Here is a 124,477-nt window from a genome sequence, read left to right as displayed (position 1 = left end):
CTCTTGACCTCAGCACCATTGATGTAGACAGGTGTATGTACACCGCCACCTTTCCTGAAGTCAATGACCAGCTCTTTAGTTTTGTTGACATCGAGGGAAAGGTTGTTGTCATGACACCATTCCACTAAGCTCTCTATCTCCTTCCTGTACTCCGATTCATCACTGTTTGAGATACGGCCTACAACGGCGGTATCATCTGCAAACTTATAGATGGAATTAGAGCAGAATCTGGCCACACGGTCATGAGTGTATAGGGAGTAGAGTAGAAGGCTGAGGACGCAGCCTTGAGGTGTACCAGTGTTGAGAATAATTGTGCCGGAGGAATTACTGCCTATCCTCACTGATTGCGGTCTGTTTGTCAGAAAGTCAAGGATCCAGTTACGGAGGAAGGTGTTGAGTCCTAGGTCTCAGAGTTTGGTGACAAGCTTGCTTGGTATTATTGTATTGAAGGCAGAGCTGTAGTCAATAAACAATAGTCTAACATAAGTGTCCTTACTGTCCAGATGCTCCAGAGCTGAGTGAAGGGCCAGGGAGATGGCATCCGCTGTAGACCTGTTTGGGCGATAGGCGAATTGCAATGGGTAGAGATAGTGACAGAGGCTGGGAAATAATAGTGGAGATAAACAAGGGCTGCAAATTATGGAATCTGATGAAAAAGGAAGGTGATGAGTGAAACCAGATAAGGGAGGGATGGCGGGTGGATGGGAAGTGTTTAGCATTGTTAGCATGTCGTTTTTCCTCTCCATTTTTGTTCTAATTCATAATGTTGTGTAATGTTCTGTGTATATTGAAATCTGCAACCAAATAATATGGAATAGAAACATTATCCTTCTGTTCCTATTTAGTTTGTTTTCTGTAGTACTACAGGAAGCCAGAGGAAAAAAAGAAGGATGCCTCTTGTGATGCTCACCATGCACTCCTGCTAGAATGGGATGTGAGAAAACTGATGTTGTGTTAGACAGTGCTACCTTCCTCTCCATCACATCTTGCCTTCTGAACCCTCCACTGGTTTGATTCTTTTTCAGTCCAATTGTAGCCTGAAAATTATTTGCATTGGTTTCAGCTCCCAGCCCTCCATCATTACTTCCCGAAATGCCCAAGAACCTATCCTTTTGTTTCTAATCTATAGCCACTTTCCAACCATAGCACAGCCAGATTTACTAAGAACCAGTAGTTTGTCCCTCCTCCTATGACTAACCAGCTTTTAATAGTCTTCTATCTTTCACTCCCTTTTGCACTTACCAAATTAAGTAAACATACGACTAACCCAATTGTTAAACATACAATATGAATATGGTTTCAATTTCATAAATTTTTTGGATTGAATAAATTTAATTTGCCAAGTCCCATTCAATCTAATTTTTTCTTTCATCTATCGATAGCTGACTCAGCTTTTTCCATATGGAAAAGGAAGGGAATAGTATGTTTTTGGGATCTATTCATTGATAACTGTTTTTCATCTTTTGAACAATTGTCTAATAAATATAATTTGCCTAGATCACACTTTTTTCGATATTTGCAGATTAGAAATTTTTTAAAAACTACTATACCCTCTTTTCCGACACCTTACAAAAGTGAAACTACGGAAAAAATTTTAGGTCTTAATCCTTATCAGAAGGGCTTGATAGCAATAATTTATGATTTAATTATGAAAATACGTCTAGAATCATTAGACAAAATTAAGAATGAATGGGAAAGTGAACTCCAGACATCTCTACCTGTACAGACTTGGAAGAAAATTCTTCATTTAGTTAATACATCTTCAATGTGTGCCGGACACTCATCGATACAGTTTAAGGTAGTCCACAGGACCCATATGTCCAAAGATAAGTTAGCTCATTTTTATAACCATATAAATCCTATATGTGATAGATGTAAATCGAATGTGGCTTCTTTGACACGTTTTGGTCCTGTCATCTTCTGGAAAAATGTTGGAAAGACATTTTTAACATTTCAAACGTATTGAAGATTGATTTACAACCTCACCCTATCACTGCAATTTTTGGATTACCAAGGATAGAGTCTGGCCATTTATCTGCTTCCGCTAACCATATGATTGCTTTTGTTACATTAATGGCCAAACGATCCATTTTGCTTAAATGGAAGGATCCAATACCCCCTACTACTTTACAATGGTTTTCTCAAACTATATCATGTTTAAACTTGGAAAAAATTAGGATTGGTACTGTCGATCCTTTGCTTAAATTTGAAGATATTTGGAGTCCATTTATTCAATATTTTCACATGATGTAGATCCCCTTTCAATAACTTTCCAACTTGGAGGAACGGAGTTGACGACATAATATTGCTCTGTTTCTACTGAGAAATTTTAGCCCAGTTTTTTTTTGTTGCTTGTTTTTTTCTGAATTTTTTTTTTCTGTTTAGTTTATATTGTTTACAATTTTTCTTATTGATTTGGGTTTTTTTTTAATTTATATAATAAATCTTTTTCTTTCCTTTCTTTTATATTATATTCATTTACTAAGAGATCATTGGATCTACAGTTTTTTTTATATTTTATTGTTCTTTAGGATTACCTATGCTCTGATTGTTATCCTGATCTCTTTGTATTACATGTATAAATATTGATGCTATCTATCAATCTGTATTAATTTGAAAACTAATAAAAAGATTGAAAAAGAAAGAATAGTCTTCTATCTAATCAGTGCTTTTTTTTGATATATATGGTTATTTTACTTTTTATTTTTTTAGACTTTGATCTTGGTTCCTCAATTCTGGGCAGTTAAATAGACTTTTCAATGTAACTTCGGGACTTAACCTCATTTGGTGCCATCAGTCCAATAAGTTTAAGTGTCTGTCTTGCGCTCAGTCAAGAAATAGCACCCAAAACACATGTTAACGTGCACTGTTTAGATTATGGTTCAAGTTTCTGCCCAATCATGAACTTTTAAGATCTTTTATGAACCAATGTAAATGGGCAATATTAAGACTGATTACATTTTTCTCTTTAGAAAAAAAAAATCCATTTTGTAGTGCTTTTTAAAATTGAATAATATCCTATCGGTATGTTACTCAACAAAAAAAAATGCAGAGTCACATAAATATTACAGCAGTTTGGCCTTTGAAAGGGTAGAGAAGCAAAGACATTTTGGAAGGCAATTAAGTCCAGAGCTTAAGGCCTTTGTCATTCAATGGTGAAATGATTATATTAAGGGATGAAACCAGAATTGGAGGAGCACAGATATCTCAGGGTGATGGGATGGAGGAGCATAGAAAGTTGGGGAAGGGATTTGCATACAAGGATAACTTAACAAGGAACAAGTGTAGGTTAGGAATCACAGTACAATGAGTGAATGGGATTTGTTGCGAGTTGGATGTGGGCAGTAGTTTTGGTTGAACTCAAGTTTAGGGAGAGTAAGGTGGGTAAGGCCAGCTAGGAGTAAGCTGAAGGCTTGAGTCACTTGACATTAAGCTGATTGAAAGAGACAAAGGATACTTTAGTGCAGTTTTTAAGAATGCTTTAAGATTTAAATTGTCAAGCTATTTCATTTGATTGTTGAATTTGTTTTGGTTTCTGGATGTTGGAGCAAATGAAAGAGAAAGGGAGCTTGAAAACAAATGGAGATTTTCATTATATTTGAAAAGATTTTCCATTAATGTATTGAAAAAGAATGAAAATTAAATTTTATAGTTTTTAGTTTTGTGGAGTGGATCCTGGAATGCAGCAGTCTCAAGTGTGGGCTTTGGTGAGTGAAGGAACTGCAAATAAGTATTATTTTATGAAGTTTATCTTGTTAATAGTCAAAGTTAGCATGCTTTTACAGTTAAATTCATTCAGGATGTTATTTTTATAGAGCTGAAGCATGTGGTTTCAGGTGAGTAGGTAAATGATCTTACCTTCCCATTCTAATTGTGAACTTTTCAATTGAATTCCAGTTAATTTCAGATGTCTTGATTAGATATGTTTGAGTGGATAAAAAGGGTCACAGAAACCACACCCTGATGTTTCACAGTGGATCCTGGAGTGTGATGGTCTTGGAGAGCAGGCTTTAGTGATCGAGGGGCCTTCAGTGAGGATGATTATTGGTGCATAACAAAAGTAAAGATATGTGTGGCAGTGGAGGCAGGTGACTGGTGAGGATCAATTAAGGTATTTTCTACCTTTTGAACTCTTTCAGGGACTTTAGATTTCTGTAGCTAGTGTTTAAGGTAGAAAGTCCCTAGCAAGACCAGTAGTAAATTGAAACTGTGTTGGGGAGGAACTAAGCGCTGAATTCAAGGGTATGTAGGAGAACTCCGACCCATGGAAGGGTCCTCCTGGAATATACAGCACGGAAACAGACCCCAACTCATCCATGCTTACCAAGATGTCTATCTGAGCTGGTCCCATTTGCCTGTATTTTGCCCATTTCCCTAAACTTTTCCTATCCATGTAACTATGTGGAAAAAGTTGCCCCTCAGGTCCCTTTTAAATCTTTCCCATCACCTTACGTCTATGCCCTCCAGTTTTCGACTTTGCTACCCTGAGAAAAAGACTGTGACCATCCATGTTATTTATGCCCCTCATGATTTTATATACCCCTAAGGACATCCATCAGCCTCCTACCCACCAGGGAAAAGAAGTCGCACCCTATCCAGCCTCTCCTTATAACTTGAGCCCTCCAGTCCTGATAACATCCTTGGGAAGCTTTGCTCACCCTTTCCAGCTTAATGACATCCATTATATAGCTGAACAACCAGAACTGCACACAATACTCCAAGTGTGGTCTCACCGATGATTTGTTCAGTTGTAACATGATGTTCCCAACTCCTAATTTCAATGCAACACTCTCCAGGTCCTTGCCATTTACTATGCAAGTCCTGCCCTGTCTCTCCACCCCCCAAACCCACCCACCCACACCAAAATGCAACACTTTGCACTTGTCCAAATTAAATTTTATTGGCCATTCCTTGGCCCACTTCCCCAATTCATCTAGATCCTGTTGTAATCTGAGATAACCTTCTTCACCGTACACACCACCAATTTTGGTGTCATCTACAGATTTACTAACCATGTCATTATCATCCAAATGTTTAATATAGATGAGAAACAACTGTGGACCCAGCTCCAATCCCTGTGGCACACCACTGGTCACAGGCCTCCAGTCTAAAAATATGTGGGGAATCGGGGAGACTTGCAATGTCCCTGATGACCATGTGTGTAGGAAATGAAGCATCTGTACATGAAGTGCCATCATGGATAGCACTTTGTGAGGTAGTCACACCGCAAGCAGTGGCTGCACAGGCAGAAAAGCAGTGGGTGACCACCAGGAGACGCAAGGAGATAGTGCAGGAGGCCCCTGTGGCCGTCCCCTCCCTAACAGATGTACCATTTTGGATACTGTTGGAGGGAAAGTAGCAACAGCCAAGTTTGTGGCACCATGGTTGGCTCTGCTGCACAACTAGGAAGGGAAAAGACTTGGAAAGCTACAGTGATAAGGGGCTTGATTATGAGGGAAACAGAAGAGTGTTTCTGCGGCCACCAATGCTACTCAAATGGTGTTTTGCCTTCCAGGTGCCCGGTTCTGGGATGCTTCTGCATGGCATTCCAAAGGGGGAAAGTGAGCAGTCATTGGACATGGTATACATCTGTGTACAGTTACTGAATGAATTGGAAACTGATACAGTTTTGAACCCTGGAATTATAAATGGTCTTCAGTAATAATTTTGTATGTTCTTTGGTGCTGCAGAACCAGCAATATTCATGGGTCACAAAGATTTCAATAGTTGCACTCTTAAACTTTGCAATGTGGCTTTTGTAGGTAGTTGTAATTTTTTAATAATGAAAGCTCACAAAAATATTACTTCAAAAATATCTAAAAAGCAACCATTTAATTTCTGACTTCCATTTAACAGACAATTGAAGTGGTTGTATTTTAATCATGCTTTTTTTTAACTAAGGCTCACAATAAATATATTTAATGTAGATTGTAAATAAAATATATTGACTGAAATTTACATTTTTGTAGTGACATCGTACACTGGCAATACTGCAACTGACATTAAATATTTCTTAAATTAACCTTAATAACAGACCAAAGAGTATACTGACAAATACAAATGTTCAGTAGTGTGATACCATGCAATAAATGACCATCTGTTTGGGGAAATACTCTTGCATCATTTCCTTAGAAAACACAGCAACATTAAAAATACATAAAATACAGAGTTTACAAAATAAATTTCACAAACATTGGCAAATTCTTAATGTTATGCATTATTTATGCTACACACCAAATGGTCTCATTTCACCATTCTCATCTTAAAGGACCATCAAAGAATGAAATTATATGATTGCTGCAATAATTTAAGGCTTTAAAACAGAGTCAACTCCAAGAAATTGTGGAACAATAAACTGCAAAGTATTGGCATTAAAGAAATTTATTGCATATATTTTACTGAATTTTGATTGTTTTTAACTGTTTTACATATTAAAATACTAATCTGATTCGTACCCCAGATATTGAAATTCTATGATGAGTTGCGAATTGGTTTTGCTATTGATTGCAAATAGGCAAGAAGCAAGATAAAGTACATGATTTTTTTATTTCAATAGTTATTTTTAAAATTGTGATGAAAAATATTATGATGCTGGAAGGACTCAGCAGGCCAGGCAGCATCTGTGGAGAAAAGCAGGCGGTTAACATTTTGGGTCAGGACCCTTCTTCAGGACTCAAGGGTCCTGCCCCGAAATGTTGACCGCCTGCTTTTCTCCACAGATGCTGCCTGGCCTGCTGAGTTCCTCCAGCATCATAGTGTTTTTCATCTAGATTCCAGCATCTGCAGTCCTTTGTTTCTCTCTCATTTTTTAAATTATTTCTTCTATAATTTTGGGCACAGATTAATTGATGCTGCAAGGTAATTAATGACTGTACAGAAGGAAAATTTACTAATCTTGCAGAATGCTGGTACAAACAATTCAGTACAAAGTTGGCTAACTTTTATGTTTTTAAGGAATTGGCTATTTCTTTTGTTGTTTAGAACAGCTTAATGCATTTAAACCAAGTCAACATGGTTTTATGAAAAGGAAATAACGGTCGAATAATTTGGAGTTCCAGATGATATTAACAAGCATGATCAATAGCAGGAAACCTGAAGATGATTTGGATTTCGAGAAAGAATTTGAAAGGATGCCACATAAAAAGCTGATGTACAAGAGCTCTGTGTATTGGGGGAAATGTTTTAGAACAGGATGAAAACTGGTTATAACACAGAAGAAAGTTAATTGAAATAAATGGGCATTTCTGGAGTGTCCCAAAAATTGGTCCTTAACCCTCAATTATTTACGACTTGTATTACTGATTTGCAGGAGGGGGCAGAGTTAAGTGTCTAAATTTATTGACGAGAATAGGTGAGGGGAATATTTGGACTCTGCAATAGGACAGATAGGTCCAGGGGATAGATCAGTGGACCAAACTTGGCAAATGGAATTTATTGTAGGCAAGTGAGAGTTTGTGCACTTTGGTCAGAACAATCAAAAAGCAGATTTGTCTAAATAAGGACAGACTGCAAATGAGTGAAACAGGGAAACTAGGTGTTCTTGTGCATGAAAGACAATGTTAGCATGCAGGTAATAGCAAGTAATTAAGAATGCAAATATTTCTTTTATGCAGTTGGAATTTAAAAATAAATATTCTAATTGCATAGGTGAGGCTGCACCTGGAGTACTGTGTACAGTTTGGGTCCCCTTATTAAAGGGATATAGCAACAATGGAGGTAGTCTAGAAGTAGTTCACGAAGTTAATTCCTGGGATAAGGGGGTTGATCTAACAACAAAGGCTTAAAAAAATGTTAGATTATTATCCTTTGTAACCTAAAATAAGGGGTGATCTTGTACATTTCACTAAGATCCCAACAGGGCATGACAAGGTAGATGTTGAAAAGTTACCTGTGGGAGAGTCATTTAAAACTAGAATGCATAGGAATTTCCTCTCAAGTGTGGTGAATTTCAGGAATTCTCTACTGCAAAGCTGTGGAGGCTGGAAGGCTAAGGTACTTGGAGAGGAGGTAGATGAATTTTTGAAATATCAAGTAATTGAGAGCTGTGTGGAAGAGGATTGAGGCCTGGAGCAGATCAGCCATAAGCATATTGAATGGCAGGTTTCAGAGGCCACATGGCCTACTACTTCTCCTCTTTCCTTGTGTTCTTGCCATCCATCTCATGGTATTAGCATCTAGCTTGTGGTATGTTTCCACTCATAGCGATCATCCACTGTAACTTTACTCTGATATTCATGATTAAAAATGACAAATATACTATTGTGGTGGTGATTGAGTGGAGAGCAGAGAAATGATCACAGCTGAATTGCACCTTGTAATATCTATATCTTTCAAGGCATTCACCACCAAGGACTACTCAACCACTTCGTCCCAGTGGCCAAGAAGCTGCTCCTTGAATTGCAGCGTGGATTTTGTCCAGCTAGATGTCAACTCCAAAAGAAATGCAGGGAGCAGCAGCAACAAGGACTGACATGCAGGTACAGAAAGCAATTAGTAAACCTTTATTGCATGAGGATTTGGGTACGAGAGTAGAGATGACCTGCTCCAATCACACAGGGCCCTGGTGAGAATGCAGCTGGAATATTATGTACAAGTCTGGTCTCTGTGCCCAAGGATGGACATATTTCTGATAGAGGGTGCAGTGAAGGTTCACCAGATTGACTTCTGAGATGGAGTGTTGTTGTACTGGGTCTTCACTCCTGAGCAGTTAAGAAGAGAGGTGATCTTACCGAAATGTGCAGAATTCATTTGGGACTTGACCGGGTAAATGCAGGGATGATGCTTACCCTGGCGGGGGTGTCTAGAGCCAGACGTCAGAGACTCAAAATAAAGGGTCTGCTGTTCTGAATGTTGTGAAAAATGATCTTCATAGAGATGGTAGAGAATCTTTGCAATTTTCTACCCAAGAGGCTAAGGAGTCTTTGTTGCTGAGTATATTCAAGATATCAAAAGATTGTTTGCATATTATGAGTTGAAGAAGATGGGTCAAAGGAAAGTGTCATTGAGATACAAGATCAGCTGTGATTTTGTTGGGTGACTGACTTCTGGTTATGTTATACATAGCCACTTTTGACCTCATTAAACCCACCTTCTCAAATTTGACTACCAACAAAAATTCAACTTGCGTTTGGTACATAAAGACATGTAAGCTGTGTACTTAACCCATCGATCCACATCAGACCCAATCTCAGTGCAGATTAGGGTCAAACAAAGCTTTTTTTGAAATCAAGATGAAATCATTCTGTACTTTTAAGATTCATTAAACCAATGAAGAAACTCCTCAGTTACAAGTGCCAGAGGATTTGTACTTCCAGTTGGGTGGAAGCACCCTCTTCGACTTGTAATAAAAGAGCCAGCCTGTGTATTCTGCTCTCAATTTGAATCAAACAGAATTTGACATCTTTATCCTATTCTCCTCCAACTGTTTGCAGACAACAACAGCAGTCTTGATCAACTAGTACAAATCCTCTGGAAAGCCATTGGACATCAGGATTTTGTTCCCAATGACAAAATGCACCTCGGCAACATGATGGGAATCCCTCAAGATTACTAGGCTGCTGCACTCACCAATCCTTTGCTCACTCTTTCTTCAATGCTGCAGCTCACAAACAATACAAATGAGAAACTGTTCAACTTATGTCATCACCTCTCCACAATAAGATTATTCCACTGCAGACATTGAATTGCAATGACAATTATCACATTCAGAAGTTGAGCTCCAAGTCATCATTGACTCATTTACTGAACTGCATGAGAAAATCAGCATTGTACTCAAATTCTGTGGAACAAAATCCTCTACCGACCTTCTGCCATACCACATCACCCCCTGCCAATAATGGTCCATGAGCATCACATTCCACAATTTAGGAGTCATCTCTCAAAGAACAAGACATTGATGATAAAATTTACCATTATCTTCAGCATGTCAGCAGAGCCTTTGGGTGTCTGTGGAAAACAGCTTTTGAGGATTGACCCCCAATTCAAGCTGCTGTGGAAAACCCACCCTTAAGTACCAGAGAGATGCAATCAAAGCTGTCTCCACAAAATCCTCCAAATCCGTATCAGTGAAATAACATCAGCATCCTTACTCTGGCAAACATCCTGAGCATTGAGAGCCACAGTTACACTCAATCAGGTGTGACTACATAGCTGACTGGGTAGCCAGATGTAACTTAAAGCGTTTAATTCATGGTAAACCAACATCGACTAAAAATGGACCAAATTTTCCATCCATGAATGCTGTGGGGAAACACAGGACTTCAAAAGTTGCTTTAAAATAGACTGAGCTGAAGAAATTGCAAAAGGCGATACTTATAAACAAGACTAACTCAAGGACATAATTTACTTAACTGCTTTTTTCAAAGATCTTCTGTGCATCGAATTTAAGTACCAGATAACTGTTCACTAGAGCAAGACTATTTCACAGTGCTGATAAGCTTTCATTGCTCCTCATCAGAACAAACTGTGAAAATTGATGACAATGACCTAAACTAAGTAATGCATGAGTTACGGAATAGACCAGAAACAGATGATACAATTATAAGGGAGGCAACTGCATATATCGGTTGTCGTTTGTTGTTTAAAAAGAGTTATTTGGAGAGAAAAATGGACAAAATTCATCACCTCTTTCTATAAAGAAGCAGGTTCCTTCATGTGATCAACCAGGTGAATGATGTTCAGAATCAGAGTTAGCGGGGATAACTTGAGCTGAAATTATTACAGTTAAGAGTTAAGCCATGTAAAGCTTTTAAACTTACTGACTATATAGCCTTTGAGTATTTATCATAAAATCAATTCTTTTTGTAGTGTTTACTTGGTTTTAATAAACTTTTAGAAAGACCTCTCGGTTGTGCTTCGAGTCTTGATTAACTTGGGCGAGTTCAGATTGAACTCTGAACAGTTAAGGGAGAACTACCTGAAACAACCTAAACAGCCACTCTACATCTAGTTCTGTAACAGCAAGAGATAACCAGGTGGAGAGAGGGTATGATTCAAGGACGCACTCAAAGCCTCCCAGAAAAAGTGCAATATTCTTACCAATTTGTGGGTATCCCTAGCCCTGAACTGCTCAAAATAGCAGCATTCAGAATAGCATTGAGAGTCTTGAGTCCATTTCTTGGGAGCACACAGAAGCTCACTGTAAGCAGTGGGAAAAACCACCTTCCAAACTACTCACCCCACCTTCCACTGTATCCCATCAGTTCCACAATGAACCATCAACCACCTCAGACACCAAAAAACATGTGTGGAAGCAAATCAACCTCAACCTCTGACCTGCCTAAGACAATGGGATGAGATCAGCCTACATCATCAAAACAGTGTTACTTAACTCACTGCTGTTAATATGCAAAACCGGCTGCTGCTGTCCTCTCTACAATGGCTACACGTACAATTCCAGTCATTAAATAACTTGTGTCCTTTAGTGGTGTAAGATCTTATATAAGTGAGTTTTTAAACTGAACACACCAGCCTAGAAATTTGATTAGCATCTGTTTTTATGCACTAATTGTGTTTTTTTTAAAAAAAACTCACCTGGAGAAAATTATGCTGGCCATCATTTCCAGATGAAATTGTGACTCTTGTGAAATTGGGCCAGTCAATTCCAGTAATGTTCCACCCCAGCATGCATGACCTTTAAGCAGTATTGGACACAAATTAAATAACACCAATTTTAACATCCTTCTAACTGAAATGGTGGTTCTAACAGGGGGAAAAAATGGTTGTGCTATGACCGGTTTTGTTTTAAAAGAAAACACCAAGCAAAAGTCCCCATTCTCAGTTGTTTCGACCATAACATCAAACATACATATTCCAAAGGTCAAAGTTCTTTCACAATGACTTTTCCTTGCTCCATCATTGTTTGGAGCCTTTTTTTTATTCCTATGGATTCCAGAACAGCTTGGTGCCGTGCCTGATCCCTATCAGTGATGTGGTTCTATTTGAGGCATAGTCCTCTCAACAGTGCAATGGGTCACTTGGGGGTTGACTACACAAATTGTTTCTCTCCCCTCACCCCACCCCCCGCCCCCACAACTCGACAATTTTTCTCCACGGCAGCCACAGACCACTTGGAGAAAAGGCTGCAATGAGAATGGTCCTTTTAAGGTCTGATGACCCTCCCTGCACACAGCTCAGCAAAGACATGGCATCACAATTGTCCTCAGCAATTTCCTTCGGGAAACATGCATGTCCCTTTTCAGCACATCCCTGTGTGAAAATTGTGGTGCTGTTGCACATGACTTGCTGGTCAATTTGATTTTTTTGCAGTGTGACCCAGATCAAAATTAGTGTTAAACACAGTTTAATAATCCAAAAAATAGACAAAATTCAATCTCTTAGCAATCAAGTTCATAAAGCTGGGTTTCAGTTATTAATAAAGGGACACCACCTTTACACCATTGCAATTATCTTATGCACTTTTAAGGTAAAGAAAATGATGGAAAGGAACTGAAAATAAGTTGTCCCTTGCATTAGGGAAAGGCTATGTGTTTTGTTTATATTCAATTCCTGCTTGGCACTTCATGCATTCTTATTGAACTCAGCATTTCAAAACACTGATACAATTTTCTAAAGTGAGGACTCAATATTGTATTCTACGTGGATTAAGCACAAACTGATTTTTCTCTTTGTCATTAACAATTTGGAACAAAACCATCTCAAATCCAAATTGCAGCAGATTTTCATATAACCTATGCTTGTGTCACAAACAATTTTCACAGCAGAAACTATTTGCTACAACACTGCACTTTCAGGAAACACTCTGAAGCGCATTGCCATTAAATGTCAATAATGGAATTGAATATTTTCAATCCTATTTAAAGGCTGGTGTCTGCAGTCTCTGATTTGGCTACAGTAGGCTCAGGCATTGTATTAGGTTGTCCATCCCGGCAGAACAGCACAACTGGATTTTTACAGGCCCACATTGCCACATCTCCATTTGCAGGGCTAGAGGAGGACATCCTGCTACCAGCCCCCTGCCGAATGACATAGCGGTCCCTTATCCTGTCTGCCTGACTCCTAACCTCATGGTCCTGGTTCTGCCTTGACAAGTAGGCAGCTATGTTTCTAGTCCTGTAACCATCTTCCCTTTTTCTTCCCAAAAGCATGGAGATGTTGGGGTTCCTCGTAGCGTAGATTACTGGATTGAGGGCACCATTAGCCCAGGCCAGCCAGATAGCTACAGTGTCCATGATGGGGGTGAAATGAAAGTTGCTGGTGGCTGTGATGATTCCCATGACACAGTAAGGACCCCAGCAGCAGATGATGAAGACAATCATTATCAGTACTGTGGTGGCTGTCCTCATCTCGCTGTAGAAGCGCAGCAGATGGGCATATGTGGTGACTGGACGGACTCGGATCTCTGACAGCCTCACTGTCTTACATATGTTGTAGTGACAAAAGCACATCAGGGAGAAGGGCAACAGGTAGCAGGTGACAATCAAGGCGATGCTGTATCCAGTGCCCATGCGGGAGCTGCCCGAGTGGAAGATGTACATGCAGTGGTAGAAGCCCTTCTTATGAATAACCGGCTGCCCCGGGGCTCGTAACAAGAGATACCAGGGGAAAGAGAAAAGGAAGGCGGTCAGCCAAACGGCGGCCAAGAGCTGCGCGGCCAGGCGCCTGCCCATCTTTTCCTGAGGCTGCCTGACGATCGCGTAGTAGCGGTCGAAGGAGATGAGGGTCATGGTGAGAGTGGAGATGATCCCGAAGCAGGAATTGAAGAAACCGTTGGCCACGCAGAAGCGGTCACCGAAGATCCAGACCCCGTCGCGGCTGAAGAGCATGATGAAGGAGAAGGGCACGCAGAGCAGGGCGGTGAGTAGGTCGGACAGAGACAGGGACATGATGAAGGCGTTGGTCACGGTTCGCAGCTGCCGGTGTTTGACGATCACCGCGATCACCGCCGCGTTGCCCAGGCTGGACAGCAGGAAGATAAGCAGGAGCAGCAGTGCCTTGGAAGCCACGGCCACGCCATGCAGCAGAGACCCAGCGTCGGTCTGGCCGCCGGCCCGCTCCGCCGCCCCGCTGTGGTTGCCGAGCGCCGTCAGGTTGCTGGGCACCGCAGTCCAGGTAGCAAGATCCATGGACCCGAACACCCCGCCCGCCCGATGCGCCGCTCATCACTGGGGCCGTCTCTGCGGCGGGCAAGGGGGGAGCGGCCCCTGCGGCCACCGGTCTGGGCCCCGGCCCCCGCGCTGCCTCACGCTCCGCCGGCGGAAGCCTCCGGCCAACGCCCCCTCATCCACCCATTTTCTGTGCATTATCTCCCCGCGGCAGCGCCGTTACCCGGCCAGGAAGCCGGCGCGGCGCGGCCGCCTGTGGTTACAGCCAGTGCTCGCCTTTCATCACACGACATACCGAGGGCGCTCACGGCGTCGTCGTCCTCCCGCCCCCGCCCCCGCACTTCCGGACACGCGCCGTGACGCGTGCCGCCGTTGTCAGGGCTGCCAGCTGCCCTGCCCTCGCGCAGGCGCCGACGCCAAAGCTCGACGCAACCGCGGCCGCTTCCAGTGGCCGCAGGAGTTCAGCCTGGAACAGTTTGAAGTGATACACTTCAGGAGATCTAATGTGAAGGTAGAATACAAGGTTAATGGCAGGATTCTTGGCGGGACAGAGGGATCTTGGAGTCCAAGTCCATAGATCTCTCAAGGTTGCTTGTGCGGGTCGATAGGGTTGGTTGAGAAGGCATATGGTGTGTTGGCCTTCATTAGTTGGGGTACTGAGTTCAACAGCTGCCAGGTAATGTTGCAGCTCTATAAAACTCTGGTTAGACCACACTTGGGAGTATTGTGTTCAGTTCTGGTTGCCTCATTGTGGGAAGGATGTGGAAGCTTTAGAGAGAGTGCAGGAGAGATTTACCAGGATACTGCCTGGATTGGAGAGCATGTCTTATGAGGATAGGTTGAGCGAGCTAGGGCTTTTCTCTTTGGAGTGAAGGAGGATGAAAGGGGTACAAGATGTTAACAGGCATAGATTGAGTGAACAGTCAGAGACTTTTTTCCAGGGCATTTTAAGGTGATTGGAGGAAGGTATAGGGGGGATGTCAGAGGCAAGTTTTTTTATACAGAGAGTGGTGGGTGCGTGGAATGCCCTGCTGGCAGATGTGGTGAAAGAAATTATTTTCAGATGATGGCAAATCTCTGGAAACCTCGATCCTGTAGGGCTCAGGAAGCTGGATAATTAGAGATTTTTAAAGAGGAAAGAGAAATTTTTCACAGAATGGGCAAAGAGGAGGTGAGGCCAATGATCCCGTTGAAAGACAGGGTGGGACTGAAGGGCTGGGAGGTCTACTCCTGTAACTTTTTTTTGTGTTCTTGTGAGATGCAACCATTTGAAGTTTGAGAGTCCACTGGACACTCCCGGTGGTAAAAGCAAAAAGTTGCAATGCGTTGAGAAATACGGATGTTCATTGACAAGCAATCAGAGACTCCCCTATTCCTCAGTAAATATCACACCGAAACACACTTATTTCTTATGGGCTTGATATTGTAGATGCCAAGATGATATTTCCCCAGGCTGTGTTGTCTAAAACCAAGATCACAGTCTCAAAAAAAAGAACAGGCCATTCAGGATAGATTTACTAGGATTATATCAGAGATTATATACAGTATATCAGGAAAAAATGAACAGACTGGATCTCTTTTCCTTTGCAAAAAGGGCAAGTGCTGAACAGTTTTGATAGAGTGGATACAGAGACAAATTTCCACAGCATAACTAGAGATCTTCATAACATACCAAGACACCAAAATGGGAATTCAGAAGAAACCTCTTTACTCAAAGGGCAGTGAAACTATAGAACTTGCTACCAGGGATTGTGATTGAAGTGAATAGAATATATATACACACACAAGAGTAGGTTGGACAAGTAAGTGCATTAGAATGGAATAGAGGGTAGGCAATTAGATGAGGAAAGACAAGAGGAGGCTTGATGGAGCATAGATTTTCCAATGTAACATAAGCTACTATAAAAACAAACTATCCTCTATGTGACACTGAGCTTGCAAGTTTGAGGACTGCCCCTGAATGTACAGACAAGTATAACCAAAGATAGTAATCTATCAAACTTTGGAAGCTATCATACCCAAGGCTGCTATTATCTCCACCCATATATTTGTTCCTGCAGTTTGTGTATGAATTGCTATATAATCAGGACTAACAGCTAACATTTATATAAAGTACCCAAATTCACAAAAAGATTATCAAACAAAAATGTCCATTGAGCCAGTTGAAAAATAGGACAGGCAAAAGCCTATTCAAGGAGGTAGACTTTAGAAAACATCTTAACAGATGAAATTTGGCAAATAGAGGGGTTTAGGATAATAATTCCAGAGTTTACACTTCAGGCAGCTGAAAGCACTTATCACAAAATATTGCAGTATGTATTTTCCCTTTATTATTTAAGGAATTATGAAGAGCCAGCTTGAGCTGGGCAACAAACGTGGAAAATTTTTGGTCTATGGAGCTCTGAAATAGAGTCTTTATCCAGGAATAAATGGATACTGCTGTATTTTATTGCAATGTCTTTAGCATAACATATCAACCAATTTTGAACATATATTGAACAGAAATATATTTTTTTACTTGACATGATATTAATTTTCAGAAAGGAGCCCAAGGCATTCTGAGGCATTATCCAGCTATTATCCTTGTTCTGCTTTACACAACTAAACATCACATTACCCTGTTGCTAAGCAGATGTAATCAGAATCAGGTTTATTGTCACTAACATGAGCTGCAACAATGTGATTTTTTTGTTCTTCACCATCTGTTATTTTAAAATTGGGCATTACCTACCTATATCTTTATAATTTAGAGTGGTCAGATTTGCCAATACAAATCTGACTGAAATTGCTTTACTACTAGATAACTAGGATGTCAAACTGAAGGCTAATTTTATTGTATACACAAGGTGAATAATTAGAAAAAACTGTCACCAACTTAAAACGGTGCAGTGTAATTCAATGAAAGTAGAAATCTTCAACAAAACTATTACTTTTCTCTGCTAACACTGCATTCTTACAATTAATATCATGGTGATAATTTAATTTTATTGTACCCTAATAATTAAAGGAATTATACACGGTGTAGATTGAAATATCAGAGTTTAGGACTTAACCCAGAATGAAATGTAGCATCATAACACTTGTTTCCATATTCATAAATGATTAAACATGATCTATCAGACTACTAAGCATATACAAGATACAAACAATTATACATGAATAATTCATAGCTAAATGTCTTTAAATACTAAGATTCATAGTTAGAAAACTAAAATGTACTTAATAAGAGTTAGAGCTTTAAAATAATACCAAGATTGTAATGTTAAGTACATGATAACTTTTGTATAAAATACTTTATCGAAGAAGAAACCCATCTTTGAGATCATCATCATCTTCTACATAAAAATTTGCTGTTCCTGTGTAATGTGCTTGTCCTGATATTTCCACTATAACAGCTTTGAAATCGCCACATTTTGTTTCCTGAAAACAGATTATATTTTTTTTAATCAGCATCTCAATCTTTTTGCTCATAATCATTTTGGATCAAACCTTACTGCAATGTAAGGTGCTTAAAAAGCAATATTCATCATTTTTTTTTACCTCAACAGCTTTTCCTGTGAATAATGAGCTTGTTGGACCACTTTGAAATGTCCTGGTCTGATTCAGTAGAATCAATCCTTTATGATACTGCAATGCAACACGAGCTGTCACACCTGAGCCACAGGGACTTCTGTCAACCTATTCAATTAAGTTGGATAAAAATGTCTCTGAACTTGTTAATATATATAATAGAGTCATTCAATTTAAAATCCTCTCTCAGTTTAAACATCAAGGGTTTGGATGAACCAAACTCAGGGAAAGTGCAATTTCAAAATTATTTCATTTCAACTAAATTCATCAGTTCCTTCTGTGTAATGTTTTGAATATTCACAGGGAGTACTTTGCTTTGCCTTTAATTATGCAATTCCGTAAGAAGGTGATGCACACCTTAATCAATAGTTTAAGTAAATAAATACCTAATAACAAGTCTATCTGAGCTGTTCCAGTTCAGAATTTAAACAAAAAAGGTTATTTTGTTGTTTTAATTATACAGTATAGATTGCTTTCAAGAACTATTAAAATGCCTGTATTAATAACATTTATTGCAATAAAGGTTACAAATCATAGTTCATTTTTCTACCTGAGCATCTGCAAAAACACAGATATTTGCTGTTGGTTCTTCAGAAAATGTGTCTTTGCCATCAGTTATTATAGTGCCATAGAGGAAGGCAAGATCTTTGCTATCAGGGTGGTGCAGTTTGACCTGTAAAAAGAAACGAAGTCAGGTTTGATATTAACTTATTTGACCAGTAACAGCAGCTGCATCTAGTCCATGCCCACAGTGTTAAAATTGTTATTTGTCATTATACTTAAGTGTCCTTCAGAAGCTCAGAATGATAACTAACAACTATTGGCAGAACTTGTACTTCATAATCTATTTGACATAAACATAGTGGAAATAACATAAAACAAAAAGTAACGTTTAGTCTCCATTAATCAATATGAATGCCAAGTAAATCATTTAGTGGGCAATACCTCCCTGTGGCTGATATTCATTGATATTGGTGGAACCAATCCACCAAGTTACTCCCTATACATGCTAAATCAAATAACCAGAAGCAAAAGTAGTGCCCTTTATATCATTTTTAAAAACAAAGAATAAAGCTATACGGTTTCTTCCTTTAGATAGTCCTGGAGACTGAGGAGAAAGAAGGCAGCTTCCATCCTTATGATCTACTGAAGATATTATTTCTGAACAGTAGTGCTTAGCACTATTGCATGATTCCCTTGTATGTCCTGAAACCAAATAACTACTAGTCACAAACCTGTTAATGTCTCAGAATTGCAAGGACTATAGACCTGCGTTTTCAATTATGCCAATTCCAAACCAGGTCACAAATAAGCATAAATTATTGAGTTTATATACTTCACCTAAGGACAAAAAGTTCACAAAAATTGCCATTCTCATACTGAAGTTTCACAGCCGCATAATCTGGGCTGAACACAGAACCCTGTATTGTTTGCCCTGATTTTCCTTAAAATCATTTATTTTGCTTTTCACCCAGGGCTGTCTGCAAGGTAAAGGAAAAATGCTTGGAGCAGAACACAAAAAAAAGGCATAGTGTTTAATTCATCACATACAACTCTGTAGAGAAGAGGGGATCCATTTCCAAAGAAAAAGACAAATTGGCCACACCTCCAGTCATATATGCAGACCTCACACCTGAAGTCTGCATATTTTTCCGGCATCTGAGGAAGTTTTTTTTTACGGGAGAGGGGTTTGGGGGTTGTAAAATGGAGCAGATAAACACCGTCACTAATTTGCAATGAGACCGTGGCAAGCTGAAAGATTTGCTTGCTGAATCAGAAGAGTATCTTTTTTCTTTACGCACCTGTGCTTTCACAGCATTAGTTACAGCCACTGCTGCATCTACAAGGTCTCGTGTTCTGGAGGAACAAACATCCAAACCAAAACAATCTGCACTCACGAATGCATAAAAAGCACCTCCATATGCAACATCCACCACAATCTTCCCATGTCCTGGTACATCAATAGGAATATCTGAAAAAGACCAGTAAACTGGGACTGTACATTGTATGTACACATCTGTGTCACAGCCCTAAATTTGAGCAGGGCTTCTGTCAGTATCCTGCCCTACTTCCAAGGGACTCAGGACCGCTCAAGAGTGAATGACCATTTCTAGTAATGTTTTTGCTAACAGTGTAACTCACAGTGTAAATTCATGCTTTGGTGTTTGGAACATGAATCCTCTCCTTTTAACACAGTATGTGTGAAATTAGGTACAGACTACCGAAGAATGTCAAGTAATTCCAAAAAAATTGTGCAGAGTGTGCTTATCTCCTCCAATAAGGAGAGGAAAGCAGTGTGCCAAAAGTAGGAAAAGCAGCCTACAAAGATGGTGTAATGGTTATTTAATATACTGGTCATTATTTTTGTGATTACATTATACCACTTGGACTGACTGAACCATTTTGAATTGCTGTTCGCATGGAACCCTCTTTCATCTCCAACTTCAAAGTTTGCATCAGGGCTGCTCGCAGAACTGCTGCTTCACAACTCCAACGACTCAGATTCTCTGATCTCTGATGTGGTCTGTGTGGAGCTTGCATATTCTCCCTGTTTCTCACAGGTCTCCAAGATTCCCCCCATGTCACAAAGACTTGCAGGTTGATAAGTTAATTGTAAATTTCCACAAGTATGTAGGTGAATGCTAGAATCTGGGGGAACTGATGGGAATGTGGGGAGAATAAAATAGATTAGTGTAGGATTTGTGTAGATGGGTGCTTGACAGTGGACTGAAGGGCCTGTTTCTATGCTATAGGACTATTTGCTGCTGTGTGGCTTAGCCTTCCTGAGTTCTGTTCTCTCTTAAGCAGCTCTCCTACTCTATGTAGCTTAGCACCCATCACCTTTGGCTCACCACTACTATTGCTGGCCAAGTACGAGCATGACTTTCTGATGCCAAAGCTGAAGCTTCAATCAACACTAGAGACAACTGGCGACATAAAAAACAAATTGCTCCAGAAACACAAATTAACAGGAATACGAGAAGAGGTTCCATTAACATTCAATCCCCATCCATAGCACAGCCCAGAGGCAAGAAATTTTGGCAAGTACCTTCAGCAAAAATTGCCAAGTGAGCAGTTATAGATTTGAAGACACAACCCACACTTTGACTGAATACAAAACCCACAGCACTTGGAAACTCTATTTGCAACTGGTTCACTCTGACAGAATACACAGAATATAGCTTATATGAGCTTTGTTGGTGTGCTGGGAGTGAAGATACTGTGATTGAGTAATCAGGATTTGTCAGGTACAAATATCTGAGTTCCAAGGTTCACTGGGACTGAATACACAGAATATAACATGCAGCCTAGGAGGCTGTATTGATTCATTGTGATCGAATGTACAGGATTTAATATGTGCAAACTCTGAGGCTGTATTGATTCACTGGGATCGAACTTACAGGATTTAATATGTACAAACTCTGAGGCTGTATTGATTCACTGGGATCGAACGTACAGGATTTAATATGTGCAAACTCTGAGGCTGTATTGATTCACTGGGATTGAATGTACAGGATTTTATATGTGTAAACTCTGAGGTTGTATTGATTCACTGGGATCGAATATACAGGATATAATATATGTAAACTCTGAGGTTGTATTGATTCACTGGAATCGAATATATAGAATATAATATGTGCAAAACTCTGAGGCTGTATAGATTAACTGGGACTGAATACCCACAACCATCATGTGTAAACTCTGAGGCTGTATTAATTCAGTGCGAGCGCCGAATAAACGGGAAACATATGTAACTGCCAAAATGGAAGCTGTAACGCTGCCGATCCGTACAGCAGCCACCCGGCCCCTACCTGCGGCGAAGACGAAGGCCGGGACGCTGTGGAAGCGGACGCGGCCGCTCCTGCCCCGGTCGTACTGCACGTAAACTCGGACGAGGCCGCACGGACAGTGGATGTTGACCTGTGTTTCGGGGGAGCTGGGCTCGGCGATCAGGCCGTAATCCAGGGCGTAGCGTCCGAGCGCCAGGACGGCGTGGCCGCACATGGTGCTGTAGCCCTGGTTGTGCATGAAGAGGACGCCGAGGTGGGCATCGGGCCTCTCGGAGCCCACCAGCAACGCGCCGTACATGTCGCGGTGGCCCCGCGGCTCGAAGAGCAGGTGCCGCCGCAGCCCGTCCAGCTCGTCGCGCACGTAGCGCCGTTTGCTCAGGATGTCGTGGCCGAGGACGGGCGGGAAGCCGCCGGTGACGATACGCAGCGGCTCGCCGCCTGTGTGCATGTCGAGCACCGAGAGTATACGGCCAGCACACGGCGGCGGCGGTGGCCGCGCCATCGACACCCCCCCCACCGGCACGGCGCGCACCCGGGGGGGAGGGGCAAAGATCAGCCGGAAGTGGGCGGCTGTGTTCCGGTTTGGGGCTGCGGCCGGGCCTGGGGTGTGTGGAGTTGAGTGGTTCGCTGGGCTTCGCCATGGGTAAGGTGGTGACTTACGAGTCGGGGTCTGTAGGGCCTGATCATCCTACCGGTAGTTAGTGAGCGTGTAATGACGGTTAGGCCGCAGTTGGAGCATTTCATTCAATACTGGTCGCCCCATTACAGGAAGGATGGGGAGTTGGGTGCAGAAGAGGTTCGCCAGGATGCTGCCTGGAGTAGAGGGCGTGCGCTATACGGAGCGGTTGGACAAACTTGGGTTGTTTTCTCTGGAGCGGCGGAGGCTGAGGGGATAGAGGTCTATAAGATTACCAGAGGCGATAGATTGAGTAGGAAGCCTATTTCCCAGGGGTCAAAATACTGGAGGGCATCCATTTAGAGTGAGAGGGGGTAAATTCAAAGGAGCTGTGTGGGGCAGTTTTTACTCAGAGTGGTGAGTACCTGGAATGCACTGCGTGGTGGTGGTGGAGGCAAATCTGATGGAGGCATTTAAGTGGCTCTTAAATAGGCACATGAATGTGCAGAGAATGAAGGGGTATGGACACTTTGTAGGCAGGAGGGGCTAGTTTAGCTAGACATTCAATTAGTTTGGCACAACATTGTGTGCTGAAGGGCCTGTTTTTGTGCTGTGCTGTGCTGTTTTCTATAAATATGTTGAGAAAATTGGTGGAAAATCTTCCAAATGTTTTTTTAAAAAAAGAGCAGTTTGTTTTACCTGGAGGGTGAATTGGGGAGGACTATGACTAACTGAAGAGAATTGACACTTGCCATCGCCTTTGTGTGGTTGGAGATCAGTGGTTGTGAGGAGAGATGGTTGCAGTAAATCTATTCTCTAGGATTTGTAATGGAAGTAGCTTCTGAATCACAGAGTATGGACTTACTCTGCCTAACCAGGTGGCTTCTGGAACTGGGACAAGTAAACCAGATATTTAAGTTCTCTGATGTTAATTAGGAAAATACATTTAAAAAAAAGGAGCAATAGTACGCCCTTTCAGCCTGCCCTGCTATTCAACATGATCATGGCCGATCTGCCCCAGATGCCTCCTCTTCCTCATAGCTCACAGTCCCCCAATCTTTCAAAAAATTATCTATCTCCACTTTGTTTTTAAATTTAAATTAAATTTTTAAAAATTTTATTTACAGCGTGGTAACAGGCCCTTCCAGCCCAATGGGTCCGCGCCACCCATTTTAAACGCCAAATTAACCTACCCGTACGTCTTTGTAATGTGGGAGGAAACCGGAGCACCCGGAGGAAACCCACACAGACACGGGAGAATGTACAAACTCCTTACAGACAGCGACGGGAATCGAACCCTGATCGCTGGCGCTGTAATAGCGTCGCGCTGACCACTACACTACCGTGCTGCCTAAAAAAATTATGATTAAGTTAATTAGAACTCATTATTCACCTGGCTCCCCAGAAAACAAAATGTTCTCATGTTATGGATCACTGAATTTACTTAATATTTTGAACATTATAGTTTCTGAGGTGCAAAAAGCAATAGTACCACTAATTCTGGTGATAAACAATTAAGAAGAAACAATTTTGATTTTGAAGGGGTATGAATTTAAAAATTTTTGGTTAAATTGTCACCAAGCCAAGATGCCAATTTTAACTGAATCATGTTGTTTTGCTTTTTGTTTATTTAACTAAAGTTATTATTGGGTCTCATTTGTTTAAACTCTTAATGTCATACAATGAGGCTTGCTTTTGTTTATCCCTGGGACTTAATTATCCCACATTTAAAATTAAAGTGGCCTTCATGAGAGAACATCAAGTGGCTTTAATGCAAAGCCAGAAAAAGTTTAATTTTTGTTTTCCAATAATCTTTCCTCCATAACCCTCTGGGATAGAAAATTCCAGAGGTTTGCCACCCTCCATGAGAGGTGGTTCCCATGCATGTCAATATTGTTGCAAGATCTGAGCTATCCCCAAATCTTGTAACAATGTCTCCTCATTTGAGTGCCTCTCACTTTGGATACACTTTGACACCTTTTGTGTCATGCCCACTTATGATCTTATTTGTTTTGAAATATTTATTTCTAAATACCAGAGAATATAAATCCAATTTCTTTAGACAATTGGTATTGGACAACCCTCTCATCCCAGAAATTAACCTAATGAATCTCTTTCAATTGCCTCCAATGCCTATATATCCTTTCTTAAATAAGGAACCTAAACTGGACATTGGGTTTCAAGTCTGTAGTTCACTGAAAGTGCCCACGTGGGTAGATATGGTGGTAAAGAGTGGATACGCCATGCTTTCCTTCATAGGTCAGGGCAAAGAATAAGATAAGATTTTGTTAGTCACATGTACATTGAAACACACAGTGAAATGCATCTTTTGCGTAGAGTGTTCTGGGGGCAGCCCGCAAGTGTCGCCATGCTTCCGGTGCCAACATAGCATGCCCACAACTTCCTAACCCATACGTCTTTGGAATGTGGAATATAAAAGTTCAGATGTTATATCACAATTTAACAAAACACAGTTGGACCGTACTTTGAGTATTGTGTGCAGTTCTGGTCACCACCCTACAGGAAGAATGTGGTTGTGAAGAAAGGAGAACAGAGGAGCTTCACCAGGATGTTGCCTGGATTGGAGGACTTTCGTTATGGGGAGAGATTGGATAGGCTGGGTTTGTTTTCCCTAGAGTGAACGAAGCTGAGGGGTGACCTGATGGAAGTTTATAAAATTATAAAAGGCATAGAGAGGGTAGATAGAATTTTTTTCCATGGTAGGGATATCAAAAACAAGAGGTAATAGGTTTAAAGTGAGAGGAAGGAGTTTTAAAGGGGATTTGAAGGGAAAGTGGTTGATACCTGGAACTCTCTGCCAGAGGAGGTGGTGGTGTCACATACAATCATAACATTTAAGAGACATTTATACAGGCACTTAAATAGGCAAGGCAGAGAAGGATTTGGACCCAATGCAGGCATGGGATTAGTGCAGTTGGACAAAATGTTTGGGATGGACATGGTGGGTTGAAGGGTCCAGTTCTGTGCTGTATGACTCTATGACTGTACATAATATTCCAAGTGCAACCTTGCCAATACCCTAAACAATAATTTTCTATTTCTAAATTCCAGCCCTCTTGCAATAGAGGCCAATATGCCAATTACATTCTAAATTGTACTCTTTTCTAAATTAACCTTTGTATCACTCGTGTGGCCACCCAAAAGCTAAACAGAAGTGATCTATTTTAAATAGGTTGAAGGAACAACTACAAAATGAAATGAAATTTAAAACATTTAAATAATATGACTGTTACTCACTACATTGCAGTCTCTTTCATATCCATGGACCCAGTTGTACATCAAACCTTCTCTCAACTTGTACTTAGAATGAGGTACAATTTAAATAGGGCTTTTCTTTTTTTTAAAGAAAGCTTTATACTTTGATAGGTAATTTAGTAACTGATCTTTAATTCTGTAGGGGATGTAAAGGAAGATGTGGCATTACAAGGAGTCCATCACTACAGTATTGATAGACAATAATCTAGAAGACTTCAAATAGGGCCTTATGAATAGAGATTAGAAATAAAAAGAAGCAATCACTTTGTTGAGGTCATATGGGCCTCCCAACAGTTGATGGAAGGTAGAGGAGCAGATACAGTATGTAGGTAAATAACGGGTGTAATAGAAATAGAGTTATCATAGTCAGAGATTTCAACTTCCCCTAGATAAACTGGGATTGTGTTAGAGTGAAGGGATTAGATGAGGTGGAATTTTTAAAGTGCATTCAGGAGAGCTTTTTATGTGTGACCAGGGGTGGGTCCGTGCTAGACTGGTTCTTCCCACTACTCTACTAGTTGTATCTTCAAAATTGTCCAGTCTGTAATTCAAAGTTTTCTCTCTCCTCCCTCATTTAAATAGTGGATTACATCAACTACCCTCCAATCCATAGGAACTGGTCCAGAGTCCAAAGATTGTTGAAAGTGACCACCGATGCATCCACTGTTTCTATGGCCACTTCCATAAGTGCTCTGGGTTGCAGAGTATTGGGCTCTGGGGGTTTATTGGTTTTCAGTCCCATCAATTTCCATAACACTGTTTCCTACTCATGCTGATTGTCTTCGGTTCCTCCCTCTCATTTGCATTCTAAATGATCCCAGTTCTCAAGTTCACTGCTTTTATGTGCTGATTTATGTGTCTTCTTGGATCTGAAACAATCTGTAATTTTCTTTGTTAGCCACACTGGAGCTACTTTTCCTGTTTTATTTTTGTCCCAGACTGAGAGGGAACATGACTGAATTTTAAAAGGTCTTTAGCAGTCTTAATAGGTTGGATGTGGAGAGGATATTTACTCTTCGAGGAGAATCAAAAACTAGGGATTATTGTTTAAAAAAACAAGAGGTCACCCATTTAAAACAGATGAAGCTTTTTTTTTCTCTCAGAAGTACATGAGTCTTTGGAAGTCTCTTCCTCAAAGGGCACTGGAAGAAGAGTCTTTGAGGAATTTTGTTCCCTCAAATGAGAAAGATTATGAATGACTGGAATGCAAGCTTCCATCCCATTGGTACCCCATCAGTTGCAGCCTGTCACACTGAGAAAGATCCATTTATTCCTACTGTTGTCTGTTAACAAGTTCTTACTCAATGCCAGAATATTACCCACAGTTCCATGTTCTGTAGTATCACTGACCATCCCCAAGTGTGGAACCTTGTCAAAAGTCTTTATGAAAGTGTAACTAGACCTCCACCTCTGGTTTCCTCATACCTGTTGTACTAATCACATCCTCAAAGGTCTCAAATAGATTAATCAAACATGATTTTCCTTTCACAATCTTATCCTGAATCTGTTCTATTAATGTCTAAGTGTCCTACTATTACATTGCTTCAGTGTAACTGTAAAGATTCCAGCATTTTTCTCACTACTACTGATAGGCTAACAAGTCGCTAGTTCACTGTTTTCTTTTACCCTCCCTTTTGAAATGGTCAGGTCACAGTACTGGCAGCTACTTATGTGGCCACTTGTTTTGTGAAAGATGTGGAAGTCCCAATATGAAAATACAAATTGTTTTTAATAAGATTGTCATTGTAAAAGTAAAATTCAGAAGTTACATCTAATATTTGCATTGTCAGAGAAATGTAGATATGATTTACTTTGCTCTAAATTTGCAATTTATGTGATTGACGCCAATGCTACATGATAAAAATGTTAGTCTTGAGAACTGATATAACCCATCCAGCACCACTGGGACTTTGGTACCAGTTCTGCAGATTTTCTGCACTGTTGAATGTAACTCCTATACCCTTTAACTCCAACACCCTTTAATTTCACAATTTTTTTTACATGTTACAAAGTAGAGTCATGGTTGTATTCTACGTATGAGCCCTTTGGCTCACCACATCTATGCTGACCATCTAGACTAATCCCATGCCTGCATTAATTCCATATCCCTTTATGCATTGCTCATTAAAGTACCTGTCCCGATGCCTCTTAAATGTTGTTACTGTTCCTGCCTCTGCAGCTCATCCTCTGGCATCTCATCCCAGATACCAACTACTCTATGTGAATAATTTTCCCTCTCAGGTCCCTCTTAAACCTCCTCCCTCTCATCTTAAACCCATGTACAAGCTCACTGCAAACTTAGAAGTATAATACATTTTTCAAGAACCTGATATTTTAAATGGAGCAGGAAACAGGGCCCTGATGAGTTTAAATGGAGTGGGGAACAGAACGCAGTGAGTTTCAGCTTGTCGAAACAAGCTGAAACATACAAGCCCTTCAGACCCGGATCGTGGCCACAACCTACCCATGTTCCCAACCCCATCCCTGACTCTGGGCACATTTGCTCCATGCTCTGGACCCTAGTTATGCATCTGACCCATGCTGGATTCCACTCCCCAGCTCATGCTCTACTTGTCCACCCCTCAGTTCTCACCCTGCTTGCCTCCCCAGCCACTGGCTTGCACCCTGCTCCCCTCTCCAGCCTGAGTTACAAGTTACCTACCTGGGCTGGTCCCATTTGGCCCAGATCCCCCTAAATGTTTCCAATCCATAAACATGTCCAAATGTCTTTTAAATGTAAATACAGCTTCCTCTGACAGCTCATTCCATGTACCCACCACCATGTGGGAAAAAGTTGCCCCTCAGCTCCCCTTTAAATCTTTCTCCTCTCACTTTAAACCTATGCCCACTAGTTTCAGACTCCCCTATCCTGGGTATAAGACAGTGACCATCCACCTTAACTATGGCCTTTATGTTATTATATACAAGGCTACTACTCAATCTCCTAAACTCCAGGTAAAAAAAAGGTCCAGCCTCTCCTTGTAACTCAAGCCCTCCAATGCCAGTAACATGCCAAATGCCACCTTCACCACTCTGTCTACTTGTGTCACTTCATGGAACTCTGTACCTGTACCCCTAGGTCTCTCTGTTCTACAACACTCATCAGTGCCTTACCATTTGCTGTGTAAGTGCTGCCCTGGTTTAACTTACCAAAGTGGAACACCTCGGACTTGTCTGAGTTAAATTTCATCTGCCATTCCTTTGCCCATTTCCTTAGTTCACCTAGATCCAGTTGTAATCTCAGATAACCTTATTTACTGTCCACTACACCACCAATTTTGGTGTCATCCACAAACTTATTAACCATGTTAACAACATTATCATCATTAATATAGATGACAAACAACAATAGACCCAGCACCGATCCCTATGGCATCCCACTTGTCACAAGCCTCCAATCTGAACAATAACCCACCACTACCACCATCTGACTCCTTCTGCTAAGCCAATTTTGTACCCAATTGGCTAGCTCACCCTGGATCTAACCTTCCAGACTAACCTACCAAATGGGATCTAGTCAGTCCATGTGCATATTTACTGCCCTGCCCTCGTCAATCCTCTTCATCACCTTCTCAAAACAATCAAATTTGTGCTACGTGACTTGCCACGCACATCAATCCTTGCCTTTCCAAATGTTGGTAGATCCTGTCCCTCAGAATCCCTTCCAGTAACTTTCCCACCACTGATGTTGGGCTCACCAGCTTGCAGTTCCCTGGCTTGTCCTCGTAGCCTTTCCTAAATAAAGGCCCAACATTAGCCACCCTCCAGTCTTCTGGTATCTCACTGGTGGCTAAAACTGATGCCAATATCTCTGCCAGGGCCCCTGCAGTTTCTTCCTTGGCTTCCCACAAGGAAGGTGATGAAGTATTTGACACTTTCATATAGAACTTTCATACTTGGTGCATAAGGAATGCAGTGTTTGTGATTTTGTGCATGAACCTTGCATATCTTGGTATTTCTACATTATTACGGCACCTACCTTTCTCAATTGTAGCACTGAGAAATGTTCTCAAATTAGCTTTGAGTTGGGTATTGCATTGTGTGCATCTAAGATACTGCACATATTGTGTTCAGTGACAAAAATGTTGGAAAGCCTGAAGCCATTATTTTCAGTTTCTCCTCCCCCCCCCCCCCCCACAAACTTCATTTGCCAGCTACCAATTCCATCCCTTTCCCTGACCTTTGTTATATGAACAGAAGAAATAGCAGGAATAGGCCTTTAAAGCCTGATTTTTCCATTCAATGATTAGACCTCATCTTTATCTAAGCGTAATCTCATCCCTATAATCCTTGACTTGTTAATATACAAAAATCTATCAGTCTCAGTTTTCAATATAGTCATGGATTAAATGCTGACAGCTTTCTAGAGTAGGGAATTTCAGAGATTCACCACTCTTTCAAGAGATTTCTCCTCATCTCAGTCCCAAATAGCCCACCTCTTATTTTGAGACTGTGAATCCTAGCTCGAGACTGCTTAGCCAGGGAAACATTCCTCCCCGTATCTACCGTTCGAGCTCCATGGATTTAAGTTCATTTCGGTTGGGTTACCTCTCATTCTCCTAAGCATTAGAGTACAGGCAGCCCCCACATTACAGCAGTTTGGGTAATGGAAATTCACTCTTATGGAACTCACAAATCACTACCAAAAAATCCGGTATACTGAATTAATATTTGCTCTTATGCAATTTATGTGATAACAGTGAATGCAAATTTTTTTTCAACTTAACATTTCTTGTTGCATGCTAGTTGACATGGCTTCATATTACTGAGAATAACAATGCAGGTAGTTTTCTAGGAGCACAGAACCCCTCCCCGTAAGGTGGATTTGCCTGAATTATAATAGCCTAACCTACTCAATATTTCTACATATGACAGACCCCCTTTCCCTTCCTCTCTCCAATCCCAGAAACCAGTTCTTCATTGAATTCCCTCTAGGGTAAATATATCTTTTTTGTTTGGTGAAGAAACCAAAATTGGATGCACAGTTCCAAGTGTGATCTCAAATCAAGGCCCTACATAATTATAGTAAAACAGTTTTGCTCTTGTACTCAAAAGGCTAACTTATGATTTGGCTCCTCAGTTGCCTGCTAAAGCTGCATTTTAGCAATCAGTCTATTGCATACAAGGACACTCCGGTTCCTTTGAATATCAACTTTTCCCAATCTCTCATTTAAAAAATTACTTAACGTTTTTGTTATCCTACCATAAGAACATAAGAAATAGGAGCAGGAGTAGGCCATCTGGCCCATTGAGCCTGCTCCACCATTCAATAGGATCATGGCTAACCTGGCCGTGGACTCAGATCCCCCTACCTGCCTTTTCCCCATATCCCTTAATTCCCCTACTATGCAAAAATCTGTATCTATATCTAAGTCTTAAATATACTTAACGAGGTAGCCTCTACTGCTTCCCTGGGAAGAGAGTTCCACAGATTCACTGCTCTCTAGGAAAAGCAGTTCCTCCTCATCTCCATCCTAATCTGTTCCTCCAAATCTTGAGGCTATGTCCCCCTAGATCTAGTCTCATCTACCAGTGGAAACAACCTTCCAACCTCTATCTTATCTATCCCTTTCATAATTTTATGTGTTTCTATAAGATCCCCTCTCATTCTTCTGAATTCCAGCGAGCATAGTCCCAGGCGACTCAATCTCTCCTCATAAGCTAACCCCCTCATCTCCGGAATCAACCTGGTGAACCTCCTCTCCACCGCCTCCAAAGTCAGTTTATCTCTCCTCAAGCAAGGAGACCAGAACTGCATGCAGTACTCCAGGTGCAGCCTCACCAGCACCCTGTACAGTTGCAGCATAACCTCCCTGCTCTTAAAATCAATCCCTCTAGCAATGAAGGCCAACATTCCATTTGCCGCCTTGATAATGTGTTGCACCTGCAAATCAACCTTTTGCAATTCATGCACAAGCACTCCCAAGTCCCTCTGCACAACAGCATGCTGCAATCTTTCACCATTTAAATAATCTGATCTTCTGTTTTTCCTTCCAAAGTGGATGACCTCGCATTTACCAATATTGTACTCCATCTGCTAGACCCTTGCCCACTCAATTAACCTATCTATATCTCTGCAGACTCTCCGCATCCTCTGAACAATTTGCTTTTCCACTAAATTTAGTGTCATCAGCAAACTTAGATACACTACACTCGGTCCTCTCTTCCAAATCGTTAATGTATATTGTGAACAGTTGTGGGCCCAGCACTGACCCCTGTGGCACCCTGCTCACTACTGATCGCCAGCCAGAGAAATACCCATTTATCCTAACTCTCTGCCTTCTATGGGTTAACCAATCCTCTATCCATGCTAATATCTTACTCCCAACTCCATGCATCCTTATGGATATCTTTTATGCGACACCTTATTGAACGCCTTCTGGAAATCCAAGTATACAACATCCACCTGTTCCCCTCTATCTGCTACGCTCATTATATCCTCAAAGAACACCAGTAAGTTTGTCAAACAGGACCTGCCCTTCCTGAATCCATCCTGTGTCTGCCTGATGGAACCACTTCTATCCAGATGTCTCACTATTTCTTCCTTAATGATAGCTTCAAGCATTTGCCCAACTAGGGACATTAAGCTAACTGGCCTATAGTTACCTGCCTTTTGTGTACATCCTTTTTTAGAACAGTGATGTGACATTTGCTGTCTTCCATTCTGCCGGGACCTGCCCAGAATCCAGAGAATTTTGGTAAATTATCACAAATGCCTCTACTATAACTTCAGGCATTTCTTTCAGTACCCTGGGATGCATCCCATCAGGACCAGAGGACTTGTCTACCTTTAGGCGCAGTAGTTTGCTCATCACTACCTCTTTAGTGACAGCGACTGTATTGAGGTCCTCACCTTCCATCGCATCCCATCTCTCTTTGGCATGTTAGACATGTCCTCCACGGTGAAGACTGACACAAAATAGTTGTTCAAGGCCTCTGCCATTTCCGCATTACCCAATGTTAGTTCCTCCTCCTCATTTTCCAAGGGACCTATGTTCACTTTAGTCACCCTTTCCTGCTTTATATAATTATATAAACTTTTACTATCTGTTTTTATATCTTGTGCTAGTTTACCTTCATAATCTATCTTCCCTTTCCTTATTGCTTGCTTAGTGGTCCTTTGTTGCTTTTTAAAGTTTTCCCAGTCTTCCAGTTTCCCACTACTCTTGGCGGCTTTGTATGCATGAGCATTTAGCTTGATGCCGCCTTTTATTTCCTTAGTTATCTAAGGCTGGCTCCCCTCATCCTTGTTGTCCTTGCTTTTAACTGGAATATACTTTTGTTGAGCATCATGAAAAATCTCTTTGAAAGTCTTCCACTGTTCCTCAACTGTGCCACCATATCGCCTGTGTTTCCAGTCTACACTAGCCAACTCCTCCCTCATCCTGTTGTAGTCTTCCTCGTTTAGGCATAATACACTGGTCTTAGATTGCACTACTGCACCCTCCATTTGTATGAGAAATTCAATCATACTATGATCACTCTTTCCAAGAGGATCCCTAACTACAAAATCATTAATTTTCCCTGTCTCATTGCGCAGGACCAGATCTAACACAGCATTTTCCCTTGTAGGTTCACTAATATGCTGTACAAGAAAGCTATCATGAATGCATTCTATGAAGTCCTCCTCAAGACTGCCTCGACCAACTTGATTTGCCCAATCTATGTGGAAGTTAAAGTCCCCCATGCCAACTTGTGTTCCATTCTTACATGCATCCCTCACTATCGTCCCTCACTATCGCCCTGATCTCATTCTTAGAGTGCTACCCCACCTCCCTTACCTTCCTGCCTATCCTTCCATATTACCTGATACCCTTGGATATTTAATTCCCAATCATCTCCACCCTGCAACCATGTTTCTGTAAGGGCCACTAAATCATACTCCTTTGTACTGATTTGTGCCGCAAGTTCACTGACTTTGTTTCGAATATTACGGGCATTCAGATAAAGTGCCGTTATACTCATTGTCCTTTTCTTTGTGTCTTTAGCATTTGACTTTCCTATACTCCACTCTTACTTGTCTCTTTTCTAACGTTTGCTCTGGCCTCTGCTTTGCTTCCCTCTGTCTTTCTGCATGGATTCCCATTCCCCCTACCAATATTGCATCATCTCACATTTTCTGTGTTGTTCTCCATCCACTGCGTTTTTGCTGCTCAGTTTGTAATCTCTTTGAATACTCTTTGTATCATCATTACTCACAATCTTTCACATTCGTGCCATAAGGTCTGATGAAGGGTCTTAAACTGAAACCTTGGCTCTGTTTCTCTTTGTACAGATATGGCCTGACCTGCTGAGTGTTTCTAGCATTTTCTATTTATAGTTTAGATTTCCAGTATTTGAAATTAGTTTAGTTTTCATTATTCACATTTCCACTTATTTTCGTGTAATCAGCAAACTTGACAAAGGTACATTTGGTCCCCTCAACCATATCAGTGACAGCATGAAGATCACTTTGGCCTAAGCACTGATACCTGCATTACCCCATTAATCACAGCCTTAGAACGTGAAAAGGTCCCATCTATTAACCCTCGGTCTGTGCTAGTATATTACCCCAAATTGGTATTGCTTTATTATTGTCACTTGTACCGAGGTACAGTGAAAAACTTGTCTTGCATACCGATCGTACGGGTCAATTCATTACACTGTGCAGTTACATTAAGTTAGTACAGAGTGCATTGAGGTTATACAGGTAAAAACAATAACAGTACAGAGTAAAATGTCACAGCTACAGAGAAAGTGCGGTGCAATAAGGTGCAAGGTCACAACAAGATAGATCGTGAGGTCAGAGTCCATTTCATCGTATAAGGGAACCGTTCAATAGTCTTATCACAGTGGGGTAGAAGCTGTCCTTAAACCTGATGGTACGTGCCCTCAGGCTCCTGTATCTTCTACCCGATGGAAGAGGAGAGAAGAGAGAATGACCCGGGTGGGTGGGGTCTTTGATTATGCTGGCTGCTCTGCAATGGCAGCGAGAGGTATAGACAGAGTCCAAGGAGGAGGGCTGGTTTCCGTGACGCGCTGGGCTGTGTCCACAACTCTTTGCAGTTCCTTGCGGTCCTGGGCAGAGCAGTTGCCGTACCAAGCCGTGATGCATCCAGATAGGATAGTGCATCAATAAAAGTTGGTGAGTGTCAGAGGGGACATACCGAATTTCTTTAGCCTCCTGAGGAAGTAGAGGTGCTGGTGAGCTTTCTTGGCTGTGGCATCTATGTGATTTGACCAGGACAGGCTATTGGTGATATTCACTCCCAGGAATTTGAAGCTCTCAACCCTCTTGACCTCACCACCATTGATATAGGCAGGTGCATGTACACCGCCCCTGAAGTCAATGACCAGCTCTTTTGTTCCGTATGTACGCTAACCTTGTTGACCATCCTCGTGTGTCGGACCTTATCAGAAGCCTTCTGAAAATTGAAATATACCACATCCATTGGTTCTTCCTCATGTACATTTTCAAATAACTCCAGTAAATTAGTCAAACATGATTTCTCATTTGTAAACGCACCTTGACTCTTCTAAATCACATAATTTTCTAAGTAACTTAATATCACATTCTTCGTTACAGATTCCAGCCACTTCCTGACTAGCAGTGTAAGGCTAACAGATTGGTAGTTCCTTGTTTCCTCTCTTCCTCCTTTCTTAATTAGTGGGGGTCACACTTCCTAGTCTCCAATCTGCAGAAACCTTCCAGAGTCTGTGGAATTCCAAGTGAAGCTGGAGAAACAATTGGATGCACAACAGCTGTGGCAGGGTCTGCATACCATTACTTCCCTAAGGCGAAACTTAATAGCATAAATGGCAGTGATGCTTCACTCCCTGATGAGCTCACCGCCTTTTATGCACGCTTTGAAAGGGAGAATAACACTACATCTGTGCAAGTCCCTACAGCATCTGGCAACCCTGTGATTTCTGTCTCGGAGGCTGGCGTCAGGCCCCAATGGTGTACCTGGCAGAGTACTGAAAATCTGTGCCAATCAACTGGCTGGAGTGTTCAAGGACATCTTCAGCCTTTGCTGCAGAGGTTCCCACCTGCTTCAAAAAGGCATCAATTGTACCGGTGCCCAAGAAGAGCAAGGTGAGCTGCCTCAATGACTATCACCCAGTAGCACTCATATCTACTGTGATGAAGTGCTTTGAGAGGTTGGTCATGGCTAGAATTAACTCCTGCCTGAGCAAGGACCTGGACCCGCTGCAATTTGCCTACCGCCACCACAAGACTACAGCGGACACAATCTCACTGGCTTTTCACTTGGCTTTGGAGCAACTAGACAAGAGCAATACATACGTCAGGTTGCTGTTTATTGATTACAGCTCAGCGTTCAACACCATCATCCCCTCAGTACTAAGCAACAAGCTTCAAAACATGGGCTTCCGTACCTCCCTTTGCAACTGGATCCTTGACTTCCTTATTGGGACACCACAGTCAGTGTGGATTGGTAATAACATCTCCTCCTCGCGGACAATCAACACAAGCGCACCTCAAGGATGCATGCTTAGCCCACTACTCTACTCTCTCTACACTCATGACTGTGTGGCTAAGCACAGCTCAAACACCATCTATAAATTTGCCAATGACAACACTGTTGTTGGCAGAATCTCAGATAGCGAGGAGGAGGTGTATAGGATTGAGAGAGATCAGCTGGTTGAGTGATGTCGCAACAACAACCTCCAACTCAACGTCAGCAAGACCAACGAATTGATTGTGGACTTCAGGAAGGGGAAGTCGGGAGAACACACACCAGTCCTCATGAGGGATCCGAGTGTAAAGGTGAGCAGCTTCAAGTTCTTGGGTGTCAACATCTCAGAGGATCTATCCTGGGCCCAACACATTGATGCAATCACGAAGAAGGCACGCCAGCGGCTCTACTTCATTAGGAGTTTGAGGAGATTTGATATGTCACCAAAGACTCTTGCAAACTTCTACAGATGTACGGTGGAGAGCATTCTGACTGGTTGCATCATCACCTGGTATGGAGGTTCCAATGCTCAGGATTGAAAGAGGCTCCAGAGGGATGTAGACTCAGCCTGCTCCATCACGGGCACAAACCTCCCCACCATCAAGGACATCTTCAACAGGCGGTGCCTCAAGAAGGTGGTATCCATCATTAAGGACCCTTACCACCCGGGACATGCCCTCTTCTCGTTACTACCATCAGGGAGGAGGTACAGGAGCCTGAAGACCCACACTCAACGTTTTAGGAACAGCTTCTTCCCCTCCACCATCAGATTTCTGAACAGTCCATGAACACTACTTCGTTATTCCTCTTTTGCACTATTTTATTTATTTTATGGTAACTTACAGTAATTTTTATATCTTGCACTGTACTGCTGCAGCAAAACCAATTTCTCGACATATGTTGCTGATAATAAACTTGATCTTTATCTCTATAGTCATTTCTTTCAAACTTTTTGATTAAGGTTATTAGGTTCTTGATTTATTTTCAGGCTCAGTAACTTTTTTGTTTTTATTTAACCAGTGCTCATATTTTCCTTTTTCCTTATTTGTACTGGATGCTTGGTTTGCCAGTGCTTTGGGGAGTTTTTATACTTTCTGTTGTTATGGATTAGGTCGCTATTTGGTGAATGTCCCTTTAAGACATAGTACAGAAGAGTGTGCGTGTGGTGTCGTTACGACAACAGCAAGATAACAACGTGCTGACGTATATGGTTCAGTCAGAAAAGAGAGAGAGGGAGAGAGAGACCCTGTCTGCTGGTCTCTGTATCGAAGGATAAAAAACAATAACTGTGTCTGTCACTACAACCCACGTATGGATTTGTGGAATAATCCAGTGGAGTCCACTTTGTCACTAACCTGTAGAGTGAAACAGGTATTTTTGTGGATGGCCATGTCTCGAATGCCTTTCAGGGTGGCAGATACTTGGGAACAAAGCAGTGGAGATCATCAGTGACTGAGGTGTCGTATGGGTTCCATCATGGAACATTTGGATTTTGTAATTTCTCTCTATTCTCTCTCTACATTTTCTCTTCAGTCAATGGTGGTTTTGCAAAAGCCTTTGCTCACGTTTCACCTTAGACTTACTGAACTGAACTTTGAGAACTATTCCTGGACTTGGAGTTTGGGAATTTGCCACACACACACACTTCGAGCCTAGTTTTTGGGGTTAATGTTTAATATCTAACATTTTTATTTTTCTTATTATCATAAGTAGTCATTAATAAAATAGTTTCTAACACTTATACATGACTCGGTGTGTTTCTTTTGTTGCTGGTACGTAACACTATGAAAACATACATGAATTATTTGTAGAATTCCTCTGCCATTTCCTTATTCTCCATTATAAATTCTACAGTTTCTATCTGTAAGAGACCTAGTTTTTTGCTTTTTTAGATATGGAAAGAAGCTGCTACTGTTCTGGGTTGTGAAGATGTTTGACCCGTTCACACATCCTTAAGAAACTTTAGTATTGATGGCCCGGGGATGTGATGAGATGCCTCTGACAATCACATCACATACCTGTATGAGGTATAACTTCAGTCTCTGCAGGGTTTTCTGTTCAACCACCACTGAATTCAGTTTTGCTGGGATTCCACACAGTCAGATTCTGTTTTGAAAATCAATTTCATTTAAATAGGTTAGAATAATTATGCTTTTAAAATATTTTATAATTATTTAAATGGGAATTAGAATGAATTATAATTTTATCTGAATTCATTTAATCATTAATGCAGTCTGTTTTTAAATTATATTTCATTTCAGATGTTGATTTGATATGCCCTGGATTATATTGTGGAAAGCAAATAAAGGAAATTGCAAATGATAGTCAGCTACAATATGGAGACTGTGGGGTGAGCTTTGTTCATTTTTGTATTTCTTGCATAGTAAACTTGGAGATGCTCTGATTAGTAGGCAGATTAGTTTAGAGAATATTTTGGAATGAGGTAATTCGATGCTGACTGTTACCTATATTCTGTATTTTATTTAGTTAATTAAATAATGAAAATTTGGAAATTATATTAATCATACAATCCTAGACCCACAATCCAAATGTCATTTTCAATTTACTTTTTCTAACTTTTGTGGAATGCAGTGTTCCCTTTTAGGCGGTCTATATTTTGTCATTTGCTTTCACCATATGTTGGACTTTTCAGTGTGACAAAATCAGGGTTATAGATCAGTTTTAAAAACAGAAATTGCAGGAAGTACACGGCAGTTCAGTCAGCATGAGTGGAGAGAGAAACAGTGTTTCAGGTCAAAAACCATTCATCAGAACTGTCCTGGTGAAAGATCATCAATCAGAAATATTAATTCTCTTTCTTTCTCCACAAATACTGCTTGACCTCTTGTGCATTTCTAGCATTTTTGTTTTGGGACTTAAGCTTCTGCAGCATTTTTCTTTTAGATTTAAATTATATTTTGTGTATACAGAACTACATGTACTGATTTTTAAAACCATCTCCCTGTTCAAAAGAGCATTCGTACATCCTCACAATTGATTCTTAAATGCTTACAATGTGAATAGAAGTAATTTAAAATTTAATCTAGTTGTACCACTTTATAAGTTAACTTTGATTACAGCTAAATTCAAACCTAAAGCACTCGAGATTACGCGAGCCTGTGGTTATAGTTTTGTAATAAAGGGATTTGTAGTTTGAATCCAGAAGCAAGTTGATAGCAGCTCCATTATCATTTCTAATTTAATTCCAAACTAGTTTGACTTTTTTTTCAATTAAAATAGTTATTGAAGATATGGTGTAGATGTACTCTACCTATATCAGTGTGGCAGCATAGCATGTGTTTATACTCTGGTGCAGAAAAGTTGGAAAGCTTTTTCATTTGCCCTAAAAATTGCTCAACAGGTATGCCCAAGAGGGGAAAGATCAGATGCCCTGAAGATTTGTCGTAAATGTGAGGAATCACCAGAGTTGTATGACTGGCTGTATCTTGGTTTCATGGCAGTTCTACCTTTGCTTCTGCATTGGTTCTTTATCGAATGGTACTCGGGCAAAAAGAGGTTTGTGATATTTGAGAAACTGGGATGCGAATAATGGTGTTATTATAATGGGATAAGTGTCATAGTAGATTCAGCATTGTATTTTTATTTGAGTCATAAATTTATATCCAATAGGGTCCAAAGGGGTGAAAATCTATTAATGTAAAATGTGAATGAACAATTTTAATTCATTTATATTCTGGACAGAACTGAATGTTTATGCTCTTGAGATGCAGATGCGTATGTAGACATCGGCACATCTAAATTAAAACAGAAGAGGATGCTCAAATAATTATTTCTGTTACTTGTATCAAATAAAAGCACAGACAGATGTATTTGTAAAACAATAGTTATAACACTGGATTGTGTTCAAGAGAAAGAAATAATGACAATGTTCAGTTTTGTCCACAAAGTAAATGAAATGAATCTAGATTGAGGATCCAGAACATGGCAATAATCACTCCAAGATCCCCACTTAAATCATACGACTCAGATGAAATTTATTTGAAACCAAATTCATCTGATATAATTTTGTTATTTTTACAGTTCCAGTGCACTTCTTCAGCATGTGACTGCATTACTAGAATGTGCTGTTGCAGCCATTGTCACATTGTTGGTGAATGATCCAGTAGGAGAGCTGAAAATCCGGTCCTGTCGTGTGAAGATGCTATCAGATTGGTATACAATGCTTTATAATCCCAGTCCAGATTACATCACCACATTGCATTGTACACAGGAAGCTGTATTTCCTTTGTAAGTATATGTTTTTCAATAAGTACAATACTGACTTGTTCAGTTTCTTGATATTAATTTATTTACTGCCATTGTGTAAGTACATTTGATACAATTTTTTAAAAATAAGGTGTAAACTAAGCATTCCTCTGGTTCATATCAATTGTATTTGTTTGGGTCTTTGTTTTTTTTAAATTAAAACTTCCATTAAGTAGTGTATTCAAGAATAATGGATGTCAGCTTTCTGAGCAGATGTTATGCCTCAGAAACTGGATGCTACAAACAGAAGTGGGAATCTTAAAAAAAAATGAAAACTAAAACTTTGGAAAATGAAAATTTCACCTTCATTGATGTTGCTGTTCTCTGTTTCTTTTCAGATACACTATCGTCTTCATATACTATGCTTTTTGTCTGGTTTTCATGATGCTGCTTCGTCCGCTCCTAGTTAAAAAGATTGCGTGTGGTCTTGGAAAGTCAGACCGATTTAAAAGTATTTATGCAGCCCTCTATTTTTTCCCAATTCTTACAGTACTTCAGGCAGTTGGTGGAGGCCTGCTTTGTAAGTGCATTGTTGTTATTAACTACAGTTCAAAAAATTCTGATAGAAGGTTAGCCATAACATATTTGACTTTAATTAACCAATAGAATCTTGGTCTGAATCCTGGAAAGGATATCTCTTGACCAATTTTTTTTTTGCAAGTGAATATGCCTAAAAATTTCAGGGTCTTCAGAGTTGGTTTATTTTACATTCCTAGTTAAGGAACCAGAGTTGCTACTCGTACATTACCTTAATATGAAATAAATGCTAATTAAATGTATATACCAATTTAATTGTTGGCAAAATACATGTGTATATAACTACATTTTAATGTTAATTTGATTTTCTGCATATTATCCTAACTTTCAACATCTATTTTTTAGATTATGCTTTTCCATACATAATTCTAGTCTTGTCATTGGTAACTTTGGCAGTATACATGTCTGCTTCAGAAATACAGGTAAGTTAGAATAATCAAAATATGGCTTTGGAGAACTAGCATATTATAATATTAGCACCAATTGATTTAAAGTATGTAAAATTAGTACGAGAAGAATTATAGCTCAATTCCAACCTATGCAAACACTTAAGGAATTACAGAAAGTGTAATCTCAAAATCTTCCTAAATATGATAATTGTTTTCAGTACAAAACTACTTAAAATACAAATGTAAATCAGATTCTATGTATAATTTTAAAAACTTTCCTCTTACAGACTTACAAGGATTTGATCACCAAAAAGAAGAGAATGATTGTTCTGTTTAGTCATTGGATACTACATGCCTATGGAATAATCTCAATTTCCAGACTGGATAAACTGGACCAGGATCTGCCACTGTTGGCCTTAGTGCCCACTCCAGCACTTTTCTATCTTTTAACTGCTAAATATACAGAGCCTTCAAGGATACTGTCAGAAGGTGGCAATGGACATTAAAGATGATGATTGGAAAAACAACAATATCCTAGCAGTAATAAATATATTGTGTAGAAATTAATTTTAACAACTGGAGAAACAGTAATGTAATCACCATACAAACTTTTTTTTATTGCTTGTTAAGATTGTTATTTATATTCTTCACATGAACAAAATTGCACTAAAAGGAAATATTAATAAAGTAAGCTGCATACATCACATTGGATAACTGAAATGTAGCAACTTTGTTTCTTTGGTATCCTGTGGGGGGGGAGAAGGGGAAATGTGAAAGTTTAAAAAGATTTATAGTAAAGCAGCATTGTAGTGTTTTTGTACTACTGCAGATCTCTAGCTGCCCAAATTCAATTAATATTTTACCTTTCAGGATTGCATTTAAGTATAATTCTATTGTGCAGTTGCCCATAATTACACAGTCAATGCTTTCTGCATGGATAATGGTCATTCAGGAAGACAAGCACATTGAGAAATGCTGATTGGTAATAATACTGAAATAAGCCTGGACAATAGTGTACCTTCACTTCTCTAGGTCGAGGAACCCAGCATTGCTCTGCACATAGCCTTGACAGTTGCCTTCTTCATAGAGTTCCTATTAGGTGCACCACTCATAGAGCTAATCATATCAGAAATTGGCACCACTGTTGTTTCTTTAAATTATAGAATATCCTTTCACTTGTTGCATATTCTGCTGATTTGTTTTAGAGGTACTTTCCCCCCCACCAAGCAAGCATGCTACATTTCTTTTCATTGGGCAAAACCATATTTGTATTTAGGGATTTGTAGACAATTCTACATCGTGAAAATACTGTAAATTTCAGTAAGCTTGAAAAGGTAAACTACTCTTGTATTCTTTGGCAGCTAGAACCATGAGCTTTTTGAATCTGAAAGCACAGACTTTAAGAGCAAACTCATGCTTATTAAAATCTGTAGCATGCTTTTTCAACAGATGTTGTGGGATTGTAAATCTGAAGCTGTGTTTTTCCCAGCAGGCAACATAGGCTTCTTAAATCAGAAGATGACTTTTAAAACTTCCACAGTTAACCCACGTTCTAGTAGATGAGCTGCCAGTTACTCAATAGTTAACTGTAATTGTAAATATTTTTCAAATCAAAATTCTGTTAGTGATGCCACTTAATTAAATGTTGTTGTCCTACCTCGTGTACGTTCACTGAAGGTGAATGGTTTGTTTTATCATACATTTTTCTTTTGGTCCTTCTGTGATTCAAAGAAATTAAAGTTTAAAACATGTTTAATCCAACAAAAAGTAAATTTATTCAAAGCTTGCATAGTTATTGGCTTACCAGCAGGTGTGCTTCCCACAAAGGATAGTAATTTACTTAAATGTTCTTTGAGCTGAGCTCCAATATTGCCAAGCTTCATCTCTCTGAGCTGTATTTTATTCATCAGTTTCTCTATGGCATTCAGAACACATTGATCACATGCTGCAAACTCCTGCAAAGTGGTACAAAGCAATAACACATGTACCCTATATTTTCCACGTCATAAAATACACAATAAATACAAGAAAAACTGTTACCAGCTAACCTTTTGAACACTAAAATCTAATGCCCAGCTTTTCATAAGGTTATCTAAAAATAAAAAAAGAAAACACATCAGTGATAAAACAGTGGCAGGCAGTACTAATTCAAATCCATTAAAGTTACATGGCTGGAGGTCAATGCACACAACTATACTAAATTGATTGCTGCTTAATTTTGAACTCTTTGTAAATGCATTAAGCACAAAATGGTGGTTGCACATATATAAAAGAAAATTGTCACCAGTAAAAACTGATTTCTATGCATCATATCTGAATTGGCTATTACAACTATTTTGTTTCATTGAAAAGTTATTTACAACTACATCATTAAAGCTTAGATAATCATAGTTTGCAGTATTCTTGATGATCTTGAGAATTTTGGGTGTTAAGAAATACTTGCAAGTTTTAAATTATATTGATCATTTTTGATCTTTAAGCTTGGAACGAAAACCATTACAATATTAGTTAGTTTCAATCAAATCCACCTTTCCTACCCCACCCCATCCCATGCACGTACCATAGACGGTTTGTAGTTCATTATCCTGGTTCTCCTTTTCTGCTTTCTGCCTTTCTCCTTCTTCTTTGAATGAGGCAAGATCTTTGGTCAACTGGAAATTACACTGCCAATGAAGATAAAATAAAATTTAGTTCAAATACAGTCGTTGTACTGGAAGATTTTTAAACTATACCCACAGAAGCATTTTTCCCCCAGAGGGTTCTCATATGGTGACCAGGCACAGGAACCTAGGAATTAATTTCTACCCCAATTCCTGGCCATTCTTGGAAGTTTTCTCAAAGGAATAAGTTTCCTCATTCCACAGAGTAATGCAGGAATATTTTCTTTGAGTTAATGGGGTTTGGTGTGATGCTACGTGCTAGATAATAACTGTTAATAGAAATCTAGCCAGTTCCTTAACCATTCCAGAAGGTCCCCTTGGTCTGTTGGCTCTAAAGGCCCTGCATTTGGATAGTATAATTATCGAAACCACAAAACTGGGAATGTCACTCAGAGTGGACCTGGGCTATAGTTGTTGTTGCAGAATAAAAGAAATTTGCATTTGAAATGTTATTCAACATCAGTGAACCAATTTGTGATTTCTGGATAAAGGAAATGGCTTTAAGATTAAATAACATGTAAAATAGTCCATTTGAATGTTCTTTCAAAGATAACCTCACTAGAGCTCACAGGATTATGGCAATTAGGGGTCTGGATTAGCTCAAGGACATGTTTGGTAACATATGTGGAGAACTTGATTGACATATTTGGAGTTTAGTACATGCCATGTTTTTGCAGAATACACAGGCTTTGGAAGTTGTATAAAAAACTTTGGATAGAACTTGTATAAAAAAATGTGGAAAAGAGATAATAGGGTCTCTCCTGAGATAAATAGCATTTGTAGTCTTGTTCCCAAGGTAATTAAACTGAAAAAATGCATGCAGGTTTCAAGACCGTTAAACACAAACGGTCACTAGATGTGGCTAGGAGTGACAGGCCTGCTGAGCACAAATGGCCTCTGGAGAGAGTGGTTAATAATTGAGTATTTATTAATTGATTAAATGAAAGGAATTTCCTGCTATGATCAGACATTGACCAGAGGCAGTGATCTTCGAGGTACATGATGGTCAGATGGGGAAAGTGATGCCAGAAGCAGCTGGTTATGCAAATTCTTGCTCCAGATGGGTTAAGAAATGCTAACTGAAGCTCTACATAGGTGGAATCACTGTATCTCATTTCCAAAATGCCATGCTTTATATAAATCGGAGAGAGTGTTGATAACCTACAAGATGATTGAGTTCCTCTCTATCTCTGCTGAAGAGGGATCAATCAAATATATATGCTTTTTCTTTGATCCAAGACTGGATTGGAGTGAGCAATTTTTTTGCTCCACTACCATTGTAACCGAAGTACTTCTGGGGACAGACTATTAAAAGGTGGATCTAAAATAGTTTCATAACATTGCAAAAATGATAATTAAGTGATTGGATAAAAGCTTATTCTGATATTGAACAATTATCTAATAACATCAGTAAATGTAAACATTGAGTTACAGCTGGTTATACTCCTGTAGGTATTTAAGGTTGGAATATTGTATTTGCAGACTGACAGCACAAAATAGATCAACATAATATCTTTACACTCACCAGTTTCAGTTTGCAGTTTTCTATCTCAACAAGTTCAAGCCTTCTATCTGCTTCATAAATATCCACTTCAATCATTTTCAATTGCTCACCAGTACTTTTAACTTGGTGGAAGATATTGTTCCGTATTGAAGACAACATAGATTGTAAGTCTGGCTGATGAAAGAAAGAGATTAACAGAATATATTTTTACATGTTGTATCTAAACTGGTATTCATATCTTTAAATCTTATTAATGATTTAAAAAAAAATCATAAAAATGCAGTCTCTCAGAAGTTGATGAAAATGAGCATTTCTGGCAAGGTAGAGGCAGAGATTTTCACAACATTTAAGTATCCAGATGAGCACTTGAATTGCCAAAACTTAGAAGGCTACAGATCAAGTACTAGTAAATAGGATTAGTTGTGTTATGGATGGGTACTAAATGGTCAGCATGGACATAGTGAGAAGGTGGTACTCTTTCTGTGTTGCATGACTCAATAATGCATGTACAGTTACAATAATGTGGTCAAGTAGGTTGTTAGTGCATTTGGGACATCCTAAATGCCACTTTCACTGGTTTACTTCCAGAATCAGTTAAATTAATATGTGGAAAGAAAGAAAAAACAATGGAGAAGGAAGTAGGATGAATCAGAGTCATATTAAGTACAGAAAGAAATTAAGTAGCAAAGAAAGAAAAAAGAAATTCTGGGAACTTAGGAATGATTTACAAACTGGAGGAGCAAAGATTTCAATTATTCCCTCTCTGGGCCTCCAAAGTTGAAAGGTAAGTCGGGTTGATAAATCAAGAAAGTGAAATTAATTAATGACCCCAAATGTCTGGAGCAAATCAATTTATATTAGCAGTATTAATCCAGTAATTTCATAAATCACTGTTTGAAATCTCATGGCAAGGTGCAAATTTGTTCTGATAATGCTGATGTGAAAGTGATGCAATTTGGAACAGATGGCACAATTTCTTCCTTACCATAAAATGCTACTTAAAAAAAATACTTTAATAATGTAATCTTACCATTATTCACTTAGCACTTTCTGGGCCATTAAAAGACTTTGAATAATACTAATATATATATAATTTAGCATTTAGTGTATGATTTATATTTTAAAATTCATTTATATTGTCTTTTTATTTTAATCTGACATTGTGCTATATAACTTGACCAAAATGCTTTAAAATAAAACATTTTTGAAGAAAAAAAATGAAGTAATGTTTTAAATGTTTTAAATCATGTATAAATAAATTTGTAAATATATGCTATTGACACTCCATTATTATGTTTTTAAACACTATTACCTATTGAATAAAAATTGCTAGAAAGGGACTTCTACCTGGCTTCCTGTGATTTCTTCCTACAATTTCATAAGGAGGCCTTTTCTGTGAATTCTGGGTTTTCTGATGAGATCTTGCTAAAGTCTAAATGACTGAACAACCCAAAGTAAAATTCTGACCCAATATCTGTAAGTGGCCTGCATACAATCTAAAGATACTTCAGCTAACTGGAAGCTATATCATTTGCAGCGGCTTTTCATAATTGACTGTTCTCTCAATCCAGGGGTTCATACATAATACTGATCACTTAATATTTTATGAGGAACATGATAATTCAGGAAGAAGGTATCTTGGTCAGGGTGACAATGTCCACGATAAAAGTATTAATCATATCTATGTATCTGAGAACACTCGTCTGACGAGGCTTGTGTTTGCACAGTCAGTTGATGAACTGTGGCATTTGCTTCAAGTATAATTTTACCATTGCTATGACAATGTTACTAGGATTACCTACGTAATCCAATTCTGTTGATAAGACCCAATTCGAAAAAAACATCTTTTGCAGCAGCAGTCAAATATGTTGCCCAGAGATGTATGGAACAGTTTCTGGTAAATACTAGATAATCGCCATTAATACTAACTTGCAACAGAGGTGTGACATAGCTGCCAAATATTATCAGATAAATGCATTTCCAGAGATACTTGGTGATGACAACCAACAAATTCTCTGTACTTCCATCTCTGCCAACATCAACTCAGTTGTTCACTGTTAGAATGAATTTGTTAGAAAATGAGAGAAGAAGCTTATAGCACAAACAACTTGAACTCCTAATATTCAAAAGTGAAAAAATGCAGATGCTGGAGATCTGAAACTTAAGTACAGAATGCTGAAAATACTCAGCAAGTGTGGGGAGTGAAACAAAGTTAATGATCCAGGTCAATGACCTGAATTGTTACCTCTGCTTCTCACTCCAAAGATGCTACTAGACCTGCTAAGCCTCTCCAGCATTCTGTTTCATTTCTAATTTTCAGAGTATGCTCAAGTAAAACATCAACAGATTACATGTTTTACAATAACATTAAATTCATTCACTGAACTGTATTTGTATTTTTAACACTTTCATTAGAGCTTTTATTTAAGCACCTCACCTTTTTTCCAATAATCTGGTGCTCTTATTAAAGCAAACCTTACTGAAATATTTAAGATTATGTGGGGGCTTGACTGGAAAGATGGCAGGGGGATGATTCCTCTCATTGTGTAATCTAGAACTAGAAGGTATAGTTTCAGAACGAGGAGTTGTTTCTAAAGATGGGGGAGGAATTTTTTTTCCTTAGAGGGGCATGAATCTTTGGCATTCTCCACCACAGAGATCTGTGCCAGTGAAGTCATTGAAGGTATTTGTGGCTGAGATAGACTTTTGAACCATATGAGACTGACATAGACCACTTGGACAATAAAGATTTATGAGAACAGACAACTAAGTGCAGTTGAGACCAAGATCAGGTTACCCATGGCCTACTCTGGCTCCTATTTCTTTTGTTCTAATTTCATTGCCCAGACTGATACTCCGTTAACTTAAAGCTGGTTGTGCAATCTCAGTATTTCCCAAACCTGAGATCTCCAACATGTAGAAGGAAAAGGGTAGTTCAGTGCATAGAAGTGTGGTGAAACTTAATGCAAGTAGCATTTTACCCCATTTTGTAGATGATTATTCTGAGAATACAGCTTCCCAGGTGGTGGCAGGTGTTCATGTAGCAAAAAAATTGCAATCTGTTATGCCTGTTTAAAGGTGGGAAGAACACGAGCTTTACTTTCCACATGAATGGCCATGCAGTGATTTTTTTTAAGCTTTTTTGCAAAATTAATATATTTGGATTTTAATCCTGTTAACGTTCAGTGATAAAAATACATCAAAATTGCAAGCACTTCCACAAAGGCACACCTTGTTCAGTACAAGCCTGTCAATTGAAATAAATTTAGGGGATGTCTGAGCAAATAATCGCATACAAATTCTGGAGATAAGGCATACAGTGGTAAGGCAGTTAACCTACATTGGTTTGATTAATTCCAGTTTACCGTACTAACATAGATAAAGTAATTCTAATTTATATGTTTATATTAGGAAAAAGGCATAAATCCAATATAACAATAACTAGGTGCAAAGCTTGTTAATTGAAAGCAGTTGATGCCATTAATCACATTGACATTGTAAATAATGGAATGTTACCTTAGATACAAGGAGGATTCCAGTATCTCTCTTTAACCTACTGATAGTGTTATCAAGGTAAGATTTCTTACTTATAAGGTCTGTGAAAAAAATGCAAAAAAAAACCTGTTCAATAATATTAAAAAACTGGCATTAACCTTATTACAATTTAGATGGTTGATTGGTACACAAATACAGTTACCGTAACCGTTATTTAGTAAAAATACAGACAGACCATCTGACATCAACATAGGCGTTGAAACCCAGACAAGGTAAAGATGCGTCTGTCCCTGTTGACCTTGCAAAGTCCTTTTTACAGATATCTGGAAACTGGCATCTAAATTGGGAGATCTGTCACACAAATTAGTCAAGCAGCAGCCCAAAACAGTTATAATCACAGAACTATACCTTACAGACAGGATGCCAGTCTTCTCCATCACAATCTATGGGTACATCTTGTCCACTAGAAAACATGGGAGAGGAAACCTTGCCCTGATTACCACCTCCTATCAACTGATGAATCAGTGCCCCTCTATGTTGAGCAACACTCAGAATGCTCCCAAGAATACGCTCAGCTTCAACAACATGATAGAAATGATATCCAGTATGTGAGTATTAAAGGCAAAACTGAAGCATTTGCAAGCACATTTGAAATCCCCACTTTCACGGAAGCTAGTCTTCAGGCAATTCAACTTATCTCATACAATATCATGAAATGATTGAGAACACTGGATACAACAAAGAGATTATGGGAGCAGAGAACATACGAGCAAAACAGTTGAAGACTTATGCTCAAGAACCAGCCATATTTTTGGCCAAGCTGTTCCAGTACAGCTCAATACTGGTCTCTAGTATTTTGCAATGAGTGACTCACCTCCTGCCACACTAAGGCTTTTCCACCATCTACAAATCACAAACCAGAAGTGTGATAGAATATTCTCCACTTGCCTGAATGAGCATGTCTGCAACACCACTCAAGAAGCTCGACACTATGAAGGACAAAGCAGTTCCACCAGCCTAAATATTCATTGCCTCCAACACCTGCGTTGCAGTGTGTACCATCTACAAGATGCACTGTGATTACTCACCTAGGCTAAGCCTGCAATTTCAAGCACTGAGGACAGGGGCAGCAGCTGCTTGGGAACACCACTACCTGCAGTATCTTTCAAGATGAATACTATCCTGAGATGAAAATATATCACCACTCCTTATCATCTCTGGGTTTAAATCCTGGAACTCTTTCTTCAATAGCATTGAGAGAGTACCTTGACTGGAAGGATATGCGGCATTGACCTTGACGGAGGACATTAAAAGTTTTGAGGGTATCTTTCTGAAATCAAATTTCTGAGAAACTGACTACCGTAAAACCAATATTGAGCAAATGGTTCTGTGCAAGTTAAAAACAAAATTAAGTAATTTAAAATCAGGTCACTCGTAAATGATGAAGTAATTTTTTTTTGCCTTAACCGCATGTTCAGTTACAGTAGTAAAAGTGAAATGATACCACTCTTAAATAGACATTGGGTAATATTATCTAAAATAATTCTTTTTTAAAAGTATGTCCAAAATTAAACCCGAGACATGACAAATTTTATATTTGAAAGCAAGAAAGTTTGAATGGAAATCTTCAAAATGACAAAAATCTCAAAGCAGTTTGCAGCTGATTACCAATTAACCAAGAGGAAACTTGCTTAGTCTTTAAATCTACAGACCCAGAGCTGTATTTAGTCTCAATAGTTCTTCTCAGCCAGTATGGTCAAAATAAGTTTGTACTCAGATCATTTTAAGAGAAATATGCATGATGATATGACAACCAGCAAGGTGATGCAGCAGGAGGGCCATTGCCTCACAGCTCCAGGGACTTGGTTTGATCCTGGTTTTGGGTGCTGTATGCACCGGGTTAGATCATTCTCTCCCTGGATTTCTAGCAGGTGCTCTAGTTTCCTCCCACATCCCAAAGATGATTAAATGATCACTGTAAATTACCCCTTATTGTAAGTTCAAGGGGTAAAGGAGTTAATGGGCATGTGTGAGAGAGAATTAAGTTACACGGGTATAGGGAAATAAGGAGAGAGGGAATGAAACTCATGAATTGCTCTCCTGAGACCCAGCATAGGCCAGATGAGGCCAATGGCCTCCTTCCATGGTCAATATATGTATAAGATATTGTAGACATATTGAAAGACAACTAACTATATTGTATGAAAATTTGGACCTAGAAGCACCTGTTCAAATGTGCAAGTACATGTGCAAAAACTCCTCGTGTTTCTAGATTAAGAACAGTGAGGAAACCAGCAGTGTAGTATGCCTGGCCCAATTTACACCATGGCATCATGAAAACCAAAGAAATACAATGATCTTCTCTCTCCAGAAAGTGATCCGTAAATCTATCTGACAATTTATCTATAAACACTATCAAATGTTCTTTGCCATCATGCTGCTGATCCAATTGAAATACTGACCAGTGCAGTTTCCATTGCAGGTTTACATTTCTGCACGACATGCTATTTATACATGATAATGAAAAATTCAAACAAATGTAATTAGAATACCATTAAGTTCTTTTTGTAATTCCTCACACATTGCTGTCTCTTCTGCAAGCTCGGTTTCTAGCTTCTGTTGGATGGGCAATTTTACCTCTAGTTCCTTCTTCACCTGCATTATTTTTTCCTTCATTTCTTTAATTTCAATCTTTTGGACAAAAGAACAGAAAATACAAAAACAGAAAATAGAAATTCATTGCTATATTGCTGTAACTTATTTTAACAAATAGCAATTATGCCTTATTACACATTAGAAATATGGTTTAAATATTTACAAGGTGTGATGGTTTCATCTGAAAATAAGCCAACATTCAATGTTAAATGAGAGAATCTTTCCAGGGAAACAACAAGACATGATGGTGGATGATGGGTGCACAGATCAGGGGTTTCCTTTATATTAGGGCAGATCTTCCACTGACTAAGATTACCGGTTGTCAGTGCCCCAGACCACACTGCTTCAGCATAGTCCAGGGCGTAATCTTTTGCTGAAGGCCTAGCTTCCAGCTCACTTGCAAGGCCCATGGCAGTAAAAAGCCTCTGCAACCCTAGTGGTCAGTTGCAGTGACAAGAATGTTGTTGACAGTGTTGAAGCTCAGGGCCAGGTCCAGGGCCTTATCCTCCCCTGCTCTTCACAACCCATCATATGCAGCTCAAAAAGCAGCAAGTACATCCTAGAGGAAGGCAACAAATATATTTAATATTGAATTACTTACCTGCAGTATCAGACTATGAATAAAGGTGCATTTTTCTGCAGCTGCTTCCTGGTCTGACTCTGGATCTCAGCAGAATAAAACTTACTTGGTGTGGTTGTCATGCATAAACTCGACACTTCAATAATTATTAATTCTGAAGTTATACTAAGCTTTAAGATTGTTTGGAGAGTTCTCCCAGACATCACAGGTACTTTACCAACAAGAATGAAAGATCTTTCAAAATATGAGTATTCCTATATGCATTAACAATACTAAAAAAAATTGGCTATTATTGAATCTTTATGCTGCATTAAATCCAGACTATAATTTCTGATAGTATATGTAGATATTGTTATCTGTAAATTGTAATCTGCAACTACTTATAAATGCAGCTAAGAAATAGGAGGCATACTATACTTTCAAATGGTTGATTTCTGCTGACAGAAGCTGTTCCATATTTTTGAATGCATCTTCTTCCGCTGTGAGTTGTTGTTTAAGGGCCTTAATTTTTTCAACATACTCATCAATACTCTTCTGGAGATTGTTACTCTGGTTTAAAACACAAAAAAGTTGTAAATATAAAACACTTTTCATTCTTTACTAAAATGGTCTTCAAAAATCAATCTATAAACGACTTAATTTATCCACAAACTCAAAAGAACAACAATTATTTGTCGGCAACATATTGAGACAGACCTTTTCTGAATGTTTTAGTTTCAAATGATACATGGAAACCCATCACCATGATTTAAAATCTTCAAACTAAGGTAACGAGAAATCTAGATAAGTGCAGTATTTTTCCTGAAATGGAAGATAAAGTCCCTCACCATAAAATCATTTCACATTTAATCAAGTCTAGAGAGTTAGGATGGAGACTGCAAGAGCTCAGATTGAGGGACTTTAAAGAATGCACAGAGATGAGCCTGAATTAAAAGTTAAGTGTGCCTGTTAATCTGTGTATTTCTCCAGGTGATACAAGTCTAGCTGATTGGTCAACCATCATCAGTATGCTCTGCTCTAAGTGAACATGCGATGAAGATCAAAATCACCTCTTGCATCCATTAAAATTGTGGCTCTGATAATTGAAGATGTAGAACAGTAGCAGTTGCTTACCTTTCCACAACAGAAATAATGCAGGTGGCAGACCTTGTACATGGTAGCAGAAGCTGAAAAGGCCATTTCAACACACACACACACACACAGTCCTTGGTTTTATAAAAAAAAGGCATAATGATAACAAAGAAACAATGCTAAGATTTCAGTTGGGGAGTACCGAGGACCAAAATGAATATCGCATCTTTGATAAGACTATAATACCCTATAGAGGGTGCAGAGACTTACTAGAACAGCACAAAAGCAAAATACTGCAGATGCAAGAAATATAAAAAAGGAGGTGGTGAAAAGAAAAAATCCCCATAAATACTCAGGAAATCAGGTAGTATTTATGGAGATGTTGAGAGAGAAAAAAAATCAGTAACCTTAAGTATAAACTCTGCACCTCTCACCTTAGATGTTGTTTGACTTGCCTTATAGATATTTCTAGCAATTATGTCCTTACTTTGTTAAATGATACAAAGCTTAAATACTTAAGTTACATGAAGAAATTAGTTATTCTCTCCAGAACAGTAAAGGTAAGGGGAAATGTCATACAAGCTCTTGAAGTATGTTTCTAGGGAAAAGAAGAACATTGTTTCTGGTTGGTTAGAAACCAGGGATACTTCCTTCTTCTCAGGATTGAAGATGACTTGCTTCCACTCTGGTTTTATGAGTTCTGAGGAAACTAATGAAGTCAATGTGGCAGCTGCAGATTCTTTCACAGATGAGGTGTTATGGGCAGTTGGACGATCTCTCCACCACTTACATGGGGTTTCTGTATCCTCCCGATGCACGGCCTTGAGGTTCTGAATATCACCCTGATTGCTCCTCCTTCTCTCTGAGTGGTCACGGGCCAAGGTTCCCAGGAGTCAATGTGTTTGTTGCACTTCTTCAAGGAAACTTTGAGCATATCCTTGAATCTTCTTCTCTGTCTGCCAAGTAGCCTCCTCTCATAACAGAACAGACTGTCTACTTCGGAAGTCTGGCCTTAAGCATATAAACAATGTGACCTGCCCAATGCAGCCAGCTGAGAGTAACTACGGCCTCAGTGCTGGGGATGTTGCCTGGGAGAAGACACTGACATTGGTTCACTCATTCTTCCTGTGAATTTGGAAGCATTCATGCCTTGAGATTTCTGCTGTAGCTTGTCCAAGTCTCTTTAAAGTAACTGGCAAAAAGAGCTATCAACAGCAAAACAAATTTTCCTTTGCAGTGATATGGAAATACATAGCCTGATAGAGTGATAGAAGCAAACACACTAACAACTTTCGTAAGATAATTGTATAAATAATTTTAAAAGGAAAATTGCTGAGCAATGGTGAAAGAGTTGGGCAATGGAGCTGCTTGGACAACTCTGAAATTTCACAGAGCTAGCATGGGTACCATGAACAGAATGGTCTTCTATACTGCATCATTCCATGAAAACACGAATATTGCATTTTTCAATCATATACTAGTGAAGGCATTTTAAGATTCTGTGTAAAGTTAAAAACAATATAAGAAAGATAAATTCAGAACAGCACTTCAAACTGAACTGCAATAATTGTGGATGTGGAAGCCATAGAAAGGGTGCAGAGGAGATTTACAAGGATGCTGCCTGCATTGGGGAGCATGCCTTATGAAAACAGGTTGAGGGAACTCAGCCTTTTCTCCTTGGAGTGATGGAGGATGAGGTGGGACCTGATAGAGGTGTATAAGATGATGAAAGGCATTGATCGTGTGGATAGTCAGAGGCTTTTCCCCAGGGCTGAAATGGTTGCCATAAGAGGACACAGGTTTAAGGTTCTGGGGAGTAGGTATAGAGGAGATGTCAGGGTTAAGTTTTTTTTACTCAGAGAGTGGTGAGTGCGTGGAATAGGCTGCCGGCAACAGTAGTGGAGGTGGATACGATAGGGTCTTTTAAGAGAGTTTTGGATAGGTACATGGGTCTGAGAAAAATAGAGGGCTATGGGTAAGCCTAGTAATTTCTAAAGGTAGGGACATGTTCGGAACAGCTTTGTGGGCCGAAGGGCCTGAATTGTGCTGCAGGTTTTCTATGTTTCTAATTGGGTAAGAAAAATAGATTCAAAAACTAAACAAGTAGTATGGATGCAGGACATTATTTTGCGGACCTCATTAATCTCTACCGCTGGATGATGGCGAAGGCATTGTGGTGTTTTTCTAAATGGGAAAAAATAAAATGAATTCTCTTGTTTACTTCTCTTGCAACTGTACCAGAACTCAGCCTGAGGATCCAAAGAGAGTACAGTTCTACGAAGTCAGAAGTTTAAATGTACCTTCTCCCCCCCACACATGTAACAGCTGAAATCTCTTCATTTTTGTAGGACCATTGGTTTTTCAAAACACTGGCAATGCCTTGACTAATACAGGTTCTTATCTTACTCTAAGAAAGTGCTGGGTTTATTTCCAGAACTCCTGTAAAGCATGATATGTGAGGATATCCTAAATTAAGCAGGTCATCAAGATTTCCACTTCCCTCAACCATGTTCTGTGATCCATAAAAAATCATGGCCCATACCTCTGCAATTAGTTTCTCACGTTTCCTCTTGAGGTCCTGTAAGCGTTTACTCAGATTAGCTAGATACTTCTCAGTTGTTCTTTTGATATCCAACGTTTCTCTTGACATTTCTTCTCTTTTATGTTGGGTAGCTTCCCTATTTGTTAAATAAAGGGGGTGTATTAGCTAAACTTCAGATACAGAAATTAGGACACAGCATTTCCCTTAATTAAATAAATTATCTAAAAATAATAATACCTACATTTTCCAGTTTTGCTTAAAATTTGAATTTTGTTTGAATAAATAATTAACTATTTAAGCTTCAATTTTAAATCAGTGCAACCAGTGTAAGCAGAACATACAGCAGTCCTTCAGCACGAGGCCTGGGCCATTATATTTAAGTAGTGCAGCTACATCTCTTACCCTAAACTGACATGATAGCTGGCTGACAGGAGAGGAACTATGTCAGAAGCTTGATGCTACCCAGGACTTGCGCAGTGATCCTTGAAAAGGTAAATGACGAAATAAGGGGTTGTAGGCCAAGCATAGGTGGGTGGATAGAGTGGCAAGAGTGTGCTAGGAAGGTAAGGCAGCCAGAGGCTTTATTTTGGGATAGAAGGAAGCTCATACTTTCCCTGAGCCAAATATCACTTTCCTATGATTTAAAAAATTAACTTGGGCCTCATCTGGCCTAATTCTTCTTATACATCTCACATCCAATTAATATCAGGATACGAATTCCTTCATTGGACCTGACATTTTAACAGTAAGTGGCACTGAGTCCAGTACTATGGAATACTGCTTCTATAGAGCACAAAAGCTCTATGGAAGAAATTCAGTGCCATGAGAAAAGAGGTACTGTTCTGGTAGTTTACAAAACAGGGAGCAATCTGAGAAAGAGATCAGGAGACCTGGACACTGATGGCAAGAGGGATGGATTAAATTTAACAGTTTAAAAAGATACCAACTAGATTCAAAAGAGGGAAAGGACTTACTTTTAAGATCATGAATGGGCAGCTGACACCTGTTGCTCGCAATTTCTGCTCCAAGTGAAAACTTCAGGAACCAGATTTGTTGGAACTATCATTAACTGTTGAGCTCCAATTCAAGGCTTCTGGGCTCAAAGGGCAGCTGGAATTCTCTATTTTTATTTATTCACTTTTCATGATCTGGTCATCATTTTAATACTGTCATTTATTGCCCACACCCCGTGAAAGTGGTGGTGAGCCACCTATTCAAAACACTGCAGCCTTTCTGGTGAAGGTAGCCCTACCAAAGGGAGCCCCAGCAATTAGACCAAGTGACAGAAAAGGAACAACACAATATCTCTAAGTCAATGTGGTGTGGAGCTTTGAGGGGAAACTGCAAGTAGTCATTTTCCTGAAGCCCTCATCCTTCTTGTCGGATAAGTTCCAAGTTTGGAAGGTACGGACGGAGCAGACTAGGTGATTGACTGCTGTGTATTCAGTAGATGGTACACACTGCAGTTACTGTGTGCTGATGGTGAAGGAAATTAATGTTTAGAATAGTGTGTGGGGTACCAATCAAGCAGGCTGCTTTGTCAGATGTCGAGCTTCTTGAGGGTTGTTTGAGCTGCGCTCATCCAAGCAAATGGGGAGCTTTCCGTGACACTCCTGTGCTTTGCAGATGACTTTGGGGTGCAAGAGGAGAGGTGGGCTTGTTGCAGAGTAACCGTCACTGGACGACACTGTTGTCAACACCAGAAAAGATTTAACTTGCTTTTTGTAAATAAGACACCTGGTCAATTTTTCACCTTGTCTGGTATATGCCAGAGTGGTAACCCTACTGGAAAAGGTGGCCAGAGGCATGAATAGTTCCGAAGGGCAAGACTTCAGTATTACAGCAGGGATGTTGCATAATTCCAAAGCATTTGTCTTTTTGTGCTCCTCACTGAACCACTGTTGATGTTCTGGCTTGATAACTATTGAGTGAAGGATATGCTTTCCCTGTAGAACCAGAAATCATCAGGGTCAGCTAATTGGAAAGATGGGACAAGCCTTTGCCAGAAATAATCAGATCAACTACTTGTATATGTTTGCACATAAATTGTAACGTGCTAGGAAAGCCTTTTAAAGCAGTAGTGCCTCAGACCCTGAGGATTTTTGTGAAAGGGCACCCGCAGCAAAATATTATTGCACACAAGGCCCAAGGGAGTTTGGCAGGGGTACAGGAAAGATCTGGAGGAGCTTGGAGGTGGACAATTGTAGAAATGAGAAGGGAAGATTGTGCCTAGAAACAGACGTAGTTCAGATCATTGAATGAAGAGCATTGTGCAATAGAGCACCATTGGGAGATGGGGAAAGTTCAGTGAAGCTAGAGGTGAGGAGCTTGGCAGGTATAGATACAGAATCAGCTGCCGATGTATAATCAGGAATCTGGGATGTCATAAGGATGTGGTCTAGCAAGGTATGAATTGCTAAAAATACAAGATGGGGCCCTCCTGATATTGGCAATGAGAGGGTGGGCAGGGAGCTGGTTAGAGTGAATACCAAGATGATTAAAGAAGGATCAACTTGCAAAACAACAGATGTCTCGGACTCTACTGCATCAGACCAGATAAGGTTGTCCCCATTAACTAACATTGAAGTAGGCCTCAAGTCTTCAGTTAAGTCCTACTTTAGTGTGCAAGGTCCAGATCAAAGCACAAATTAATTTTATGCAGCTGATGTTAAGATATGCACTGCATGACAGGCACTCAGTGTAGTCTTCATGGGCAGAAAACCCTAAATGAATTTAAGGAATTGTACCTTATGTACACAAAGGATATGATTACATGTAATTATTTATCGATAGTATTGATTTTTCAAACTCGCCCTAACTCAGTCAGCTAAATTACTTAAACTATCTACCTGCCTAGTATTTAAGGAATCAGTTGATGATTTCAAGTATGGTACGGTTACTGAAAATCCTCTTCTGCATTTGTGCGCGCACTAGTAGGGGCAACTCACAGGTTTCAAAATCTTACCTTAATTCTTTTTCTTTTTCTAACTTGTTTGAATATTTCTGCAACTCCTTATTTAGGAATTCCATTGTATCCCTTAAACAAAAAGAAATTTTTAGAATCTTAGCTTTACCATAAAACAGTCACTGAAACTAAAAGAAAATGCGAACATTCGAGAAAGTTTAGAATTAAGACATTTTTGAGCAAGGAATATGTTTTTCCTGTAATTTACACAAAAAGTAAGCTACTTTCTATTTACATCTGAAAACAAATGCAAAATATTGTGAACAAGAATTACAACAGTATTTCCCCTAGAGAAATGTATGATGGTGAGGGTATAAAGTGCTGATCTACTAGTACAGTCTTTGGCAGTAACCCCTTCAGCTTGGAGAGTGCACTACTGATAAAGCTCTATGTAAGCTCTATTTAGATACTGGTACCACGCTTAATACAATAGTGAGCATTCTTAATGATGGTTCCATTAGCACGCTCATGATGCACTCTCAGGAATGAGAGTGCTAATGGAACCATCATTAAGAGTGGTCATTATTGTATTATATACAAAGATGTGTTTCTGATGGCACTGCTGTCACAGGAGGCATCACAAACTGCTGCCCTCCAACAGCTGTGCTGGGAACCCATCACAAATCCCTGCTCTCTGCTGAAGATTTCAAGTAATGAATCACCCACAGCCTGGTGAAGAGAAGCTGTGCAGCCAAACAAAGAAAGGGGAAGATAACAGCTTCCATCACATCTAATAGGAGATGATGAGAAAGACCACAAGATCTAAGTGCCTTGGCAACACGTGGAACAACCACTGTGAATCCCTTGCAGCTGCCTGCACTCATTGTGGCAGCCACAGTGTAGCCCCGAGCCTTGCATCTCAGGACTGAGGGGACACCCCACTTGCTCTGACCCTCCCAAGACCAGTCCTCACAGCAGCCTCTCTACAGCTGTAGCCGATTCTTTATTTTAGATCATCAGCACAGGGTAGGGGTTCATGCCAAAGACTTGGCACAGCTGTACCCACCATCACAGAAGATGGGATCCCACCAGTTTCCCAACACAGCAGCGCACAGCTCCAAAAAAGATCTACTTTAATATGCTGGGTACTCATCTGAGTATTCAGAGTATAGAATTCAAGTCTGATCAAGGCATCAGAATTCCATGGGATACCGCTATGTGGGGTAAGAGTGCCTATCAGCTCAGCACAACCTTAAGGTATGACCATTATGGCATCTCTCTCGCTATAATTTTCTTCACTTTCTCTTTCCCTGGGTCAGTCATTTAAAGCTTTCAACTGTCCTAAATTTCAGTGAACAAAGAAGAACATTTCTTGCCTAATTTTGGGTACAGGGCTTCTGCTTAATATCTGTGGTAATCTGGTTAAGAGTAAATATGCATCAGGTGCCATAATGCTCTGGTGACAAAATGAACCTTAGGTTATAATATAATCTGCTAGTCTCTGAGTGTACAGCATTTATATGGTTAAAACAACCAGAGAAACATGAGCCCATTTAAAATTAGCTCAACTAATGTGAAAATACTACTTACGATGTACAGGTATAAATAGGGTCTAAAATGTTTTTCATAAAGGCAAGGGTTGAACTATTTTCCAATTTAAAACTACTTTTAAGTTCAAAACATTATTTTCACAGACAAATACTCATGTGGAAAATCTAAATTCAGGAAGTTGCAGTTAGTAAAAATATATTCATCTGAAACTATTCAGTCTGTAACCTCAAGTGTGTTATACAAGCACTGATACCTTACAAAGGAAAAGTACAATTTTACCCTCAATCAACATCTTCACAATCAGCTTTTCAGCACAAGTCACCAGATTGCAACAAAGAGCAGGAAACATCATTCATTTCTTTCTTCCAATTTATGTGCCATTTAGTTCAATTAAAATATTTCTCCAAGTGTTGTGGGTGTATTTTGACAGTGAATATTATTAAAACTAAATTAGGTAATAATATCCTACAGATTTGACAATCCACAAATATAATTGAAACAATATAGATTTGCATGGAATTCTATCTATTTATAAACAGCTGAAGTAAACAGAGAATAATTTAGTGATATTTAGTTCAAATTTAGAATTTTTTAAACTGTCTTACTTGTGTTGTTCTGCAAGATTCAGCATTATTTCTTCAAGTTCTTGGATTTCCTTCCTCACACTTGACAAATTTTCTTCAGTCTGAATAAGCAAATCTTTTACTGAGTTTAACCTAAAATATTAAAATATATAATTTTGCTCTGTAAACATTTTTGAAAATTACAATTCAATTCAACATTACAATTCCATTTTTGTATTTGGTTTTCTCTTGCACAAAACTTCTGTTACTATAATTTGTAGCAGCTAGATAAAACTACCCACAATAATAAATGAAAGAAATGATAGAGAAATTATGGAATCAATTGGAAAGGAAGTTGAAATGGCATGAGTAAATGGTACAAAGAAGCAATTAAATGTCATTCTAAAACTATGTGCATGGTTTACAATAGTATAATTTGCACATTCACATAGTAAATCTTAATACAGATACAGGACCACACAGTTCACCTCCTCAAAATCTATTTCGCCATTCAATTAAATCTGTATCTTATGCCCATTTTAGTGCTCATGCTCCTTTTGACAACAATGGGATTGAATTTTCACAGAACAATTTCAATTTCTAACAAAAAGTGCATCAACAGAGATTTTTGTTGATTTTCCACCAGTTTCAATGGGGAAAACCCCACAGAAATAACTCTAAATAGAAATATTTTACATTGCTGTTGAAAATCGATATATTGACAATGTGTAATTTTTGCATTTGACAAAAACCTGAAAGGTTTAAAATTAATTTGGTTAAAAATATTGTGATCTCAGAAATTGTACTTTATATTCATGCTACCGTAAGTTGACAGGCATTCATATAAATCATGAGATTGACTAAATAAAAACAATGGGTACAGAACGCAGAATTATGGATTTCAGGGTACAGTCCTCAGCAATGTTTCTGGGTATGAATTCCACAATCTTACAATTTGCACTGGTAATCTGCATTGCAAATTCAGAATAGGTCTGCTGATGACAGTAAATCAGGATGGCGGATAAAATCTCGGAAGTTATAGAAGACACAAATGGACAGAGCAATTTATTCAAGTCTTCACTTTGGATTTCTTTACCTTTAGTTTTTACTTGCAATCAAGAGCAAGTTATATATTGTTGCCACTAACTTATGAAAGAATTTTGTATAGGGATTTGTTATATTATGTGAATAGTACTGTCATTTTGTGCAGAGGTTTAGTGTATGGGAATTTCTGACATTTTTGGGCAATTATGAAGTCCCCATTTTGTGAGCAACACTAAAAAAGACTGATTAATTTTATAGATAAAATATATTGAATTTGTCTTCTCCATTTAGGTACCATGCAAATTCCTGTTGCAATTGATTTCTGCAAAATATTCATGCAAAAAGAATGATGCCTCATAAACACACCGGTCTGTTAGACTTTGCAAATGTTTCCTTCTTTCAATTTCCTGTTCTTTTGCTTTCTTAGCTGCTTCACTACGAGATTCCCTTCGGACTGCACGTTCCTGATTTAAAACTTGAGCATTATCAATGTCCTCCTGAGCCTGCAGAAAATAGCAAGTAGATGGGTATAATAGCAAAGGAATGTCAACAAGTTAAAAATATAAATCAGAAGAGACAGTGGTAAAATTAGTTTTAAAAATACTCCTTTTGTTAAAAGCTGCTGAGTTCCTCCAGCATTTTGTGTATATTGCTCTTTTGCTTAAATATTGTGATATTGTATTCTGAAATTACTCTACATTATTAAATACTCACATATTCATATCAACCAAGGCAGTTGCTTTATCATGGATATAATTTCTTTATTAATAATTAAAATATTACTCAAGCTTCAAATGAAGAGGGACAAAAGGATTTTATCTTCTGCTGTGTAGAAAATCATGCCATTCATTCAGGGGCAGATATTTGCACTCATCGCAAATTTAATGTTCTCTATGTCTGGCTCAGCAATGCATTCAGTGAGTAGGTGAGGGATACAAGCAAGACTGGTTAAAAACACAGTTTATATATTAAAAAAAAAATCATTTAGGTAGGTTTCACTCTGAATCATATGCCATTACTTTTCTTGCTTCCAAATAGCAGTTGCCTGCAGAGCTCACAGCTGCCATGTTATAGCTGCACTGACCACTGGGATGGAAGTCAGCTCTTAAAGAACATGGTAGCCATAGTACAGCAGAACAAAAGGCTAACACGAGGCAAAGGATAACAGAGAACACAATGATCTCCTGAGCATCTGACACTCCTGATGCGAAGGACTTGCCTGATTGACTCCCATACCCCAGTGGCCCCAAGCCAAGCCACTTGAGATATGGCTAATCAAAGTTTGCAGCATATTGCACTGAGCAGCACAGCATGAAGATCCTGCAACATTGTCAGTGGAGCTTGTGGTCAAAAGTGACACATAAAAATGAGTCTGTGTACAGGCTGTGGATGAAACATTAATGTCCCACAGGGATGCTTTAATTTGTATCTCCTTGCCAAATTGTTGCGGGCTTTGCTCTTTGCTTTACTGTGACTGGGAAAACAATCATGGGACATGCTTTTAACAGCCAATTTCTTTCAAAAAATGGCTGCTGCTCACTGAATGACATCATTAGGTACACGTTTGACTCTGGGAAAATGTCGGGCTCCCTCAGGTGAATCATGCTCATAATTGCCCAAGCCAGTTTCTGAATGGTCACTGATCAATGATCACTAACATGCTAATCAATTTCAAGCACTTAATTTGAAGACATTTCCAACTCAAAACTAATTCCCCAAAATCTGATCAATCCCATCATTTGCCCCATAAATTACAAGTAATTTCACATACTCACTATATTGCAAGCCACTAGTACAGTGGGGATCCTGGTTTTGTTTTTAAATATAGAAAAAATTCAGACAGACTGTTTTCATATCAGCAAGGCAGATGGAAATGGAAAATTTCTGAGTTTGATGAGAGTGGAACATTTCAGTGGTAATTTTTTTTTAAAACACACCTGTAAAGGTCATTGTTCAGTATTTTCTGGCATTTTACCTACATTACCCCACAAGTGATTTGCATTGCACCTGTCATTGAGTGAACATTTAATATTTCAGATGCAGAGTAACCAGAAACCTAACAATGGTTACAAGAGTAGATCAGTATATGGGCACCTAGAACACATAGACTAACTTCATACTCCCTACAGGCTTTCCATCACCTACAATGTCTGATAGAAAGCTCTTCACTTGTCTAGACGAATAAAACTCCAACATCCAGGACAAAGCACCACATAACAAGCACCCCTCCACCATCCTAAATTTCCACCACTAGCACACTGTGCATTATATTTCTACAAGCATTTTCACGAGATGGACTGCAGAGGCTCATGAAAGCAACTCACCACCATTTCCCCAAGAGCATTTAAAGAAAGGCAATAATGCCGGCCTTGCAAGAAACTCCCACATTCCATTAATAAATTAGAAAACAAGTATTTACGGGCATTTCTTCTTTGAAATTCTAAGTATGCATCATTTTCTTTAATCTCTGAACCATGTAATATTGTTGACGCTACCAAAAGAATTATTCCAATACATTAAAAAATCCAACCTGTAAAGATCTGGTCTGTAACTTTTCAATTTCCGTTTTATAGTATTCAGTGAGAGTACTTAATTCATCAGTAATTTTCTCCCTGTTCAAAACAAAATACACTATTATTTAAGCAATAGTAACACTAATCACATCTGCATTCTTGAATATTGTACAAGTAAACAAGTTGTGTCCTCTATTTAAAAATTTAACTACATAAAACCAATAAATAAATCAAGATCAACTACAGGTTATGCTGTACACAGAACAAAGTTCATTTGTCTTGTTACAACTACAATTATTGTGGTCAGCCAAGATGCTTTCCGATATATTCATTATCAGACACACATGATAGGTTAGATCTAAACAAAATACATTTAGATTTTGATTTAAATAAGCAGCAATTCCATAGTTAATCCTATTAAAAAATGCACTGGTTCTGAATATGCTCCTGGTAACTTTGGTTGGAGATGGGGTAGAAATTTTGGGGACAACATAAAAGGACCAAGACATTATTTGAATTTCTCCGAAGCGGCACGAGGAAGGTCAGCTTCCTCACTCCACCTATATCCTCATTTCCCCCTCCCCACTCCCTCACTCTCTCTCAACCACTTCATTCTCTCACCATCCCTTTTTCCTCCTCTTCTTCTGTTCCTGCTCCCTCCATTTTGTTCCTTCCCATTCCTCTCTCCTTGTTTTCTCTAACCTAACCCTCATTCACTCCTTACATTTAAGCTCAATTGGCCCTTCACTTTGGACACATTTCCCTCTCCTTCCCCTCACTTTTTTTCTCCCACTAGTCCACGTCCTTATCCCACTTTCCCTTTCTCCTCTTCTGCTTGGCATTTTTACCTCCCATGCCTCCAATATATCAATGTTCACCATTGTGCTCTCTATTCGTTTCTCCACAACCTTCCTTTCCCAAGCCATCTCCTCTACCATTCTCTTCACCCTACTCTTCACCACCTTTGAAGACTGGTATGTGTTTCAGTTTCATTCAATCGGACAAAAATACCCAGAGATTTGACTGTTTTGCATCTATGTATGGTGTTTACAGTACGAGTTTGTTTTTTCCTGCATTGTATATACATGCATGTCCCTAAATTTAGTTAAATATAATGAAAATAGTACTTGCTGAAATACTTTGCTATTTGCTCCATTTTATAATGAACCCTGCAAGAATATTTTATAAAACAGAATTTGTTTTTACTTCTTTTTAGTTAGTTCTTCAATCGTTTTCAATTTTTCATTGTGCTCGTGTTGAAGAGCAGTTTCTTGCTTTTCTAAAACTGTATTCTGCATTCCTAATTGTGCTGTTTTCTGCAAACATTAAAAAACAGTAATTCACAACAATGTTTAAGAACAATATTATTCTATCAGGTACGAATAGAAATGCAAATATGAAACTAATTCTACCTAATCTTAGTTAAAAATGGTAATACAAAGTAAAAGGCTTTCACTCCACTTCTTGGTTTGCTTTTCTTCATAGTTATTGGACCAGAGTACGGTGGATTCTTTCTTCTTTCAGCTCTATCATTGCTACCACAGCCTTCTATAAACAGGGCTCTTTTGAATTCTCTCTCACAACAACTTATTTAGTACTTCATGGGATAAAAATGCCCCAGGTATTTCATACGAGTGTTATCAAACAGCAAAAGTTTATTCAAAGTGGCAGGTTGTAAGGAGCATCTTAAGGAGAAAAGAGAGGTGGAAATGTTCAGAGAGAGTTTTCTACAGTTCAAGGCCTTGACAGCTGTAGATATGGCTACCAATGTTGAAGTGATTAAATCTAGTAATACCCAAGAAACCAGAATTGGAGGAGAACAAACATCTCAGAGGTTTTAAGGTTGGAGATGGTAAGGATAGACAAGATCATGGAGGCAACCGAAAACAAGAATTTAAGCTTTACAAGTGGCGCTTAACTGGGAGTCACCATATAGCACAGGGATGCTGGGTGAACAGGATATGGAAAGAATTAGGATGTGGGGAGAAGATTTTGATTGACCTCACCTCACGCTGAGAAGAATGATGAAGGACAACCAAGAGTGCTTGGATTGGTAAATCCTCAATAGTAACAAAGGTGTGGATGAAGATTTCAGCTGTAGATGAGCCAAAGAAGGGCTGGATTCAGGTGAAGTTACAGAGGATTCAATGGGTGGTCTTAGTGTTGGCTTGGATAAGAGATTCTAAACTCATCTAAGGGGGAAATTTATCAAGCTTTCAAACAAGTTGGTTCAGTTTCAGATCATTGCCAGTGTTCCAGAGAACAGTTTGTGACAGGTTGAAAATTTAATTTGAGTAACTTTTTGCTCATTAAATATTAGATATTGGACAATGACAATTTATAAATTATTATGGGGTAGGGAGGTGATGGAGAGATAGAGCTGGGTATCACATGGAAACTGAAGTAACTTTTGGACAATGTTGCTCAGAGGCAATGTATGAATGAGAAATAAGAATGGCTAAGGATAAGCATGTGTAGGAAGAGAAACTATTGTGATTCTCTTACTTCACCTCCTATTACTTTCAAAATCAACACAACCCACCTTTTTGATCCCAGTTTAATCATTTTGCACAATTCCTCTCAGGTTCTGTTTGATGTAAAATTCACTTCTGAAAAGCACCTTAGCACATTAAAGACAACACATAAACAATACATTGAGCTTAGTTCCTACAGAAGTAGGAAAGCTGCATTTTTCCCTCCATCAGCAATTTCAATAGTTTCAGAGCCTTAAATTACCTTGACAGAGCTTCATGGAATTTTGCCTCACAGCAACTTGCATTCATACAACAACTTAATGTCATAAAAATGTTCCAATTTTTTTTTTAACATTCCAGATCTACTTGCATATATAGCCTTTGATAGGTGATGTTCTCCCATTGGGCCCCTTGAACTTCATTCCTTAATGCAAATCAAGATCCAATGAGGTACAATGGATTCCACAGTAATTTTGCTTGGATTCTGAGTGAGCTGGTCATTGTGTCTATCCTGGAAATTAACCTGCCATGGAGCCAGACAGACTTACTATGCTTAAAAACCCTTTGTTGACCTGAGCTAGGCTCAGTTATCAGTCATGATAGCCACAGAGCAATTTCACCCTATGCACTCTTGACATATCTCATAATAGGTGATCTTCTGTTGTTGGCCACAGAACCGCTCTCTCATTTAAATTCGATTTTTGCTTCCCTTCTATATAGTTTCTTCCCAGCTAGGACAGACAAATCGGAGTCATGTATTTCTCCATCCTACTCCCATTTTGACTTCTCTGTTGTGGGCTTCCTAAGGAACTGAAATGAAACTCACTGAAACTTAAGTTTTATTAGGCATTCTGCCAGAATCAATATCGACTTAACAATTTGAGACCAGAATCACTGCTCCCATTTTTTTCCAGACGGTGGCCTTTGGTAATCATTCTGCTTTTCCCACTTAGACTTACCCTGGATCCATTTCTTTGACTTTTTTCTTCTATTCCTTCATTACACATACCATTCTATCTGCCTTCCACCCCTTTATAAGCCATTTCCTTAGGTCTTTCATCCTCAGCTTTTCCTACATTTTGTTCAAAATCTGGTACACCTTTAACTACTGCTGAGGAAAGGTTATCAATCAGCATTAATTCTCTACAGATGTTATCTGGGTGCTGGGAATTCCAGTTTTTTCTGTTTTAATTTCAAAATTCCATCATTTACTAAATTTTACTTTTGTATTCAATGATTGCCTGTTTGCCTTACTGTAACTCTTACCTCTTCCTGGACCACTACATTATCGCTTAACTTGTCCAGTTCCATCTTTAAATCATCAAGTTTGTTTTTCTTTTCAAAATTTATTTTGTTCTGATCCTGAACCAGTTGGTGTACCTCAGTAAACTAAAATAAAAGATTTAGAATACATCAGAATAGTAATTGCAAAGACACAATATGTTGAGAATTAAGGTGACAAACCACCCAAGTTCACCAAAACACTGATTACTATAGATACCTGTACACTTAAAATATAGTTAGACCCAAAAAATGCAACCACCTACAGACCAAGGAACATAGCACACCTGAACTTCTGTGAATATAGAAGTAAAGGGCTTCCACTCATTTAACTATTATTCATGTACATCAGGCATGAAAATGTACAACTGGGGAAACTTTTCAATCTTACACACTCGTGCATTAGAAATTTTTAAAAGAATTAGAAGGACAAAGCTAATTAACGATATTTAAAAATTTGATAGAAATCTTATTAAAAATCAAGGTAGGTTACTTTGCTTCCTCCCTAAGAGTTTAATGTAATGCAGAAAACTTGCGTGTTAGACTTCATTAGTATGGGCAGAGAAATTAATGATCACATTTATATGAAAATAATAATTAAATTAATTTGAGCAGGAAACATTTGTACAAATATCTCACTAAAACCATTTAGACCACGTACTTAATTTGTGTCTAGATTTAGGGTGTCACTGGACTCCAATCACTGGATGGCAATTTCAGGCTGCTGACCCATTATAAATAGTCAAGAAAACCATTATTTGATTAAAGAAAAAAACTAATAATTTAAATTTATAATTAATATTGTTAGCATATAAATTAATATCAAAATATAAAACATAATTCCATTTATCTTTTAGAATAATGAAGAAATTACTTTTGCTGTTAAAGATTCCTTTCTGATTTTAAATTCATTTTGTTTCTCATCCATTTCCTCTTTTAAATCTGCAATATCTCTGGTTACGTCAACAATTTTCTGTTTCGTATCTCGTATGTTGTCATATGTTTCGTTCAATGTGATTTGCTTATTGGCTCGATCACCCATCACATTATTCATTAGGAATATGATGTCATTGTATCGTGCTCCTGCCTCTTGTTGTATAGGGCTGAGACAAGGAAAGATGCAAAAAGAGCATACAAATTAGGATTGTAAATTCAACTTATTTATATATAAATGTTATTGAGTGATTTAAAAATTAATCATCAGGTTAACTGCTGTTTTAATCACACTGTTGAACAAAGAATACAAGTACTTTTGAATTGCTCAGTGGAAAATGCTTATAATTTCCCCTACTTCAGTTTAACTATGTTTTTGTTTTCTCTGGATTTGTCTGTTCCAGTACATTCCTTGTCAGCTTCCCATCTTCAATAAGCTTGGCCTTAGGCAAAACACTCCATCACACCCTAATGCATGCCAAGTCCTGTTCACCAATTCTCCTTGCTCATGACTTATATGGCTCTAGCAATGCTCAATTTTAAATTCTCATTTTTAATCCCTCCTTGTCCCTTCTAAGTCCAACTACCTTCAACCGTGATCTCTATACTCGTTCAAGTTTGGCCTTTTGCCTATTCCTGACACTAAACATTCCACCATTGACAGCTGGAACTTCCACTGAAGTTCAACAGAACTGAATGTTCTGCAATTCCCTTTCTCAAACACTTCACTTTTCTAGTCATCCCTTTTTATTTTAGACATTCTGTAAAATATACCTGTCTTACTACCTCCTTATGTAACTTGATAAATTTTTTGGATAATTTCAACATTCTTAAAAGGCTCTATATAAATTGCTGTTGACTTTGCTAAAATGGATTTAGATAATGGTCATTAAATTTAAAAATATATTTCCAACACTCAAGGAACTGCCAATTTATGAGGAAAAAAATCACACCAGATGACAATATTGTAAAGTGAGCCAATTGTTTTTATAATAGCACTTAAATTTTACAACACCATCACATTAGCTGCATTTCACGTAAGATATTTATGCATGGAAATCAAATTAAACTCTCACCCTTACATTCTAACTCGAGGATCTTAGAGACAAATGCAATAATTGAACGGAAAGAGTTCACATGCAATCATTGAAGGAAAAGAATACAAATTTTCCCCGCAAGATTTGGTACTGCAGAAAATGTTGTGTGATGCTGTACAACATATAATGCTGAAGGATGTACTGTTGAAATAGGCTTACCACAGAGAAGCATTTTCTTGCTCCAGCCTACAGTATTCCTTTTTGAGTGCTTCAATTTGTTGTGTCATCATCTCGATTTTGGCCTTCAATTCGTTCAAGTGCATTGTTTTTGAATCACGGGCAGCAGCAACAGCAGCTTAAAACAAAAGCAAAAGCAACATTTTATCTTGAAAAATTTCATTATAACATTTGAAAGCTTAGTTTCTCTCAACACAATACTAAATAAAATTTTGGGAATATTGCCAAATATCTTTGAAGATAGATTATTGAAAAATACTTTAAGGCTCTGATATTGTCCCACATCTCAAAAATGTGCTAGTTGGTAGGTTAATTGGCAACTACCCCTAGGATAGGTAGATGATAGGAGAATCAGAATGGAGGCGATGGGTATACAAGATAAAATATGTTACAGGGAAATAAGAGAGGAAACAGGATTGATGGGGCACCTGAATTGCTGAATTTTTCAACATTTTCTGTTTTCATTTTAAATATGAAAATGCATGAAACATATTTAAAAAAATCATGCCTTGCTTTCCTTTACATGGTCACTTCCAACTCTTCCCTTCATTCATCTTCTTAAGTATTTTACTCAAAAGAATGTGAATTATTACAATTCCCCACCTTTGAATGCTCAGTCACTCAGAATATTCAAGATTGAGATTAACAGATTCTTGAGCACTAAATCAGAAACTCTGGATATGTGGGGGAAAATTGGAATAGAGGCGGAGAAGTAGCCAGGATTTCACAAAGTAGCAAGGATATGTGGGATTCACAGGGTTACTCCTGATTCCAATTCTCCAACTTTACTCTTTTCTCAAGTGTTCTATCTTCATTTAAGTGAACTGATCATCAACTAATACCCATTATAAACCTACTTACTCTCATAACTGCCTCAATTACACCTTCCTAAACCATTTCCTACTGGGAATGTATTCCATTCTTCCAACTTACTTGACTCTTCTGCAAATCTGACAATGCTACCTTCAAGACAAGTGCTTCTGATGTGTCTTTGGTCTCCTCGATTGATAATTGCTCTCCAGCATGGATGACAAGATGGATCTGTTCTTTTCACTGCATTTGCTCTCACTTCTTCCCCTTCTTCTCAGAATCACAATGTTTGCTTTGTCTGCACTTTCCTTTCATCAGCTACCACATTTGACAGATTATCTTCCAGGATCTGTACTATTTTTAGTGAGATCTCAGGACCAAACACATCATTCTTCACTACCCCAGTTCCTTCAGAATTCTGAAGAGATGATTCTCTCTGGAATATTCTAATCTATCAGACACACTTGGATTATATGCCACCTCATCCTCCAAAGTGCAGGGGGTGCACCACCTAGCCTTTTGCTTCCTCCTTCCCACTGTCCAAGGCCCAAACCCTCCAACTAGGCAAAGCATGTGTATCTCTTTCAACTTAGTTATATTGTTTTTGTTGCTCAGAATGTGCTCTCTTCTACAAGACTAAATATATTTTGGGTGGGCACTTTGCTAAATCCCTTCATTCACTCTGCAAAATGATCCTGAGCTTCCTGCAACTTGCTATTTTAATTCTCTGCTTTACTCTTTTTTTCCCCCAGATTTCTCAGTCCTATTCAGATAGTTCTGGCTGTGGCCTTCTACACTGTTCCAAAGAAGTTGAATGGAGACTCAAAGAACAGCACTTCATCTTTTGATTAGGGCATATCGAGAGGAACACAGAGTTCAATAATTTCAGATCATTTTACCTATTCTTTTTTTCCAGGCAGCTGAAGATGCTGCCATTGAAATTAGTCATGCAACAAAGGAAGATGCATTGCATTTTCTTACCTGCTATTTGCTGTTTTAGTTTGTTAGGAAGTTCAGAAAGCTTGTACCGTAGTTTACTGGCTTCAATGGTTTCTACTTCAAGTATTTCATGGATGGTCCTCCTGGCTTCCTCCTGGACAGTACAACAACTTCTGTTTATAAAGCACATTTTCCAAGGTCCTTCACAGGTACATTACCAAAACAAAGATTAATTCCAAGACACAAAGGAAGAAATTAAGGCAGACTGCAAAGGAGGAGGTTTTAACAAGTAATTTAAAGGACAGAAGAGTAGAAAGACAGAGAAGTGTATGGAGTGAATTCAAGAGCTCAGCATACTGGCAACAGAAGGAAAAACCACTGATAGTAGAGCTATTACACTCAGGGATGAGCAAGAGGTCATAATTGGAGGAGTGTAGACATCTCAGAAGGTTACTCAGCAGGAGGAGATAACAAAACTAACAAAAGGGCGGGATTTTAAACGAAAGGAAAATCGTAAAATCAAGGCATTGCTTAATTTGTAGGTCACCAAGCACAGGATGGATGGATGAACATGACTTGGTGTAACGTAGGTTATAGACACTCTACATATTACTCATATTTGTAGATTAATGTCATGGACCTTTTATACATTCAGAGTATGTACATGCCATTTTAGGAATAGAAGTCAGACCCCATCATAGGACTTGATATGGAACCATGCAGCTCCAAAATGAACTAGCTAACATAGGTCCCATACCGAATATATCATTAGCTTACATCAGCCATCCTTATGGTCCCTTGCAATCATGCTGAAGAGTTTAAAAGTAGACCAGGATTTGTTACATTACTAAATAATGCCCTTCTGTTAATATAGAATGACTATGCTCTTTGCTAGATTACTTAGAGTTACAACAATAATTTTACAATTTCCCCACTCAGCCCTTCACTTCACCATGTCAGGAATGTTGATCATTATCTATCTATCTATTTATTTATTTATTTATTATTTGGGATGTGCATGTTGCTGACAAGGCCAGCATTTATTGGCCATCCCCAATTACCCTTGAGAAAGTGATAGTGACTCTTCATCAGAATAGAAGGGTCATTGATCTAAAATGCTAACTTTGTTTCACTTTCCACAAATGCTGCCGGAACTGCTGAGTGTTTCCTGCACCTATTGCTTTTATTTCAGATTTCTATTATCAGCAGTTATATATTCCTTTGAAAATTCTACAGCTGTTCTATAGCAATGCCAGTTATTTATGATCAGAGATCCTTTTGAAACATGCACGCACAGTCCCAAATCGTGAGACCTTTTAAAGTTCATCATCTGTCCTTAGTTAATATATTAAAATGAAGCTCCCAAATATTCCTGATGAAATCTTCCTCTTAGAGCTAAATGGTTAGCTTATGCATGATGCAGAACACGTTTCAGAAATCTAGCATCATCTATCCCGGTCCATTTTGCTTCTACACAGTTACAGCTGTTTGTGGTATTTGAAACAGCAGGACAAAGTTGAAAGCATATTCTTTGTGCTCAGATCCATTATGCTACCCATCACGGTTTTTGCAAGACACATCAACTGTTCAGTTCAAGATAGGGCAAGACCAAATGGGTTAATCTGAACCAGTCACCTCTTTCACATCCCCTCCCCAGTGGTGCTGTCACATTCTTGGACTTTTAGTTCTCTCTCTCTCTTTTTTTTGCACTGCTTCAGATTGCACTACAATCTTTGCACCATTCTACTGTTCTGTGCACATTGCTGTATTTATTATTGGTATTGGTTTATTATTGTCACTTGTACCGAGGTACAGTGAAAAACTTGTCTTACAGGTCAATTCATTACACAGTGCAGTTACATTGAGTTAGTACAAAGTGCATTGATGTAGTACAAGTAAAAGCAGTAACAGTACAGAGTAAAGTGTCACAGCTACAGAGAAAGTGCAGTGCAATAAGGAGCAAAGGTCACAACAAGGTAGATCATGAGGTCATTGTCCATCTCATTGTATAAGGGAACCGTTCAATAGTCTTATCACAGTGGGGTAAATTATTACCTTGTATACTGTTTATTCTGTGAGCTTCATGCAAGCTAGGAATTTCATTGCACCGTGGTGTATGTGACAATAAGCTAATCTGAATCTGAGAAGCATATTATGTGTTGCCAGTAGCAGGGCTGTAGAATATGCCCATCAGGCTAGGCTAAACCAATGGAGAGAGGAAAAATTCAAATTAAAGATGAGATGTTGTTCCTCAAGCTTGCCTTGGATCTCGTTGTAACTGCAGACAGATAGCTGAGGGTGGAAGTGGCAAGGAGAATTAAAGTGGCAGGCAACCAGAAACTCAGCATCACTCCTACAGACAGGTACTCCACAAAGTGATCATTCAACCTACATTTGATTTCTGCAATATAGAGGAGACCATGCTGTGAACACCCAGTGCAGTACATTATATTGGAAGGAGTGCAAGTGAATCACTGTTTCATTCAATGTGGAGGCTGGTGGGGTGGAAGGTGAAGGGAAGGGGTGAGAGCAGAGGTGCAGGAAGTAGATGAGATGCAGTCAAGGGTTCTGTCCACTTTAGTAAGAGAGGAAGCCATTTTTCAAGAAGAAGGAAGACATTTCAAAGATACTGCACATGTGCAAAGACTCTCATCATCAGAACAAATGTCACTGACTGGAATATATTCATTCTCCCCATTTCTCTCAGGTGAACAAATACTTTGTAAAGGAACAGGCTATTACACAACATCCTGTTGCACAAGTTCTTAATCCATTTGCCTTTTATCATATTTCAAGACCATTCATTCTTCTATCTGTACCAGCAGATCTGCAATTGATCACTCAAGCAAAACTTGCAAAAGGCAAACTGTAGTATAGGGCCCTTTGAAATACGCATTATTACCATGTTACACAAAATCCACTTACTGCTTACCAGCTGATTAACTCCACCTACAATATTTGCAAAATGTCGAATAGTTCCACATTCAAAACAAATTCCTTTGTCTTTCAGTTGTTTTTCTGGAAAAATATACAATATTCAGACATTTTAACATTTAGCTTCATTATCAATATTTCATCAAAATAAAATCGTTCATAATAAGTGAATTTCACATAAAACATGAATTTTAAACTTTTGTTCAGAGTACTGAATAAAACTATTCATTCCACTTAAATTTTAGTGTTGACGCGATACTAAAAACATACTGTATATCCCATAAATGTTCTTGCATACAAAGACAACTATAATGGTGCAATTTATGGAATTTTCTGAATCGATTTTTCTCGGTGATAGGAACAAACTTAATCCCTAAATTAACCTGAGTGAAACAGATAATCTGGTCAATGTGCAGGACTCTGCTGTGTACATCTTGGCCTGCATCATTACCTACATTTCAAAAGTGACTTCACTTCAAAAGAACCTAAATAACTGGAAAACTCTTTTGATTCTCCTCTCAACTTGAACCTATTGCCTCTAGTTTTAGACTCCCCTATCGTGGGAAAATGACTAAGACCATCCACCTTATCTATGCCCCTCATGATTTTATATAGCTCACCCCTCAGTCTCCTACGCTACAGGGAAAAAAGCCCCAACTGATCCAAACTATCCAGTCTCTCCCTATATCCCAAGCTCTCCACTCCCAGCATCATCCATGTGAATCTCTTCTGCTTGTAATTGAGTCAAGTTAAATGAAATTAAAATATATAAATATCATGAAAGTGATGACCAAGTCTTAAACCCACATTCTCCTGCTGAATAATCAATTCACTATATTCAATTTTTTCTTAAGATACATCATTGGAAGGAGGGTTAATAAAAACAAAGGGATCATAAGTGAGGTGCACATCACTCTCCACACATGACAAGTGTGATTTGGAAGATGGAAAGCGGAGAGATGGTGGTCAGGAAGAAAGGGGATGAGAGGTGGCAAAGAGGGATGGGAAAAAAGGGTAGCTGGAGGAGAGGAAGAAGGGGAATCTGATAAGGATTGAATGGAGGGGGTACAGATAAGTGACCAAAGGGAGGTGAAAGGAGGTGAAGGAGGGGGGGAAGGAGGTGAAGGAGGGGGGGAAGGAGGTGAAGGGAGGGGGGGAAGGAGGTGAAGGGAGGGGGGGAAGGAGGTGAAGGGAGGGGAAAGGAGGTGAAGGGGGAGAGGGAGGTGAAGGGGGAGAGGGAGGTGAAGGGGGAGAGGGAGGTGAAGGGGGAGAGGGAGGTGAAGGGGGAGAGGGAGGTGAAGGGGGAGAGGGAGGTGAAGGGGGGGAGGGAGGTGAAGGGGGAGAGGGAGGTGAAGGGGGAGAGGGAGGTGAAGGGGGAGAGGGAGGTGAAGGGGGAGAGGGAGGTGAAGGGGGAGAGGGAGGTGAAGGGGGAGAGGGAGGTGAAGGGGGAGAGGGAGGTGAAGGGGGAGAGGGAGGTGAAGGGGGAGAGGGAGGTGAAGGGGGAGAGGGAGGTGAAGGGGGAGAGGGAGGTGAAGGGGGAGAGGGAGGTGAAGGGGGAGAGGGAGGTGAAGGGGGAGAGGGAGGTGAAGGGGGAGAGGGAGGTGAAGGGGGAGAGGGAGGTGAAGGGGGAGAGGGAGGTGAAGGGGGAGAGGGAGGTGAAGGGGGAGAGGGAGGTGAAGGGGGAGAGGGAGGTGAAGGGGGAGAGGGAGGTGAAGGGGGAGAGGGAGGTGAAGGGGGAGAGGGAGGTGAAGGGGAGAGGGAGGTGAAGGGGAGAGGGAGGTGAAGGGGGAGAGGGAGGTGAAGGGGGAGAGGGAGGTGAAGGGGGAGAGGGAGGTGAAGGGGGAGAGGGAGGTGAAGGGGGAGAGGGAGGTGAAGGGGGAGAGGGAGGTGAAGGGGGAGAGGGAGGTGAAGGGGGAGAGGGAGGTGAAGGGGGAGAGGGAGGTGAAGGGGGAGAGGGAGGTGAAGGGGGAGAGGGAGGTGAAGGGGGAGAGGGAGGTGAAGGGGGAGAGGGAGGTGAAGGGGGAGAGGGAGGTGAAGGGGGAGAGGGAGGTGAAGGGGGAGAGGGAGGTGAAGGGGGAGAGGGAGGTGAAGGGGGAGAGGGAGGTGAAGGGGGAGAGGGAGGTGAAGGGGGAGAGGGAGGTGAAGGGGGAGAGGGAGGTGAAGGGGGAGAGGGAGGTGAAGGGGGAGAGGGAGGTGAAGGGGGAGAGGGAGGTGAAGGGAGGGGAAAGGAGGTGAAGGGGGAGAGGGAGGTGAAGGGGGAGAGGGAGGTGAAGGGGGAGAGGGAGGTGAAGGGGGAGAGGGAGGTGAAGGGGGAGAGGGAGGTGAAGGGGGAGAGGGAGGTGAAGGGGGAGAGGGAGGTGAGGGGGGAGAGGGAGGTGAGGGGGGAGAGGGAGGTGAGGGGGGAGAGGGAGGTGAGGGGGAGAGGGAGGTGAGGGGGAGAGGGAGGTGAGGGGGGAGAGGGAGGTGAGGGGGAGAGGGAGGTGAGGGGGAGAGGGAGGTGAGGGGGAGAGGGAGGTGAGGGGGAGAGGGAGGTGAGGGGGAGAGGGAGGTGAAGGGGGAGAGGGAGGTGAAGGGGGAGAGGGATGGCTGGGGAAACTATGGACTGGAAAAAGGATGGAGAAGGAACATAATAAATAAACAGTTGTGGGGGAAGTGCGGGCAGAGAAGATGGAAGGTGGAAATGGCATTGGTGGATAGGGTGGGGAAGATGGAGATGGCAAAGCAAAGCGGGAAAGGATTGAGGGTGGGGGCAGCAAGGAGGGAGGGAGAATGTGGTGGGGGAGCAGCGATAAAAGAAGAAGCAAGGGGTGTGGGAAGAAGGGTTGGAGGGAATTAGGGGACTGACAAGAGGGGATGGGAGGTTTGCATGGGGAAGGAGGGAATGCAGATGGAATAAGGAACAAAGGCATGAAGGGAAGGAGGGAAGGGAGGGAAAAATGAGAAGCAGGGGTAGGGGGCTTGATGTCTCATTGTGGGTTGGAGTCGTATGGTTGTCCGTAATCTGTTTGGTGTGGTCTGTAGGAATGGGCAAATGGGGAAGAGCAGAAAAATCATGCAATGTGGGAAATCAGAGAATTGGGTACTTTGGGAAAGCAGAAAGCAGTGGACAGGAGAGGAGGGGCTGATCAGTTGCCGGTTGAGGTTGACATGCAATAGTTAGTGGGGGTGGGTGGGTGGAAGCTGTTGGAGCTTGAGAGGTGGGGTGGGTGGGGGTATGGGGGTGTAGTGGGGTGGGGGTGTAGTGGGGGTGTGTGGTGGTGGTGGGGATGTGTGCTGTGGGGGATGGGGTGTGTGGGTGTGGGGTGGGGGTGTGTGGGTGTGGGGTGGGGATATGTGCTGTGGGGGAATGGAGGTGTGGGTGGTGGGGCAGGGTGGGGTTTTGGGGTGGGGATGTGGGTGAGAGTGGGAGGTTGGGGGTGGGTGGGGAGGTGGTGTTGAGGGGGTCGTGGGGGCGTGAGGATGGACGGGGTTGGGGGTTGTGGGGGCGTGAGGATGGGCGGGGTGAGGTGGTGGTGAGGGGGTTGGGGGTGGTGGGGGCGTGAGGATGGGCGGGGTGAGGTGGTGGTGAGGGGGTTGGGGGTGGTGGGGGCGTGAGGATGGGCGGGGTGAGGTGGTGGTGAGGGGGTTGTGGGGGCATGAGGATGGGTGGGGCGGGGTTTTTGGGGGAGCGTGGCGGTAGGTGAGGGTGAAATCCCTCCTCTCGTCAATTTCTTGGACCGAGGCCCCGGGGCGGCCGGACTTGGCACCAAACACCCCTCTCCCCTCCCTTACCCAGGTCCTGCAGCCGCTCCAGTGCGAGTTTCACGGTGTGCGGATGCACCCTCTGCCCACACAGCTCCATGGCGGCCACAACCCCGGCCCCGCTCCCTGCAGCCACAGCCTGAACACAGCGTCTCCTTGACAACGGCAGAGGCCAGAACAACTTCCGGTAGAGACTGCACCGGGGGAGCCAGCCCCAGCCCCGGGCACTGCTGCTGCAGGTTATTCCAGCAGCTCCCGTTACTGTGTGATTTGGGATTATAAATATCTTTTGCATATAACTCTTGACTACTGCTTGAATGTCTTTGAACTTATTACTGCTGTTAAATGCTCAAAATGCAAAACTTATTTGGGTTAAGGCAAAAGGGGGATGCCAAGAAGATCTGGGTGGAAATGTGGTGGGATCTGTGGGAAGAGAAACAGAGTTAATATTCTGAGGGGGAGACTTTATCAGAATTGACTGCAGTGGTCTGTTGAGGTTGTGAACGGTTGCATAACAGAGGATTCTGTTCTCTATGAGCTGTTCCCAGGTTCACACACTCTGAATGCTGCAGATTTGCACATTGCAAGATACAGGGCTATTTTAAGGGAAGCACTGAAGTTTGGTGCAGAGGCTGGAAAGGCTGCATGACAAGAGGGTACTGTTGCACCCTGTGGGTCTGGTACTTGTATAAAACATCCTTGATCTTATTGTTCATGAAATGTGTGTGATGTATTCAAATAATGTAAATCTTGTACTGTAATTGGTGATATATGGCTTAATGAACTGAATTTAATGAATAAAGTATACTTTTGGGGAAAAAAGTGGAAGGATGCACTACTAAGGAAGGATACATGTGCTGCAAGGATTATTTGAAAGAAAGTGGTATTGACAGTGTGTTGATCATTTCTAACAAGCAGCACACAAATGCAGTATTGCAAATTTCAGTTTTCAATTCCCTGACAAAGCAGGAACTGTGGCAGCTTCATGTCGAGATTGATTAGCATCAATGAAGTACAAAGATAAATACCTACAGCATGTGATGTGATTGAACTGCTGGGTGTCACAGTTATCATGAAATTAACATAGGTTGTTGCTCTATCATCTTGATCGTTTCTAATTACCTGCCTTCATATGCATACATGCATGCTGTATAAATTATCTATCAAGTTAAATTTACAGTAGATCCTTTAATATTCCCTTTGAGTGCTTCTAAAATGGAAATATTTGCTCAAGGACTTCTGGCCTGGGGAGAAGAAATAGGAAGGTTAATAAGTAATAGATTCAGATTTCTTCAGAAAGCATTTCAGAGAATTTGCAAATTGTCTGAGACATTGCCCTCAGGGGTTTAAGGTGTTAATGATTCCTTTATGTCTCCTCCTATTGATTAGTATCCTAACCATACTTTCAGTGAGATAGCAAGAGAATAATCCATAGAGCTCACTCTCTGTCATAACAGTGAGATGCCTTCACTGTTTAGTATGCAGACCTGCCCTGCTGAGAATGCAAGCTTTGAGAAACAGCCCATTGTTCATCAACCTCACAACTCAGCAGCACTTTCCTGAGCTTATCATGAAGGTCAGGACTGATCTACACATGGATCCCAAGTCTAATGAACAGGACAACAGAAACAGCCCATTATGCATCAACCTCACTACTGGGCCAGAATTTGCAGCAATAATGGTAGAAAATCTATCAAAATCTCTGACATTAACCAATATAGCTGAAAGTAACTTTGGGATTTGCATTAATACATATGCAAACACAAAATTCTCCAAATTGCTGTCAACAATTCATGACTGGACAACAGGCCGCAGTCCAAGATGTGCGTAAAAGGGGGAATTGTGCTAATTGCTCTGCACCTCCATATTGCACTCTTCTCCAGGTTTGATGAGTCACAAGGGGTTTTGTCCCTTTGTATTAAGTGGAAGGATACAGCTGTTGGTTAAAATGACCTTTGATTAGATGATTATCTTTAAAAATACATTTTAAAGCATTTCAAAGTCCATAAGGAGGTTGTTACTTTATACTTTTAAGATATTTAAAGTTAATAGGATGTATTCCAGTGTGCTTAAGTTTTTGTTAAGCTCCCTAAACCTCCCTAAATCATTCATAGTGTAATTAAAAGATTGATAGTTCTAGTTATCTGGAAAGGTGACCTTTCTCCCCCCCTCACCGTGTGATGCCCTTTATGATATGGAAGGACTTTTCAATGTTCACAGCCTTGCTGCCAAGAATCCTCTTAACATTTAACACGGTAGCGTAGCGGTTAGCGCAACGCTATTACAGCGCCAGCGATCGGGATTCGATTCCCGTCGCTGTCTGTAAGGAGTTTGTGCATTCTCCTGTGTCTGCGTGGGTTTCCTCCGGATGCTCTGGTTTCCTCCCACATTCTAAAGACGTACGGGTAAGTTAATTTGGGGGTTTAAAATGGGCGGCACGGACTCGTTGGGCCGGAAGTGCCTGTTACCACGCTGTAAATAAAATTTAATTTTAAAAAAAGTTCCTAATGGAAAGATTGCCAGAGGTAAGTTTGCACTTTTGTCTTAAACAGATCTGCAGCAACAGTGCCAGCTGCTGGTTGCAAAATCTGCTCCTTGAAGTTTGAAGCTATAGTAAGTGTAATTAAATTGATGGACTGAATAGCCTGAGGCTCTTTTCTCCAGAAAAGGCTGAGGATGTTCTAATAGCTTTAAAATTATGATGGGATTTAAAAAGAAATAGTAGGAATGGGCCATCTGGTTCCCCGAGCCCACATCACCATTCGTCATTGCTGATCTTCTACTTCAGCACCATTTTCCGGCAGTGTCACTATATCCCTCAATTCCCTTAATGCCAGTGATCTATCAACGATTGAGCCTCAACTGTTCTCTGGGATAGAGAATATCAAAATTCACCACCCTCTGAATGAACAATTATTTCCTCATCTCAGTCTTAAACAGGCTACTCATTATTTGCAAACAATGTCCCTTGATCCTAGTTTCCTCGGTCTGGGAAAACATCCTCATGTGCCAAGCTTGTCAAACCCTTTAACAATTTCGTAAGATTGAATGATCTCCTCTCAAGTAATTTTGAATGACCTCCTCTCATTCTTCTAACCTGTAGAGAATATAGTCCCGGTCTTCTCAACCTCTCCTCATACAGAAACCTGTTATCCCTGGAACCAGTTGAGTAAATCTTCACTGTACTCCGTCTATCGCAACCACATCCTTTCTTAAGTAAGAAGATCAAAAGTTGGTGTGGTCTCACTAGGGCCCTGTACAGTTGCAATAAGGCTTCCTTACTCCTGCAGTCTAACACTCTTGTTAGAGGGGCTAACATACCATGTTCTCCAAATCACCTGCTGCATTGGTATGTCGACCTTCAATAACATGTACAAACATCCCCCAGGTCCCTTTGAACATCAACACCACCCACTCACATTTGATAAATACTCTGTTTTGCTATTATATTCACCAAAATTAATGACCCCACCATTTTCCGTATTATATTCCATCTGCCATGTTCTTTCCCACTCACTGAACATGTCCATACTCCCTAAGGCTTCTTTACATCCTTCGCCATCTTCACAATCCCTCTTAGTTCAATATCACCAGAAAACTTGGAGATCTGACATCTGTTCTCAGACAAGTCATTAATATAGATTTAGAATAGCTGGAGCCCAAGCACTGATCGCTGTGGTACTCCACTAGTCACAGCCTGCCAACCTGAGGAGCCACTCTTTGTTTTCTGTCTGACAACCAATATCCATGTCAGTATATTAACTCAATTCCAAATGCTCTAAGACTTTTGACTAACCAGCTGTGTGGGATCTTATCAAAAACATTCTGAAAATGCAAATACACCATATCCTCGGGTTCCCAATTATTTATTCTACTGGTCCCCTCCTCAAAGGATTCCAACAGATTAGTCAGACATGGTTTACCCTTTTAATATCCATGTTGATTCTGTTCAATTCTATAATTCTTTTCAAAATGTTCTGTTCTTGCATCTTTTCTTATAGATTCCTTACCACTGACATTCAGCTAACAGTTTTCTCTCTCCTTTCTATTTTAAATAGAGGGTTCACATTTGCTGCATTCCAATCCACAGAAACACTTCCAGAATCTATAGAATGCTGGAAGATGATAACCAGAGCATCCACTATCTTTAATTCCAACTTCTTCAAGCCCATTGTCCAGTTATGAATTTTTAACAATTCATAAGGTTCTTGGGATTTACCAGATTTCAATCTCACCTTCCCTGGTACGAATGCTTAGTTCCTTCAGTTCCTCATTCTTCTGAATCCCTTAATTCTCTAATATATCCAGCAGATTTTGTGTGCCTCCTTCCATGAAGATAGATGCAAAGTTAATGTTTAATTCTTCTTCCACCTCCCTATGCACCATTATAAATTATCCTTCTGTCTGTAAGGGGTCCATGTTTGGTCTTGCGAGTCTTCCTTTTTTTTTCATACCTCTTCAAGCTTTTACAGTCTATTTTTATGTTTCATACCAGTTGCTCTTATATTCTCTTTTTCTTGGTTCATGAACATGTTTCCACTAGTGAGGAGTCCAAAACTAATGGACAAATATAGGATACCCAATGATAAATCCAGAAAAGATCTATGAACTGAATTTCTTCACCCAGAGGCTAATTAAAATGTCGATCTATATATTATCTTGAATTGCTGAAGGGAATAGCGTTGACCTAATAAAGGGAAGTTAACTGTGTATGTAATAGTGAAAGGAACATAAAGCCTGGCCTATTTTTGTATTGTAATGTAATTCAGAATCTATTTTCAAGAACAATAATAATGTACAGGTATTTTTGATTTGTTTTAAAGACACATGAGGACACCTCAGCCTTTTCTCATGAAAGGAGCCTCAAGCTACTCAGTCTATCGATTTAATTACACCTACTGCACCTAGGTTCCTTGATTTGCTTTGTATTTTGTAACAATGTAATCTATAATTGCGCATGGGATTAAATTGTTGAGATTCATACATTTTAATGTACCTGAATGCACCCAAAAATGAATCCCAGGGCAGTAGTCATTGATAGCTCTCTACAATTATTCTGTAGGGAAGATGTACAGCACATACTGTACATAGTACCAAATTGCTTCAGGATTGCACGATCTTTCCTCGTTCATGTTAAAGTCTGGATCTTGAAAAATTCCTCAGAAGAGAACTGATGCCTCCAGAAACATTGAACCAGTCCTGTAACTCAAACTCAGGGTTATCTGGCTCAAGCATGTTCTTGACCACCTTCTTTATGGTATCATATGCATGCACCAATGACATCTGTCACCTTTTGACATAATGGGTTCTGAAATCCTAAACTATCCAAATGCAATTTATTTAAGTCGTAGCCACCAGAAAGCTATCAAAATTACTGAAGGAGAGATAAAATGGAAATATGTCCCCACCTGTGTGAAAAGGGCTAACTGGCTGAGAGTGAATGGTGTCATACCTATCATTTGGCATTGTGGGTGTATAAGGAACTGCCATAAGAGGAAGGTTAAAACTATACAAAACACTAGCTGGTCTTCTAAATGGCTCTCAATGTCTATTATTTTGTACTTATATGTTCTTTGATACCTTTCCATGCAGTATGTTCCCATTTCTTGTGTCCATTTCAGCTACGTTAGTGCAAAAGGAATCAAAGTCAATTGCTTTCCCAGATCATATAATACTTACCATGAGAAAAAACATCAAGCCTATCTTAATTCAGCCAGCCAGAAAGACCCTAGAGCCATCAAGAATGACTTCACTTAAGCAAATGGGAGGATAGGCTTTACACTCAACATCTTCAAGACGAATGTACTCTGCCAACCTGCCCCTGCCATTCCACACTGCCCTCCAACAATTAAGGTTCATGGTGAAACCCTGGAAAATTTGGATCACTTCTCTTATTTCCAGAGCAAAGGCAGATATCAGTGATGAAATTCACCATCACCTTCAATGCACCAGCACAGCCTTTGTTTAATTGAGAGAAGGGATATTTGAAGATCAAGACCTCAGACCTGGCACAAAATTCATGGTCTCCCAGGCAACAGTGAACCCTGCTTTCCTATAGGCTTCTGAAACCCTAATTACCAACAGGAAACACTGCAAAGCATTGGAAAAATACCACCAATTCTGTCTCTGAAAAATCCTCCAAATTCATTGAAAGGATATGCAAATGAACGTCATTGTTCTCTACCAGGCAACATCTCCTGTACTGAGACCCTAGTTATACTAAGCTGGCTATAAAGGCAAGCCATGCCATTTGCAAACCTGACTCCAGACTACCGAAACCACCACTCTAACCCCAACTCTGTCATTGAAAGAGATAAGCAGGCAGACAGAGGAAAAGATTCAAGGATGTGCTCAAAGCCTCCGTGTAAAGATGTGGCATCTCTGGCCCATGACCGTTCAAGGTGGAGGAGGATCACTTGTGTCGATATTGAGAACCTCGAGTCCATGCACCCAAGCACACACAAGTCCCACCTATGTAGGGGAAGGAGTGCACTACATGACAAACTACCCACATTCTCACCCCAGCAGACATCTCTTGCTCTATCGACAGAAGAGTCAGTGGTTCCCACATTGGCTTCATTAGCCATCCCAGAACCCAGAAGATGAAGCAAGTCACCCTCAATCCTGAAGGACTGCCTAAGATGGAGAGACTGTTCACCCACTGCAACATCTAATTATTTATTGAATGATTCAGGCTAAGCACATTCACTACTTTATCTGCTGATTTATCCCAAGTGTTAATTACTTTCTGCGTGACAACTTTCTTGATCACGGTCCTAAAATTACATATCATTTGTTTGAAGCTGTGACCACTTGTTTTATTCACTGTTCCCATTATTTTGTTTAAAACAGTATTCTTGATTAATCCTTTCCACTCCTTTAATTATTTTATTTTCTTCGTTTCCATGTTGAAAGAACAATCTTTCATCATGAATCAGTTGTCACAAAGGATCACTCTCTTGATCTCTCTATATTTGTTGAATATTTGTCATCTACTCTAGCAAACAGAAGTGTGATATCTGACCATAACATTGTAGTTACGTTATGACTTACTTTGATGTTATCTCTACATGGTTCAACATTAATCTTAGTAGGCAGATTTCCCAGTCTGAGGGCTGAGATATCTGCAGAAGTTTGCACTTCCCTACTAAGCCGTAAGGTGTTTAACTGTGAAGCACAATTGTCCTATCGGCAGTTATCAGCTCTGTAGAAGGTCTGGACTTCCCCCTTCGCTTGGCAGTAGGTACAAATGGTACAAGTGGAACAGTTGTATTCAGTAGATTGGGAGATTGGTTTTGTTGATAGCTGATTTACAGTACATTGAATGTTTATAATGAGTAAGAGTTTTATTAAGATCTGTAGAAATATTTCAACTTTTTATTGTCATTCCATTATACAATGAGTGAAAACTTGTGGTAAATTTACATTTATGCATTTGGTGCATTTTGCAGCAATTAAAAATTGATTGGCATCAATACAAATGTATGGGAAGGCTACTTGCTTGCTCTGAGTTGAGAAATAATAAATAACATAGGACATGTTAAAGATAAAACTATCTTAAAATTCTTTGACTTATTGTTCAATGTGGGTTATGTTTGTTCAGACTATAATACAGTCAAATGATTATGGAGGTCTGTAACATCACAAAATTCATCCCAACTTTGTGATATCTTTCCCAAGCATAATTAATGACTAAAGTCATAACAGGATGTTCAAAGAAAGGCTTTTGGAGAGAATCACATTAAAAGAGATCTTAAATCTGTTACAGCTGCATGAGCCTTCTGTATGATTAATCTTAAAAGTACTTGAAGCTGATGAATGAGTTGAATTATTTCTTTCTTCAACTCTTTTCCAGGTATGTCAAGCTTTGAGAAGTTCTGTTCCTGTCTTTGATGTGGAATACTCTTTGTTCCCCTCCATTTTTGACTGAGCATATGCCCAAGACATCAACCTGCCTTCCTTTCATGTACAGATTGACCTAATAAAAAAAAGCAAGTTAGAATACAAAAATAAATGGGCAAAAAACAGAAAAAAAAAAGACTGTCAGAGCTTCTAAAGATTTGTGAAAAGGAAATGGCCTCTGAAGGTAAAAGTAGAAACCTTATAGTCAGAGGTAGGAGAATTCATAATGGAGATAAATAAAATGATAGAGGAATTAAATAATCAATTTATGTTTCTCATTACGGAAGAAGGCATGAAAAGCCAACCGGAAATAGCAGAGAACCAAGGGTACAATGAGAATAAGTAATGAGAGAACTTGGTGACGCTAAGATCTAAGTATCTGCATCCCAGAGTCTTGGAAGAGGTGGCTTCACCAGAGAAAGTGAAGCTCTGGTTATCATCCTCCAAAATTCTGCAGGTTCCAATGTTGTTGCTGTGGATGGGTGGCTAGCAAATGTGACACTACCAAATAAGGAAGGAGTGAGATAGAAAACAGGGAATTATTGACTTGTGAGCCTAATATTGGTAGCAGTGAATGTGGTGAAGGATGTAATAACAAAACACCCTGAAAAGAATAATAGGATTTGTCAGAATCATGTTTGACTAATCTACTGGAGTACTTTGAGGATGTGATTAGTGGAATAAATAAGGGATTACAATAGATTTCTGGATAAACAAATGGAAGGATAGTGTAGGAAAATGGCATTGATATGGAAGATTAGCCATAATCTTAGTGAAAGGCTAAGCAGGCTCAAAGATCTGGATGGCGTTCTTCTGCTCCTATTTCTTATGTTCTATATCGTTGGTACTTTTGGTAAGAATGCAACTGAAAGAGAGTTTAATATAACATAGTAAAACTGTCCATTATAGACTGCTGTATTATTACATTTGTTACCTGTTCAAAACTTCTAATTTTTTTTGCCTTTATGCATTATTTCCAAATGTTTCCAACATGAAAAATATGGAAGTAATCTTTTCAAAAATTAAAGTGTGATTATTTCAATTAGCATAATCACTTAATAAGGAAGTATATTTCTCATGCAACTGAATAGTTCTGAGCTTAATCCATTTGCCTTCAAAATAATTGCTTAGTAGTTGGAATTTCAGAAGTTATGTGAAATTCTGTTTTGTCAGGGCACTGCCACCAGGTGTCATAAGTTTACTTCTTTCAGAGCTTCAGCAAGTCTGCTGCAAGAAATATTCTTTGCCAGCAAAACAGGCAGTGGTTGTTAATGAACTTTCTTCATTAATGTCTACATCTAATAATTTATATTAACTCAGAAAATTAACTGGAGCATAATTAATGCATTTACATTCAGAGCTTCACATTGTCATCCTTGACTTCATGTTGTTATGTTTCCAACTGAAATGGAAATTGAAATGCTTACTTCACTGTTAAATATGTGGCCTACAAGTACAATAGATCAGAATAAAAAAATGTTATATCAGTTAGCTACTATTTCTTAACTTTAACTTATAGGTACCATATTGCTTTGTATTTTTAAATCAAATCAAAAGCAGAGTTTTTTTAATTCATTGAATGCAGATTAAGAAGAAGAAATTAAGTCATACTAATGGAAAACGAGATGAATTGAGTACTCTTTTGATTTATCTGGACTAATCAATCTTTTCATCCAATGTGTTGCATCAAAAAAAGAGAAAAAAGCGTAATTTGGAGGGGTTAATCAAGCAAGTGTGAGGTGTTGTACTTAGGGAGGTCAAATGTAAGGGGAAATTATACAGTTTATGGCAGGACCCTTAAGAGCATTGATGTACAGAGGGATCTTGGGGTCCAAGTCCATAATTCCCTGAAAGTGGCCACGCAAGTAAATAGAGTGGTAAAGCAGGCATGTGGCATACTTGCCTTATTTGGTCAGAGCATTGAGTATAAGAGTAAGGAAGTAATGTTGCAGATATATAAAACATTGGTTAGACCACACTTGGAGTATTGTGCGCAATTCTGGTCACCTCAATACAGGAAGGGTGTGGAGGCTTTGGAAAGGGTGCAGAAGAGGTTTACCAGGATGCTGCCTAGATTAGAGGGCATCGCTATAAGGAGAAGTTGGACAAACTTGGGTTGTTTTCTCTGGAGCGGTGAAGGTTGAGGGGAGACCTGATAGAAATTTATAAGATTATGAGAGGCATAGATTGAGTAGCCAGCTGGTTTCTTTTTCCCAGGGTTGAAATATCTAGTACTAGAGGGCATGCATCTAATGTGAGAGGGGTTCAAAGGAGATGTGCAGGGCAAGTTTTTTAACACAGAGAGTGGTGGGTGCCTGGAATGCACTGCCAGGAGTGGTACTGGAGACAACTATGATAGAGGTGTTTAAGAGGCTCTAAGATAGGCACATGAATATGCAGGGATTTCAGCATCATGTTCAGCGCAGACATCGTTTGGCATGGACATTGGAGTGGCTGGCCACCTGGAGGCCCTTGCTTTTGCGGCGGATGGAGCAAAGGTGCCAGCCACTTCAATTCCACTCCCATACTGACATGTCTATCCACGGCCTCCTCTACTGCCACATCGAGGCCAGACACAGGTTGGAGGAACAATACCTCATATTCTGTCTAGGTAGTCTCCAACCCGACGGTCTCAACATTGATTTCTCTAACTTCCGGTAACCCCTCCCCCTTCTCCCTCCCTTTTTTCCCCTCCTCTCCCCCCCTCCTTTGTCTTCCCTCATTCCTGTGGCCCCCTCACCCCTCTCTTTCCCCTTCCCCCTCCCTCATGACCTGCCTATCTATTCCCCACCTCCTTCCCTCTATTCCATGGTCCACTGCCCCCTTCTACCGGATCCCTTCTTCTTCGGTCCTTTGCCTCTACTACCTATCACCTCTCAGTTTCTTGCATTTCAACCCTTCCCCACTCACCTACCTTCCCCCTCTCACCTGAACTCACCTATCACCTGCCAGCCTGTGCTCCTCCCCCTCCTCCGACCTCCTTATTCTGGTTTCTGCCCTCTTCCTTTCCAGTCTTGATGAAGGGTCTTGACCCAAAACATCAACTGTTTATTTCCCTTCATAGATGCTGCCTGACCTGCTGAGTTCCTCCAGCACTTTGCATGTGTTGTTCTAGATAGCATATAACACCTACATAAGATAAGATGTTTATTAGTCACATGTACATCGAAACACACAGTGAAATGCATCTTTTTGCGCAGAGTGTTCTGGGGGCAGCTCACAAGTGTCGCCACGCTTCCGGCACCAACATAGTATGCCCACAACTTCCTAACCCGTACACCTTTGGAATTTGGGAGGAAACCGGACCACCCGGAGGAAACCCACGCCAACACGGGGAGAACGTACAAACTCCTTACAGACAGTGGCCAGAATTGAACCCGGGTCACCGGCACTGTAAAGCGTTACGCTAACCGCTACACTACCGTGCCTGCTAAATGACTTGGTAAAAAAACAAACCTAATGTACTTTACAAATTTAGTTAAAAGCATTCAGTGGAGGAACATAAGAGTAAAAGAAAATGAACCCTTGGCAGATGCCTTCTAACTAATTAGGCGAAAAAAAGATTAGTTTCATTTGGACCACAGTAAAATATGTATTTCATTATTTGGCATTTTGGCATGATCAGTAAGAAATGGTAGAGCAATTATCAACAAATTGTCAGACAAGAAATATTTTAGGCATGTGAGAGCTGACAAGCCAAACTGTGTGCATTAGAACCAGCAGGGGACATGAGATAACAATCTGGATAGCCTGTGGTAAGTGACATGATACACTACGGGGTGGAGCATTTACCTCACTACGAGGATGTGAGACAGTTGGATCAACCGCATCAGACAGAGAATCTTAACTCATCCTTAATTTTGATTGGCAAATTAGAATCATTCCAGGGTTTGTTGTTCCAGTGTCTGAAGACTAGCTGCATGGCAGAGCAAAAAACGTTTGTTGTTCCATGATTCAATTAGCACTGGACCTAAGTTTTATCTGTAGTTTTTCTGGTGATGAAACTGTCTGTGGGTGTTGGTGGTGGTGGCGGTAGGGGTGCTGGTGGGGTTAGGGGTGGGGAGTGGTGCTGGTGGGAGGATGAGTCACAATCAGGTTTTACACCAAAAGTTGCACTCGTTCTGTGTCCAGTACAAACAAATATCCTTTCAATCTCATTAATTTAAATGTAGGTGTAATCAAGTGGAAATTAGCACCTACAATTGTGGCCACAAGAAAGTACCAAATTTACTCCTAGTTTGCAAGTTATTTTAAATATTGAAGTTAAGGATTCAACTAAATATCTTTTATATATAATAGACATGGTATATTTAACATATCAGAATCAGATTTATTATCACTACATATGACGTGAAATTTTTTGTTTTTGCAGCAGCAGTACAGTGCAAAGACATAAAAATCTCTAAATTACAAAAATAAATAAATGGTACAAAAAAAGGAATAATGAGGTAGTGTTCATTGGTTCATGGATCATTCAGAAATCTGATAGCAGAGGGGAAGAAGCTGTTCCTGTATCGCTGAGTTTGGGTCTTCAGGGTCCTGTACCTCTTCCCTAATGGTAGTAATGAGAAAAGGGCATGTCCTGGATGGTGAGAGTCCTTACTGATAGATGCCACCTTCTTAAGGCACGGCCTCTTGAAGATGTCCTCGATGGTGGGGAGGGTTGTGTCCATGATGGAGCTGGCTGAGTACATAACCCTCTGCAGCCTCTTGCGATCCTGTGCATTGGAGCCTCCATATCAGGCTATGATGCAACCAGTCAGAATGCCCTCCACCGTACATTGATAGAAATTTGTAAGAGTCTTTGGTGAAATACCAAATTTCCTCTAACTCCTAACAAAGCAGAGCTGCTGGTATGCCTTCTTCATGATTGCATCAATATGTTGGGCCCAGGATAGATCCTCTGAGATGTTGATGACCAGGAACTTGAAGTTGCTCACCCTATCCACCATTGACCCCTCAATGAGGACTGGTGTATGTTCAGTCGACTTCCCCTTCATGAAGTCTGCAATCAGTTCCTTGGTCTTGCTTGGTATTGGTATTGGTATTGGTATACTATTGTCAGTTATACCGAGGTACAGTGAAAAGCTTGTCTTACAAACCGATCGTACAGGTCAATTCATTACACAGTGCAGTTACATTGAGTTAGTACAGAGTCCATTGATATAGTACAGGTAAAAACAGTAACTGTACAGAGTAAAGTGTCACAGCTACAGAGAAAGTGCAGTGCAATAAGGTGCAAGGTCACAATAAGGTAGATCATGAGGTCATTGTTCATCTCATTGTATAAGGGAACCGTTCAATAGTCTTATCACAGTGGGGTAGAAGCTGTCCTTAAGTCTGTGGTACGTGCCCTCAGGCTCCTGTATCTTCTACCTGATGGAAGAGGAGAGAAGAGAGAATGTCCTGGGTGAGTGGGGTCTTTGATTATGCTGGCTGCTTCACCAAGACAACCAGAGGTAAATACAGAGTCCAAGGAGGGGAGGGTGGTGTCCATGATGTGCTGGGCTGTGTCCATAACTCTCTGCAGTTTCTCGCGGTCTTGGGCAGAGCAGTTGCCGTACCAAGCTGTGATACATCCAGATAGGATGCTTTCTATGGTGCATCGGTAAAAGTTGGTGAGAATCAAAGGAGTCAAACCAAATTTCTTTAGCCTCCTGAGGAAGTAGAGGTGCTGGTGAGCTTTCTTGGCTGTGGCATCTACATGATTTGACCAGGACAGGCTGTTGGTGATGTTCACTCCCAGGAACTTGAAGCTCGCAACCTTCTCGACCTCAGCACCATTGATGTAGACAGGTGCATGTACATCACCCCCTTTCCTGAAGTCAATGACCAGCTCTTTTGTTTTGTTGACATTGAGGGAAAGGTTGTTTTCATGACACCATTCCACTAAGCTCACTCTCTCCTTCCTGTACTCTAACTCATCGCTGTTTGAGATACAGCCTACAACGGTGGTATCATCTGCAAACTTGTAGATGGAGTTAGAGCAGAATCTGGCCACACAGTTATGAGTGTATAGGGAGTAGAGTAGAGGGCTGAGGACGCAGCCTTGTGGGGCACCATTGTTGAGAATAATCGTGTCGGAGGTATTGTTGCCTATCCTCACTGATTACGGTCTGTCGGTTAGAAAGTCAAGGATCCAGTTACAGAGGGAGGTGTTGAGTCCTAGGTCTCGAGTGCGAGGTTGTTGTTCAACACCACTTAACCAGCCGATCTATCTCACTCCTGTAGGCCTCCTCATCGCCATCTGAGATTCTGACAACAACAGTGGTGTCATCGGCGAACCTATAGATGGTGCTTGAGCTGTGCTTAGCCACACAGTCATGAGTATGGAGAGAGTAAAGCAGTGGGCTAAGCACACATCCTTGAGGTGCCCCTGTGATGATAGTCAGCGAGGAGAAGGTGTCATTGCCAGTCTGCACTGACTGTGGTCATAAATGCAAAGAATCAGAAAAAAAGTTGAAGGTCTTTGTGGGATAAATAAAAGAACAAAATTGTTCAAAATTATAGCAAGATTATCTGGATTCCTGTTATGCCTTAATTTTTTACTTAATTTGAATCAGCATAATTGCAGGAATTTGATGCATTTGTTCTTATATTAGCCTGATGACAGAGACATGAGTATAAGCCAAGACAGATTTGACATAGAAATTAATTAACTGGTACAACTACATGTGCAAAACATTTGCACTTGAATTTCTGAAAATCAGAAAAGCTGAAAATGTGAAATAAAATCAGATAGTGCTGGAAACACTCAGTGGGTCAGGCAGCATCTGTGGAGAGAGAAGCCGAATTAATATTTTAGGTTAATGACCCTTCATCAGAAGTCTGTTTCTTTCTCCATTAAGTACTTCCAGCACATTCTGTTATTATTGCACCTGAGTTTTTTTGATCTTTTAATCTGGGTAATTGCAGCTTGTACTGCCTAAAGTTGTAGAGAGGAGTTTGTGCGGCTTATACTACCTCAAATGCTACAAAGTTGCACAGAGGAGTCTGTGTGACTAGCTTTATGAAGATCTGCTGTCAGGTTTCCTGAAAGTCACAGCTATATCTTTGGAAATTGTAGTCATGGTGACCTTCAGTTACTTTGTGGTTAGGTTTTTCCGGAATACCACAAGTCAATCTTATATACATGTGCATACCTTAAGTCCTATTATTCGGAGAGGTATGCCATGCATCATCTTTGCCTTATCCCTTCAACAGCAATAGGCTTAGTTTTTCCAAGTGTCAAATTTCTCCAGATTGAAAGGAAAAGTCCTTGGACCTCTTCTGGAAAGTGTCCTTTGTACATCAATTCTAATCAATCAATGGACAAGAGTAAGGATGTGGCGAGGATGGGCAAATGTAAGAGGTACATACATGACTTTCAACACTTCACAAATCTGAAGATGCAATGAGTTAAGGGGAAATATGAGGAGGAGGATTAAGTATGAACATCCAAACAAACAATGCATTCAGTATCGCCATTATTCAAGGCCTCAGCAACAGACACCTAGAGGTATAGATTCCAGCAACTTTAAATGCAATTACATCAGCTTTTGTTATCTCTGCTTAAGTTTCTTTTCACCTGTCAAATCCGTGACTGTTACTTGAACATGCAATGGAAATCCCATGCCATGGTTGTAGTGGTGCAGGGGAAAATACTTATACGAGGGGAGCCTTAAAATGCAAAATACAGCAACAAGAAGAGCAGAAAGGGAAGAAACAAAAAGAATGCAAGTTAGGTTCTGTGAATGAAGAACAAAGGAAAAGCTTGCCAATCAGACTTTTGGAAATCAATCTCCTAAAGGCCAGAAGGAAATTGTAATGGTTCCTATTTCAGAAAGGCATTGGATAATAATGCATGGTGAACTTAACCAATTGGAATGGAAACAGTTAATCAGGGCAGTCACAGAATTCTAGTGCAGCACTGCCAATGATTTGTTTACTGAACATATTGTAGCAGTGGGAACAGGCGTGCAAGACTGAATAAAAATGCTGGATGATAGAATGTTGGTACCCATTGATAGGCCTTACTAGAAATGAAATACAAAAGGGCACCATCTGCTCAGACAGAAGTAATAAAGTTCATGTAAAATCTGGGAAACAGGGGAATATAACTGGTGAGACATGCTGACAGCTACTCAGCAGTGATAAGGAAGGGCATAAAGAGAGACAAATGTGCCCCTAGGAGTTGAACTTTGAGTATCTACTGTAGAGGAACTTCAGCTGGCATAGTTCCAAGTCAGAGATGGTGGGGAGAACTTAATACTCACTAGCTCAAGAAACTAGCAGTTCAAAGAAGATGTATTGCTTGAGGGTTAAGAGAAGTAGGGATGCTCACCCTGCTCTTTTGAGCAGATCTTCACCCACAGCCAACCAACCAGCTTTCTCCATTATCCTGCAACTGTTCCCAATGTTCCTCCTTCACTCCTTCTGCCACTTTGACCCTGGCCCCATTTCTACCTAAAAACCTGCAGTGCTGATTATGCTTCATCCTCAGCCCTCCTCCTGACTGTAAGCTTGAACCCCTTCCACCAAACCTGCATGTTCCCCATACCCACCTCCTTCCCACACTGACATACCTAATATGCCCAAATTTGCAATTCCTTGGCCTCTAATCTGGTTGGTCCTCCTTACATCCCAAGTTGCCTCACACCTGCAATGCCCTCAGACTCCTTTCTCTCCCTGTTGATGGTCAGATCCTGTCTTCATTTCCCAAACCTGTAAACCAGTCACCCAGTCTCCTTTTGCTTTCCCCAGTGTGGCAGAGCCCACGTAACCCACAAGCGAGCACCAAAAGCAGTAATACTAAATTAGAAGTACAGGTAAATTGCTGCTTCTTCCAATTTATTACACTTTGTAGAATACCTCTGATCAGCCTATAAGGGTGACCCTGAGCCTGTCAGTTTAATTGTACCACCTACCCTACACCCCCCACCCCCCCCCCCCCCCCCCCCCCCCCCCCCCACCTGACCTTCTTGCCTTTGGCTCTTACACTGTCTCGACAAATCTCAATGTAAGCTCACAGATCAGCACCTCATCTTCCAGATGGGGATGCTTCAGCCTTCCAGACTCAGCATTGAATTGGAGACACAAGAGACTGCAGATGCTGGAATCTGGAGCAAAAAACAAGATGCTGGAGGAACTCAGCAGGTCAGACAGCATCTATGGAGACTCCATTGAATTGAACATTTCAGATAACCAACCATCCTAGGTTTGTATCTTACATTCTAGCATTCATTTTTTTCTCTAACCCCTTATTTTATTTTCAGAATTTATTCACCTCCTACTATTTATTCCTTCTCCAACACATATTTTGTCACTCACTCACCTTTCCCATTCTCTCTCAGCAAAAAACAAGATGCTGGAGGAACTCAGCAGGTCAGACAGCATCTATGGAGACTCCATTGAATTGAACATTTCAGATAACCAACCATCCTAGGTTTGTATCTTACATTCTAGCATTCATTTTTTTCTCTAACCCCTTATTTTATTTTCAGAATTTATTCACCTCCTACTATTTATTCCTTCTCCAACACATATTTTGTCACTCACTCACCTTTCCCATTCTCTCTCAGCTGGTACCACCACCACTTGGTGGTACCAAGCTCTCCTGCCCTCCACCTTATCACAGAGCTTCTGTTTTGTTTTCTCACTCCCTCCCCACTTTCTCTGCAACTTTGAACTCGTGTCAGTTCTAACTTATCCCAGCTCTGATGAAAGTTGAATCAACCTGTTTTGCATTCCACCGATGTCCCTTAACCTGTAGAATCATTGACAGCACACAAGGCAGTCATCTGGGCCATTACCTTTGCGTATGCCCTCTACTAAAACAACTCACTAATTCCATCCCTGGCCCCTTCTCTGCAGCCTTGCAATCTTTTTCTCACCATATGTTTATACTTATCCAATTCCTCATGAAGGTCTCAAAGGAACCTGCCTCCACCACAAGTGCAGGCAGTGCATTCCAGATTCCAACCACACACTGTGTAAAAACCTTTGTCTCATGTCACTCTTAATTCTCTTCCCTTTATCTTACACCTTTTGTCCTCTCTACTCTTTAACCCCTCCACCAACAGGCACAGCCTCCCACAATCCATTCTGTCCAGATTCCTCATCATCCCACCTCGCCCAAGTCCCTCTTCTCCAAAGAAAACAGTTCCAGCCTCTCCAATGTATCCTTGCAAATGTATTCCCTCATCCCAGGAACCATTCTTGTAAATTTCCCATGGATCATCTCCAATGCCTCCATGTCCTTCCTATAATGAGGTGATCAGAACAGAAGATAATACTCCAGCTGAGGCTGGGCCAGTGTTTTGTAGGGCAGCTCCGTGGCTGCCTCAAAGCTCCAGTGAGCCGGGTTCAAACTTGACCTCCAGTTCCGTCTCTATGGGGTTTGCACAGGTTTCCTGTGACCCCATGGCTTTCCCCAGTTTCTCTGGTTTCCTCCCAAATCCCAAACATATGCTAACTGATAGGTTAATTGACTCATGCAAATCACTCCCACTGTAGGTGGGTGCGGATTACAACACCACCCTTCAACAATGAAGATCCATGATGAGATCCTGGGAGATATAGACCACTTCCCATACCGTAGTGGTCATCTTTTGACCACCGGGCAGGCAGGTTAGTGTAGCAGTTAGCATAACGTTTTTCAGCGCCAGCGACCCGGGTTCAAATCTGGTCACTGTCTGTAAGGAGTTTGTATGTTCTCCCCGTGTCTGCATGGGTTTCCTCCGGGTGCTCCGATTTCCTCCCACATTCCAAAGACATACAGGTTAGGAAGTTGTGGGCATGCTATGTAGGCGCCGGAAACGTGGCGACACTTGCAGGCTGCCCCCAGAACACTATGCAAAAGGATGTATTTCACTGTGTGTTTTGATGTACATGTGACTAATAAAGGTATCTTATCTTATCTTTTTTGGCAGAGACAGATATCAGTGATGAAATTTACCATCACCTTTGGTGCAGCAGAGTAGTCTTTGTCATCCAAGGTAAAGAACACTTGACGATCAGGACCTCAAGCCTGTTCAAAACTCATGTTTTATTGGGTAGCAGTGATCTTTGCCCCTCTTCTGAGATGTGAACTACCTACAGCAGCCACCACAAGGCATGGAGAGATACCACCAATGTTGCTTTGATAAAAGCTTCCAAGTCCACTGGCAGGATAAGCAAACCAATGTCAGCAGCCTCTCCCTAGCACTGAGATCCTAATTAAACTCACTTGGTTCTGATAGGCAGGCCACACATTTGGAAGCCCAACACCAGACCCTAAAATGGGTGCTTTATTCCGAACTCTGTCACAGTAATAGATTACCAACAGAGGAAGACGCTATGATATGTTTAAGTGTTTGAATGTTATGAAAATATTCAAGGATATGTTTAACTAAGAGTTGTAGTCAAAGATGGTAGGTTACATATTATTACTCCAATTTCTGTTGGTAAGGCAAAAATGAGTGCCACACATATTGATGGTGTCATAACACATGCGAATGACATTGGAAGATCATCATTCAGAGTGAACCACTGGAAGTATCCAGTTCAGTTTTGCAATGGGTGGGACTTCAACCAGAAATAGTTTCCATCTTGTTCGAACCCACGTAAAATGACTTCAATATATGCTTTGGTGCAATAAAAGCTGCAACTGGATGGAATTTCTAGGTATTCATGAAAACGCAACATCCCATTCTTGATCCATTGTCCTGGTTGCTTTAAGGTTTAAGAACGACCCCAGCTCCTGCACACAAACCTAACCAGTCATTCTTCATTGGGTACACCTGATGCAGCGAATATGCTCTTTCAGTCCATTAAGCTGCTGCTGGTTCCATGTGCAAAACAGTCTTTAGCAGTTTCAAGCTACTAAGCCTCAATTTTCCATTTGGAATACTGTTATAATCCAATAAAATGAATGGATTGCATTTGTAAAACCAAACTTTGAACTTTCAGAATCTTCATCCAACATACTGGAGCACATGACACCTGATCCATGGTGCTAGTACTCTGGCAAGAATTCTTCTGCTTCCAGTAACTACCAGATTTAATTTTAAGAGACTCGTTTTTTTTTTGCTCTTAATTGCTTACAGCTTAAATGTGCAAAAGCAGAAGCCTCAGATCTACTGGCTATTCCTCGCTGATAATTTCTTGACTGTGCCCTGATATTGGATTCCTCTGAGCAGAAGAACAGTGAACCAATTCATTTCAAAGAAAAGGAATAGCTACAAGGGATAAAGGTATTACGTATTAATCATATTTTTAAATTGAGAATAATTTAATATGTTTTAATGTTTAGAAGCTTTCTTAAGTGCACTTAACTATTTTAAATGTTATTTTTAAATATCTGGTCATCCTTAATATTTTATAATTGTTTCACTGACTTCAATAGTTTTAAATGTTTTTAAATGCTTCTGAATTTCAGAGACTTTCAAAAACATTCATAATTCTTGTCAGATTTGATAACCAGTTAAACTAGGGACATAGTTCATTCAGATGTCCCATGTGATGCCACTATGCTATTCACAATCCTATTTTGCATAGGTCTTCATCATTAAGATTGGCATAGCTTTGAAGAACAAGTACAGAATGGTGGAGCTGTAAAGTTAACTTCTTGCACGGGTCAGATGGAAGTTCTGGCAACTTGCTACAACAAGTTCTAGCCTGAATGTCACTAATGATAAGACTGCACATTTGACTTTCAATTGCTCCCTGGAGCTATTCAAATGATAATTTTGATAGTTGACAATGGACAGAAAAATGTTTAATTACAATGTTAGAAAACTCTCCATGCAGGCACGGTGAGGCTTAGAATTATTTAGGCTTCTGTGCTTTGATGATTAACAATACAGCAGCTTTTCAGAATTCCACAGGACTTTGAAGCCATTGATTGATAGATGGGATGCTTAATATTTATTACTTTCTGACCCATTTATTATATAATAGTGACTAAGTTAGTATACTATAAACTATATTTGAATCTCACCATGGTAGCTGGTGAATTCACACTGAAAGCAATTAAATAAACCTAGTATTTAAAAAATGCTGGTATCCAATAATGGTGATTGTGAAACTACTGGATTGTTATAAAGCCAGTTGGTTCATTAATGCCCTTCAGGAAGGAAATCTGATAACTTTACCTCATCTAAACTATGCGTGACTCCAGTTGAATCTTAAATAGGCCAGAGGCAATTAGTTGTGGAAAATTAGCATCGGCCTTGTCAGATATCCTCATATCCTGCGAATGACTAAATTCAAAAAATGACGTTTGTTTCATTGGTTGCCCTTAGGAAATTTTTAAAATTCAAATAATTCTTATCAACAGATGTGTTTTCCAAATTTAAATATTTTACAATATTCAATGGTTAAATAAAAGCTTGGCCTCCAGTCATCTTATCTACTCACCCACTTCTTCAGTGTTTCCTCATCCTCTTCCAAGTGACAATTTGCCTCCTGCCTGGTTTTGAGTTTAGTTATCAGTGGCAGTGTTATCCAGTACATCAGTAAGAAGCCAGTCTCAGTAAACAAGTACCCGACGATATGTTTATAATTTCCAAAATACACTCTGCCTTCGAGCTGCTGTGTTACAAACACATCTACCATACACTTATACAGTAACAAAGGGAAAAATAATTGTGGATATTATTGTGGATATTCATTTACTGTTTGAATCATAAAATACAACCATAGTATATGATACTGGTGTTGAAGGGAAAATACATTTTAAATATCCCTAGCAATGAAAAGACTGTTAATGACAAAAAGACAGCACAGACTTTACAGATGGCCAAATCACATTAATTGCTGGCTGAGAAACTGGGAGATAATATTAACAGAAATTATCTGTCAAGACAAAGGCAGCAGCTGAACCAAGGGCATGTATCTCCTGTTGCCATGGAATCAGAGAAACCAACCAGTAATGTTTGGAGGTAGAAACTGAAGAGCTGTAATAAATAACTGAAGAAACCTCACTAAACTTTGAATCAACTATGAAAAATGGGCAAGAAGGAGCGTTGGGATGCCTCAGGGGATCTAGCATTGAAACATTTGTATGAAGATCATGAAGAAAGTGAAAACCCCAAGTTCCAGTTCTACAGCTGGATAGGACAGGTGCACTTTGTCTAAAAGAAATAAGACTGAAGCTTTAACAGATTTTTGCTGTTTCTATCTGACAATCAGAAGCTTGAAAACTCCAGGACATATTTAGCTGATTTCCCTTTTAATCCATGGTGAAATGAAGATAATCACTCAGTGAAATAATGCGTATCCACTTGTTTCTGCTGAGGTGGATTCAGGTCTCCCATCCCCACTCTAATATCCAGTGTGGTAGGTACCAGGGAAAAATTCCCAATATATAGGCAGGTTGTCCTGTTCAAATGGGAATTAATAACTTTTGATCTGGTGATTAATAAAATAAATTATGACTTTCATTTTGCAGTGCTCAGTTCAGCTCTGGATATTGCTTTATTGCTTCTTCTGTATTTTTGAAATTGACTGTTTGTGCCTGGGGCTACTTCACATGAAAAAAAAACAAACCTGTGCAACACATGGGAAAAAATAAAAACACATTTATAATGAACTAGATTTTAGAAGGTGGACACTTGTTCTTCATTACACTACTTCAAGGTGAAATGAATATAAATTATGTTTATTCAGATGCAGAACAAAAAAATGTTTACCAAATTGCTATTTGAAATGCAAAATAATGTTATAATTGAATTATAGTCAATTCCAAAATGACTATAATTGACTATTTCATATCTATTTTGCAAAATTTTGTTCAACTCATGTTTGGTTTGGGATAATTAAAGGAACAATCAAGCATTTTTATTTCACTGAAAATGTTCCTGCCATATCCTGAATGGCTCGTGGGTGGTTGCTGATTGCAGCTGGAGTTAGAAGGAAAGCAAGAAATGCTGTTCTTCCACTTCTTTCTCCAGTCTTATGAGGGGTGCCAAATTCTGCCTGGCTATGATGGCAATCCTCCAGTATCTCATTAAACGACCATCTATAAGTGCAAGATCAGGCAGTGGATGTTCTCTGAGTATTCAATTATTCAGAGCAATACAAATGAGTGTAGGCCTACTGTTGCCCAATATTCTGAAAATATCATTTCTTAAGAGCAGGAAATATAATTATTTTTTTTTCTCTCTAGGCATGGAACGCAAAAGCCAATTATGGTAATTGCATATTATGCTTAATTAAGCCTGTCCAACTCAACGCAGAATACGGGAGCAAAGCTTGTACCTCCCTGGTCCAAGTGATTCAGTACCATACTATAAGTACCAAGTGTCTAATTCCCTGGGAAAACAAAATGTACATTTGTAACACGAAGTACAAAATTCAGCCATGTCATTTACAAATCTAACATGCATTGGGAGAAAATGGAGGTAATAATTTTGAATGGTTGATGGTGTGACATTGATCGATTGCAACAAAGCCTCTGCTTCTGATTCCTTGCACAGTATAAAAATATTCCAGCAGTCTAAGGAGGCTTGCAGTCAATTGTTAGGATCAAGATTGAGATTGGATATCTGACCTTTGAAACTCCAAAACTAAATTCAAAACTGATTTCCAAATTCTCAGGCATTACATGTATAAGAGACAGTCATTCCATAGCTTATTTCAAAGAGAGCTTCACTTGATTGTCTAGTGACCTCTGAAAGAGATGCAATTTCTACTCAATGCTTTATCATCTCTGATTGTTAGCTCTTGAGACTTGAACATACGCCGACAGGGAGGAGAACTGAAATCATTACAAACTTGAACTAGAATACTGATCAGGTTCCATGAAAATTTTTTCCAAGAATCATCAGACATTCCTACAGAATGGTTGCAGGTATTTGGCTTGTGACATTACTTGGATAAGGGTGAATGTGGTCAAACATCTGAAGATGAACTTGGCAACAAACAGAACAAAAGTACAAAAATATATGATTACAAAAATGCACCACCGTTTGTATTTTCTTGATTGTTTCCATGTTTACTACAAAATGCCATACATTTGCCCTGATTTAACCCACTTGCTTCGTAATCAGCAGGTTTTTTTTTCTTCTGTGACTGAATCTCTCACTTATGTCCAGCCGTAAAATGATAATGTAAAGGTAGCAACAAAATTAATCAGAAGTGTCCATAACGAACAGCATCCAAAAACACTTAAATGTTTCAGTTGATCAAAGGAAGTTGGAAAGTTGGCTCATTGCTCTCAGCCTGATGTCTGCTATTTTACCATGGACACTAATCTTCTGGAGTGTTTCTGAGGAGTCTCACCAGAACTGAGCCATTGCTTCACTTACGTTGAATCTAAAGAAAACCAAATATTACGATATATTTGCTTAGGTTTGGAGTGCACCCTTTACCCACTTCTAGTGAGCTCTATATATGCTATGGCTTTTACATAGGGCACTTAGCCTTTTCGTATTTCAACTTTACACAATGTTTTCTCTACAGGTTTGCTGCCAAGTTTATGAAAATAAAGTTACTGGATGCAGTAAATACTGGAGACCTTTCGGTAACCCTTCAGCTGGCAGACTGCAGCTTTTTACATTTTAGCTATAGGTGTTTCAGATGATTTATGCTGTATGCTTCACCTCACCTTCCCTCATGCAGACATTACCTGATTCCTATGGGATATGGTACTCTGGGGCTAGCTAATGTGGAAACGGATGACAATGAATACTCTTGAGCTTTTTCAGTTCAGTGACCTTAACCAGCGGGGTGCCTACAGGAGCAAAATAAGATATATTAGAACTAAAGGGGGATGAGACATTTTGAAACAGAACTTATAGGACTTGTGGTGCAGCATGTTATGTAACTACATCTACGTATGAGTGAGTAAATAGGAGAAAAGAAATGAAGAACAATTAACTTTTCTCCCTTGGAGACAGAAAGGCCGATTGCCATTGTATTAACCATTATCACATTTAAAGAGAACTTATATTGTTAACTTTATGTTACAACTTTAAAGTGAAACCAATGAACAAGTTGAGACAAGTATTGGGGAGGTTGGGGCCAGAATAGTATTTAAGATGAATAATAATAATAATAAGATGAAACAGTGCCTTAAATCTTCTCTTCAACAATTTTATAAAGACTTGCACTGAAATTTTTTCAACAAGATTTCCACAGATTTTTTGTCACCTTCATGCGACTGGACTTCAGGGACTAAGCTTGGAGAAGAAAGAATGACTTATGATTCTGAAGTCAATATGCCAATCATGTAGCCCTGAGAAGTATAAACTTTCACTTCATGTCTGGTTTAACAATTTTCACTTCACAATGTGGTTAAACTAAATTCAACATCAAGGACTGAAATACTTGCAAAACATAAGAAGTATGTGATTGTACTTCAGTGCACTGGTATTTTTCTGTTATGAAGGCTTGGATGCCGTGGTCAGTGGTGAGCTGCCTGGGTTCCCTCCTTATCTCCAGACCAGGTCTGCACTTACCTTCATCACACCCAGCAGTGGGAATTTGCTGGAGGCAGGTGGCCAAATCCTCCATAGTGAGGTCCCGCACAGCAATAGCTTTTCATGTGCAAATAATATGTGCTAGTGGGTGCTGGGGAAATGGGGTTGGGGCAGAAGAAGTCATGCCATAAACCCAGGTGCCTGAGTTACACAAAAAACACTGAAAGACATAAACATGCTCAAATAAACCTTCAACTATGAATAAAAAGTAAAATAAGCCAATTGCTTTTTATAATTTTGTACCGTCCATACTAAAACTTGTTAGGTTTAATGAATTCAAAATAGATATCCCCGAGACAATATTGTGCATATATATAATAAAAGCAGATAATGCTGGAAAACTCAGCAGTTCAGGCAGCATCTGTGGAAAGAAAAACTGCCCAGCAGGGAGCACTAAGCAGGCTCCCTTTCTCACTCACTGAGTCAGTGAGGCCGGCTGGCAGCTGTTCTTTCCGCGCCTGCTTGCTCTCCCATCACAGTTGTTTCTGTGATTTCCTCCCACACATTGTTTTTGTTCATTTCTGCCTTACGGACAGTTCGGGTTACAAACAGTTCTCAGGAACAGAACCCTGTCATAACCTGGGGACTGCCTGTATCACGCAAGAGCACCTGTAACATGTTGCTAAATATACAGGTTACAAAATAAGAATCCCTCATCTAACCAGACTTTTACATTTTGCATCAGTTAAGCAATAAAAGGTATTCAAAATTATCACTCACACAAAATCATAAGAGTAACAAAATACTTATACATTTAGAAATAGGCAGAATGTAGATAACCATAATATAAAAAAAAGGCAGCACTTGAACTTGTCAGATAATAGTCTTTCCTGCAAATTGTCCCCAGATCTGTTAGTCAGGCCACAAATCTAAAACTCCCTCAGCAATTATGATCTCTGTCTTTTGGCAACATTTAATATGGTTGAAATGTTGGGTTTATGATAAGGAGCAAGAATAGCTAGATTTTGGTCAATCATAAGTATGTTAATTATGAATTACTGCAGTTCAAGGAACTAATAGACTTACAGGGGACCTAAAATGCAATTTATACTTGATTTTGAAATTACGATTCATAAATTGCTGCATTATCATTCTCTTCCTTAAAAACATAAATCTATTTCAATTGATTTTAACAATTAAGTTTTATATTAAACATGCATTAAGATACTCTGCACATTCCCATAGATCCTTCATTACCTTTGCTAATTGTCATCATATCACTTAGATGAACATTACATTCCCTCTAGCCTTAACGATATTCTTGATTAACCTGTGGAATTGTAGCACAATCCATCATTACTGACACTCTACTGAATGGGGTTACTTTACCCCTATTTAAATTAAAGATGATCTCTAATGAGGAGAACTTAGGAATTTATAAAGAACATAGGATGGGTAAAGACCCTGAAGTCCAAATGGTCAGCATCATTGCAAAATATCATTTTTTCCCACCAGGCACTTATACATCTGTCTCCTTGGTGTTCTAATTAAAATTTGCTTTCACTCTGTCTCTTCTGGTAGTATGCATTGCATGGAAGAGAATGCTGCTCTCTCTTTTCATTATCATCACTACACTAGCCTTAACTACCCACTTTGTGAAGTCACTCTCCTTTTCTTGAATATATTACGGAGTTTAAAATATTGATTTCTTTTGTCTCTGCTATTATATCAAAAACGTTACTGATGAATCTTCTCTCTCAAAAGTAAAAACTTCCAGCACTGTAATTTCTTCTCTTAACTTAGGCACCTGACCTTGATTGGCTACTTAGTTGCTCTTGACTGCACCCTTTTCAAAATCTAACTTGAGCTATTTTATATGAACCAACACCAAAAAAAAGGGCTAAATCCTGCTGAAAAATGCTAGCAGTTTTGTGGTGAACTGCCAGTGTTAATTCACATAAGTGCACCAAATTTGGATCGGTTGCATGTATATCCTAACACAGAAGTCCCAAACCTGCTGACAAATTCCAGCCAAGGGATTCAAGATGGAGTTTAACAATGGAGGATGAACTTGATGGGATTCACTGATGCCTGGGAATTATCTCTCTGACCTTGCATCAGCATCTATGCCCATTCATTTAAAAGATTTTACAGCCACAAGGCATTTAAAAAAAATCTTATTTCTAATGTTTTTAATTATTTAGAGGTGCTTTAGGTGACATTAATAATATCTCTTTTTAATTAAAAAAATGTTTATTTTTAATATTGTTTGGATGCTTATTAATGTCAGGGACAGTAAATATTACTGACGGCGTGACATTGCTTCCTGACAAAGTTTTCTCAGCATGTTGAATTTCTCCTCCTTTATAGGTCCCTGAATGCCAGAGTCTAAACCTAAAATTACTGAGGTGAATATGACAGTGAGACCTAAGGGTTTCAATCTAGAGACCTAGGAGAGAAAGAAAGCATAAATGGAGAGAAAACTATGATAACAGAAGTTATATTTCTACAGTAAGATGATTGTCAGCAGAGAGATGAAAACACAAAAAGATGAAAATAGACATGAAGCTGAGGAGAAGCACAGGAGTTTGGTAGCTGTAGTTCCTGGACTAGTATTCAGAGGCCTAGAATAGTAAACATAGAACATTACAGCACAGTACAGGGCATTCGGCCCAGAATATTGTGTTGACATTTTATCCTGCTCTAAGATCTATCTAACCCTTCTCTCCTACATAACCCTCCATTTCTCAATCATTCATGTGTCTATCTAAGAGCCTCTTAAATGTCCCTAAACGGGAGACATGAGCTTGAATTTTTTCATGTCAATGAGAGAATTTAAGTTCAAATAAATTAGCAGGAAAATGATGATTCAGGAGTGATTTGGGATGGGCAATAAGTACTGGCCAAGCCAGCAAGCCAAAATAACCTGGGTGTGAATGAATGAAGCGACATTCCAAATAATTATTTCTGCAAATATTCATAAGGGAAGACGAGCAACAAGATCTACTTCAAAATATATCATGCCAAAAATAAATACATAGATAATATTGAGATGTAACCTGGAAGACCTTGATCTGAATAAATCACTGAGGTTAGATGGTACTTAAGTTATAAGAAACTGTCAGGGAGATTTGTGAGACATTGACAAACATCATGAGATGGATACTAGAAAATGAGTGGATACCAGTGGATTGGCAACAGGCAGCATACTTCCAAAGGCTGACAGACAACCAACAAAAGCAGAACAAAAAGTAAAATACAACACATGCTGGAAAACTGAAGCAAAGCAGAAATTGATGGAACTCTCAGCAGGTGAAGCTACACAGGGAGATTAAATGTGCCAATACTTAAAGGTGTGGTAAACCTTACAACATTGTTTATTTAGATTTCCAAAAACCAATTAGGTAAAAGGTATTATATGAAAGTAAACTGTAGATTGCCAAGTAATTAAAGATACTTTGGGAAACTAGAATTGGAGACAGTTAACTACATGCTGAGCTCAAGTTACAGTCTCTTTAATAAGGTTTGAAATGGTCTCCTAAGTTTTGTACCACACAACTTGCTTCTTAAAGGCCAAATTTAATAAACTAAATATTAGATTTGAATCCTGTATCTGCAGTTAGTTAGTTATTTCCTTCGATCAGTCTCTTGTTTTCCCTATATTTACCTAGTGATCTCTATCTCGTCACAAACCCAACTCTGGAGCCAACATTTCCATCCATCTCTCTGACAATGGTCTGAAGCTGTTGGTAACCTTGTTGTCATATCAGAGACCCTAAGAGGAGGTTAGGACCATATATGCGTACATCATCAAAACTGCCAATTTCCAAACTCTATAGCATCGCCTGGCTGCCATTCACTGCTGAACACTCATTCATGCCTTTTGTTACTTCCAGTGTTGACTTCTCAAGTGCACTTTTGGCCAAGTTTCCTTATTCTACTCTCCATAAATTTGAAGTTACTCAAAAACCTGCTGCTTCTGTCCTAACTCACCAATTTCCATCCAGAGATCGCGCTTGTGCTTGCTGGTTTACATTGGCTCCTGGTTAAGAAATACCACAATTCTAAGATTCCCCTCTTTGTTTTCAATTTCCTCCATGGTTTCTTATCCACCACTCCCCAACTTCCTGAAATGTAATCATTCTATCATTGGTGTTATGCTTTCATCTAGCAACGTCTTAAACTCTGGAATTCCCTTCTGAAAATTCCTTACCTCCCAATCTTTCTTTCCTTCTTAAAATACTCCTTAAATCCTACCTGTTTGATCAGATAATGGGCCTATTATGGTAGAGGCTCAACATCTTTTTGTTTGGTAATGCTTCTTTGAAGCACTTTATGATGTTTTTGGCAAGTTGTTGGCAGTAATAGAAATGGAATTGACCTTAACTACTAGAATTTTCATGCCTATTTAAGTTTTGAAGTTTAGAATCTGTCAATTAGAGTCATAGAGTCATACAGCACGGAAACAGGCCTTCCGGCCCAATTGGTCCATGTCAACAAAGATTACCATCTAAGCTAGTCCCATTTGTTTGCATTTGGCCCATATCCCTCGAAACCTTCCATATCCATGTATCTGTCCAAGTACCTTTTAAATGTTGTTAATGTACCTGCCTCAACCCCTTCCTCTGGCAGCTCATTCCATATACTGACTACTCTCTGGATGAAAAAGTTGCCCTCAAATTCCTATTAAATCTCTCCACTGTCAGCATAAATTTACTTTAATGGGGATAATTTTTAATTTGCTACCCACGCATAAAATTGATATTGTGGACCAGTCAGTCACCCATTCTAGAAAATTTTCATTTTCATTGATGGTAAATTAGGTTTTACTTATAAGTAGCTGCAGTACCAGTTCAAATCTTCAAGTGGCACTGTTGGCCCATCAGTTAAAGCAAATTTACCTTTCTTATCTTTCTCAGGCATGAGGCAAAAAAGTGAGTTACTGCCTCCTTTATGTTTCACTTGAATTTTAGGGATATTCTCAGAGTGTCAGCAAAACATCCCACCTGTAAGAGTACATGCAATTTTCAGATTGCTGCATCATTTCTTGGGTCTTATGTTGCAAAAGCCCTTTCACTGTGGCCTTGAGGAACATTGAAGGATGTGAGAAAAGGTTGCCAGTAATCACCTTGACCCTTTATTAACAGTGAAGTGCTTCCTTCAGAGAACCAGCAAGGTTGATGGTAAGATCCGGTGACTTAAGTTGATGATTTAATTTGGCTGTGGAAATTTGTTGGTTCCTGCAAACAGACAGTAAACAGTGATTGTACGGCTGGGCAAAGGATGTTTCTCTTATGGGGCCTGCTCCTAGGGAATTCAAGAGCACACCAGGTACAAGAGATGGGGGGCGGGTGCGGGTTGGTGAAATCGTAGGGTGGAAGGTTTGGGTTTGATCTTGGGACCAGGTGGGAGGGAGGCAGAGGGAGCTTTGGTTGGCTTAGAGGAATGGTTGTGGTCGGGAAGGGGGGGGTGGGGGAAATCAGTCAAGGTTGGCGAGCTCACTCTCGGGGTCTAAACTGTGAGGCGGCGGCCTGATTAACTAAATTATTTAAAGGGGACTTACCAGCATCCAGGTAGCAGCACCAGTCTGCAGTATGCTCAGGGAGGTCACCTTTAAATTGGATGGAAACAGGCTTTACAGGTGCTTTGAAAACTGTAGGAGTGGCCTGTGAATCACACAATGCAATGTCACAGCACAGATCAGGGACACCAGCACATCACATGTCAGATGTACGGAAGATCCTGGAACAAAACTTACACTTCATTTACAGAGACCAAAGGCTTCTTTGAATGCTTTTGAGTCTTGACACAGGCTTAAGCTCATTTGAACTCATGGTCTTCGTGCAACCATAATGCCAGTATAAACTAATCCCATCTGTCTGCACATGGTCTATATCCCTCCATCCCCTGCCTATTCATTTGTCTGTTGAAATGCTTCTGTAACGTTGCTATCATATCTGCTTCCACCATTTCCCCTGGCAGTACTCTCAGGCACCCACTACTCCCTCTCTATGAAAAAACACTTGCCTCCTAAATCTCCTTTAAACAATGTTTAACAGCTCATGTTAAAGTGATGTCCCCTAGTATCTTATTATCCAGCAATATTTCAATCTACTGTCCATAGTTTCTCCTATATGGTGTTCAGCAAGGCAAGTAATAAGCTTCAATATGGTGTTTAGTAACCAAATATCATTCACCCACTCTGTCTCCTTTAAGGACGCCATTTCTTTTTCTCAGTTTCTCCGTCTCCACCGCATCTTTTCTCGAGGTGAGGCTTTCCGTTCCAGGACTTCTGAAATGCCCACCTTTTTCAGGAAACCTGGCTTCCCCTCTGCTGTAGTTAATGGAGCCCTCACTCTCATCTCCGTTTCCTAGACATCTGCTCTCACCCTGCCTCCCCTAGTCAGAACAGAGATAGAGATCCCCTAGTCCACACCTTTTATCTTACCAACCTCCCCATCCAGCACATCATCCTTTGCCGTTTCCTCCAGATGCAATGGGATCCCACCACCAGTCACATCTTCCCCTTACCTCCCCCCCCCCTTTCTGCTTTCTGCAGGGACCAATCTCTCCACGGTTCTATCTGCCCATCATTTCTCCCTTATCTGGTTCCACTTTTCGCCTTCCAGCCTCTGCCTTGACCTTCCCTCTCCCCCTCCCCACACCTGGCTCCATCTGCTCACCTCACCTGGTTCTACCTGTCACCTACCTGCCTCTATCTCACCTCTCCTTCTCAACCCTTTATACTGACTATCTCCCCTCTACACCCTCAGTCCTGATGCGAGGTCGCAACCCAAAATTTTGACCATCCATTTGCCTCCACAGATGCTGTTTGACTTCCTCTAGAAGTTTGTTTTTAGCTCTACCAACTGCACCACTGTGTGCTACCTTGTAGGACTCAGATAAATGAGGAGCTCACAAGTAATTCTGAGACTTCTTGACTGATCAGTGGGAAATAGGACAAGAATAAGAAAAAGTAGTTGGCATGTAGATGTTTGAGAAAGGGTTTAGGCCATAAAGATGTGCACTTATTGGAGTTCCTGAGAAGTATCTCAGGCTAGTTCAGCAAAGAGAGAATTCTAGTGATCAGTTCCTAATGTGATTAGGATTTTGTCATTAGTAGTAGCCAAATTTTGGAAATATGAAGAGATGCTGACTTGGACACTGCAAGATTATCAGCTTGAGGTTGAGCATAAGGACAAGATTTGCACCACCGACTTCAGTATTCAGGCAGAGCAATGAGGGAGCTTGAAGGAGAACATTAACTTCCATTTATGTGGAATCTAAACACAGTGTAACATTGAAGAATCTCTACTGCAGCATTATCAAACAAAGATTTCAATTGAGCCACGTGAAATATTATGTTTTTTCAAAAAATGAAAGACTGGATGTACAGTAAATCTGAAAGAAAAAGAGAAAATATTGAAAACAGCAAATCGAGCAGCAGGTCTGGTGTAAGAGCAAAGGATGCTGGGAGTGGTCGGCTGGCCACTCTGTGGACAGTGAGGTGGGGGTAGCAGGACTGACATTTCATGCCGATGACCTTTCATAATGGGGGATCGTCGGACTGCAGAGTTAGTTCTCAGTCTCTTTCCAAGGATGCTGCCTGTCCTGCTGAATGTTTCCAACACTTTCTGATTTGTTTCAGATTACAGGCATCTGCAGTTTTTTTTGTTGCTTTTCAATCCCTGGCAAGTGCCTTTGTAACTTTTCTCTCTTTCACTGAGGCTGCCTAACCTGCTTGGCTTTTTATTTCAAATTTTTAGCAATTGCTGTGTTCCCTATCTCATGGTTCCAGCATTTTTTTGTTTGATTTTTTTATATTCCCTCTCTGTTCTGTTCTCTGCTTACAGTTCCTCCAGACACATTTGTTGCCATTAACAATTCTTCTTTACTGCCACTCAACCAAAATTAATATGTGTCATCCATTTTCTCAATCTCCACACCATCTCAGACATTCAGTTTGTTCTCTGCACCTTCCGCTTTTTCTGCAACGTAAGATACTTAGTTTCTAAATTTTCCTCATTCTGATGAAAGTTCACTGACCCTGAAACATTAACTCTGTTTGTATCTCTCTTTCGTGGATGCTGATTGACTTGCTGAGTATTTCTGGTTTATGCAAGCTTTTTCCTGAAAATATTTGGTCAGAGATGCTGCTGGCGAGGCAAACATTTATTATCCATCCTTAAGTGCCCCCTGTGGTTTTGGTCTAGCAGATGGATTCGAAGGAACTTAGTGGAGGAGGAAAGAAAAAGTAGGGAGTTGGAGAGGTTTGGGAAGGGAATTCTGGAATTCAGGGCTGGGCAGCTGAAGGTATGGTGAATGGTCCATGAATCCATGAACACTACCTTATTATTCCTCTTTTGCACTATTTATTTATTTTTGTAACTTATTATGTCTTTACTGTCTTGTACTGTACTGCTGTGCAAAACAACAAATTTCACGACATATGTCAATGGTAATGAACCTAATTCTGATTCAGTAATTAAACTCAGGGATTCTCATGAAGTTAGAACTGTAGGAGTTCAGAGATCTCGAGGGTTGTACGAATGAAGGAACTTACAGGGATGGAGCAGGTTACAGGGGTGGAGGTGGTCATAGAGATGGAGACTGAGCCACAGAAAGATTTAAAAGTCTGAGAACATTAATCACTGAAATCCAGGCTAGGCCATCAAGTGCCTTTGTTGGTTGATTGGGATGTGAAGCAGGTTTGGAAATAGGCTGTGGGGTTTTGGGTAAGGAAGACATTTTTCAATATAAAAGAGATGCTAGAACTAAGTACAATGATCAGAATAAGCACTGAGCTAATTTCAACTTTTCCACAACCTACGATACCTTTGGATTTAGATTTACTTCAATGGAATTCATTGGAACAGAAACTAACAATTGACCCTCTCAATCATTCCCCTTAATTCAGTTAAGTGATGATAGATGTATAGCTCAACTCAATCCTCCCATCTTGGTCCCCTATCCCCTCATACACTTGACAACAAATATCTAACACTCACAGTTTTGAATGATATCCCCCTTGCACTTGGTCCAGCTCCTCAGAGTAGAACAAACAGTAAATCAGAACAAACAGAGACAATGTTAATGGAGTCATACCAACTCGAAGACAAGATCTCAATAAGAAAGGCTTTACAATTAGATGGAACACAGCTAATCCTGAATATCAGTGGGAAGTCCCATGCAAAATTGTAAAACAGATGTCAGCTCCAAGAGCAGAATGAAGACTGGAACAATACAATTGTTTATATCACTAATTTCAAGCTACTCCTTGGTGTGATACAGATCAGGAAATCAAAGTGTCTGAAGAGCTGCATGATGTAGCTCATCAGGATCACCATAGCAACACATTCACTCATTGCTTTTACTCAGCAAGAAAGATGCAGGAAACAAGAGCCATTACCCCTAAGAGAGCCACAAAAGATTAGTCTCGCATTCCGTCTCAGACAGAGTCAAATAGCCGAACTTAAGGCCTTGAACCTTATAACTAATTTAAAGCAGATGAAACACAGCAACATGCCATTGATTTCCTTTCATGCTTGCCTTAAAATAAACAGGCAGAGAAAAGTTTTTGTCTGGTGACCTTTAAATGTAATTACAGACAGGCTGGATAGTTGGGTAAAGTGCAGCTTCACAGCAAACTATTGGGTCCAACCTCACTGCCACCCTTGGCCAGCATGAAGTCAAAAATGCCATTTGCCAACTGAAAAATAAGGCCCTAGGAGCAGATGGTTTCCCTGTTGTAGTTCTAAAATTTCAGTCACAAATTTACAACTTTATCTCACAGTTCTGTGAAGAAGAGGATGTACCAGAGGACCTCAGAGACACTGTAGTCATGATCATCTTCAAGAAAGAAGACAAATCTAATTGCAGTAACTACAATGGGTTCTCCCAACTGTTTGCAATAGGGGAAGGTCATCACCAGGGTCCTCCTCAACCATTTTGTCCCATTGGCCATTAGCTGCTCCCAGATCACAGTTTGAATTTGTCTGTCAAGGGATGTGATTGTCACTGAATGACAACTCGACGAGGAATTCAGGGAGCAGCATCACTATGCAAGGAGCAACAGTCTGCTGAAGGAACTCAGCAGATCGAGTAGTATCTGTGGGGGAGAAGGAATTGTCGAGGTTTCGGATTGAAACCCTACAGCTGGACTCTTGTGTCTCTATGGATCCCACGTGTCTTAATCTTCTGGAGCAGCCTATCATAAGGGATCTTGTTGAAAGCTTTACTGAAGCACTGTCTTTTACAAGGTTAGGGTAATCTAAAGCTAGTGGGTTTAAAATGATAGGGAAAAACTTAAAGGGGATCTAAGGGGCAGGTTTATAACACAGAGAGTGGTGGGGATATGGAATGAGCTGCCAGCGGAAGTGGTAGAGATGGGTACAATTACATTTAAAAGAAATTTTGACAGGTACATGGGTAGGAAAGATTTAGAGGGATATGGGCCAAATGCAGACAAATGGGACTAGCTCAGGGAGGCACCTTGGTTGGCATGGACAAGTTGGGCCGAAGGGTCTGTTTCTATGTTATATACCTCTACAACAGCTATGGATAAAGCTCTAAATCAGAGAGTGGAGAAGGGGTTCTGATGAGGGTAAATTTAGAAAGTTTAGTCATAAAATGGGTAATGATAACTAGAACGTGTCAGAAAGGAATAGCATAAACACATAAGAATAGGAAAAGCCAGGAAAAATCATAAGAAGACAAAATTGGAGATCCATCTGAATACATGCAGCATTTGAAACAAGATAAACAAATTAATGGAAGTAGTGAAAATAATTGGGTACAATATAAGAGGCAATAGGCATTATGGCAATAGAAACAACCCAGGAAATTATGGGTCAATGAGCCATGCAGCAGTGGTAGGGAAATTATTGAAGATTTTTAGGGATAGGATCTATTTGCATCTGGAAAAGCATGAACTTATGAGAGATAGTCAGCATTGCTTTGTTTGGGGTAGGTTATGTCTTACAAACTTGGTTGAATTTTTTGAGGAGGTGACAAAGATGAGGGTAGGGCAGTGGATGTTGTCTACATGGACTTCAGTAAAGCTTTCGACAAGGTCGCTCATGGCAGGCTGATCCAAAATATTAAGGCACATGAGATCCACAGAGACTTGGTAGATTGGATTCAAAACTGGCTTGGCCATAGAAGCCAGAGGGTAGTGGTGGAGGGGGTGTTTTTCTGACTGGAGGTCTGTGGCCAGTGGCGTTCTGGGACTCCTTGTTGTTTGTGATAATCATGAATGATTTGAATGAAAATGTAGGTGGGCTGATCAGTAAGTTTGTAGACAACATGAAAATTGGCAGAGTTTGGATAGCGAAGAGGGTTGTCAAAGGATTCAGCAGAATATGGATCAGCTGGAAATGTGAGCAGAGAAATGGCAGATGGTTTAATCTGGACAAGTGTAAGGTGTTGCATTTTGGGTGGTCAAATGTAAGAGGAAAGTATACAGTGAATGGCAGGACCCTTAGGAACATTGATGTACAGAGGGATCTTGGGGTGCAAGTCCATAGCTCCCTGAAGGTGGCAACACAAGTAGATAGGGTGGTAAAGAAGGCATACGCTATACTTGCATTCATTAGTCAGGGCATTGAGTAATAAGGTCTGAAAGCTATGTTGCTGCTGTATAAAACTTTAGTATTGTGTGCAGTTCTGGTCACTGCATTGCAGAAAGGATGTAGAGGCTTTGGAGAGGGTGCAGAAGAGGTTCATCAGGATGTTACCTGGATTAGAGGTATTACAAACTTGGATTATTTTCTCCAGAGCTTCAGAGGCTGAGGGGGCAATATGATAGAAGTGTACAAAATTATGAGAGGCATAGATAGGATAGAAAGAGTCTTTTTCCCAGAGTGGAAGTGTCAAGTACCAGAGTGCATAGCTTTAATGTGAGAGGGGGGAAAGTTTAAGGGAGATTTACAAAGCAATTCTTTTTTACACAGAGTGGTAGGTGCCTGGAACATGATGCTAGGGGAGGTAGTGGAAACAGATACAGTAGCAATGTTTTAGAGACATTTAGACAGGCAGGGAATGGAAGGATATGGACCATATGCAGGCAGATGGAATTAGTTTAAGTTGGCATCATGGTCGGCATGGAGATGGTGGGCCGAAGGGCCTATTCTCATGCTGTACTATGTTCTGTACCCTGCTGCTTTAGCTGTTCTTTGAGGTGGTGTGGTCCAGAAGTAGACTCCAGGGCACAGCCAGGGGACATTAGATCAGAGGCCTTGAACCATCCACTGCCCTTATGACTGCCCATGTTCTGAGCAGGTGTCGTCACTGTTTCCAAATTCTCTGATTATCAGCAACATGCAGAAAGACTTGAAAAACATTTAAATAATTAAAACATGACAAAAGAAATAAAGATATAGACAATAATACATTCAATTAAAATCACATTCAACTTACAGAAATAAATATTTAAAGAAGTTTTTTTTACAAAAACAATTTACTTGTTGAATCAACAATAATGACTCCTTCCAAGTGAATGGGGCTATACCAGATGCACCAGCTAATGGCTCACCTAAAGTGGAGGGGCCAGATACAAATGTATCCAGCCCCTTGACTCAGTGGTGGGTCCAGGTGTGGGATGGGAGGTCAGATATGTCAACTGTGAGTACAATTCTGATCAATGTTGACTTCATTAATCTCTTAATTTGAAGAAAAAGAAGTTTTTCTGCTGACTAGTGAGGTAGAAACCAAAGGACACACTTAAGATAATCATCAGTAAAACTTTGCGAGAGATTAAGAATTTTTCATGGGATGGTCCCACCAGAAGTGGGAAGCAGAATCTACATGTTTAAAAATAAAAGTGGGTAAATATTTGAAAACTGACATTTTAAAAGTTAATGGGAAAAAAACAGTGGAAAGGGATTCAGTGGTAACACCATCAGATGACTAGTCTTGAATAATAGGTCAAGTGGCCACATCCTGTGTTGTAAAATACTGAGCAATCAATGAGAATTGAATTAACCTTCTATAAATGAATTACATTGTCTTTGAAATACATCACGGCTGTTGCATTATCCTGTCCCTGATAGCTGTTCCTTCTTTAATGTTGTCATTTTCACATTCTCTGGGTTCTAGGTGAATAGTTATCAGATTAGTTTGGAGCTACTCACAGTATGGTCATCCTTCATCTTACCAACACTCTCTGACCTGGAAATGCTTGATGCTTACAATCATTGCGATACTATGAGTTAGCACTAAGTGGTTCTGCATCTTGTAGGCACCTGCAGAAACGGGTTAATCAGTCGCTGCACCATGCACCAATGTCAGTTTTGATTGTGGGCACATAAATAGTTGGTAGTGCTGGAGTCTTACTGGGTCTCCCTTATATGAGGACAAAGCATTTCCCTCAAGCAATGCACCAATGTGGAGTCTCCATGGGAAAACAAGGGAATCAAGGGTCAGATCCTGGCAACGCTCATGAACTTGTGGTGGTGGTGATAGTCAGGGGGGAGAGCAGATAGGGAGATTGCCAACACTATGTAGGTAGTGTCAGGTGTGGTGGGGAGCCTGAAGGAGAACAGGTAAGTAAATAAATTGAAAGGAACCGACCTGAATCGTTTTTGCAGGCCAGTCTGGGCCTGCTCAGCGTGATCCTTTTAGATTGTACAGCTGGAGAATATGCAGCACTTGTAAAGCTTAGTTTGTCAATGACAATTGGGTAGGATTAGTTGAACAATAGGTGCATCAGCAATTTACCTGAACACAACATCTAATACGACAATTCAGATTAACAGGGATCTCATGAGAATTGGTCTACTAGTTTGGCTACTGTCAATAATTGACTTTGGACCATGTTAATTCCTTTCAGTATGGAAGCATTGTACAAACTATCATAATTTATAGTCTGCGTTTTATTGCAAATTAACCAACAATCTTTGCATTGCTCTGAACCACTTTTGCAAAGCGGTGATATAATGTTCCACTTTTATCTTGGTGACTTGTGTGCCTCAGCATGTTGTTGTTAACCTTTTATCAGTGACTGACTTTGTGGGCTCCAATGTCATGGTTCAATGTCATACTAGAAGGATTCTCCTGATTTGCGTTTAAAACAATATAATATTAAATTAATATGTTATGATTAGAGAGAGAAGTGGACATTCCCATGTTCACAAACCATCCAAAAATTAATTGATTAAAACACCTCTGTAAAGGCAAGTGAAAAATGAATAAATGACATGCCACACAGAATAGGTGCAATGAAGTTGCATGCTCGTGGCGAGAGTCATGAATGAGTTTCCATAGGGGAAAAAAAAATTTGGTGACAAGCAAAGGCTTCTTCTCAGGGATCTGCACCAGGCTCTGTAGGCAAGTGTTTTGCTAGGAGTGACTGCAGCCAGTCTCCTTCATTGTCAAATCCTGATCACTATTCTTCATGTTTCCCAAAGCAAATGTGCCACACGGCTAATCTTAAAGTATAGTGCATAACTCATACACTGCTGTAGGATTTAACAACATAAAATGAACAGAGAACGTAATTTCCGATTACTTGTCTTTGCTCAGCAGGGCTCAGAACATAAAATCAAAATACCGTGCCTGCTACTGGAAAACTAAAATGGAAGCAGGAAATGTTGGAAATATTAAGTCAGGCGCCATCTGTGGAATGAGAATCAAGAGTTTCCCTGATTAACAATGGCTATTTAATGTTTTGTCCTCTGAGGGAGATAAGAAACAGAAAGATAGCATGCTGGCACTCATTTATTGACCCTTGCTCCTTTTGAGCTTAGCTCTCTGCAAGAAATATACTCACCAGGGTACCTTAAAGTGTCTAAGAGGTGGGAGTGAATAAAATCCATGGTAAAATGAATACATCTGAAGTGTTTCTGGGGCAAGCTGAACAGAGTAAATGGGCTTTTGTCATTTTAAACTTTCTTATGAATGTGATCATAATATTTCCTCAACTTTCCTTGAAACCACAGCATAAAATAAGTCAGGAAATTATGAAAAACTTTGTTTCATCTTGTAGTGAGGCCTTATCTTCCAAGCAAAACTTTCCACCTTCATCTCCTTTAACTGCATGCCAACTAACCATGTCATATGAGGTGTGATACTGCTCTACAGCTCCCATAAATGGAATATTGCACAGTTATTAGATGATAGTATATAGTAATCACAATATCCAGCAATCTTAGCAAATTAAAGCCCAACATATTATGACCTCCATGAAGACCCAGCTACTCCATTATTACATTACTATTCACTGAAGTAAACCAAATGGACTGTGGTCCTCTTATGTAAACAAATTCCTGTATTGTTAAATTGTCATCATATTCTTCATCTTGCTGTTTTCGTTTAATACTTCATATTGCCAATAATAATTCTAGATTTTATGACTGGCTGTTGCTTGAAATGAAGCCAATGTACATAAATTATGGAATATCATTCATAATATTGAGTTAAAGCATACTTGGCAGAACATTTTGTCCACCGTTGTTCCTTCCCCATCACCCTACTTGGGTAAAAGCTTTGCAGGTAAGACAATTTATATTTAGAATGAAGTTTCGACAGATGATGCATACGTATCAAAAAGGAAAGGTGCCATGGAGATTGCTGAGCAATACCACACCTCATTTAGCATGGCCAGGCACAGATGGTGTGTAGTTAAGGTTCAGTTGGGTGAACATGGAAAATTTTGCTCAGAAGACAAGAAGTTATAAGAACTTCCGATACTAAAATTCCCACAAGTGGAATGAATAAATCAAGCAAGAAACACTGTGAGCTTCAACACTGCTTTCCTTTGAGGGTGGCTTGCTTCTGATCCAAATTCTGTGGATTTTGAGGTGGATCATGAAGCTCCATCCCAGGTGGGGGAGGTTGTACTTGACAGAGTAGATGGGTGGGTAGTATGGAGGTGATACATGCCATCAACTATTTCCACTACGCTGCCAGTGAGGATACTCCAGATTCCCCATGCCTTCGATATTGCTTTCTTCCTACTTTGATTGGTCATGGGCCAAGGATTCCCATGAGTCAGTGAAGATGTTACGTTTTATCAGGGAAGCTTTGAGAACATCCTTGTTTGATTTTCTCTGCATGTGTTGTAATCGTTTGCCATGATGGAGCTTGAGGCAGAGTGCCTGCTTCGGGATTCAAGTGTTGGTCATGTGAGCAGTGGGGCCCATCCATTGGAATCGTTGAGTACAGTTAGAGTCTGAATTCTGGGGATATTGGCCTTGCAGAGGACATTGACACTGGTTTACTTATCCAGCCTATGGATTTGGCCAATTGAAATCATTATACAAATGTACTACACGTATCTAGTTGGTCAGGTCGACCATGAACTTCAACATTGTGGTTGATGAAATCACCCCGTTTCCACCCAAGTAGTGAGTAAATTTGTTCTTAGCACAAGAGGATATATTCTTAAAATTGGCTCTTGACCAAATGAACTTCAATAGTTTTATTTTCCTTGCAATATTTATCCCACAAAATAATGCAATTTAAACAGTATTCAGCTTCTCAGTAAAGTTTCATTTGACCTGAAGCAAGTGTTGGTTTTCAGAGTCTCAGCTTTGTTACCGTGACCTCTACAGACAGAGTTAAACAGTGAGCAATAAATTGTCTTGGCCAGTTTGACATATTTGCTTGCAAAGGGTGACAGTAATCATTATTCTCAAAGCATGGCAGTTAATTTGTTTGCGTTGTCTGTAACTTCACAATTCATAGAATCATATAGTATGGAAACAGGCCATTCGGCCTACCATGTCACACTGACCAGTGGGCACACATCCATATTAATCTCAGCACTTGGCCCATAGCCTGCTATGCTGAGGCAATTCATGTACTCGTCTAGAAACTCTTAAATGCTGTCAACAACTTTGCTTCCACGACTCTCTCAGGCAGTGCATTCTGCTACTCTTCATCTCTGGGTGAAAAAGGTCCCCCTCAGATCCACTCTAAATCTCTTACCCCTTACTCTAAATTTATGTCCTCTAGTTTTATTTTTCCCTCTGATAAGGGGAAAAGATTCCTGCAGTCCACACTATCTATACCCCTCATAATTTTATAAACCTCAATCATGACCCCTCTTAACCTCCTCCGCTCCAGGGAAAACAGATCTAGCCTCTCCAGTCTCTCTTCATTACTGAAACATTCCCAGGCGACACCCTCTCCAGAGCTATTACATCTTTCCTACAGAGTGATGACCAAGACTACACGTTTTATAAAGTTGGAGCATAAACTCCCTGCTCTTAAATTCAATGCCATGACTAAGGAAGGCCTGTATCCCATATGCCTTGTTAACCAAGGCATCTACCTGAGTTGCCGTTTTCAAGGATTTTTGGACTTGTACACCAATGTCCCTGTGTTCCTCAGCACTCCCTCAGACCCTACCATTTATGGTGTATAACCTAGCCTCATTAGTACTCCCAAAATGCTTCACCTCACATTTATCTGGATTAAACTCCATCTGTCAATTTTTAGCCCATTTCACCAGAATCTTGACATCTCTCTGCAGCCTAAGGCTACCTTCCACACTATCAACAACTCTGCCAACCTTCATGTCATCTATGAACTTGCTGATTGTGCCTCTCACATCCAACTCCAAGTCATTCACGTACATTACATACAGCAGGGGTCCCATCACTGATCCCGGTGAAATACCATTAGTCACAGACATCCAATCGCAAAAACAGCCCTCTATCATCACCTACTGTCTTGAATTGCCAAGGCAGTCTTGGATCCAAGTTACCAACTTGCCCTGGATCCCATGGGCCCTAACTTTTTGGACTAGTCTCCCATGTGGGACCTTGTCAAAGGCCTTACTAAAGTCTATGCAAGCCACACCTACTGCAATGCCCTCTCAATACACTTCGTTACCTCTTCAAAAAATTCAATCCCATTGGTCAGACAGGATCTGCTCTTGTCAAAGCCATTTTGGCTGTCTCTGAGGAGTCCCTGTCTTGCTATGTGATCATCAATCCTGTCTCTCAAAATTTTTTGTGATAATTTCCCTACTACTGATGTTAGGCTCACAGGTCTGTAATTATCAAGCTTTTCCTTGCTACCTTTCTTGAAAAAAAGGGACCACATTTGCCATCCTCCAAGCATCTGGTACATCACTTATGGCTAGTGAAAACTTAGATAGGTTCAATGTTACCTCTGAGCTTTTGTACTCCATGTCTCTATTCATAAAATCCAGGATTCCCTATGTTTTATTCTGGGTTTTGTTTCCTTTTAACTGATACCTTCAAATAATTATGTGCAAACAATTCCTGCCCCAATGCTCAGGTTTCTCTGTTCTTGCTTTCCTTTCAAAATTTTACCATTTGTGATCCTTTGTTCCCATTCATTTGTTTGGCTTCAGAGCCTTGGAATAGATGTCAATGAGGGAAAAAGATATAAATTACAAAGGAATGGGTAAAAGTTCAGTCCATAAGTAATATTAGAAGCAACAAGAGTATGCATCATTTTCACCATGTTTAAAGTTCCAGTTCCCAGTGGTTAGTTTTGCAGAGTAATGTAAGCTCTACTTGTACAAATGTATGAACATAGCAGGGCTTTGTGTATCTCTGAATAGCTTCCAATTTGTTGAACGAGAAATGCTAGCTGACTTCAGGAGAAGGAGTTCTTAATTCCATTAAAATGACTGAAAAGTAATTATTTCATTCCAAAAGAAACTCTTGCAGTTGTACTGCAAGAAGATACAAAAGCCTGAAAGCATGTACCACCAGGCTCAAGACAGTTTCCAACCCGCTGTTATGAAACTATTGAACGATCCCCTAGTACGATAAGGATGGATTCTTGAGCTCACATCAACCTCATTGTGGCCTTGCACCTTATTGTCTGCATGGACTGCACTTTCTCTGCAACTGTAACACTTTATTCTGCACTCTGTTATTGCTTTCCCTTGTAATCCTCAATGCACTGACGTGATGAAATGATCCGTATGGATGGTATGCAAAACAGTTTTTCATTGTTCCTTGGTACATGTGACAATAATAAACCAATTTACCAATTTAATAAAAATGTCTGAAAAGCTCATTCCAATCATTGTACTACACAATATATTTTAATTGATTATGCTTCACTTCAAGATAACTTATTCTCAGCTCCGACCTGGTACTCAATAGTTACTGTACAATTTGTTTATAATCACTAGGTGGGGCATTTCATGGGAGAGTGGCATTCTGGCAGCAGGAGCTAAATATCCTACCTGTAGAGAAAAGAAGGTTATGATTATCAGAAATTAGAAGAAAGTAAGACTTGTTAGTACTGTGCTAAAGCAACATATGGAGACAGAGCAAAAAGGGAACCAACTGATAATTAATAAGGCAGGGGAATAGAAAAGGCGATTTGCAAAAGTTTATTTCTCTTATGGTGCTGTGTGATATCTGTACTGTTGTAATAATTTGCATTATTATATCAAATTAGTGTCATGCTAAGGTATTTTCAGGAATTGCTGAGTTGCATGCAAGGTTGAAATTAAATGTTTGAGGCAGCTAACTGTGAGAGTCTATAATTTCTATCGCAAATACAAGGAATTGTAAAAAATGTGCCTGTCTGTGATTAAACCACAGATTTAATATCAGTTTGAGGTAGTTTATGCCTTGTAACAATTCTATACTTGTAGGTTAAGGATCTGAAGGTCCCTGGACAGATTAAGCAGTGTGTTCAAAGAGTCCCTCAGACCTCTAGTTTAATACAAGTGTTTAAAAAGAACAGACGTTGCCACTGCATTCTGAGTATTCCAAATTTGTTTGATAAGGCTTTAAATGTACATGTTGAAACACATTCTTTTAGTACTTTCTGCAGGATTGGATGTGAAGTTTCAGGCCAGTAGTCATCACATTTTGGAATTTTTGATCTTTCTTCATGGAAAGAATTTTGAGCTTGACTTGAATTTAACAGTTGAAACAAAGTGAACTTGCAGGATTCTGGGCTGGAAAGCCAGTGTTTTAAGATCAAGCTAGTTATTATGTTCTAAATGCTCCTATGAAAGCCAGATGGCTAATAATCCCAATAACATTCAGCAAGACATTGAACCATTGAATTCAAAGTACTGACTTGGAATGGTAATTGCTGAGGTGATAACAATCCAACAAATTTTCTCAAGCCAAATGCTTTCACTCTGTCATTCTGGAGTATAATCAATATTCTATTTAACAGTAGTTAAATGATTCTCAAGATATATAGGTCTCATTGAAACTTAGATGATCAGGGGAATTGAAATTAAGCACAAGTAAACAAGGAGTCCAATAGGCTAATATCCTGCAGCATAACATAATTTTCCACAAGGTGCTGGGATAAAGACCATCTCATCCGTATCCTTCAAACTGAAAGCTATGCTTACAGGGGCAGAGCCAAAAAATGACCCAGAAAAATGATATCAACACATGTCCTTAAGACCAAACATTATGTATTCTGAATCATTGTCACGTTCAAATAAGAACCCAGTTGTGATGCTGAGAACTGAATGCCAATCATTCACAAAGCTGGTATAATGTATCAAGAGAAATGTTGGGCCACGTCATATTTGATCCAACCCATCACTTGCTAGCTGCCCCCCCCCCCCCCCAACCCTCCCCCCATCTGGTTCCACCTGTCATTTACCTTTCCTCAAATGGTTCCCATTCTCACCTCCTTTACTTATCCAAATCCAGCACTGGGTAGCCCTTTGTGTTCCTGCTGCTACCCTTCCAGCAGCTGTCTCCTATCTTCACACTCCTCTCCCCCCACCTTGCTCCATCTGTTTTTTTCCCTCTTTCTCTGCCTACCGCCATCTATTATTCACCAGCCTGTGTC

The 124,477-nt window shown here is 40.0% G+C and overlaps 4 protein-coding genes across 4 annotated transcripts; 1 reads left to right on the top strand and 3 right to left on the bottom strand.

The window, feature by feature from the left end:
• Nucleotides 1–12,033: 12,033 nt before the first annotated feature.
• On the bottom strand, nucleotides 12,034–14,633 carry LOC127572917 (G-protein coupled receptor 135). Its single transcript, XM_052020648.1, has one exon. The coding sequence runs from the start codon at nucleotides 14,082–14,084 to the stop codon at nucleotides 12,816–12,818; it is 1,269 nt and encodes a 422-aa protein (XP_051876608.1). The 5' UTR covers nucleotides 14,085–14,633; the 3' UTR covers nucleotides 12,034–12,815.
• A 1,856-nt stretch (nucleotides 14,634–16,489) lies between these two features.
• Nucleotides 16,490–21,964, bottom strand: LOC127570699 (trans-L-3-hydroxyproline dehydratase). Its single transcript, XM_052016488.1, has 5 exons — nucleotides 21,446–21,964; nucleotides 19,436–19,605; nucleotides 18,184–18,306; nucleotides 17,604–17,741; nucleotides 16,490–17,483 (listed from the first exon to the last, which is right to left on the bottom strand). Exons 1-5 carry the CDS (start codon nucleotides 21,924–21,926, stop codon nucleotides 17,358–17,360), a joined length of 1,038 nt encoding a protein of 345 aa, XP_051872448.1. The 5' UTR covers nucleotides 21,927–21,964; the 3' UTR covers nucleotides 16,490–17,357.
• Nucleotides 21,965–21,985: 21 nt separating this feature from the next.
• Nucleotides 21,986–41,671, top strand: jkamp (jnk1/mapk8 associated membrane protein). The gene is made up of 7 exons (XM_052016493.1): nucleotides 21,986–22,067; nucleotides 38,035–38,123; nucleotides 39,135–39,289; nucleotides 39,815–40,021; nucleotides 40,378–40,559; nucleotides 40,922–40,998; nucleotides 41,253–41,671. Exons 1-7 carry the CDS (start codon nucleotides 22,064–22,066, stop codon nucleotides 41,469–41,471), a joined length of 933 nt encoding a protein of 310 aa, XP_051872453.1. The 5' UTR covers nucleotides 21,986–22,063; the 3' UTR covers nucleotides 41,472–41,671.
• Nucleotides 41,672–41,806: 135 nt separating this feature from the next.
• On the bottom strand, nucleotides 41,807–78,570 carry ccdc175 (coiled-coil domain containing 175). The gene is made up of 20 exons (XM_052016476.1): nucleotides 78,465–78,570; nucleotides 74,692–74,777; nucleotides 71,802–71,913; nucleotides 69,993–70,128; nucleotides 68,678–68,906; nucleotides 67,789–67,911; nucleotides 65,255–65,364; nucleotides 64,066–64,147; nucleotides 61,902–62,038; nucleotides 60,534–60,644; nucleotides 58,438–58,509; nucleotides 55,473–55,608; nucleotides 52,277–52,408; nucleotides 51,177–51,315; nucleotides 48,646–48,725; nucleotides 45,151–45,303; nucleotides 43,526–43,628; nucleotides 43,014–43,057; nucleotides 42,770–42,920; nucleotides 41,807–42,683 (listed from the first exon to the last, which is right to left on the bottom strand). Exons 1-20 carry the CDS (start codon nucleotides 78,532–78,534, stop codon nucleotides 42,634–42,636), a joined length of 2,256 nt encoding a protein of 751 aa, XP_051872436.1. The 5' UTR covers nucleotides 78,535–78,570; the 3' UTR covers nucleotides 41,807–42,633.
• Between the last annotated feature and the right edge of the window lie 45,907 nt (nucleotides 78,571–124,477).

The sequence above is a fragment of the Pristis pectinata genome, chromosome 1 (genome assembly GCF_009764475.1).
Source record: "Pristis pectinata isolate sPriPec2 chromosome 1, sPriPec2.1.pri, whole genome shotgun sequence".
NCBI classification, from domain to species: Eukaryota; Metazoa; Chordata; class Chondrichthyes; order Rhinopristiformes; family Pristidae; genus Pristis; species Pristis pectinata.
This window is presented reverse-complemented; position numbering and strand designations above follow the sequence as displayed.

What these genes read in the sequence shown, in the direction of transcription:
- LOC127572917 (XM_052020648.1), bottom strand. Translation starts at nt 14,084, where the DNA reads ATGGATCTTGCTACCTGGACTGCGGTGCCCAGCAACCTGACGGCGCTC.
- LOC127570699 (XM_052016488.1), bottom strand. Translation starts at nt 21,926, where the DNA reads ATGGCGCGGCCACCGCCGCCGCCGTGTGCTGGCCGTATACTCTCGGTG. An exon ending in GGCCTTCGTCTTCGCCGCAG is followed by an intron (nt 19,606 to 21,445) that starts GTAGGGGCCGGG and finishes GGTCTTTTTCAG; the next exon opens with ATATTCCTATTGATGTACCA. An exon ending in CTAATGCTGTGAAAGCACAG is followed by an intron (nt 18,307 to 19,435) that starts GTGCGTAAAGAA and finishes TTCTTTTTACAG; the next exon opens with GTCAAACTGCACCACCCTGA.
- jkamp (XM_052016493.1), top strand. An exon ending in TACAATATGGAGACTGTGGG is followed by an intron (nt 38,124 to 39,134) that starts GTGAGCTTTGTT and finishes ATTGCTCAACAG; the next exon opens with GTATGCCCAAGAGGGGAAAG. An exon ending in TGTCTGCTTCAGAAATACAG is followed by an intron (nt 40,999 to 41,252) that starts GTAAGTTAGAAT and finishes TTCCTCTTACAG; the next exon opens with ACTTACAAGGATTTGATCAC.
- ccdc175 (XM_052016476.1), bottom strand. Translation starts at nt 78,534, where the DNA reads ATGGAGCTGTGTGGGCAGAGGGTGCATCCGCACACCGTGAAACTCGCA. An exon ending in AAAACTGCAAACTGAAACTG is followed by an intron (nt 43,629 to 45,150) that starts GTGAGTGTAAAG and finishes CTTCATTGGCAG; the next exon opens with TGTAATTTCCAGTTGACCAA. An exon ending in TAGATTTTAGTGTTCAAAAG is followed by an intron (nt 42,921 to 43,013) that starts GTTAGCTGGTAA and finishes ACCACTTTGCAG; the next exon opens with GAGTTTGCAGCATGTGATCA.